The sequence below is a fragment of the Lonchura striata genome, chromosome 20 (assembly GCF_046129695.1).
Source record: "Lonchura striata isolate bLonStr1 chromosome 20, bLonStr1.mat, whole genome shotgun sequence".
NCBI lineage: Eukaryota > Metazoa > Chordata > Aves > Passeriformes > Estrildidae > Lonchura > Lonchura striata.
Genome location: NC_134622.1, coordinates 11435899 through 11578161, shown reverse-complemented (window position 1 = coordinate 11578161; position 142263 = coordinate 11435899). Strand labels below are relative to the sequence as shown.

Genomic DNA, 142263 nt, shown 5'->3' with positions numbered 1-142263 from the left:
CGGTGGATTTTTAAAGTTCAGTGGTGACTCCTGGGTTACAGTCCTGCATGCACTGGGGGACAGTGAAAAGTGTGTGTGAAAAGTGAACAGTGTGTGTGAGAAAAGTGTGTGTAAAAAGTGAAAAGTGTGTGTGGGAAAAGTGTGTGTGAAAAGTGAACAGTGTGTGTGAGAAAAGTGTGTGTGAAAAGTGAACAGTGTGTGTGAGAAAAGTGTGTGTGCCACCCAGCAGGAGGGCTTGGACGGGGTGCCTGGGGAGCTGGCTGCTCCCACGGGGAGGAGGCTGTTTTTCCACAGCCAGAGTTCCAAGCAGGGTTTGAGGCTCCAAAGGGCTGACAAAAGTTGCCTTTCACTGGTGTAGTATTATTTCTGGAATTTTTATCTCTCGCCCCTCTCTCCTGACAGGAGCAGCATCATTGTTTGGTATTGAGAACAGTAACTCCATTATCTTGGGAGCTGAACAATGTGATATAATTAATAGAAATAATCACAATTCATTCACTGAATACCAATTAGTGTTCAGCTTTCTAAGGGAATGGCAATTGGGAATGGAAAACAGGTTGGATGACACCAGATAAAGAAATAATTTCTTTGATGTAAAGGACATTAGGAAGGTGTTTCATCCATGACAGGATGAAAAATGAAGCAAGCTTTGTGGCAACTGGGAATATTTCATCTGTCAGTGTTCATGCTTTAATGGAGACACGAGCGTAGTCCCACACAAGCACCTCAACGCCCATAGCTTCCCTCATGGTGGGCTCTGCTCTGGGGCTGCCATCACTGGGACTGGATTTCTTTTGTTGGAGCTGCACTGGCTGAGAATTCTCAACACAGCTATTGGTTACTTAATCTGTTGTGTATTTTTTTTATGGTGTGCTGAAATACCAGGGTGGAATCTGGAATGCCTCATTCATTAGCTCAGTATTAGGAAGAATAAGTATGCAATTGGGTTTTGAAGAAATTGGGTTAAATACCTATTTCCTAATACAGAGAGATTAGGGCTCCTCCTGTTTCATATTAGGAGGGCAGGCTGGACAGCAACCCTGTAATTGGTGCAAATGGCACAGGACATGCTTGGAAGCACCTCAAGAATCCAGCTTCAGCTCATCTGACTCCTGGAGAGCTGCAGTTCATATCCTCATGCTTGCACTATATTCTGGATTGCTTTTGTCCTCTCTTCTCCTGTTTGGCTAAGTGTTATTTGCAAGTCAGGTCTCTCCAGCTTCTTGACAAAAGGATTCTTGACAAATCTTGACTGCTGCCTGTCCTGCTCCTCTGGTTCTTCTCCATCTCTTTTCCCAGTCTCTCACTTATCCCTCAGAACTGTTCCTGTTTGTTCTCTGATGCTCTGGCACATGAAATGAGCCCAGTCCTGCTGTGAGAGGTGGCATGCTGCCCCCCTGCAGAACCTTGAAATGGCTTCCAGGAGTCAGCAGCCACCAGTTTGCAACAAAACCCCATCCTCTGTGAATATCCATCGTATTTCCTCTGAAATACTGATGAGTTGGCACAGTGTTCTTGCACTGATGAAGTTTTACAGTTATATGATCCCCAGATAATTTGACTTCACAGTAAGACAAAGACTTTGTTCCAGATAGCACTTTTAGAAAATATTTTTTCTTGAAATTACAATTATAAAAATATCCCTACTTTTGACTGTGTCCCCTGGCAAATGGAGCATGATGTTTAAACACTCTTTGAAAAACATTCCTGAGATAAAATCATTAGTATATGAAAATGCTTTCTTAACAGAGGGAGCTTTTGTTGAAAAGCCTTCACTGGTGGTGAATTGGGAATAATTAAGTGAAATGTAATGATTCAAAATAACAAACAAGTCCTGCACAGCTATTTATGAACACCCAGTTCTCCTGGGGAAACCTAATCTGACGGGAGCAGAGTGTGAGGTGTGCTCGTGGTCAGGCAGGCAGGAGGGACATTTCTGAGCTGCAGCTCTGTCGGTGGCTGCAGAACCAGTTCTGTTCCCCACAGCCAGCCCAGGCCAGGCTGGCAGCCCCTGCAGGGACTCTGTGGGTTCACTGGTCCCACGTGTTCAGTTTGATCCCAGCTGCATGATTCCCCTTTGTCTCTCCTGTCAGTGGCTCCTGGGGACAGGGACCTTCACACAGCTCTGGTTTTGCATGTGGCTGTGAATCTTAGCTGCTAATCTGAGCTCCTGTTGCCACTAACACTCCTATCTGCCCATATCTATCTATCTGTCTATCTATCTATATCTATACCTATTCTACCTATGTCTATCTCCTCTCTGTGTACCTTCCAGGCCATTACGTTCTGCCAAATGCAAGTGGTGGAGGTTCTGCACTGAAGTGGAAAAAATCAAATGGAAATGAGAAATAGTCTTTCCAGTGATTTATACTCAAAGTGAGTCTCCAGTGTGTGTGTTTGCCTCACCCGGTGCAGTGGTGTCCCAGGGACAGGCAGTCGTGTTGTGATTTTTAAAAACTCTTAGAAGCACACAAAGATCAGAAGTTAATTTTCATGTCTCTTCTATGGTTGCTTTATAATTAATTTCTCTGAACTAGTTTGTTTTTCCGCTGCCAAACACTTCAACACTTATATGTAAATTATCAACATCTGAAGCCCTCTTTCCTTAGAAAGAATACAAGGCAATCATCAGATAAAAGTCATTACACATTCACAGCTATTCTGCTCCACTGATAATAAAGTATTCTTAGGCAAAGGTGACCTTTTTACAGTAGACTTATTAATGTCAGGACTTCAGAATTGTCTTTTCTCATTACAAGTCTTGCCAAAAACATTAAAAAGAGTGAAGTTTATGGTCTTAAAGATCTGTCAAAACACAGCCATTAAGGACATTTTCACAGCAAGTTATTTATATAACCAATTTTTTGTATTTTATGTGGAAAATATTGAGATAATACAGACATTTATGACAGAACTCTGTATTCATGACTTCTTTTGACTTCTGATCATATTCTAGAGAATCCAGATATGATTCCTAGCCCTCAAGTTTATGGCCTTGGAAATCTCCCTGGATCCAAGAAAAAGTTACTCCCATACGCATGAGAACATCAGCTCCTTTGAATGCAGAAACATTTTTATGTTGTCCTGAGTTTTTGCCTCCAGCGGAGGGCAGATCCCTTAAAATTCAAATTATCCCAGAACTTCCATCTGCTTTTCCCGGTCTCCATCCCACCCAGCAGAGTTGGTGATGCTCGTCCTCAATCTGCTGTGCCAGGATTCAGTCCCATGTGCCTCCACTTTGATATCTCTCCAAAATCAATATTTTAAAGAAACTTAAATTATTCCTCCTACAGGAGTCATGATTCATGCAATGATAGCATCAATATTAATACAATAATCGAACTTTAAAGTCGGCTGCTAAGCAACCTGTCATGCCCATGGAGCAAACAGGACTCAGACCAGAACAACTGGAACTGGAGAAAATTTAATGTGAAAAAGAAAATACTAAAGGAGGGAAAATGTTAGTCAAGTTCCAGATTTTGCAGAGCCACCTCTGGGCTCAGCTGGAGACTGAGAGCTGCCTTTTTGGGATGTTCCCATCCTGTCTGGGGTCCAGGCTGCAGCTCAGCCCCAGCACTGCAGGCTCTGAGCTGACCCCGCTCCCCAGGCTCTGCCTTGCGGCGCTCCAAGTGCATCCATTCTGCTCACCTTCTGTGGAAAGAAAGAATCGAGAGGAAATAGTTACAGGGGAAAATCCTATTCTCTTGCTTTTTTTCTTCCTGCACACTTCTGAAGGCCCATTCAGTGTTTTCCTTCTGGCAAACTATTTAGTCAGAGCAATTGCAGAGAGCTCTGTTTCTGCCCTCTGAAGGTTATCTAATGCCTTTCAGTATGGCCAGTTTAGGATGTCTCTTGATGTGCAGGGAGCTGGGATTAACAGAACAGAGGGAAATTACTTATTCCAGTAGCTTTTAAAATAAAAAAGCAAGTTGGTTTAAAAGAGGAAAGGCCATGCCAAGTATTTCTATTATACTGTTTTTTTTTTTCATTATTTTGAGGAGCCTGAAGAAGTCTCTGGGAAATGAGATTCTGTTTGGTAGAAGATGCAAGTGCAGGTTGGGAAAGGGTATCGGAGCCAGCTGGTACAGAAGGAAAAGAGAAAAGAGGTCATTCATTATGATTTTTTCCCCCATAGTTGCCAGCAAAACAGAGGAAGAAATATGTCCTCCGGGATATCCCAGCTGGCAAGAACATCCTTAAAAGCTGAATTCCAACCACACCAGTAACAGAAAAAAATAGTTTAACAAACCCTGGAGACCTACATTTTTGTGGATTCACCAGAGTATTGTCAAGCACCCTGGTTGTTTTAATCTCTAGAGTTGTATGGTGATGTAGAAGAAACATAGGATCTCAACTCTAGGAACAGACCCAAATTGCTGTTGCTTTTGTGTTTCAAGGCTCAGCAGTGTTTATTTGCCTTTTCTCTCTCCTTTGCTGTGCTTTTATCCTCCTAGAAAACACTTCTGCCTGCTGGCCCTACATGGTCCCTGCACTGAGCACCACCTGGGCATGGAGGGACACCTGGAAGGTCTGGCATGGGCAGCAGGATGTTTTTTTCCTTTCTCAAACATCAGCTACCTCACTTTCCACTGGCTGTACCTTCCTTCTTGTCTTTTTAGTTAGCCCACCTAAGACATTGGCTGCAAACAGCAACCCATGTTGCTCTTCTTTCTTTTTACATATCGGTACATCATCTGCTGTGACTGGTAATTTATGCAGCCTCAGCTGTCCCCCTCCCTTGCCTTTCCACTCACCCCCAGAGGTTTGGAGCTGCTGGATGGAAGCTGCCAGGCAGCAGGGCTTTCAGCTTGTGCGCAGCACCAAACACTCGCTGAGATGGACCCCAATGTGTACAAGTCCATTTCTGGGTCAATAGTTGTAAGAATTCTCTCTGGCACCTGTTTGTACAAAAGGCATTCAGGCAAGTCTTTGTCCCTCTTGTGAGTCTACTGGTGCTGCTCCTGCTCCAAAAAATAAAGGATTTTGATTAAAGCAAACACAACAGGAGTAAGCCGGGGATTTTTAATTGTAGGAAGTCTTGACATAGTCTTTTGAATATTGAGGGCAAATTATCCATGGGAAATAACTCTGATTGTTGCTCCATTATTTGTCCTTAAACCTAACTTGGTACCTTCAGACAGGTATAAATTCTCCCTTTGCAAACAAGTGATACTTGTTTTCTTCTTTTATTTCTCAGCCCTCCCTACTGAGGGTTTGGGTTATTCTTGCCAACATGATTTTTGGAAGTGGTCTTCTGTGCCTTTTCTGTCAAACAGTACATTTTCCATGGCTTCAGTTTTTCTGCAGCTATTTAGTTTTTGTTTGATGGAAGTAGAAATAATACCTAAATAATCACTTTGATTTTTATTTGAGGCAGCTCTGTTGGGACAGAACCTATTGTTCAGATCTGTTACCTTTTACACAATAGAGATAAATTAATTACAGGGCTTTCCCCTGACATCCAGGCTCTTGCCTGCAAATGTTCACATAAAAGATGAATGACAAAGAGTTTCTCATTACAGCTTGATGAATTAGCCTTTTCACTTCAGTTCCAGGAAAGTCTACTTCATGGTCAACACTCTTGTTTAGGCCCTGCTGTGTTTTTTCTCTCATTGAATTCAAATTGTGCAGCTGCTGTCAAACCACCTTTGTTGGAGCAATCCATTATTTTGCACTGCCCTTTAGAATTCTTCACTTTTCCAGGTTATTTGCCACAGTGGTTTGCCAGTTAGTCAGCAACAGCATCTTCCTAATTTTCCTCTGTCCACATCACACACCTGGGGCTGCAGGAAGAAGTGGCAGCTTTGTGTACAACACAAAAGGACCAGGAGAGCATCCCCTTCTCAGTTCAGGGCACGATCCTTGTGTTCAGGGTAAGCTAAGCTGCACAGTCTGATGTTCTCAGCCTACTGCCACTTTTTTTTTGTGTGTGTGTCCACACAGTGATCTTGTTGGCCTGTAATACACAGTTTAGTTAAAACTGGAATATATATGGGGCAGGAGGGAAATGTGCAGGGGTGTTTGCTAGGAGTTGCACACATGTGGATTAATTTCCAGTTTGTGAGAGGCTGGCGCAAATGATGATGAACCTCCCTTGTGTCCCCCACATCTTGCGATGCCCAGAGCAGGGACACCCTGTGTCCAAGGGCATGAGGGCCATTTTGCCTACCCATTCTGCTCTGAGAGGCCAAATGGTTTACCTGGGTAATTTGAAAGCTGTTGTCTACACAAAACAAAGTCAAAAGACTCGCCCCTGTCAGGTGCTATTTCACAAAGAAAGAACATTTTGTTTCTTGTTCACAGTTCTTGGCAGTTTCTCATGTTCCTTTACTTGTATCTTTAAGTGTCAACACCTTGATCAATTTTATTACACCTGCCTGTGGTCAGAATATTACTAATGGTGGCTCTGGTTGGTGTCTGGGGACAGGAATAAGTCATTTGTAATGACTGTAAGTGAAAACATCAAAATATTGGTAGAAGAGTAATTGCAATAGTGTGAAGCTATCATTATTGAGGTGGCAATATTTACCTTTATATCTTTTCATAAAGCTTCCCAGACCACACTGACTTTTCTGACTTCTTCCAGGTTTAAGAGGTTTGGGTGCTTTTGGAAGTGCTATCCCAACGGGATGCCAAGGCAGAGGGATGGGTGGGCATGGTCACCCAGTGACCTTCCACTGGGTGGCAGTGCCTGTTCCCACTGTGTGGGAGGTGAGTGCAGGAGGGAAGGTGAGTGTCAGCCAGCACTTCTTTGAGGAATTGTCCTCAGCTCCTGCACAATTCTGTGTCCTAGCATGCCACTGCTGCTCCAGAGCCCTCTCATCCATGAGAGCCCAGCAGGGACTCTTCTCCTTGCAGTTTGCTGCTAGAAAAGCAAAATACCTTGGGAATTTTCTCTGCTCTGCCTGCCAGCTCTTCAAGGAAAACTCTGATCTCTCCAACCATGAAATAAATATCACTGAGCCATATGGACACCAAGCAGCATAACGCCCCTGTGGAAAGTCCTCCCTGCTGTCTCTGGTGCTGATTATCAACTCAGCTTAGAGCAAAGCTGCGATTTTTAATGCCCCAAGCGTGATGCACTCCCCTGACCTTGAGAATTATTTTTACTGCTATTTTGGCTCGATTTGTCCTTGGCAGGTTGCTGGACTATAATCAGATGCAACAGAAATGGTGGAGACAGCTAATTTCAAAGGTACACAGAGTCCTTCCACAGCACACGGGAAACATGTTTAATGTTTGGAAATCTTCTTGTGGCATGGGTTAAATTTGGAACTGCAAATGGAACAGTAGAAATTCCTTCAGTCATCTGTTCTGACAGAAATTATACTAATGTCTGTATTTACATTGTTCTGTGGTATCTGTGCTCCTGCTGCCTAGACTTCTCCGTGGGGTTTTTCCCCAGCAGCAGTGGTGGACAGACTGTTTTGGCCAGGGGAGCACGCAGCTCAGCTGGGGCTGCTCGCCTTGGAACTCTTGCTCCCTGGGCTGCAGAAGCAAGCCGTGCACTTTATTGAAGGCTGCTTTGCCTCCAGGCCCTTATGTTTCTTTATTTCCCCTTAAATGGATGTTTTCCCCAAAGACAATCTTTTTAAAGCAGTTCAAACAGGTTTCCAATTACTTTTCATCACATTAGTCTTCTGTTCTAAAAATCTCAATCTCAACATCAAGTTCATTTCAAGAACTTGGGAAAGACTTTTTTCCTACCTGTTCTATTTTTGTAAGATGAGCATTTTAACAAAGAGCTTTCCTCTCTCCACTTAGAAAACCTCAGTAAATTGGTTGAAAGGAGGACCAGTCTTTCTGCTCTAATAACAAGATGTGCTTACCTCCCCCAGTTCATGCTCTGGATACTTGCTGACAAATGACCTAATGTGAGAGAAGACTCAAATATTTTGGGTGTGGAAGACACCCAAATACAGGAACTTCAGAGAAGTGTCTCACATGGGGCAGGTCCTTAACCTGTGCTTATGCTAAGTTGTATCCCAGACAACATTTGAGCAGGTTTTCTGAAATCAAGGCTCACAGAGCAGGTATGGCCCAGACCTGTGTTAACACTTGTCTATCAGCCAGGCTGTGAGGTGGGATAATAACATATCTTATAACATTGTTTTAAATCATGAAACAAACTAAGACTAAAACAGATTCCTGAATAGTTGTTACATCTGTGACTCTAGTGTGGTTCTTTATTTGCAGGTCCTACAGAATTGAGGTTCAGTGGTACCAGTGTTAATTAGAGGCCAGTTTTGGCAATTGCTACAGAAGTGTTTCTCTTCCCATCTGGACATGGAATGAAATCAGCTCCATGTCACTCCAACAGCCCATCTTGACAAAGTAGTCACCATTCTCATGCAGAATATTCAAATAATTCCCTGAAGTGCAATGTAAGGAAAAAGGAAACAAAAGATAATTATAATTTGCTGTTGGACTTCTCAGAAATTGGAAGTTGAGCTACTCTTCAAAGCCCTGTTTTGATGTGCAAGCCTTGCCCTCATGAGGGTGCAGGCACTGGCACAGTGCAGCTGTAAGACAGAGGCCCTTGTTCAGGTGCATGCCAGAGGCCACAAGCCGCTGGGCCAGGAGCTCATTGGGGGTTGCTGGCTGAAAGACAGAACCCCTCTAGGTCCTCGCCCTGTTTTCTGGAACTTGTCACATGGTTCATATTTGCAAAGCTTCTGATTTCATTGTTTAATGTAATTTTATTCAGTAAAGCTTCCTCATTGCATAAAGGTCTTGGTATTTAATATTTAATAGCATAAATGCCACATGAGTCTCAGGGAGAGGATAAAATTACATTTTAATTTAATGTGCAGTCAATGCCTGCTGCTCTTTCTGCATTTAAAGGCTAATGGCTATTTCAAGCCCAGCACCATCTTGCAGGGGCAATGCCTGTGTTCTCTGCCAAAATGGCCAGTCACCATCGCAGGATGTGTAGCCTTCCCCTCTACAGGTGTTGTCACTTGCCTCCAGCTGGGAGTCCTGTGCCCCATGGCCGTTTCAGGATGGACACCTGGGGTTCATCCACACAATCTTGTCACTCCCTCAGTCTGGCAGCTCGTGACAAAGGACAGTGGAGCAGTGCCCACAGCAGAGACCTCCTGCGTGGCCTCAGGTGTCTGCGGGACTGAGCTCACTGCCACCAGCACAGGACAACCTGGGACATGCAGCCCTGCAGTGCAAACAACATCTATCCCACATCTGTGGTAGTAATCAACAGGTCCTGTGCTCTGCAGGAAAGGGTTTGGGCCAGATTTTGCAAGGATTCAGCATGTACCACATACCTGGAATTCCACGTTAGTTTACATGTTTGCTTATTTATGCTGCTGCTTTCACAGTGATAATTTCTTATTTTTTCTTTGATGACTTTTAGCATTTCCTTTTTCCTTCTGCTGGGAGACGGTTTGAGATGGAAATCTGCACCTAAATTTTTTGTTCTTGAGACATAGCAGCCAAAAACATGTTCAACTTGTCAGGTAGTTTATAGACCCACCCCACAACCAGCCATACACATTGTCCCTGCAATGTAATGTCCTACTGCCTCAGTGAAATTTGTATGTATATGTATATATATATATATATATATATATATATATACATATATATACCATTTCCGATTATGTAATGTCACCATCTGCTGCTTTACATAAACAGTGTTCAGCTTCCACCTCTGCTGCTTTATGCAATTGTGTCCCCAGCCAAGCCACTGGGTAGGGGATGGAGTAGGGACTGTTCTGTTTGTTCTCCTCTGACTAAATACCTCTCCCCTCACTAGGGCAGAGGTAGGGAGCTTACAGCCAGAAACATATTGCAGCAATACCCATTTGTTTTCCACTTACTGTCCTCATTCTTCCATATGCAAACCAGCTGATGTTTACTTTGATGGGCAAAGTTGCTGCAGGGTCAAGTGGAAATAAGAGATTGGCAGGAAAAGAGAAAATCCACCTTAAACAAAGTGTCTGCAATAATTAGCAAATGTTGCAAAAAATGAGCTGATAAACAAGCAAAAGGTAAGAAGGGAAAGGTTATCTTCAGAGCAATTAATTAAGATAGTAAATGAAAAAAGACCAAATTTTTTTGCAAGAATTTAACAGATGGGAGGGTATACTGGGAGCATGGTATTTGTTCAAGCAGTGAGAAAAACCTGGAAATACAGGGATTCAGGACCATTTTCAAAAGGAACTGGTTTGTTTTCCAGGAATAAGCCTCAAGGAAAGCAAGACACCATTTAATTTCTTTGCCCGCATTTGTATGTTTGCTGTTCGTGAAGTCCAAAGGAATGGAAATTCCCTTTGCAAAACTGGAGAACCCACACCCAGCTCTGCTCTTCAAGTGCAAGCACCAAAAGAATGCTTTAATTAACCTGCAGTGCAGCACACCTGAACAGATGGATGTGGGATGTACCCTGTATTCTGCTGTGAGCTGAGCCTTATTGCCTGTCCACCCTGCGGGGGTCCCTTCCTACTCCCCTTCAGCCCCAGAAGGATCCAACTGCTCGTGCTGGTGCCTGAATTCCCTCTGTACCACAAAAACGTGAGAAGCCCCTCGGGGCCAAGCCCCAAGCCCTCAAATGGGCTCACTCCTCCTGCACAGCTGGCCCAGGGCAGCCACTCCTGGAGGGGAGGGATTAGTGGGTGCTTAAATGCGGGGAGGTGACTCCTCCTCTTTGTCCCTGAAGTTCTGTAGCAGGTTGAGACTTCACAAGAGATTTGGGTAACTGGAATCTACTGGGGGCCATCATCATCCTAAAGTTCTTCTGAGGACTCCTAAAAGACTCAGCTCTAAATTCCAGAGCTTTCTTGCTCCTAACCCTGCAAGAAGTCATACTTTAATGAGTATGTCATCACTCCGGTTTGTTTTTTTCATGACTAAAGCATGCTTGACTGTTTGGGGTGGGCAGCTTTGTAAGAGTTAGCACTAAGGGATTTGGGGCAAAGGGGTTGGAATTACTCCATAGAGGCAGGGCTGCATTCTGTCTTTCAATTTTTGGTGGGTTTATTTCTGATGAAGAGCAAGGGAGTGATGTATGTTATGAGGAAGTGATCAATTACCTGGCATGTCTGGAGCACTGAGGATTTTATCACATCAGGATGATGGTGATTGATTTTTTTTTCTTCAGGTCTGCAGCAGAGCAGCAATCTCTGGATGCCTGATTGCAGCTGACAGGTAAGTTGTGGAGCCAGCTCACTAGTGACTGTGACAGGCCTCCCTATCTCGTATCCTCACTTCTTTTCAGAATGTAATGGCTTGATGAAGATATGTTGTCAGGATGATAGAGATACAGAGATTATTAAATGAGGACAGTTTCGACTTGCTAAATTACTTTAATTTTGCAGGAGGCTCTATTAGCTCCTCTTGCCCCCTCCCCCCCTTTGTAGGGGTTAGAAAAAAAGAAAAGGGGGTGGGCTGCAAAACTGCAGGAGTGTTTATTCTCCCAAAAAGCAGAGCCCAGGAAGAAAAGTGGGAATTTCACCTGGCTTTGCCTGCCTTGCTGGCACCATGCTGTGCAGAGGATTAATTTAATTTATCCCAGCAGGTGTTGGGTGCAGAGGGCTGTTATTGACTTCGCGGGGGTTGTGAAGCACAGCACATTTGGTGTCTTGTCCTTTGCTGGTCCTGGAAACGATGGAGAAATTACTCTGTGTCAGGCTGCTCTTGCCTGTACCTGGTTGTGTGGGCTCCATCCCACTCCAAGGGAGGGTTGTGGCATGGGGGCTGGAGTTTGTATGCAAACCTTGAGAATAAGATCTTTGTAAAGAAATTAGCTGATTACCAGTAGGAAGGAACTTCATTTATTATCTGATTTTTAAAAGCTTGAATAATTTTTAGCCATTGGCTTTATCATCAGACAAAATAATTATTTCAATTATTATCTTTAATAACTTTGTAGGAAATCTTCTAAATTCTTTTCCATGAATCCTACTTCAAATGCACCTGCAGAGATAAAAGCAGCAAACTTAACCCAATGAATAACTGACAAACCTGAAATACCAGTGCCTTGCCTCGGAACATCACAGCTCTGAGTTCATCCCATGCATGTAATCAGTATCTGTGCTCTCCCTGGCCTCTATTGGTGGTGAAGCTCTTTTATGATATTCTGTCATTTATGACAGCTCCTCCAGAGAGTTCATTAGGGTGAACATTAATGTGGCTGAATCCAGGAAACTGCTTTTCCTGACATAATGCCAACATCTATTACAATGCTGTGCAGTGCAGGGGGGAGCTTTATGGTTGTTTAATGCATGTGTGTGTGTTGCAAATGGCATCACTTTTTAACTCTCTCTGTAAAGCAGTGTCTGTTTTCTGGATTGCCACCACTATAAATACATGTAATGGGGAGCCTGAGCAGCTGTTGTGTTCAGTGGTTGTCTACGATGATTATGAATTCATGGTTGTGGTTCCCAGTACTAGAGAGCCACAATTAATCTATGCTATGCTTCAGACCATCAACGCGAGTGCTGGTGTTTCCCCTGCTCATTGGTATTTCTTAGAGTTCCTCATACATAAAATCTGTATTAGGAACTGAGGCAAAGACAAGCAGCAATGGCAAAGAAATAGCCAGTGGTTTTCCCTTCTTCCATCTATATTTGCGCAGCTGTGTAGTGCTGGAGCAGCTGCTCAGAGTCTGCAGTTGGGTCACTTGTTTCAAGCTTAGCTATGGTGCTGTGTGGAGGGCAGGTAGGATGGATGTTGTGGACTCACTGCTCCTGTGCAGTGCAGACCATGTGTGTGCTTGGTTTTAAAAGAAAAACAAAAGAAAGCAAAACTAAAGCCCCCAAATCCACAGAAGAAAATGGTGTTTATGACAACAGGAGAAACATGAGGCTGAGAGTAATCTTTCCTTGCACACTTGGCTCAGATAGAGAACACTGTAGCTGTAAACTACTTCATGCTTTTTCCCACAGCCTTATTCTAATCTCCTTTCTGGGTCAATTCCCAGGTAAGAGAGTTGTGCCATTCCATTTTTAGTTGTTTTCAGCTCAGTCTTCTGATTGCCAGTGTGGGGCTGGCAGGGCTGCCAGGACATGCTGTAATGTGTCCTGTACAAGCATCTTATCTGGTCAGAGCTGTGTGGGTCCCGTGCTGCGGAGGCTGCATGGACACGGACATTCATCTCAGTCAGCCGGAATGAGCCACGGCTGCCAGGGGGAGAGGACAGCTGCAGCAGATCCAAACTGCTCCATCTGCCTGCCCCGTGGTCTGGGGTGGAGAGGTCCGAGTGGAAGACTTGGCTGGAAAGCAGGAGAATGACTTTGGGGAAGGAATTCAGGGCTGGTGAATTGCTGCACTCAGCATGAGATGAGCTTGAGAGTCCCAGTAGTCTTGTGGGAGGCAGGAAACCCCAGGAATGTCCATTTGAGGTTAATTAAGTTCAGATCAAAGAAGCAGCACATCAGGAACTGCTGAAGGCTGCTAAGGAGCTGGGATCCTGATACTTGTGTGGGAGTAGGAGACTCAGCACACCAAGTCCTGTAGGATTCTTGAGAGACAAAACCTGTGACTTCTGCTGCAAGATATGAACCCAGAGCAGGATTATTCCTGGCCAGTCCCAAGGAGCACACAGCTTGTATGGACAACCCCTGCTTTGAAGAGGCTGTGGCTTCAAGGGAGGCAGAGCAGCTGGAAAGTGGGAATGGTAATTGATGGGAAGTGAAATCTCAAGGGAGCATGAGAAAGTCCTGTGCCTGTTCTTGCCCCATGCCAGTGCCCAGTACCAAGCTGGCAGGAGCCACTGTGGCCAGTGCTGCCAAGAACTGGGCTGAGGGCACAGCCAGATGTGGCCCTGTGCTGGACTGGAAAGGAAAACCAAGCTGGGTTTTCCAACTGCCCTGTGCAACACTTCCAATTTTATCAAATGGATTTTATTTCCTCTTTCAAGTCTAATTACGCCAGGAAGAGGCAGCCAGGTTATAGCTTTATTTTTAATAATTAGGAAGATTGGTGCAGGACTGTGGAGAGGTTTCCCATATCTAGTTATTTCTTTAAACGGTCTGGATTAGTATCACATATAGCTGATGAATATACTGGAGTGACTGGATTGATTGATAGTAATTTCAGGATGTGACTGGAAATTCAATTATCTCTTAAAAATGATGAAACAAACAACCTGAGTTGGTTTTGTGGGGCTTCAGCAGCCTTGACATTTTGCTCCATCCTGGAACAAAACAACAAAAACCCTGATTTACTGGGCTATTAATATTTTTTAATTATTTTGCTTTGCTGCAGAAAAATAATTTCTGTTCAGCTAAATCAATGCTTCTGTTATTTGTATTTTACATGAAGATTGATATCTACCCAGCACAGGGGTCTCGCTTGTACCATCTTGTGTTCTCTGGTGGTTTGAGTGCTAGCTAATAGCACAGTTGCCTTCAAAATAAGAAATGCTTCAAAGCCAAACCCCTCCAAATCTCCCCTCCAATACAACTCTAACAGAACAATTTGACGGGTTCCAGGTACTGTATTTTGAGGGTTCTTTCTGGACAGGTGTGTCTTAGTTAGCTCTAGCAGGAGCAGTGCAGGGTGGCTTGTGGCAGCGGAGGCTCTGGGGGTGCTCACACCCAGCTGAGAGGGATTCACACACTGCCAGAGCCGGCTGCCAGCCCGGGGAGGGCGGGCACAGCCCTGCAGGAACGAGTCTGGAGAGAGGCAGAGAGGAAAAATACCACAATAAAAAATCCTGATCAGTTAGCTGGTGAAATCCTCTTTCTCTGGTTGACTGTATTCATTCTGACAGGAGCCTCTCCTCCTTCCTTGGAGTGCTCTGGCAAGTGAGATTCTTGCAAATAAAGCAAAGGATCTACTGAATGCACAGCCATGCATAATTTAGGAGTGCTGGAGACTTCTGCGCATCTCATCACAAAATGGCATTCAGTAAGTGCTAACACAGCTCCTTTGTGGATAGACATTTCTGTGAATTTCTTGTTTTTCAGTAAGATTTGGACATCAGACCCCTGCCAGGCATTAAAAATTGACCATCAGGAAGTACCCTAACACTTAACTGACACATTTGTTCATGTGTGCCCACAGTCAAAACAAAGAAGTGATTGTGGGTTGGCTTTGAATGATAGTATGAATAAATGATGGAAGACTACATTTTCCTTGAATTCACACTTTTCACCCATAAGTCATAAAAACAAATTTGTTGCTAGAGAAAATAGCTGGAAGGGGAGACAAGGACATCTCTTTCATTCTAAGGGTGTGGAAAGAAAATAGTTTATGTCTCTGGACCAGGTGTGTGAGAGGAAAGAGCTATAACTCTTTAACTTATGTGTATCTGTTCCCACCAGGTAGATGTTTCATGCAGGGAGAAGGACCAAAGAAATAATTAAGACGAGTGTTGATATCTCCTTGGACTAATAGAAGGTTGTGCAACATCACCTGAATGAAAATCAAATTTGTGGTTAGTAGGTGGTTCATCCTGTTCTAACAGTGCAGAATGATTAATTCTTCTTTTTCATGCCACAAATAGTAATTAAAGAGAAATATTACATAGCTGTACCTGTTTTTCATTATGCAGTTGCAACAGTGTGTAAACCAAATCTTTTATTGATGAGAACAGCCGTAAGTTTGAAAACTGAGTGAAGAGCATGAAAACCCCTCTGAGGCTCCCTAGAGACATGTGGGAAATCTGAAATTATTAAAACATATGGTGGCACATACTGATTACTGACAGCTCCTGCTGTGGCTGTGAACCCTCATTCCTCTTTGACTTCCAGCTTTTCTAAGGATTCTCAGCTTGCTTGATTCTGCTCCTTCCCTTGGTAAGCCTGCTGGGATAGGGAAGCCCTGCCGCGTGCCCTGTAGAGGGTGACCCAGCTGATGGACTGTCTTACTGCAGGGACAGTTTGCTGGTCTCTGTTCAGCAGCATCCCCTAAGCCCCATCCCTGCTGGGTGATAGGAGTCTAAAATTCCACTTATATGCACAACCCCTGAATCACAAGGCTTTATTCTACTGCAGTTTTTAAAAACCCTCATTGTGTATCTGATATTAAAGCTGGGTGTTTACCCCTGGTATTTGAGCCCCAGAGAGGGAGGGAGTATATGTGTATATCTGGTTGATATATTTATGCTGTTTGCCAAGTCCCTGTGGGCAAGGATGTTCACCACCACTCAGTGGCCATCATCTACTGTCGTTCTCTCTTTATGTGTGCATATGTATTTACTGATCTTGATTAATATTTATTTCTCATAAATAATGCATCATTGTGATTTTGTGTGTGCCATTGCAAACTGCAGGAAAGGGTAATGAATGTGGTAGTAAAGCAGTTTCATCCCTGCAGAGGTGTCCCAGGGCCTGGAGGCTGGCTCCTGCCCTCACATCAGCATCCCTTCCCACCGAGTTCTGGGCTCCACACTGCCAAGCAGACCCTGCTGGTGTCTGTGCCCTGCTGCTGCTACCTGCTTTAGGAGGAAAAACTCTTTCCTCTGCCCCAGCTAGAGCCAGACAGGAGGGAATATGGCAGCAGCTCCCTGCATCAGCTGCAGGTGCTCTGTGCCAGGCTACAGGGGCAGCAGGGATGGAGTTCTGTCATGCACAGGCACGAGCTGGCTGCTGCCCTCCTGGTGTCTCGCTAGTGCCATGCCTGCTGACACGTCAGGACAGCGAGCCAGGCCTGGAAGCACAGTGCTGACAACTATTGCTTCTCTGAGGAACTTCATGTCAGTACCTTTTCACCCAGAAAAATGGGCAGATTCTCCCCAGATCTCACAGCCCCATTGTGCCAACCGCAGCATGAGTAAACAAGATAAAAGCCAAGCCCCTGGGCCCAGGTTCAGTCAGCTCTGACTGGAGGGAAGGAGGGAAACGATGTTGAGAGGAGAGCAAATCAGCAGCTCCTCTGACAGGAAAAGTAGGTTATTCTGAAGCAACAAATGGGAGAAACATAAGCCAAATAAACAAAAGAAAGTGAAAAAGAGATGGGATTTGGACAGAGACTGGTTTATCAAATTGGACAGCAATACCAATTCTGGGAGCACTCTGCAGTGACTTTGGCACTGTCCCCCAGTGCTGGGATAGGGGCCAACCCACTCTCCCCAGTGAGTAGCTATTTGTGCCCAGCTAGGAAATACTGGAGAAAACTGGTTGTTCCCAATAGGCTTTCAGGGAGCCCATGTCCTTGTGCTCACAGAATCTTGGGCATCCCTGGGAGTCCTTATCTGAGTGAATATTTGCCAGCAAACCCCAGTCAGTCAAGTGCAGCCCAGTCCTCTACCATGGAGGTTGCTATTGCTGTACAAACTTTGGTATTTGTTGGAAAAGGCTAATACCAGAATGGTTTGCTTTAGGAAAAAAAATCCCTGATAAATGGGACTGTTCTGCTTTGAGTAACATGGTAGTGCTGGGGTCACAGCTGGAGCCTCTCATCATAGCAGGGGGAAGGCTGACCTTACTGTAGCACGGCAGCCTTGTTGGCAGTTTCTTTTTTTCCTCCCATTTCCTTTGGTGAGGATGCAAAAGGATGGAGTGTTCTGTGCCAAAGCCAGGATGCTGAGCCCTGGGGAGTTCTGGTTTGGCCCGTGCCCTAATCCTACTGATCTGTTCTTAAGCATGTGCTTTGATGATCAAAAGGCAGTTCAAATACCAAACAGCACTTTGCTACCCCAGTGGTGCTTTTTAAAATGCTTTTTACGAGGACAGGAACATGTGTGATGCTTGCAGCATGGGTTCAGGGAGCTGGTTGGTGTGGGAAGTCACTATGCACACCTGAGGCAGGATGGGCTCTGAGGGTGTCTGTGCTGCAAATGCATGAGAATGCCTTCTGCATAGCCAGGAATGGGTTTTACAACACAGAGTGGTTCTTCCAGGCACAGCCTGGGTGTTGTTAGTATGTAATTATATGCAGAGGACCATATGTCCCTGCCTTTGGAAACCTGTGTAGTCCCTGTTCCTGGTAGCACCTATAGTCAGTATGTTATTGACAGTCATTACCTGGTTTGTCACATGGAGTTATCTGCCACCCCAATAGGGCAGGGAGTTGCTTTTGCAATGATTTTTGGTTCTCCAAAGTTCATAGCTCTGAATCAGTTTGTATCAGCTGAGATCATATTTTACAAATGATTTTCAGCAGTGACTGTTTTCTGCAAAACAATTATTTCAATAAAATCCATCAGTTCTACCCTCCTGGTACTGCTTTGGTCAGCCCCAGAGCTGACGGTGGCCAGGTAATGCCTCTGTTCCTGGCATGTCTGTGAGAATGCCACTGCCAGCACAGCTCAGGGTGGCCTCAGACAAGCATCTTGGTGGGGCAGGGAGAAGCTCAGCAAGCCTGGGTTGCCTGCGGGCATATGGGATCCCAGCTCTGCTGTCCCTTTTTGGGACAGAGTACTTACCCCTCCCACCCCACCCAAGCTTTCTCTTGGTCATGGAATTATGGACCCTGGATTTCTACTTAATTTAGTGCCCACTAGTTTTCTGGATTTGTCCTTGTACATTTGTCTTATTTTTACACTTGTCCTTAGTAACCTGACCCAGTTTCCGCTCTCGTGTGTTTACTCCCTATGGCAAACCCCAGAGTCCACGAGACATCAAAGATGATACATATCCTCTTCCAAATTTGTTGTGAAATGATTACCTGAAGGCAAGTGATAATTTTCTAGGGCTGCAAAAAATTGAAAAAAACCCTGCTTCAGATGGCAGCAGCCTCAGCTCTGCAGTAATTGGTGTCTTTGGCCACTCTGCATAAGCTCCCAATGGTTTCTGCTCCCCTTGTTTTTCTGAGCCACTGGCTAATAGTCACAGCTTTGGCAGCTACGTGATGCTCCAGCTTTGTGCTTGCACCATGGCCATGGAGAGCTGTTCTAGGAAAGGTGACACGGAGCCCTCAGTGCCTTGCCCAGTGTGAGGAGCATTTTAAGGGCTGGGCCCAGGGGGCAATGTTTAGAGTCAAATGACTAAGAGGAAATTTTACACCAGTGGGAGTCTCTTACGTATCTGATGTTATATAAGAAAATATGCAGAGAGAGATTCTCTATCTTTAGAGTTGCGTATTTTATCTATCAAGAGAGAAAGTCTGGTGTGTCAGAATATGTAAATATGTTGAGTAGCTCTGAGGCTGGCAAAAGAGCCAATATTAAAAAAAAAAAACAACAGATTTGAATCTCTGGCTGTCTCATATCGTCTGCTGAAGATGCCTACCTCCTTAGGAAATAAAAGATAGTTTAACACACTGAGCTGTCACAGTTAAGTTTAATACCTCCAGTGTCTAGTGCTCCTGAATGTAATTGGGATGCTGTACATTTTCCTAGTCATTACTGGGGAATGATGCTCTACAAAGTCAAGCTGAAAATCAATTGGAAAGCTGACTTCTTGCAACTTCCACGGCTTCTTTTCTTTTCTTGAAAGTTGAAATATTTTCCTGCAAGAAAATTGCATTGACTGAATCCCTGTGCTTCCCTGTTATGTCTTACTTTCTGGGTTTGTAGCTGCTCTATCTTACCAGCATGGAGATTTCATCAGGGAACTTTTGAGAGTTTTTCTTGTAATTAAAGGAGGTATCATACTTCCTTGGTCAGACTACAGCTGCTAATTCCCAGCTGTCATTGTGGCATTTGTTTAATTAGGAGCAAAATTATCTGCATGATTGGGGAACTTCTTGCTTGGCTCTGAGCTGATGGTTAGGCATTGCCACCAATGCAGACACAGATACTTTCCCACAGACCTCCTGTCCAAGATGTGCACTTCATCTTGCTCCCATCCTTCAAGACAAAATTTTTGAAGGAAGGAATCCCTACAAAAACCCAAACAAACCCCCAGAGGTGGATGGGTGGGTGCTGCAGGGCTGCCAGGGGATGGCCCAGGTGTCCCCTGCCTCTGGCAGCTCCTGATGTTCACAGGATTCATTTGTGCACAGGCAGGACTGGCAGGCTGAGCTGGATGAATTGTGATACCAGGAGAGTCTGAGATGTTCATCACAGCTGTGCTAAATGGAAAATTCCCAAGTGACCTGAGTGATGATTTCTCATAACCTTTGGGTTTTTTTTTTTCTCTTTACTGGATGGACAAAATGGAAAATTGATGAGTGCAAGCCACACTTTTTATCCTGCTTCTGAGCAGACTGTTGAATCCACTTGATCGTAGAGTTGATGTATTGAGTTTGTCCAGACCTTCATTCTCTGCTGTCAGTGTGTCTGGTCTGACTTGAAACCATCTCAAATAAATTCAAGGCTGTAAAATTGTAGTAGGACTCAACAGCAACCTCCACTTCCTTGCACTAAAACATGTTTTCAGAGATTTTGGGAAGGTATTGATCTTTAGTGTGCTTAATGATCATTATTAACCTCAGAATTATGTATGGTACAATGAGAACCAGAAGGAAGGAGGGAGAGACAGAACGTTTGCACTGCTGAAGAAGAAGACTGACTGTTCTGGGCAGAGGCTCCTGGCACCTGCTGTCCCACCATGCTGGTATGGGGCCAGAGAGTGCAGGGACAGTGACAGCCATGAGGCTTCTGCTGTGAGAGTCTATGGGCAATCACATCCCATGGAGGGGCACAGGACTTTAGGCATAATTCTGCTTCGTGAGAGCCAGTAGGGTGAAAACAGCACAGCAGCAAGAGTTAGGGTGCTTGTGGGGCTGTCTCCTCCTCCCTTGAGGAATTTTTGAAGCCTGGAAAGGTGTCAGCCCATTAAAAATCTCATAACAAAAGGTGAAAAATTCAGAGAAATTTTGACCTATTAATAAAGGATTTAGCTAAACATTTTTGGAAATATTTATACTGCACTATACCATTAGCTTTTCCAGTTAATCTGCTTTCTGTGCTAGGCTCTGAGTAAAATATGTTCCCAGAGTAGTTTACAAAAGAAAATAGTGCTGTATCTGGCCTATTATTCTCCTTCTATAAAATATTTAAAACGATAGATGCAAAAGTCCATTTCTGAGGGGCCACTGATCATTTTTCTCTCTTATAGAAAATAAAACCACTAAAAGGCAGCAGAAGGGACTAGTTTCTGGCGAGTCTGCTTGGTTTGCTTGTCATCTTGCAAGGCAACTTCTATTTGCAAATGGAAAATTCTTAAGAATTTAAAATGTCTCTTAGAGCATCTGCAATTGCCCTGTAGAAGAGTTTGTTCACCTGTCAGCCTTTATAAGCATATGAACATGAATTTCTTTTACTCCTGGGAAATCTTGTCCAATTTTAACACTTTTCAGTGTGGTTGATGAGAGGGTAGCCTGAAGTTAAACACAGGAATATATTATTGCATTTGACAATTTTCACAAATGTTGTACTTAGTGTATTCTGAATATTGAATGTGGAGGATGGGCCTTGCAGCCCATGGATAAACCTGGTTCATGCCAGGAGTCCAGTTAGTACCAGCAGAGCAGCTGCTGGGGATGAAGCTGCTGAGGACCAGCTCTGGGCTTCTGCCCCAGAATAATGAGATGCTGCTTCACTGGCATAAGAAGGGTTGAGCACTGGCCCTTTTGCTTCTGTCTTGCTTTGTGCCCAGCTTGTAACACTGGTGTTCTGGGGCTGGGGCACAGCAGCACTGGAGATTGGAATACCAGAGCCCATGTAAAATTCTCTTTTCCAGATTCTCCTCAGTCACTCATAACTGCGGGTTGAACAGGACTACATGTTTTTTAAAATGCTGAGACATACAAAAAGCCTGGGTCACAAAAGCACCCAGAGATCACTGGGAAACTTTCTTGTGGCCACAGAAGCTTGGGAAGTGAGTGCAGCCAAGGTGGCTGGAGTAGTAGAGCACATCCACGTAAGACAGAGCACCGAGTGACCCCAAAACTAGGCATGAAGACATTTCCCCCTCCCTTGTGAGCTGGAGGGTACAAACACCAGAGCACTGTACAGACCTCCTTGAAAGCAAAAGGTCTTGCTCAGTCTGCCTAGAGCTAGAGTGTCTGGGGAGGGGGACAAGCAGGGAAGGATAGAGACAAGGAATTTGTGGCCCCTCAAGTTTGAAATGCTCAATTTTGAAATATCAAAATATTGTCAGAACTGATGCCTTGGCTGCATCCTCAGCCCTTTGGTATGGCAGGCTCCCTTGGCATCACGTTGCTGCAGTCGAGCCCAGATTCTGCCCCCACCAAAGACAGAAAGTGTCTTTTAATTTCCTCTGTCCATACTTCAGAGGTTCAGCTGCAGATCAGACAGCAAGAACACGTACTAAAAACAAATTCTCAGCTTGAATCCTCACGGAGAGCAAACACTGGAGCTGCATCTGCCAAAGGACTGCTACATTTGGCGCTGGAGGGATCTGTGTGGGGCTGGATAAACATGTAACTTAGCAACAAAGAGCAGATTGTGCGGGTTTGCAAGGAAATGTCAGAGGCAGGCTCCACATCAGCTCGTGCCGGGGTGAGGAGAGCCCTTGCTCTGCCCTGGCCAGGGCTCCAGCTTAGCTGCCTGCTGCTTTCCTGGGCTCGTTCAGCCACTTCCATTTTTCCACGGGTCCCATAAATAGTCGTTATGTCCGTCTCCTGTCAAAGGGACCTGTCATGAGCAAAACCCTCCATGTCGTTTTCCACCTTTTTCTCAAAGTAATGAACAGTCTGTTGAGCCAACAGTGTTGCACCATGTATCTGCAGGAATTCTCGTAACAGATGTGCTGAGACTTGGAAAAACTTATTTTAGATAAGCCAAATAATCTTTTCAATTATCTTTTGATGAAAATATTGTATTTTTGTAGGTATTCAAGAGTGTTACGGCATAAAATACCAGCCTAATTATCATTAACTTCTCTATTATGTTTGCTGAAATATTTTTTTTTAGTTGTCAAATATGCAGCTATTTTGTTATTTGGGAGGGAGGCTTTAGCAGCTGGATAGTTCATTTCTTGATTGTACAATTTGATCCACATAGGTTATTTCCAGAAGATGTTATCTAAAAGGATAGCAGCAGCAGCTCATATTTATTTATTAGGATTATTCCGTCTTGGTGGGAACAGCTTCCTCAGATGGGTCCTGCAGTTCCCAGGGCTGGCACAGCAGGTGCTGAGGGGCCGGGGCAGTGTCACCCCTTCCTGGCAGCCTGATGGCCCCCCTGGCTGGGCGATGCCACAGGCAGTGTCTGAATGGAGCTGGGCTCTGCAGCCAAGCCTGGAATGAGGGAGCAAGGCTGTGTCCTTGCTTCGCAGCGCCTCTGCACATCTCAGACTCCCTCAGCTCCTTCCCAGCACCCAGAGCGCCAAGCTCCTTGTGCTGAAAAACTGGTTTTTCCCACAAATTTGGTCACGGTGTACAAGGCTGATGGAAAATCCCTCCAGCTGCTGTTGCAAAACACCATTCCCCTGAAAGGAAGGGAAGTTTTATTGCACCACAGAGCCAGCAGAGGGGATGCATATACAATTAATTCTGGTTCATCCAGGAAATTCTATTTGGCTCTGACATGTCTGGGCTGTGACTGCTCTGGGGCTACTGAGACCTGTGAGAGATCTCAGACCCCACTGCATATGTGGGCTCAGTCGAGATGGGGGGTGAAGCATTGTGCTTCAAGCATGCTGTAGCCATTTACTTAAATTATCACTAAACCTAATGTCACCCCATCTCCTCCACTGCCTGTTATTGAGTGCTCCAGCTGGGTAATCTCATTAGAATTTGTCTTGTTCTCACCTCTGGCAGCAGCCAGGTACACAGCCTCACAAAACGTTATTCACACAATATTGTATGACCTTGATGAAAGGCTAATTTGATAAGAATTCAATTTAAAATTCCATTTGTACTGACAAACCAGGATTTTATTGATGTCACATTTTCAGCAGTAGAAGTGACGTTAGGAGCGAGGTTTCCTTGTTTGCAGGCCTGGAGGTGGACAAGGCAGAGGATTTATATCAGAGTCAACATACCTTGCAGCAGTTCAGTTTAAACGCTTCAGTAAACTGTTTGTAAGTTTTCTTTCCTTTACCATGCTATTTTTCTTTACTGTTTACTTAAAGGGATCTTCGCAGTGGCAGTGATGAAGTAGTGGTGGCTGATAAGGAAGGCTGTTTCCCTGTGCATTTCAAAGCTCATTTCCTACTTGCCCTTTCATCCTTGGGTCTCCACCAGGTTAAGCCAACAGACAGAATAAACAACCAGTCTGATCTGCTCTCTGAATGGGGTGTTCGTGCTGCGAGTACAGGTGGTCCCTGCCCCTGGCAGGAGCTGGGAGCTGGCACGGTGGGCTGGGCTGGGCGTGGAGGTCCCTGTGAGCGGGACACCGGTGGCCGACACATCCTGCAAGCAGTGGGCAGTCCAGCCAGGGATGCAGGCCATCAGCTGCTGCTGTCCACCAGCTTGGTTTGGTGCTCAGAACCATGTTTAACGCTTCCTGTGTGTGATCAGGAGCTGCTGGTGCTGCCATCCCTCCCGTGCCCGTCACACCGCCTGCATCCCTCGTTAACCTTTCTTGGCAGCCCGTGTGAAGTGTGCCAGAGTGAAGGTGGTGCTGGGCTGGCCCACCCGAGGGCAAAGGGAGGGTAAGGAGAGGCACAGAGAGAAGAAGAGCAGGTTGCCAGGGGCTGTGGGAGTCCACATGTGCAGAAGAAAAGGGCGCCTGAAGTCGCAGCAGCCCGTGACTGTGCTCCAGAGCCAGCAGGGCTCAGCAGTGTGGCAATGTGTTGTTTGTATGAAACGTGTCAGGGTAGAAGAGCCTGGAAAAGGCAGCTGAAAGTAACAGTGCTCCAGCGTGGAGGCACGTGGAGAGGAGGATGCTGGCACCTGGCAAGTGCTCCCCACATGTGCACAGGCTGCTTGTCACAGCCTGGCTGGTCTGTCCTGGGACAGGACACCACCTCAGCAGCCAGCCCGTGTCCCTGCTGCCCGCCTGAAGCTGTGCCAAGTTTTGTGCTGCCATTCCAGGTGGCAGGAGGTGGCACAGAGCAGGACACAGGATGGGACTCCCACCCAGGAATGGCAAGTTCCTGTGCCCTGCTGCCATAAGCTGTGCATCAGTATGTGCTGCAGTTACAGCATCTGGAGAGTCACAGCCCTAGAGCAGATCTAGTATTATAATTACTCTGAGTTAGTACCTTGGAAAAATCAAATGTGCTCTGAAAGGAATGATATCCTCAGAAAAAAACCCATGCAAAGTATAAAACCAGCCTTATCTGACTTAATTTCCTTTTACTTTGATAGATTTTGCAATAAATTACTTATTTAATGGATAGCATGAAACATCACACAGTGATATTTCAAACATTCAAATGCCTTGATCATTTAATACTATTTTCCCTTCTTTATTATGCCATAGGCAGAATTTTAATTATAATATTTATGCAAATTATGTTTGTATAATCGTATTTGAAAGACTGTGTGGATCAAATTTTCCAGCCAATTTATCTAAATACAAGCCTTAAAGTTTCCCTTTATCACTGTCACAAACACTCTTCCTCATAATTTGTCATTTTAGGCACTTCCTATTACACTACCACAGAAGGCTCAGTGTCATTTGTGGCCTCCAACAAAAAAAACCCCAAAACCTCAGGAATCATAGTCAGAAAACCCAAGCCCATGTTTGTGTACATGGGGGATAGAAAATCTTACTTTGTACGCAAAATTACTTATTTTTTAACTGCTTGGTTTTTCCTTTCCCTGCTGTCTATCTGAAGTCTTGTCCCAAAAGCTCACTGCCCATAACAATTATGTCCTTCCCCTTCTAAATCTGCTCAAAGTAAATCCTTCTGTTGGTGTTAGTGGGTGACAGTGTTTGTTAGCAAATGACTGTCTAAATGAGAAAAGCAATTAGGCAGATTTGTGGAGGACAAAACTTGTATTGATTAATGTAATGATGACACATGCAGAATAATTTTGGACTCAAACATAAAGATCAAAAGGATGGGAAAAAACAGGTGTCTTCCAATTAGGGCATAAATCAACAATTAGGAGCTTTCTCTGACTGCCTTTTGTAACTCCTGGCATTAATCACTGCTGCTCTATGCATAACGCTCCAAAGAAAGGAAGCAACCAATATTTTCATGTAATTAAAGGAAATTATATATCCAATACTTTTTAATGTGATTAACAACGATAGGATGAAACTGTTTAAGAGCAGCAGTTAAGAGGAATATTAGCTGCCATTATGGCTGAGCTAAATATTCAAGATTATAACTACCCAGCTGTGAATTTGGAAGGTTTGCCTGGTAGATAAAACTGTTCGCTCAGATAATGAAGCAAGTAGTACCTGAGAAAGATCATAATTGGTGCTGTGAAACAGGGCCACAGTGTTCTTTGGTTACTAGCAGTACCTGAGGTGGGCAGTGAATGTGCACAAAATGTCAGTACATGACAAAGATGCCAATATATTAACCAGACACATTCTTCCGCAATAAAAAAATAGATCCACTTCTGAATCCATTATGCAAAAGAGACACATGAATGTCACAGCCCAGTGCCCTGCCCTGGATTCTGAATGCACAGAGAAAGCAGCCCAGCAAGGGTTTGTCCCAGGGCTGTTTTGGGGCTGGGCTGCTGCCCTGGGGAGGCACAGCAGGGTGCAGGGGTCAGGCACAGAGGCTGTGGACAGACAGACAGACTGCCTGGACTTGCTGTTCGTGGGTGCCTGGGCTCCTCTCTCGTGACCTGTGCTCTGGGCAAGGAGGGGCCGTGCCCTGGCACCTCTGGGCTCTGCAGGCAGCTGCCCTGGGAGGGAGAGAGGCTCAGCTGTGCCCAGTGGAGCCCAGAGTCTGCAGGGACCCTGATGGGGGAAGCTGGGCCAGAAGAACAGGGTGCTGTGAGTCCTTGCTCCAGTGGTTCCAGCAGCTCTCCTCCCTGCGGGGAGCCAGGGCATTGCCTTCTGCTCCGTGCATCTGGCCCTGTGCTAAATCCCATCACCCCTGCTATTCTTAGCAGGCAGGAGACAAATCGTGCCACCAGGTGAAAGTGGACTTCTGGACAAAATATTTGTATTTTCTTCTTAACAGTCTGCATGAAAAGACACATCACAGAGAGGGACAAAGCACTGATGTGCATGAGAATTCCTTTTAATGTGGAGTGCTTGACAGCACACACATAGGTGGGTTTTCATGGTGTTGGTGGGTGTATTAAAGGAAACAGTTATATCCCGGCACCAGCTCTGTTTTCTGGAGGGATAATTTGTTGTATGAATGTAAGGACCTATTAAATTAACCAAGATCCAATAGATGAAGTATAAATTAAGCACTCTTGTGTGCCCTCCTGTTCTCTGTCTCTGTGAAGGCACCAGCGATCTCACACGGCAGAGTGCTCCATTAGAGCTTGTGCTTCAGTGAGGCAAGAGGACAAGAGCACTGGTAAATCCGGGTTGGAAGATAATTATGTTCCTGTCTCCAACACTCAGCAGTGTTATCAAAATCCTGGGTAATGAGCTGTTCCCCAAGTGACCAGTGTGTTAGAGCTCAGTCTTTGGTGCCCTGAAGGGCTCAGCAAGGTGGATGCTGTCAGCTTGCAGCAGCACTGGGTAAAGCCATTAAGCCCAGCCCTGGCTGGTGGGCGAGCACCTTGGCTGTGAGTTAGGAACACAAGCATGGGGCTGGGAAGGAGAGAGCAGTGGAGACCTGCTTGTGCAGGAATGCTTGCTCATCCTGAATCCTAATGACAGCAGCCTAAATACCAGTGTCTTTAGTTATTTCCTGGTATAATTAAGCAGAACCAGGCAGCTGATGATTTTTATTTTAATTCAAGCAGAAAGCATTTCCTTGCCTGAATTAATGCCAGCCCAGCGGCTGGCGGCGCAGATGCCAGGGTGCTGGTTTGTTTCTCTGGACACAAAGCCTCCATAGACTGGGTGTGGATGATTAGTGACTGCAAGTCTTCATTTTGAAAAATCTGCTGTGGAGTTTCCTCTTGTCCCCAGAAGTCTCTGAGTCGAGGACCAGAGTAGATAGCACTCCCTGCCCTCTGGCAGGATGGGCGCTGAGCTGAGCAGTGCCCCAGCGGTGTGAGCAGGGATGTACAAACCTTCTCCCTCCTGCTGATGGCAGGCAGTAAGGGAGGCAGGTGCTGATGCTGCTGGGAAAGCCCGATGTTCTGACTGCTCTTCAGGGCTGCAGCAGGTGCAGGTTGCATCGTGCAGCACCTGGGAACAGCCCTGCAGGGACCTGCTCTGCCTGGGGACAGCCCTGCACCAGGCTGCTACAGTTTGGAGTTCCCAGAGGTCTCCAGGTCATTGGAAGCCCCTTTCCACCTCTCAGTCTAAAATACCCTGAGTGTGGGTCCTTCCAGGAATCACAAAAAATGGCAGGTGGGGAGGAGCAGGGCTGCCTTAAACCTGGAGGCCTCAAGCACCCCGAGTTTTTCTATTATATTTTAAACTACTCTTTCATCTTAAAGATGTTTTGATATGTCCCACTAAATTACCTTTGCAAACCCTCCACTAAAATTTGGCCTAAAAAGATGGAAATCAATTCCTGGATAGTGAAATTTGCCCGGTCCTCTTCTTTTAAGCAGTTAAATGACTGAGTAATAGATTCATAAATGAACATCTTATTAGCCTAATCCTGAATGGAAGAATACACAAATCAGCCATTTGCTCAGTGGATATCACTTAAGCTTGCCATCCATCTTAGTCAAAGGAGGTGCTAAGTTTAATTTATTAGTGGCTGGCCAAGAACTCCCAGAGAGGGAAGGGGGGAACGGCAGTCTCAAACTGGTGCTCTCCTGCTATGGATTAGCATGCCTGTTGTTGAATTGCAACACTCTGAAATGCAGAACTTCCTTCAGCTGTGAAGCTGCTTCCATGGGAGGAGCAGTGGGGTAAGCAGGAACATCCAGTTGTCAGAGCATAGGGCTTGTGCTGTGAGGGCAGCCAGGAAAGAGGAGCAAGCCCTGTTTGAGACGGGTGAGCACAATGGTGAGTTGTTCAGGTGGCAGAGGAGTGACACAGGAGCTGCCACAGGTGCTGAGACCCAGCGCTCCTTCACCACCTCCTAAGGAGCAGCTCACCTGGACTCTGTGGTGTCCTTGCCAAAGCCTGAAGCTGAACAAGAGACTTGTGCTCTCTTTAAAACTGACTGATTGAGATATCATTTGGATGCGAAATTTGTCATAAGTATTCATATCCTCAGTCTCAGCTTTTATTGAGCCAAATTTGAAATGATCGGAAATCAGAAAGTGGCAGGTTTTGAGCCAAGACTTAGGAGGTCAGGCTGGACTTTGCAGAGGTCTCTGCCTGAGAGGGCTGGAGCCTGGTCATGCAGAGGATTTGTGGGTTTGTATTAAGCTGTGTGCTTAATAAAAGAAGTAGTTTCACAGAAGGGATGGGACAACCACCTTTGGTTAGCGTTGGTAACACTGAGTAAATCAATGTGCAGCTCTTCTCCAGAATCAGTATTTCATATCTGTGGTTGCAGTAAGCCCAGAACTGTGGCATTAAGCACCTCATTGCCCTGTGACTGCAAAGCCAGTCTGCAGCCTCCCTGCACCCTCCAGACTCACACATTCCTCGGCACAAACACACTGTAAGAGTTGGCAAGGATGTGCCCATCCCTCAGACTCACAGCATTCCACAGGGACTCTAAGGAAAACAGAGCTCTGATGTGATTTTAAAAATACCTCTGAAACTGGGCAGTGCTGGTTGGGTTTGTTGCCCAGTTAAAACCTGAGAGGAACCTGACAGCTGTGGTTTGAGGAATAAAGCACCTACTCGCGTGCAGTCTGCTGCTCCCAAACAGCCAGAGTGGTTTTCAGCTGTTGAAAATGGGATGAAATCCTGCCTTGGGCTGATGTGCTGGGATCAGAGCTGCAGCCACAGTGTGACTGCCGGGCTCCCAGCGCCGCTGGGCTTCCCTCGGTCCTCGAGTGAGTTTATCCAGATATAACTCAAATCATAATACAGCTCCTTAATGTTGCTAACTGTATGATTTAGGCTTTTGATCAGCAGAATAGAGTGATCCCGAACACTTTTAATGAACTATATATTTATCTGGGGAGTCGTACCACTTTCATCCTCCACACAGCTAATAACCATAGCTCAAAAGAGCCCGCTGGCTCTGCATCTCATTTTCAATTTGTGCCTTTTTAAAGAAGATAATCATGGGAAGAAAAATGCAGGAGTTCGGGGAAATGGCTGTACTGTGTCCATTAGTGGGAGAGGTGGACAGGAGGTGGTGAGAGCTGGCTGGATCCTCTGCAAACCCCACGTGGGTCTCTGCAGCCTCAGAACGGGAAGGGAAAGTGGAGGCAGAGTGTGGGGGCTGCAGGTGATTGTGTGTGGCATTCCAGTTGTTCCTGGTCTGTGGGAGCTGTGGAGGCCATCAGCAGGAAAAGGAACCCAGAACCAGGGGCAGTTCGTTTCCAGGTCCAAATGCTGCACAAGAGCCACCCAAGCTCCATCGTCCCCCTGCTTTCAATACCAGTTTTCTTTTGACTTTTCCTTTATCTCTGAAAGATTTTTTTGGTGCAACTTAGAAGCTGTTCAAGCCAGGCCAAGAGTTTAAAACCATAATATCAGAACCACAAAGTCATGGAATTACTCTCATCATTTTTTTTCATTCTGATACATTGTTGAGCCTAAACCATCTATAAAGTCAGGGTAGTTCTTGGCCTGCATTTGTAATAGAGACATGACTTCCTGGCATTGCCACAGGCAGAGTGGGCTGAAATTCCTCCCTGTCCTGAGTAGCCCAGTGATGGGGACACAGATGGCTGCTGCCTGCAGCCCCTCTAGTCTTTCAGAATGGAGCAGGAGGTCCAAAGGTAGAGGAGGCAATTGCTGCCTCAAGACCATGTCACAGAATGCTTCAGTGCTTTATGCATTAAGCTTATTTGGACAATGTGTTTTGTTCATAAATCACTGGTGACAGAAAATGTACAGCCATGTATATCACATGCTACAGAGGCTGGTAAACAGGAGGTCTTAAGTATCTGGAGAAATGTCATTCCTCTGGCTGGTCTGGTATTTAGGACCATTTTAAAAATTGTTCTTTGCCAGTAAGAGCTGCAGAGAAATTACCATCAATCTAAAGCATCTGGGGCCTGAGCTCAGGCTGGTGTTAGTGGCTATTTTGCATTATATTGACCTGGTGAAATGCCAGTTGGTTTTTCTGAAATAAAAACAGCAATAGCCAATAATTAATGTTCCCATAGTTAATTAAATTGGTCCAGCTGGTAAAGTGAAGCCATACACTCTGGCCTCAGAGATTTGCTGCTGTGGGTCATGTTCACATACATGCCTCTAAGGGCTGTGTGAGTGCACAGGTCGTGTCAACCCTTCCCACAGCAGCTCCAGTAAGACCAGTGACATCCCCAAAACCACCCTGGGAACTTGCTGCTTTCCCTTTCTGGAGCAAACTGGAGCAGCTGAGCATCACTGACCTCTCTCCTCCTGCGCCAAGTCATCACTCATCTGTGGGTTTATTAGCTGTTTATGAACATGCTCTAATGTTTTAGGGAACAAAGCTGACCTTGGCTATGTGCAATTACCCCAGCTCAGTGCTGTGTGACAGTGCAGAGAGATGTGTGCACCTCAGGGACATGTCCCCTCCCTTTGGGGGCAGGAGGTCTTGACCAAAAGACATGGATGAAATAATGACAGTAAGTTTAATGGGATATTGCCAATAGTACAGAAGCATCTCAGCAGTTCCCTTAAAGCCCCTGTTTAAGCACAGTGGGACAATTTCTGTTCTGGCAATGGTCTGGTGCCACTGGATTACAGTTTGGCCCATTTCTGTTCAGGTTTTTGCTTTAAATCTGTTTTGTTTATTTTCTTCTTGTTGCTTATCAGGGCCATGTTCTTGTACTGTAAGAATGGGACTTCACAGAGCCACTACAAGGCTTTTGGTTTATCAGTTTTTAATTACATTTGAATTGAAGATTCTTTTTCCTCTAAGCTAATTTTCAAGTGACAAACAAAATCCCCTTAAGTGCCTTTTCTTTTCTGCCATAAACTAGTAAAGATGCTGTCATATTCCCTCAGAAACCCAGCTTCTCCAGCCCCAGAAGAGTGCAGATTATTATTCTATTAGAAACAGAACAGAGCAGTTCTTAGGCAAACAGGTGAAATAAAACCAGTGCAAGACCCCTCAATGCTTGTGCCAGGTGACATCACTGGACCCCTCAGATTGGCACCACTCAGAAGACCATCCTCTCTAACCTGTTTCCTGTGATTAACTTCAATTAGAGAGAACAGGCTTGATTAGACTGCAAGACTAACTTCTCAGAAAGCCACTCACTGTTCTTTCTGGGGCAAGGGAAAAGTGCAGGGCTTAGTGAAGGAATAACCTCTGCAGAATTAATTTACTGCTCTTCTCAAATGAATTTTCAGGGCTCTGAGCACTGCTGTGTGAATTTTGTAAGAGATAAAAAGGTTGATTTGGACAAAAAATCATGTGTGGTACCTCCTGTACCTCCTACCCACTGATGCTCAATGTTAGAGCCTTGATGCATCTGGTACAGTTGTGTTCAAACTGCTGATAATTACCTCCATCTCGCTGCATTTCAGTTCTCGATAACAATGTGCAACAGCTCCGTGTCATTTCCTTTCTTCCCTGTACACACCAATCTGCTGGATTCATCTTTCCAGAAATACAAGCTGAGGATGATAAGGATAATTGATTATTCCCTTCTGGAGCGGGTCATTATTAATGGCTGTGCTCACTTAGGCTGGCACTAATCTTGCTGCAGAGGGCTTATCTCCGTGCCCTGTGCCGCTCACGGTGCCCTGCACCGCGCTGAGTGCTGACGGGAACGTGCTCTGCAAAAATGACATTCATTCTTACGCTCCCATTTTGGTATTCAAATTTGAAATGTTTGCTTCAGCCGGACAAACCCAAACTCTCAAACTCGCCCCACCAGCATGGATGGAACTACTGGCAGTTTCCATGTTAGCTTCTAAGGCTTGAATAGCCTAGGTTCCCACGTTCCCACCAAGTACCTCCTAGTCCTTGGTCTGACATCCTTCCCGCAGTGTTGGGAGGCAGGACAGTGCACCTGCACTGCTGCCAGTGGCACATGCCCTCCCTGGGCAGAGCTGCAGCTCAAAGCTGCAACGCTCAGCTCAGCAGTGCTGTGCAGGAGCTGCTTTGGGCCAGGGCTCTGGGCACAGCCCAGGCTGGGCCATGGGACAGGACCAGCACCCCTGGGAGGAGAATGCTTATAGGGGAGGCAGGACCTCACAGTGGGAAATCAGGAAATTTTTTCACTCAGGAGAGTGAAACAAGCAGTTGCCCTTGAAATATCAGTGGGTCAATACTGTTCCCCAGTGACATCTATTCTTTGGCTTCTGCTAAAATGAAACTGGATGAGATTTTCCTTTCTTTTAATCTGAACTGTAAAAAGAAAAATCTCTTTGTAGGGATTGTTTTGTCAAATTGAAGCAAGTGGCATTTTTGCATGCTGAAAGTTGATATTTTGTCATAGGTCTATTATCCATTAAAAACAGTTCCCAAACCCTCCTCTAGGGCCAGCTTTGTCCCAAGTGATGCTTTGGTCCTTGAACCAATTGTAGCAACTGGAGCAGAATCAGGGTCCATGGGGTGGGCTGCACCCGCAGAGGGACCTTCAGTTGTGTTTGTAGCTGAGGGGCAGCAGTTCCTGATTTTTCACCACCTACCATGATAAATCTCCTCCCCTCCCTCCCCCTGTACCTTCAAGATGTTGTTCCTTATATTTGCAAAGTAGAAAAGTGATTTTTAAAAGGTGAAAGAGTATTTCTGACTTTGATAGCACGATTAGCTGGGCTCAGAATATTGTTATGGCTTATCTCGCTCTTCTGTGATAACTCAGAAAAACAATAAATGTCTTCTTACAGCAGACTGACATTCAGTATTGAAATTGGTCTCCTAATCTTTATGTGATTGCTTTCTCTGTGATAGAAATATTGCCTCTTGTAGGGTATTTATTGTCTAGTTCTTTCCAAAGTATTGACTTTATGTAACCGTTTGATATACATCAAATCCCTTAGAGATTTAATAAACTCTTCTGGTCAGTCTTCTGTTGTAAACACATTGAGATTTATGGTCATCTTAGCGGAAAGCCCTTTTTCGCTGAAATTCTCTGCTTCCAGATATCAAAAGATACGAATGGGAGCATAGATCACTGTGGGAATCTGAGCTCCCAGCTGTTGCATGCTGCTCAGGAGCTGCTGATGGTCGAAATGAAGTGTGTGTGTCAGGTGATGGTGCAGCTGCCAGGGCTGGGCTAAGGGCACCAGGACCCTCCTTTGCTCCTGTGGCTGCAGGGCCTGGGCAGCCCGCTGGGCTCATCTGTCCCTGACACAGCTTGGCTCCAGGAGCATTCCCATGGAGGAGCAATGGGAAAGGAAATATTTACTGTTATTCAGTTACACAGAAAGTTAATGTATTGGTGCTGTGCTGCAGCACCTGGAATTGAGAAAAATGGAAAACTGGGAAAAGAAACATATAAATCTCACAAGCAGCCACATGTATGTCATCTCCCTGCCAGGTTCCTTGTGCTTTCCCACCCTCTGATTCTCTGGAGCTATTATTTCTTATTCTGAAACCATAGGTATTTCAGTATGGTACTTTAAAAGTGTCCTTTGCTTTAGGATTGGAGAGGGGAGGAACACGCTTTTAAGAAGAAACTTTTCTCCATACGGGAATCGGCTTTCCAGGGACAGCCTGCAAGAAATCCAGCCAAGCTCTTCAAATTCACTCATTAAATGCAAATATTCTCTTTTTCATCTTACATTAACCTCCCTTTAATGGTGTGAAAATGTCTTTTCATTTCACAGCTCAGCATTAAAAGACTATATAGTGAGAGGTTTCTGAAGTGTTATAAATCAATAGCAGCTAGAGAACAGAGCAGGTTCCTGCTTTACTTGCACTGGGGGGGAGCTGCCATTCCTATAATGTCCAAATCAATCCCCTTAGGCTGGCAGTGCATCCAAACCCTGCCCCTACCAGCTGCTGGAGACTGGGGTCTGGGGTCTGGCTCTAGAAAGTAAATTCTGGATTGAGGCCTTCCTCTTCTTTTGGTGAGATGAATTTCAGTTTTCCTTCTGATGGTGCAATTTAATGGGTAAATGCAGTTTGCAGATGCCTCTCCACAGACTTTGCATTTCCTGTTGTTGCTGGTGGTGGTGGTGTTCCTGCCCTTCAGCTTCTCTGCTGGGTAAGAATGAGAGGCAGCAGTGAAGATAAAATTATTTTCCTCACCTGCCTGTCACAGAAGGTGCCTGTATTGCTTCTCTGGCTGCTTCATGGCTTGGGGACAGGTAATTAGTTGGGGCGGTGATGAAACCTCAGATAAATGGTGTGATTCCATGGTTTCTCTGCTGATGGGAACACTTAATGGGAAACTTACTGGGAATGATAAAGTGATGTATTTAAACAAGCTAGAAGGGGAATTTGGGTGATGTTTTGAGGCAGCATGACAACCACAGCTCTCGGGCAGCTCGCTATTTTCCGCTCTGCAAACCCAAACCTAGAACTGAAGGCTGGTGTGTGCATCACTGTGCCCGGGCTAGACCTTGGCAACAGCGTGGAGGGGGCTGTCCTTGTCCCTCATTTGCACCAGGCTGGAATCTCCCTCAGAGCAAATATTGGGAACAGCTCCCAGGGTGCTGCCAGCCACCCGGTTTGCTCCTTTGCACATCAGGTTGTTGCCACTGGAGCAGCAAGCAGAGCATTCATGTGGAGCTGAAACCTTGCAGTGTTATTTCATCTCCATTAGTTTTCCCTCCTGATCTATTGAGATATAACCACTTTCAAAGACAGGGACAGATTATGGCCGTGGAGATGGCTTAGCTGGGACACAGCTAGTCATTTTTCCTTGCTGATATTTTATTAATATACGTTATTAACCTTGATTCTCCTTCCCCACGGTGCTTTATCATCTGAACTAATTAATTATTCTTTCAAGATGTACAGGGAAGGGATGGGCATGTAAACGAGATGTGTCTCCATGTGGCCATAATGGTACCTGCAGTGAGGGTGATCCCAGGTGATGAGGAGACCTGGCACACAGCAAACAGATCTGGATACATGTACTTGTAGATTGGTTGAATTCATCCTGTCCCCTTTAACTGGCACAAACACTGAGGGAGATGACACCCTAAGGAATAACAAAGCTGGTTTTCTGCTTTTTAAATGAACATGAGATAGCCAGGAGGAATAAGCAGTTTATTTGGTTGGTGGCTCCCACCAGCCCCGTCTCAGGATGTGCAGCACTGAGTGGCCCCAGGTCCCACTGCCCTCCCTGCCCTCCCCAGGCCGCTGCGGGTGATGCTCAGCCCCAGCAGGGTGAGAACGGGGCTGTGCAGAGGCTCCCCTCTCCCTGCCCCTCACAGCACGGTGCTGCAGGTGACTCCAGCCCCAGCAGCTCACCAGCGACTCTGTGCTCCCAACAGCTGCTGTTAACACTCTTCTTCCTTTTCTTTCATTTCCCCCTCCTCTTTCTTGTTTTACTCTTTCTTTCTCTCACACCTCCCTGCTCCAGGGCTGACATTTGCTAATAGCAGCACATTGGTAGAGAAGCAGTGGAATTCTGAACAAAACTGGGTGCCTGTTATAGCCTGGCAGGGTAAATGTAATCCTGTTAGCAAGATGAAAATACCATATGCCAGGCAGAGATGGAAGATCAGAAAGGATGACTGTTCCTGCAGAGGGCAAAAGAAAATACATACACAAATTCATTCAAAACTAAATAAAAAATGTCTGGATTTGTAAACAATCTTAATGTCCTGAAAATGGCTCATCTGATTCATCTTACCCAGAGATCTCATTGCACTGAGTGACCTCTGTGTTCACAGCCTGGGTTTACTGCTCTTTATCTGCAGGGTCCCTGGTGCTGGTGAGAAATGGCACTTCCAAAACGATGCATTTGCTCCTGAGCCACTGCAGGGCTGTGGAACGAGGGAGAGTCCTGTGTCCCATGGTCTGAGGGGCTGTTTGTCCATTCTCGCTGGGAAATTCAGAACTGCAAATGCTGAAGGGGTGGGAAGGTTCCTTCCTGCAGCTTTTGGTGCTACTTTATATTCAGCAAGAAAGTCTTCACTGGGATAAGCCAGTGCTATCAGTTCTGCCCATGGCTGGCCGAGCATCCAGGTCAGTGAGGGTTGAAGAGGCAGGCACTGCCTGGGCTGGGGACAGTGTCCCTGGGCTGGGGACAGTGGCCAGCCCCCTCAGGGCCTGTGGGCACCCACATGCTGTCACAAACCAATGTGGCTGGGAAGGGGGAGCAGGAGCATATTGTCCTTGATGCCAGGAGAGATCTGAAATCCAAATGTTGTTTCAGGGAGAGCATCTCTGAGAGCAGCCTACAGCGTTTTACAGGCATTTGAGTGTTCTTCCCTTTGAACTAAGCTGCAATTTGTCTTTGTAGATGTCTCTAATACATTAATACAAATGGTGTAGTAGTGGAAATGCATTATAATACTGCACAGTGTTGCTCTTAGTAATTCTCCTCCTTCAGCAAGTGAACACTTCCTCGCTCATTTGTATTCATTGTTTTGATGCTTAACTTGAAAAATGTATATTATACAACAGGCTGAAACCCATGACGAATAAAAGGAAAGAACCCAAGGGGATAATAAGCATCTCAGCACTGCTGTGATGTCTCCTGCTGCTAACATCAAAGCAACCAAAGGCATCACTGCTGTGTGCAGAGGACAGGGAGTTCCGTGGAGTTCCATCTCACCATAGGGATGAGGACCCCGAGACTGGGGACACCAAGGGGCAGCACTAGGGCCAGCACTCGCAGGGGCTGGTCCTTCCTGTCCCGGTGTCACTGCAGCTGGGTCACTGCAGCCCCTGTGCTGCAGCCGAGACTGCTGCAAACTCTCCTGGCTTGTCCCTGTCCAGCAGGATGTGGCTCTGTCCCACCCCGTGCTGACCCTGTGTCCCTGTGCCCTGCGTCCCTGTGCCCCTGCCCCTCAGCCTGGCTGTCTGCTCTGAGTGATCTGGGCTGTGGTGCTCTCGAGGAGCAGCTCTCCATGAAGACTCTGATGTGTCAGGGAAGGCTTGGGTTATTCCATATATTCCATATATTGGAATTATAAGGGAATTTGGGTTAATAAGGGAATTCCATCTATTCCATATATTGGAATTGCAAGGGAATTTGGGTTATTCCATATATTGTTGTCTCCAGTAATCTCATGCACATCCTGCCTTGTAATTCAGACCATAGAATCCTGGATTTAGTTTTGGGGTATTACTGTCATGGATTTTTACCCTGTAAGTGTACCTGTAAAGCCGTTAATATTCAAATAACTTCACTAAATAAGCAACTATGCCAGAGTAGTTATTTATTACTATTTATGATGAGACTTATCTAACTGATTTCTCCAGAGGAAATTAGATACATTGCTTAGTTAAAGCTGTGCCAGGGAGGAAATGTTTCTATAAATACTTACCAACTCATCTGGAGAGATGATAAGTGCTGGTGTGTCCTTCACAATGTCATGTTAGTTGCTGAGTCTGGTTTAAAATTCAGTTGTTTTTGTTCTCTGGGAGAAAGAAAACCTGATGGTTCTAAAGTGAGGAATAAAGTATGTGCACAAAAATCAGTCCTGAGCTTTGAAACCTTGACTCTAAGGACTTTTTTTTTTTTTTTTTTTTTTTTTTTTTTTTTTTTTTTTTTTTTGTTAGATTCAGTGGGGAATAAATTGCCAGACAGGCTAACACGTTCTTCTTGCTTACCTGGCACTGGAGGACAAAGTGACACATGGTGCCAGGCAGGGTGTGTGTGCCACCAGTGCAGTGGTGGGAGCAGTGTCTGTGCCCAGAAATGGCATGCCCTCAGCAGGGGGAGGCACCATCCTGCCCATGGGACTGCAGCACCCTGAACACAGGTGGGTACCAAATTCTGCTTCAATTACACTGAAAATTGTCTTACAAAAAAGGAAGTTTAGTTGTGAATCAGGCTGAGACACTGTATGAAATTCATTCAGATAAGCAAATGACTTAGCTAAATCTCAGATTTTGCCTGTTATGAAATCTCCTGTGGTTTCCAGCAGGCCTGGGAAATGGAAACAGCTGGCAAATAATGGAAAACATTCCTATAGGCTTCCACCTATGGATTGCAGGAGGGATGCAGGGAAATTGCATCCTGGTTTACATGAAATAATACACAAAGAGCTGAAATGGATGAGTGAGACTGGGGTCCACCCTCAGCATTCCTCCATAAGCATACATTCCTCTCATTTCCAGTGCCAGCCTTCAAGGTGACTCTTCAGTTCTTTTGCTGTTTTGGATACAGAAGTGACCCAGGGGCACCCAGTGATTTATTTGTAATAACTGACCATTCAGAAATAGCTGAATATAGTGGGTGCCAGTAGCTCCCCAGTGCCCGGGGGGGTTGTTGGTGCCCCTGCAGGTCCCCTTGTTCCTCTTGGACCTGTGGCTTTCATTTACTTATTTGAGTATCTTTCCTCCTGTTTTTTAAAAGTTCAAATATGGACACTGTTTTGCTGCTGGCTCTGAGGTAATGGGGGTTTTCTGGCAGTTACCTTGTTATACAATCTCAAATGTCAAGAAATCCACCTACCAGCCTGTCTCTGCCTTAACAGCTCTATTACCAGCTCTAGCTAGTTTCAGAATAAACTCTAAAACTATGGCTAAACACATAGATTGCATCTAGCTGCAGCTGTTAAACAAGCTAATTCCCTCTCTTGCCTGGAAAATTGTTCACTTGACAGCTCTTTGGACTTGTCAGGTTATTTTTAACCACAATTAACACACCAACATACAATGTCATAGCACCTAGCACCCTTTCTGTTAACTAATGTGCCAGCACTTTTTTATTCAGTAAACTATAAAAAGTTTTAAATTTTTAGTATTTAAAGCCTTGAAGGAGAAAGTCCCCTCTAGTATTGATGCCTGATGACTTTTAGTCAATGAATTAAGAAAAAAAGAATGGTGATGGTTCTGACTGTCTCCTAGCTCTTGCTAGTACTAAATTACAGAATTAATAGGCTTTTAGAAGAGAGTGACACACAGTTACTGTGGTAAAGACAATTAAAAGTGGAAAGCCACTTTTCTTACCACATTTAATTTTAACTGGAGGCTTTGAGACTCAATAAATCTTTTACTTATTTCATTCTGACAGTTTCCACAGGTATTAAAGTCTTTAAGAAAAGCTCCTGCTATAAACAACTTAATTTTTTCTTTCTCTGAGTCTTTTGCTGTTCTCTTTTTTCCCTTTCTCAATAAGAAGTTGAGGCGCTTTCCCATCACCAGCACTTTACATTCTTTAGAATTGCTGTTACTAAGATGTGGCTCAGGTTTTTTGAAATACAGTGGGGCAGGAGTCTCAGTCCTGTCTGGGATTTTTATGGCAAATCCAGCTGGGGGAAAAATAAAAGCAGAAAAAGCCACTTGTCTGCAGGAATATCTCAGGACAGTGGGGCTGGGATGTAGAAGAGGGTTTTTTTTAAGAAAAACCACAGCGTCATGAAAATGCAAATTTTTATGACAGTTTTGGAAACACACTCAGAAAATCTTTCTATTCCAAGAGCTTGGGCTTAATTAGCCTTTCCTTAAGCTAATGGTATAAAATAGAAATTTTGATTTTGTTTAAAAACACTTTCCTAAGAAACACTTGTTACAGGAGTTGCTGAGAATGGATTTATCCAGCCTCGGTGGCTGTTCAGAGGAAGCTGCAATGGCTCAGCATTTCCCCACGCAATGGCTCTCCGCAGGGTTTATCAGCACAGCCTGCTCCAAAGCCTCTTGGAAAGCTGTTGGCACAGCATACTATAAATCCCTTCACTTGCCAAAAATTGTTTTAGGCTGTTGTTCAACATCAAGTTCATATTGTGACCTTGGGTGGAAGCACCCAGGGAGTGTTGCTGCTTCTACCAGTCAGTACGCTCAGGGCAATTTCTCTGGGGGAGATGAGCCATGAGCCAGCCACATCTCCTGGTCGGGGGCATCGTGGTCCTCCTTGGTCAGATACAGTGATTCACTCTCTGTGACCAGTCTGAGGGGTGCAGAGCTCAGCACAGGGAGCTTAATGGAGATACCCCCACATTTAGCAGTTTGAACAGAAGTTCGTTCTGATGGAAGCTTTGGTAGAGGAAGCAGGACTCTGGAAGACAGAAGAGTTTGAAGTCCTTCCCTGCCCTGGTCCTTCTGACAGGCCTCTCTTGGCAGGACCGTCATGACTTGTGGATTTCTTCCACCTTCCCCAGCTCACTGCCACTGCAGATATGCCCTGAGCTGATGCAGAGCAGCTTCCCTTGCCATGCAGAGGCAGCAGCATTAATGTCAAGTGACATTTATACCTCCCTCCCCACTGACTTAACATCGTGTGAGTGGCTCAACGTCTCCACAGAGATTGATGGAGCAAATTACCCTTCCAAAGGACCTGTGTCTCTCTGACTGTAGGGATCAGGGTGACTAATTTCAGCCTGACACTTCCCTTCCCAAGGCAGCAGCACTGAGATGTGTCCTGGCCATGCCCCCACTGCTGCTCCCCAGTTGACTGGTTGATGAATGGCCTGGCCTTGGCACTGGCAGCAGTGGTGATGGATGCACTGCCCGGTTCTGCGGCTGTGCCTGGCCAGCATCTGGCACAGCGTGCTCTGCCTGCTGCTGCCACCCGCTCCCAGCCACCTCAGCACCCTCAGAGCAGCCCCACATCCCTTAGGGACCTGGTCAGGAAGCACAAGGGGTTAAAGGAGCTCCGCAGCCAGGGCCCTGCAGCTGTGTGGCTCACGTTCTCCACTGGGCTATAGTCAATCCCCGTATGAGACTGTCATTGAGGGTGAAATGAACTTGAAGTAGCTGAAAGCAAGATAGGTTCATTAAAAACCTTGATCAAAGCATCATAAACCACATAAAAGATTCCATCTTTTAATTATTTTGAAATGGTCTCTCAGGCAGGATGGCCAGCAAGAAGTCCCTGTTTCCAGGGCCTATGAGCTATGAAATTATGTCATCATGTCAGATTCAGTTATCACTTGCTGTCCAAATGAGAGAAAGGCACAGCCCGGGATCGTCCCCCTGTCCAGGATGAAAATGAGGAATTGATGACTTGCTACACTGGTGTGAGGTCAGGCTGGGAACTGCACAGACCCTCCCAGCCTGGGGCAGAGCCTGGCCAAGCCAGCCTTGCATCCTGTCAGTGACAGCTCTGAATCCCACACTTTGGGAATGAGGTTTCAGCACCTGCTGGATGTTTTTGTTCTCACCAGCACTTTCTGCTGTAAAGTGAAATCAAAGCAGCCAGCCCAGCAGCATCTGAGCTCTGTGTTTGACTCCGAGCAGCTCACTGTGCTTCCCAGCATGCTCACCTCTGCTGACACCTCTGACTTGGGCGAGGGCAGAGGGGAAGAGGGCACAGAAATGATTACCCAAGGAAGATTTCAGTGGGAATTTTAGGTTACAAATGATAATTCTGCACTCTGTGTAGGATAGCTGCAAGATGCAAATTCAAGTCCAACCCACCACAGCGCAGGCACAGGTACCATGGGTGTCAGTGCAGTGATGTGCTGTAGTGAGAACAGCAAAGGTTCTTCCAAATCCCTCTTCCTGGCATGGGAAATGGGACCAGAGTAGCATGTACTTCCTCCTACCCTTTGGCTTTTGTATCTTTCTGTGCTGTCAGAGGCCTGTATTTACCATACATTATACACTTAGAAAATGACAGGGCTGTAATGCTGACTGAAGGCAGTGATATGGTGGTGGAAATAAATAGCATTTCCAGTGCAATACTGGGATAGTCTGGGCTGTCTTGGGTGGGGTACTGTAATTGCAAAGTCTTCCTTTCTTGTGTTGATTTTGGATTTCATGCAAACGTTGTTTCTATCCTATTATTTAGCCCCTGGGATAAGATTTTTGGAATACAAGGATTTCTTGTTTAAAGGCCCAGGTTAGAATCTAGCAGCGTTCCTTTCCTGTCCTATGGTTTTGCTGTGAGAGGGGAAAGAAGTGCTGGAGAAAAGAGCAACACGCACACACAGCTAATGAGAGCAGGGTGTGAAAGCATCCTGTCTTTCCTTCCCACCAGCAGTGATGGACTCCACAGCAAACTGCAGCGCTGTGAAACGTGGGAGGTGTCGCACAGGGTTTGTTCATCACCCCATTTACTGCAGAAGCAGCCCATCATCTCTCCCTGGAACAAAAGAGAAGGACAAAGGGACTTTGGGTAGAGGATTTGTGTGGCCTCGGTGACTCTGGGCTGGAGCAGTGGCCACTGTGCCTCTGGGGCCAGCCAGCAGGGGTGGGGAGCCAGAGCATCTCAGCCCCCTCGGCGGCCCAGGACCTTCAGAGCTCCTCGAGGGGCCGAGGGGTCGTTCCTGGCACAGCTCCAAGCACACCCACCCCACCCCTTACAGCTGAACTGCGCTTGGAGAGCCCAGTCTGTGTTCTGCAGCGAGCAGGGGGCTGTTCACAGCATCCTGCCATGAACCGGCTTCAAGTGGCCCCTTGAGCTCTCTCAATTAATTAGTTTGATGAGGAGCTGGGTTACTTACCAAGTACATGTGCCTCAGAAGCCAAGTTACAGAGCAGCTGTGAACTGGTTTGTGCTCCTAGGCCAGCACAACCAGGGCTGCTCTGCATCTCCCACATGTTTCAACACAGTCTCATGCCCTTTTCCCTTTCTTTCCTATTAAATCCCATTCCCTGGGCTGCTCTCCCTCCTCCTCCAGTGCTGCAGAGGACAGCTTTTTGCACTTCCACAGTGGTTCTGCACAGCCCACTCACCTCTCAGTGTCAGTGTGATCTGTGTTACAGAGACATCAAAGCACAGCATCCTCTGGGAGAAGGAGAGGTAAAGGGAGAAGAAAATGTTCCAGAAGCACCAACAAGCAGGAGTTGTGTTTAGCCCCTTTTGGAACAATAATCTCCCCGAAGGTGTGCTGAACACTCTAGCAAGGCGCGGCCGGAGCAGCCAGGGCTCTGTGCGCAGCGTAATCTGATCATGCTCTGTTTGGATAAGAAACAGCTTCATGCTTCTCACCTTCTAGGAAAGAGATTTATTATGAAAATCAGGTCCCTGCCTCAGAGCACATAAAAAACAGTTGGCTTCATAACCTTGGGAAAAAAAGATAAATAAAGAAATCCCGTGAGACACATGTGAGAACTGAGTAAGTATTAAAACATATGTTGGAACATATTGATCCCTGAAAGCCTCCTGCAGCAGACATGAATCTTTTTAATTTCCAGCCCCACTGATAGTTTAATGAGGATGGTGTGTGCCACTCACCTGGATCAATCATTTATGCAAATTCCTGCCAAGCCCCCACCACAGGCCCTGTCTCAACCCAGCAAAGAAGACCATGCTGTGTTTCAGCTGAGTGATAGCCAACCTCTGCAGGGAGCACAGCACAGCCCTGGCCAGGCATCCTGTCTCAGGCTGCAAGGGCTGCCACCTTCGTCAGGTCAGAGGGATGTCCAAGGACCTACGACCTGTCCTGGGATCAGCACTCCTCCTGCTAGTTCTTGTCCATGGTAGTGTCCCAGAGACTACTACTCTGGCTCGGGTGAGCAGAGTGCCTGAAATGGACCCTTTCATTCCTATTTCAGGTACACCAGATTCTTCCTTTTTCTCTTCTCAAAGTGTAATAAATATATCACAGGCCTAGGAGAATGAAAAGATGAATCACAGCTATGAAAATATTTGACTGTATTTTAAGCAGGACTCCCAACAGGTACAAGCATAACCATCTATTGCTGACATGCTTCAGAGGCCTCAAAAGACCACTGAGTTACTGTTAATTATTCTTAAAATAAAGTGCTACCATGCAGCATTAATTCAGAAGAAACTGTAAGTTCCATGCTATTTTCTACAGCTTGTTTTCACAGTGAATTAATGGGAGTTAATTTAGCAGTTCACAACAAACAGGACCACTGCAAGAATACAAACTAGGTGTTGCTTCCTGAATTCTTCTCTTGTTAGTGCTCCTCTTTGACTTTACTAGATGTAGTACAAAAGGTCTTAGTCTGGCAGAGAGTAAATTTGCTGGAAAGGCTGAAATTGGGAAAAAATACTGCATGATTTTCTCCTCGAGTGGATATTAACAGTTTGGCACAGATACATTGCTCTCACAGTGGAAAGGAATGGTAAAAAATGGGCTCTAATTCTTTGCAGTATGTTAATATTAGTATCTGTGAACAGTGTTGGTGTTGTCATGTCTGTGTAGCATGTCCTTTGTCCAAGACCGATCCCAGTTTTCTGGATCAAGAACCATTTCAGCCCACAGGTGGCACTTTGACTGTCAATCACTTTCTCTAAAAATACAAGAGATTTTAGTCCTCACTGAGATGGAAAACTAAAATAAGCAATTTGGAAAGCATTCTGCATTTTGGAGAGGCTTTCTGTAATTTATTCAAACTCAGCTTGAAACAGAGAAATGGTTTTACCCCCAGAAACATCCAAAAATACATTGTGTCAGCAAGTACATTGTGTAGGAAAACCACCAAATCTTCAAAAGCTGCAGGTCGAGGTCGCCTGTGCTAACAAAGTGCTCATTTACAGCTGCAGCTCCTGTGGATGCCTGTGCAAGCCAAGATGCTCAGCAAGTGTTGGGGTCCAGCTGGTGTGAGGCCAAGAGGCTCTTCAACAGTAATGTCCACACAGCCCGATATGAATTTTGGGACCCCCCCTTAGCCAATCCAGAAGCTGTAGGGATGCACAGAGGTTCCTTGGCCATTCCAGGAGAGTAGGATGCTCCTGCCTCCTGGCTCAGGCTTCTTTCTCTGTGGTGCCAGAGATGGGAGCTAATTTTTACTGCAGTGGGCATCTGCTCTAGAAGGTCACAGGGGACAGGAGGAAATAGTCCCAAGTGGTGTCAGGGGAGGTTTAGATTGGATACTGGAGAAAAATTCTCCATGGAAAGAGTGTCCAGCCCTGAACAGGTTGCCCAGGGCAGTGGTGGAGTCCTCATTCCTGAATAGATTTGAAAGGCATGCAGGTGTGATACTTAGGGACAGGGTTCCCTGGTGGCCTTGGCAGTGCTGGGAGAACAGTTAGACTTGGGGGTCTTAATTGTCTTTCCAACCTCATTACCTCTGTGATTCCATAAAGCTGTTGCTTGCTTTTTTTCTTTGAAGGTGCTTCTATCCTTCTGGGAGATCATGAGTAGAGCGAGTTTGGGGTTTCATTTCCATCAGGAATAAAGCAAATCAGTCCTGGAAATGCTGCCTGTGTGGTTTTAAAGATCTGTAGCAGCAGTTGTAGAGACTGGGGGTGGGGAGAATGGCACACAGAGAAAATTTCATTCAAGCAATTAAGGAATCACCACACTTTTATGATTAACTTCTTGTTCCCAGGTTGAATGCAGAAGCTGTTAGTGGGGGCATTGCTATTCCATACCTGACACGAACAATGGGAATATTTGTTCTGCCCGGGAGGATTACACCTTCCATTAATCTAAGTTTTATTGAAAGTTTAAATAACAGACAGACAAAATTTGATCAATTAGCAGCGTAATTCCAAGGAGATGTCACAGTGAAATTAAATCTCAAGCTTTTTTAATGCAAAGAAATCTAGGAGCTCCCTCCAGTTTTCTTTCTCAGTACAGTGTTTAGATTTTAATTGAAAGTTTATTCTGCTTTGTGCATCTTTAGTAAATTTTAATTTCAGACTGTAATGAGAACAGTTTTCTGTTATAGTGTTTGTAGCATTTCACAGATAGATCAAAGATGCCTCATAAATGAAGAAAGCAAACAGGTTTGTGTAGGATCCACTAGCCAGGGAAATCTCCAGGAGAAAAGAGATTGATGTGGAAATGGAGAGGGAATTGGTGCTGTGATGAGGAAGGATGCCTGGGGGGATGCAGGTGGCTGTGGTTATTGTACCCATGTGCTCAGAGCCAAGGGGCTCACTCGGGGCTCCTTCAGGTCCCCACTAGTGCCAGACCACCGGGGCTGTTCTCTTGCTCATCCCACCCCAGACAAAAGCTGCTCCCTGAGCCCACCTCGGCCCTGCTGCTCCTCTGCTTCCCAACTGCTGTGGTCCCCTTCCTGCCACCTCACAATTCCAGCTTTCATTTCCTTATATCTGTGTCCACAATGAAGTGTTATTGCCATCATTACTGCTCCCCACGTCTTCCATTTTTCTTATCATAAATGTCATTCTCATACTGCAAATCCTGAAGTGCCACAATCTTCCTGTGAATCTATCTCAGTGTTATCTTTGGAGACATACCTCGTCTGAAAATAAGTAATACTGAAAATAGCTGTATATTTTTGGATGTATATTTTTGTCTGGAAGGATGTTAGGGATCAGCTTATCGGGCAGCTGAAGCAATGCAAATCCTCCATCTGCACAGGTCTAGTTTTGTTTATACACTAAGAGTTTCTGGTGAAACCTGGGCCTTGATACCCTTACAAAAAGCTTCCCAAAAGTGACAAAGACTAAAGATTTAACAGAAGATACTGGTGAGGAAGGGTTTCTCAGCAATAGTGGAGGTACAGAACACAGCAGCAGCAGCTGAGCTGCTGGTTGTGCAGCACATGGGCTGTGATGGCAAATCACTCTGGGCTGTTCCCCTGTCAGTCACCATCAGATGAGCAAATACCAGGAGGAACTGGAGCTTGTGAAAATTAATAGATGTGACTGCACATACCCAGCATCTGATGATCTGTAACGGTACCTACCAAGTCAATCTGTTTGCAAATCCTGAGGCACCAGGCAGCTGGAGCCCTGGCTGGGGCACACCAGCTCTCTGTGGTATAATCATGCCTGGGAGGTGAGGATTTGGGGTTTCTCAAGAAGTAATCTTTCTTAGTAAAAGCAGTGATTAACCTTGCTTCAGTCACGAGCAGCAGTATTTAAAACAACAACAACAAAAAAAAAAGGCAGCTGAGAGCTGCCTGCAGCTTGGCTCGGGCAGCCGCTCCTCCATATGGCGTGTGAAATGCCAGTCCATGAAATTAGCTCTCATAAATAAGTAATAAGGGCTGATTTGTCCAGATCTGGATGGGCTGACTTCCTGTGGAGCACAGCCCCTAACCGTGGCATCATTGTAACTGCAGGTGTTCGAGGCCACAGAGTTCCAACAAAACGTGAATTCTAGGGAGAGCTTGGAAGGAAAACAACACTTCGGGAAGGGGCCAGCATTCCAGCCTCATTCCAGGATGCTCAAGGAGGAGTGCCTGTTTGTGTTTTCAGAATTTCAGCTTTCTGACACTTTCCACAAGTTAGGCTCAAGTGAAATTATATTTTGTTCAAACCGATCCTTTGAAGTAACCAAGATTTTCCCTGATCCAGAGGACTCCTTGTATGGGAACTATTTTTCTTCTCCCAAATGTGAGAAAATTGAAATAATGAAATTTCCTCTGAAAAATCAGAAATATTAGTCCCACATCACAAATCTCATGTAATCTTTCACTGACAGGACGGCAGGGGTTCAGACTGAAAGCCCTATTCCTGCTGGAACAGAAATTCATCACGCAAGAAGGTGGCAAGATTTTAAGTAAAACTCTAGGACTTAGAGTTGCCCATCTCTGACAAAAAAAAATCAAACACAAATAGTCAAATACTCACAGACCCTGGTGACTTGAGACATCAGTTTTTCAGCTCATCTGCAAGAGGCCTTTCAAGCCTGGTGTCCACTCGCAGGAGGCATTGGTTCAGTTGACCCAGCTGAAGTGGCCAAGCACCAGCATCTGAATCCCCCTTTCCAGCAGCACCGTGAGTTCCTGGAGGCCTGATCTTGCAGAAACAATGGAATTTTTCTTCGGTCACCATCAGTGAAATGGAAGCATTGTCACTGGGAGCTGGGGATTGATGAATGGTCCCTGAATTGCAGCAGCACAATCTGTCAGAGCTGAGGTTAATGGGGGGAATGGAAATAGCCTGAGCCTGCACAGCTGACATCATCTGCTAAATTAGCTGAAGACCTACTCACCGTGTATTCCTGCTCCTCAGTTCACTGCCATTGACCCCAGTATCAGCTGCAGCACGGCACTGCCTGGATCCACAGGGAGCCTTGGGCAGCTCTCGGGGGCTGATGTGTTGGGCTGGCATTGCCCAGCTCTGCTGTGGCTTGGGCATCACCCTGGAACACTGCCATGGCACAGGTGAAGGGTGACCCTGCCCTCATTTCAGTGGGACACCAGGCTTGGCTTCAGTTTGTCCTCAGCCACTCTTAGGGCACAGAGGGACGCACATAAAAGGGGAAAATTCTACTCAGAATTCATTCCCATGTGTTGCACAGAGTATCTCACAGATAAGACTGTGTCACTGTCACCTCTCCAGGATCTGGTTCCTTGTCAGAGCTGGTACCACTGGCTCACTCTCCTGCCAACTGGGAGTGCTTGAGAAACATTCCGAATTTGTTTGGTACTCCACTGCAAAGTGCCACCTGTGCTGGAGACCAAATTAACCCACAGCTGAGAAAATGGAAAACCAGGAATTTAATTGTTTAATGGCTTCAAATCCTTTACTACTTAACTCCCATTTATAGCATAAATACTGAAGAAAATCAAGATATTTAAGAGCAAAAACAGATCCTAATTTCTGTTGATGTCTTGTTCTCACCTTACAGAAAGAAAGGTACATTCAGAGGCTGAGTTTGGCTCGGTAGGCACCACTCTGCTATGAGAGGCTCCAGCTCTTCCCACGGGCCTGATACTTCACAGTTTTAATAAGTTTTTCCTGTCCTGAAGGTAAAATACAATACTGAAACTTCCAGGAGCAGTTTTCTTGGTTTGTGGTTGCAGCATGGCCTTTTCTGACCTTTGGACATATGCCATGAATGCTTTAATCCCAGCAAAGGTTTTATCTTAAACAGATACAATGAAGGATCTGAGAAGTAGGTCAGGGGACATTAGAGGCTGTTTGATTCATTGTGAATTGTGTGCACAGCACGGCTTTCAACCCTGGAATGTCATTACTTGGATGCAATGAAGCTGCTGTTTTGTTTTAGAAAATAGTCTAATGGATGATTAGTAGGAGAAAGGAGAGAGGAAGGTCTCTAGGGACCACCAAACACCATTTCAAGCAGGAAACCACCACCACAAGCAGGGACAACAACCCCCACCTGTGCCAGCAGCAGGGACCAGCAGCACCCCAAAGATGCAGGGTGAGTGATGGGATTACAGACATGGGAGCAGGAGAGCTGCAGCTGTCTCCTCTGCTAGCAAAACAGTGCTTGTGGGACACTCCTTAGATCATTTCCAAAGTATTGACGATATTTTTTTCCCCTCACAGTGCTTTTGTACCCTGTGTCTGTCCAGGGTACAGAGTTTTCATTTCTTTTAATGGTTCTCAAGAAATTATTGAGAAATAAAAATGCATTTCTAAGTTATCTTCAAGGCTTACTGTGGTTCAGATGGTTTCTTTAAATCCACAGTGCATATGCTATTTTTCAAAGCTTTACTGGTCCCCAAATGATTGCAATGGCGTATTGACTGGCTTTACTGGGGCCTTGGGAGTTTAGAAAGGAAAAAAGTAACTTAGCAAGGGAAAACCCTTTAAATATAAATACACAAAAGTTTTTAAAGTTCATCTAATCTGTCTCTAGTTTTGGAATTTATAAACCAGACACCGTCATCCAGGTTAACAGCACTTTCCTGTTCTGAGAACATTGCAGCAGCCAGTTGACTGGAGCTCCTTCATGCCTTCAGAAAAAGAAACCCACCATCTCACAGGGCTGATGCACCCCTCACGCTTCTGGAATCGCCTCCAGGAGCGAGAACTTGGCCTCACAGCACTTTCCTGCAATTGCTGGAGAGCCTAGGACCCTGAAATGTCTGTGTAACAGCATTAATACAAGATGGATATAGCTCCATACCCTGGATCTGCTTAACCTGATAAATAGTTTCAGTTAATGGACAGCAAAAGGAATGATGCTTGGTAAATTTGATTTTATGAGCCTTTCACTTATTTGCTGTGCCCATTAGGTCGGAAGTTAGGTAATGGTGAGTGTCCATTAGTGCATTAGCTCAGCGATGATGGAGCTGAGTTGAAAAAAAACTAAAATGGTGGCAAACCCCCTGAAGCCAGCTGCATTTATAAATCTTTGTTTGTTAGTGGTGGCTATAATGGACACTGAGCTGGAGAGGCATCGGAGTTTGGTTCAGGTGGGAAGTACAGCAAGCCCTGAATCCCCTTCCTCCTCCCACAGCATTTGGTCCATGTTTCTCCTTCTGTGGGGAGTTTGAGACAGCCACAGGGGCTGTGGGGCATGGATGAGACTGCTCGTGTGCTCCTGTCCCAGGAAAGTCTCTGGGCAGTGCTGGTGTGATGGGAGGCCTGGGGCTGCTCCTCCAATCATGAATACATGATCCAGCTTGTAACAACCACTGACAACCCATTCTTTTACTCACTTCCTTTGAATTTTTTTTCTCTGCCCAAACAAATTAGTTTTTAAAATCTCTTTTCCCAATTTCTTCGTTACCCTGGTATTATTTACACAGCCCACAAAAAGCTGTTTACTCTTGTGGGTAATTCAATGAACATTCACTTGCTTTGAATTAATATGCAGCATTGTTCCAAGTGCTGGCAATTTAGTCGTAATTGGAACATCTCCTTACCCTGGAAAAAAAATCCAGCCTCCCAAGTTAGTTTTCACAAGTGGCATTAATGCAGCAAGAGAGCCAAATTCCCTTGTTTATGTGCTAGCAAGGAAATATGGGGCTCGTTAGCAATTACAAGGTAAGTTTTCTTCCCCTCACTTCCTGCTGGTGCTTCCTCTGTAGCTGTGAGGGCTGTTCAGGGTGACTGGAGTCTCTGTCCCAGCACTGCCAGGGCTGGGTGAGTCCCTGCTGTGATGTTTAAGCAGTTTGCCCATGATGTGTTACAGATGCTGGAAAAGAGTTTGCTGGGTGAAGGAGGTTTGCAGCAGTGTGTGGAGGAGCAGGCACAAAGAACCTTTTCAGCAGCAGTTTGATCTCTCCTGGATGCACATCAGAGGTACGTGCTTTAAGCCATTTGTAAACCAGGTGAGCCCTGCAGAGAGCTTTGCCTACAGGAGCTTTCCCTGCACATCCCCTTGCCTGCTTGTTGCTGGAGCTTGTCACAAGCAGGGGGAGGTCTCTGTTGGTCACTTGGCCCCTGTCTCCTCCCAGAGCAGGTCCAGGCTGTGGGGCCATCATTGGTGGCAGGGCTGGGACCACCTCACACACATTCCTTGCAGGTCTTATGTCCCTTGGCAGGGCTCTGCAAGCAGCTGCTTCCCTCTCTCTCTGCATTAAGATTAATGTTTGAACAGCAGTTGTCCCATCCATCTCTCTGGGAGGCTTCCTCCAAACAAATAGCAGGAGGATGTGGCATCTATTTGGGAATGACAAGGCTTCAATCTATTTATTCCACAGGTAACCACTCTCTCCTGAAATGTCAGACTGACTCTTCATCTTCCACAGGCTGGGTGCAAGCACATCATGGTGGGTACGGGCCCGCCTCCCTTCATTTGCAAGGAAAAAGAGTCACTGAGATTGATTGCACAATTGAATATGCAGCATGGTAAACAGTTATTTGGAAATTATTGTTTGTGTTTAATTATGACATACAGAAGTTTAACAGTCATAAATTTTTCATTGGAATTGGAATGCAAATGTAAGCTTTAACATGCATCAATGAAAGACACAAATCAGCATTTCCCACAGCTCATTACAGCTCTGGGGCTGGCAGCCCCACACTGTTCATGGGCATCCCCCTCCTCAGCTCATGGGCCAGAGCTGTCAGTGAGCTGAGAGTGACTTAGAAACCAGAAATTTCTGTTTCTGCTTGGTTTGGTCTCTGCATAAAGTCCTTAAGGCAGAGCAGTGGCTGTAACAGGCAGTCAGGGCTTCACTCCCCCTTACACTTTTGGGGTGCAGCCAGGGTGGGGAAGGGCCTTTTTCCATCCTGGCAAAATAGGAAAACTGTCTGGTTTTGTGAAAGTGCCTTATCAGCACTTTTGCTGCTGGCAAGAATTCTTTCCAACAATTACCAGATTAATTTTCCCCATCTTTTCTCTCTTTTTATTCATTTCTTATCTCTTGTTTCTCCTTCCCCCAGCACATGCACACAGACACATGCTGTAGATCTTGGCAATTGAAGTAAATGAAAAATAGATATGTAGAGGGAAAAAAGTTTAACAGCAAGAAAAGATGTGCTAGAAAAGAGGGTGGTAATAAAGGAATCTAATTAAAATGGAAAATTTCTGTGGGAAATGGAAGCAATGTTGGGGGAGGCAGAGGTAGAACATTGTTTCTATCCAGCCTGCTCATTTGGGGGAAGATGCAGCATTTCCCAGCTGATTAAAAGCTGGTATGATAATGACAGTTGAGTATTTTTCTGTCTTTGTATTTCTGAAGCAAATCTCTTGTGGGACAAAACATATCACTCAGTGAGTTGCATAACATTTAGTTCTCTATTAGGCAAAGAACAAACTGTGTCTGTGTTGTACAGTTCACATGTGAACAGAAAGGTGAGCACACAGTTTCTAAGCACCCACTTGTGCCACCAGAGCCAACAGTTTTGGGGAGGATTTTGGGGAGAGACAGGAGTCCAGAGGGTCTTGTGGCTGTTTCAGGGGTTAGTAAATGGGGTATGGAGATCTCAAAATAGATGTGCAGAAAGGGCTGACCTGTAGCTGAAGGATGTGTTTGAGCAGTGCTGATCTCAAAGCTTGAGATGAAATATCTCCCCAGACGAGTTCTGTTTATGATGTTCTCAAGCTATTTTAACAAGGATATTGTAGCCAGTGGAGCTGGCTCTGCACAATGGCAGAGGTGTCCTTGGTGCCCCTGCGGAGTGGCCACCCTCAGCAGGGGCAGAGCAAGGGGTCACAGCACTGGGGACATGTCCTGCAGCCAGTTTATGGCTGCCTTGATGCTGATGCTGAGCTGTGGGCAGTAAGGGAATCACTTCTCCTTCAACACAGAGTGGCCCAGACACGTCACACTGGGGCAGGGGGGTGCTGAGAAGGTGGACAAATGGCACTGGGCTGTTTGTATTTCTGCATGTTGTGACTCTGTGTAACTGTCAAGTGACCCATGGCTAATCTCACTGATTTAGGTATTTCTTTGCTCCTTGACTGATAAGGGTAACAGGGGAATCTGTGACCACTGGGACACATTAATCAGTTCTGAGAAAACAAATTATCCAAAGAGGAAACTAACTGTGGGAAACAGCAATGTGGAATGTGGGGTGGGAGTGCTAAACCAGAGATGTGGCAGTGGGAATGGCTTTCCTGGGCTTTGCCTTAAGATTATTCCTTGCTGTCTGTCACTTCTTAGTTCTCTTCCCATGTTCTGGTTTGAAGGACACCTTTGAAATGAGGGATGAGCCATAATGAGAAAATAAATGCAAATTAATCAAAGATGACACTAGAAATTATGTGAAACATAATTTCTTTGGCATAGTGTTCCAGCGTGGGGGGGTCTGTGTGTGTGTACACACGTACATGAGCCGTCACCGTTCATTGTTAAGTGCTCACAAGAGACTTTACAAAAATGAGCACGAGTAGGTCCCACACAGAGGTGTGGGTGACCTTCACCTGGGTGAAGGAGCTGCACTCAGAAGCCATTGGTTTGCTTGCTGTCTGGGTTCCTGTAAAATCTTTCACTAGCATTATGCTGGCTGTGGAAGTGAGCACCAGAGACCTTCTGCCCACGACTTTGCAGAATTTAATCAGCTTGTGAGTGAGTAGTGATGCATGAATAACCAAGAGAGAATGTGCATCCTTTCATGAGTGTTTGTGTTACATCTGTGTCCTGAGAGGAAAACGTTTGGGTCATGGGGCAGAGCAGCGGGAACCTTAAATCCCACAGGAAATAAAAATGAAACAAGCAGTGGTATTGAGAACTTCCCCAGTCAGAGATGGTTATCACAGTTGTTCTCTAAGTACTACCTTGAGCTCTTGCAGGTCCAGTAAAGAGAAAAGCAAAATCAAAACATTGTAGTGGGTTAGAAAATGCTGAATGAGACAGTTCCATTTAGCATGTGTCTGTGACATGTCAGAACTGGCAAAATGTTTCACTGTGCAAGTTATTAAAAATGAAGAAATTCTGTACAGTGTGAGGTATGAAGGTGATTGATTGTGTGCTCAGAGCTCTGTCAGGTCAGCCTGGCATTAACCACGTGGTGACACGGCAGGAGTCGCAGCGATCGCTACCACGCTCAAAACTGTTTTCACTACTCTGCTAAAATAAATACCTCAGTTCTGCCAAAACATATTAAAGGTAAATGAGTCACCACTAAAGCAAACGGAAAGAAAATTCCCTTGAAGGAAGTGAGCACAAACATCACTAAAAGCAGTAGATTAAAGATTGAAATATAAGCTGCAGATGACAGACAAACTTTTTCTTAGTGATTTTCCAGAGGAAAAGCATTTATCATGTGTTTTTCACTGTGCACTCTGCCTTCCCCTTGCAGCACATCACACTGCCCTCGCAGCCTGAACCCTGAGAGCTCTGAGCCTTTATTTGCCAAAAGTCCATCCCCATGTCCTGCTGGGTGTGATGATACCCGTATAAAGTGTGTGTATGTTTCTAGAACAGTTATACGCTTTTTTTTTTTTTTTGGCTACGTATATACAGATTGCATAGTGGGCACTTAATGGATGCCTCTTTGCAGCCAGAGAGGTGCAGGGTGTGCACACATGGACCCTCTGCTCCCGGTGGCACTGTCACCAAATCCCACATCCCAGCTCCAGCTCTGTGCCATCCTCCCAGAGGAGCTCTGGGTGCCGAGTCACTTCTTTCTGGATAAATATCAGGGTAAAAAGACATGACATTTTCTGGCCCGTTCTTCTGTATTAATAAGATTCCAACTACAGGGTGACCTTTTCACAAAGGATTTGTAAATGCCAAAAGCTGCATAAAAATCTCTCTTTCTCAGGAAAACAGAGGCATCATAACTTTGCATTTATTTCTTAAATGGTGTTTTCCTGTCTTTCCCCCTTTGATCATCTTTTTCCCCTGAATGGATGTAGTGACAGCTGTACCTCCAATAACAGCTATGAAAGGGAATGAGAGAAAATTAGTGATTGAATCATTGCCTGTTCAGGGGATTACTCTGCTCAAGGGGCTGGATGAATAAAAACAAACAGGACAGGGATGATGCCCCAGCAGGGAGGGATCAGCGTCTGCAGGAGAGGGACCACAGAGCCTGGGTTTGGGCATGGGGGAGCTGCGTGCCACTCCCAGTTTGTGTAAGGAGGGGTTGCACTGTTTCTTACCACTGAACCCCATTCACACACAGAGAACAGGAAAATCAGCACCAACGAACTACCCAAGGCTTTTATGTTACCTTGCATTTAGGGTATTTGATTTATCAAATAAATGCTGCCTTTGCAGCAGGATTTACACCCTTTTTGGTTATGTTTCCAACCATAGGAAAATAATAACAGCCAAAAATAAAATCCCAACAGAACCAAAGGCTTATAACTTTACCAATGGAAAGCTGAGGCTTCTCATCCAAGAGCAGGGCACTGGTATAAACCACCACCACCACCACCCTGCATTGCATCAAAGGCCCCCAGGGCATGGACCATGCCTGACCTCTTTGGTCAGGCTTTGAGTGAGCTTAGAGTCACCCTAAAAATCACTACAATGCCTTAATTAATACATTGTGTAAGGAAACTCTTGAACCTTTTTGTTTCACCTCCATGGTTACCTTTTTACTTTGTCCTCTTTCTGCATTTCTCATGTCTTTTCATCACCACCTAACATAATTTAATTCCTTCTTCCTTTTGCAAGAGTCCAGAGCCTGCACTTGTCACTGGCAAGTGTTCAGCTTTTCCTGAACTGCAGCTTAAAAAGATAAAATTGAGGCTGGATCCGAGTCAAATGCAAGTTTCATACTTTAATGTTTTATCACCTCAAAATATCATCTTGCTTTTAATTTCCTGAGTGATTCTTGTGCCCAGCTCAGCAAATGCTAATACACTCCCCCTGATTCCCACTCCAGTTCCTCCCAGGTGTTCTCCTTTTCCCTCCCATTTCCTTGAGAAGTGTATGATCAAAAGGAGGAACAGACTGTAGGTGGGTTCCTAAGGTGTCACCTCAAATATTGAGGGTTGATATGAGAGTAGGAAATATGTCCACCATTGATAGGAATATATGCCAGGTAGACATGGAAAGAGCAAAACCTTATCCCTAATGTGCTGGTGGATTGCCTGGAAGTCTGCATCTCGGTTGCCTGAACTCTAGACCAGGTTCTTCAGTCAAGCCAGGACAAACCTTCCCCTGATGCCTCCTTCTTTGGTGCTACCCTTAGAACTTTTGCATCACAATCCAGGTTTCCCTTCAGCACCACACAGCATTACTTCTTGTTCTGCTGCACTGACTAATGAGAGTAATTGGTCTCTGTCCTCTTCATAATGTCCCTCTAAGTATTTGTAAAGAGTTATCATGGCTCCCTCCAGTCCTCTTTTCTCTTCACATAAAGAATCTCAATTCATTTTAATTCGTCCTCCCTGACCCTCCCTCCCACTCCCACTTTATATATCAAATAATGGAACCCAATTACCTTGCAGACATAGCACATTTGGAGGAGAGAATGAAGGAGGGGACAGGGGACAGCAGAGTGCCCTGGAAAGACAGTTGAGAGTTCTGCAGTGACCAGCAGCTCCCCTGAGTGTGAGCCGCTGCTCGGGCAGCAGCTCTGTCTGGGTGGAGGAGCTCTGCAGCAGCTCCTGTCTCTCTCAGGTCCCACCTCAGCAGCAGCTGAAGCCTCACCGGCCTCACTGGGCACTGCTGGGCACTGCTGGGCACTGCTGTGCCACGCCAGGACATGCAGCACTAGGGGATGGAGAAACGTAAGCCAAGGCCCAGAATCCCCTCCCGCACTCTGTAACATTAAGACGAGGGTTAATTTGGATTAGCAAAATGGAAATGTCAAGCTTCATTTATATTCTGGCACCCAGTGTTAATTACCTTTCTCTTTTTTTTAGTAACCATTCTTGTGTTCTGTTTCCTCACTTAAAACTGATAATAAGCTGTCCATCTATGTAACCACTTTGCTGACACATATCATGATGGATATGGAAAGAAATAAAATGAAAATCTAATGAGACTGCTCAGAATGAGACAAAAAAATTGAACCACATTCTTTAATCATCAATGTGCAAAGCCAACCAGAATGAATTTGTTTCAAGGAGGCCTCATTTCTATTTAGATGTAAAATACACTGAAATGTTTTAAGAACCACAGAAAATTATGGATTTCAGATGAAAGGCTAAGTATTAGCTTTGTAATCCCAGCCAAAAAAAGCCCCATACCAACCAACAAACAAATTCAATGCTCTGGTGCTGCAAAGAGGCCAATAGCTTCTCCTGCTTAGACTTTGCAGAGGGTAAAGCAGAACTCCTTAGACATAAGGTCACTGAAAATTTTAAACACTCATTTGCTCTGCAGGACAAAGACTCATCGAATTGCCAGCATCATCATAATTACTGGTAGAAAAAGCCCAGTTCTGACCTGATACTGTTATAAATAAGAATATCATTGCATAAAGTCAGTAAGAGGTCATGAGCATTTTGAAAGGTTCAGTTCTCTAACCTTCTTCCTCATTCCTTCCCCCTCCCTAACGTATTTTATGTCATAGTTTTCTGCATTTGTGTTTGAAGCTGCATTTCTAACCACATCCAGTGCAGAGTAAGACACGTGGCCTGGCTATAGCACCCACTTCACTGCCGTGGTCCAAGTGTTTCAGAGAATATTCCAAATGCTGTGATCCTGAAGGAAGCCTGTGTCAAGAAGAGTTAGCAAATTTAGAGTAATAAAGCCAGTCTTTGAGAACAAAGAGGGTCTTTGTTTACCTTCTAAAGAGAGATTTCAGAACATACTCAGACTTTATCACTCTTCTTGGGGCATATAAAAGAAGAAAATATTAAAAACTCATTAAGAAAAGGGAACCAGACTCCCAGTCCTGTGTGCTTAGAAAACAAGGCTTTAATAAGCATGAGATGTTGTGGAAACCCACAGTGAGATTTGTCTAAGTGGTGTGAAGAGGGTGAGACTTGATGTCTGTTCCTTATGCTTGGTGCAATGGGAAGGGGTGCCCCTGAAGTCCATTTAATTACACAGGGAATGTGTAATTAAATGGTGAGATGTGTGATGGCCAGAAGCATGAATGGGTTCAAAAAGAGATTCAGTTAATTCAGAGGAGAAACCTTCCTGTGGCTATTAAGCCCCTTGTACCCAATATCCAACAAAACTTGTGGCTCAGGAAGTCTGTAATCTGCTAATTACTAGAAACTGAGAGCCTGATTTGTAGGCACAGATCTGTCCAGTTTCTGCTGGAGACAGGGTTCTGGCTGGGTGATTTTGGATGCTCCAATGTAATGGGTCTTTTGTTTGGGTCAGAGCTCCGTGGTGCCCTCCTTGTCCCTGCTCCCCTGGCTCCAAGCCTTGTCCCTGTGCCACCTCAGCCCTGTCCCTGCAGGATCCTGTCACACACCCAGTGCAGCTCCAGAAGATCCCAGCATTATTTTGTGTTTCCATTTCATGTTCATCTGCCCTTTAGGTTTTTGAGGGGTATTTTCCTCTTTGTGTTTCTTCAATTATTTGGATGATATTTTATCACTGCATTAAAGCAATTGCACTGGCACAATATGAACATTTACATTTGCAGTGTGAGTTGAGAAAAAAACACCATCTTTAAGCCTCCACAGTAAAAATGCTCCTCAGCAACAAATGAAGATGCCACTGTCCAAGCTTCCCTGCAGCAAAAATACCTGCTTCTCCTCCAGGACTTTGAATTTGAACACCTCCACTACCAATACCATTAACAAACAGCAAAGTCAAACACTTTTTTCTCAAACAGACACCCAGTCCTTGTGATTTCAGATGTGATTTTGTTTCCTGATTCTACCTGCATGAGCAGTTTGAATGGTTTTATAATTTGCCTCTGCTTCCATTTTACCACATCTACTTCCCATCTGTTATTTTTATGGTTTGTATTCTCATTCTCCTCTCCTAATACCTGCAACTTGACTGTAAAGTTGATGGCACATCCTAGAAACTTATCACCTCTCTCAAAAAAACATGTCTTGTGCAGGATGGCATAAGAACCATCTGGAGAAGAATAGGTAGATCTGTTATTAATGATTTTCTTTAGCAAGAGCCCACACAACCACTGTACTTGGTGTAGGTGCATGTTCTCTTCTCACTGCACCTTGCAAAAATCCCACTGAATGAACAGAACTCTAATGTCAACAAAAACTTAGTGATTCAGGGGTGTTTATCTGTTATATCCCACAGCACTGGGAACAAAACAGGAACAGAGTGAATACTCCAGGGCTCCAAGCTCTTCCCCAAGGTTTATCCCAAAAGATAAAAAAACCAGAGCACTGGTCCCCAGGGATGTTCTGTGAGCTGTTCAGGGCTGTAGAAGGAAGGGGGAAATGAAAAAGCAGGCTCTGGACTCCCAGGCTGAGCAGTTCCCTGTCACACTCAAAAGATAAATAAGTTATTTTGTCACTGTATCATGACAGCCATCCTCATCCTGAGCATTGCAGGGCATCACCGGGCAGGGATCCTTCCACAAAACATCTTTGAATCAATGTCAGTTCACTGCAGCTCTCACAACAGGACCCTGGGTTGTGCTGGGCAGTGGCTCTGGTCCGCAGAGCCCACAGAAGAAATGTGAAAGGGGCTGCAGGACTTGTGCACTGATGCCAGCTTGGCATCAGGTGGAAGAATCCATAACATGCAAAATAAATACAGAATTTCCCCAATGATCAACCTCTGATAAATAACAGATGAGTCTCGCATGTGTCGCAGGTTTGGGCCAGTTAAAATTTTCACTTATGTGCAGCAACACAGACTTTTTCTCCTTCTTTTATAATTTTGCAAGCACGTGTATAATTGGCTCTGGCCTGCTACCAAGAGGTTTATTAGAGTGGCAAGAGATGAAACTAATGATTGTTAAAAAGATCTAATTCCAAGGATACTGAGTTGTTGATTACACATTTATGGCTGCTAACCAGCAGCTCTTGAATAAGGGCCTGTGGATTTGTTTACCTTGCCAAGGCACTAAGATGTAGCCAGTCACTAAAATTCAGAGGTTGAAGCAGAAATCAATACAGAGCTGCTGAACACCCTCCTGTGCAGCTGGAAGAGACTAATTGCTGATGAACCTATGAGTCCAATAAAAATGTGCATAATTTAAATTGTATTAAAACCATAAGCTGCTAAAACATCAATATTTAAACACCATCCCACCATCCCCTGCAGTGTCACCAGGGATCTTTCAGGAAGAACAGATATTGCTGAGCATTAAAGCAACAAAGGCAAAAGAATTGCCTGAAATATTTCTTTCACCAAATTTGTGACATGGATTTGAATAAATGTGTCTCATGAAAAGACACTTCCTCTTGGTGCTAAAAACAGCTGCCAATGGGTCCCCGAGCAGGTAAAGTGGATGCCAGAGGAATGCCTGGAGTTGATTCTAAGTGGGAGCAGCTCCACAAGGAGTGTGTCCCATGGACACGTTTGGTCACCAGGCGTTCTCTGGGTCCCTCTGTGCAGCCCTGGGTGACATTAGATGGGGCTGTCCCAAGGCGAGTCTCCAGTCACCCAGCCATGAGCCTGGGCAGAGCTTTCTGCTCTTGATATGGCCAGGGGAGCCAGGCTAAACTGCTTGCTGGGATGTACCTTTTCCATGGGCTTTTTACTGCTTCACCTGCTTCAAGCAACCAAATAAACAAGAGTACAGCTGGGACTGAGTCACGAGTGACTCAGAAGCTCCCAGGCCCTGACTGCTCAGCGTGTGCATCCAGCTCCAACACTCATTGAGAGAATTGAGGGTGGCTTCAGCTAATGAATTTTCAATTGCCAATCCTAAATCATTTATTATATGCTGCCAAGCATTGCCTCACACCAAGTGCTTCCAACACCGAGATGCCTGGATGATGCAGCAGGAGCTAGGTGTTGCTGCTGAGAAGTGCTGGGGGATAGCATGGGCAGCACTCCCATACATGATTTTGGGTGAGGGAGACATGCTTGCTTCTGAGGGGGTTTGTTTGCAAAGACAGGGGTCCGTGGGTGACTGAAATACCCTGCTTAAAACTGCCAGCTCCAAAAAGCCTTGGACATCACCCACTCAACAGCTTCCACAATACCGTGCCAGAGAGTTCTTCCCTGCCCTCCTCTGAGAGCCTCCACACCAAGGAAGAGCTGCTGGAGCTGTGGCTGCAGGAGGTTCACTGAGGGCTGACCCTTCGACAGCAAGGTCCATTCCCCAGTCTGTTGACCATCCTGGCCACAGCACCCACACACAAAAATCTGCACTGTGCTGGCTAATTTGCACATTAACTAGCTGACTTTTAAGACCCTTGCACTACTCAATCCAGAGCTCACCTGCTGAGAATAACGCATTTATCACCAAGATTCTACCTGTCTGTGCTCTACAGGGTGTGCACGTGGCAAACCTCCATCATTTTCTCAGACACTCTGGGATACATACCATGAAATTTAACAAGGTGTGTCCTATACAGGGCTGTAACATTGCAGCTGTGTGCACTAATTAGATAACACTCATTACTGTTCGTTCAATTTGCATTTGCAGAGGTGGTGCCAGCTCTGGCTGCCGGCCCTGATTGATTGCTCCCACTTTGCATTCATCAGGAAGGTGGCCACAGCACAGTGGTTTTACAGCGTGTTTGCTACCACTTAACTGGACGTGCCACTCAAATGCCTTGAACTGTGTCTCTTGATTAACAATATTTTGCAAATGCAGTGCAGGCTGTCTGAGCAACCTGACAGGCAGTGGGGGCTGGGCAAGCACTGCTCCCACGCCCTGCAGAGCCCTCACCTGCCTGCAGGCCAGGTGCAGAAACACCACTGTGACACAAGGGCTGGTGACAGCTCACCAGTACATAGGGGTCATCAGTGACCATGTCCACTGCTCATCTCCTGCACTCAGACGTGACTGACAGAAATAAATGGGCCTGACAGAGGCTTTGACTTTGTCAGGCCCATGAAACTGGGGCATATACGGGTCTCAGTGACCTCTGAGATTTTTCCTTCATGTCCCCTCACAGTTGCAGAGCAGGGTTTTCTCTGGTCCATCTCATTTCCCCTCCACTCCAGGCATCACCTCAGGGGATCAGTGCAGCCAGGGACTCATCTCTAGCCTGGGCTGCTGTAGCAGCAAACCACAGCCTGGAAGTGCCCATTGCCCCAGCCCAGGGACCTCAAGACCCTCTGATCCCAGGGCCCCCCACCCTCCCGTCCTCCCCAGCTCAGCCCTTTGCCCCCAGTCATTCACACTGCCAAAAGGAGGATGCTAGGCTTGCAGGGAACCTTCTCTCAGCACATCCCATGGCATGGATAGCTGCTTCCCTGCCGGAGCAAGGGCACTACATGGCAAGGCGATGGCATCCAGTGCCGGACGGATTTTGGGGGATTTTTTCCTCAGTTCAGTGTTGCTAGGCTGTGACACACGGCAGCTCCAGAGCCAGCACGTTCTGCAGGTGAATGTCGCTCCAGCTCCTTCCAGGGTGAAACACTGTCACTTTTCCCTTTTGCATATGCAGCATGCACTGGGGAGTTCAGGTCTGTGCACAGCAGATTTATTCATCAGTAATCGCTTCATTTCTGCAAAGGAAATATGTTCCACTGCTCCTGCAGCTGACAAGCTCTGGCATCAGTTGGAGGCTGATGCTCCAAAAGCAGGCAGAATATGTTTATGGGATGAACCACAGCTGTTTGCAGCATTCCCCTGCCCTAGCAATTATTTTAATAGAAAGAATTCCTGGAGGGTTATTTGGCTTCACACGGTGCACGTCGTGTTCACAGTCACTAGTTCAGGTATCAGGCAAGAGAACCTCTGAAGACAGTTCTGCTCCTGTAAAGCATTTTTTTAAAGAAGGCAGCAGGTTGAATGCTGCAGCCTGCTCACACACCAGAAAATACTTGCTCCTATGGGTAGCACAAGAAATGATAGGAAAACTGGTACATTTACATAATCTGCATTATCATAAAGTTGTTTATCAGCATCACTGAGCTGCCCAGCACTCCCAGGGTGTGAGAAGAGATGCTGCCCAATGCAGCCAGTGCTGTCTGACTTAGAGACACAGAAAAGGGGAGCAAGACACATTCCTGCAGAAAATGTGAATCACCTGGCTCCAAACATTTTTCCCTGGGGATGAAGAGGATCTCTCCAGCTTGTTCATGGTGCAGTGGTTTCCATGGGTGCCTTTTCTGCCACTGTGGAGCAGTTCCTGGAGGAAGAGCCTCTGGCCAGGCTGGCTGCAGGAGTGCAAAAGGGAGTACTTGCTCCAGAGCTGTATTTCCACAATAAACTGGAGATCATTTAAAATTCAGCAGCATCGTGTGAACGTGTTGCTGCTTTGCCTCAGAAATAATCAGTCAAGACAGTCCTCAGACACTGCTGCTCATTAAATAAAACACCCAGAGTCCTCCCTGAAGGGGAAGGTTCCTCAGGGACTGGCAATATTTTAGCCTGCTTGCCATCTGAGGGCTTTAAAATACTTGAGAAGCATTAATTAAGTCTCAGGACATGCCTGTAAGGTGGAAGATTAGCATTTTCTCAGCAGCGAGCAGCACTGGGGCTGCAGGCTGGGGATGCTCCCGGACTGGGGAATTTGGATCTGGTGTTGTGAATCCCAGAGCGTTGCTGGTGCCAGCACAAGGGGAGGAGAGGAGATTTCCCAGGCTGCAGCTCCTGCCCTGACCCGCCTGTGGGGCCAGGCTGGTGGCCTTGCAGAGGCAGGTGAGTTCCCAGGTGGGGAGGCTCTGCTCTCACAGTGCCAGTGCTGGTCCAGACCTGTGCCAGCCCAGGGCAGCTGCCCTGCTGCTCAGCCTGGCATTCCCAAGCCTGCACTGTTTGATTAGCACTGGCAAACATCTGTGTCCTTCGCTGAGAGCATCTCACAGAGATATTGGGATTTGGTTCAGGTGGCTTAATGAGAAAATTAGTAAATCCCTTCCTGGGTTTTTATGTTCGAACCAGCTGTCCAAAACATGAGATATCTGAATTCCTTATAGCTTTAGGATGTTAGACTCTGTTTTCTCTCTGAAAATGCCCATTTTTCAGTGTACAGGAGAGCTCTAGCTGTTCATCCCACCAATAGGACTTTAGTCACACACTTATGAATGTATAAATGGAAATGAAATGCTTTAATACTTCTGTGGAAATAGATATAAGAGAGGAAAGCACGAGCAAATAAAATCTGCTAAGTGATGCTTCAGAAAGTTGTCCAGGAAAAAAAAAAATTAAAAAATAAAAACTGAACAAATATCCTGTAACTCAAAGGGCAAACAGGTAAGGGTTTGTGTCACTGAACAGTGCTGTTCACATATAGAAATGCCATTTCTTACCTGGAGATTTAGATGAGAAGAGAAGCTCAGTGATTTTTATCAGTGCCTTTAGTTTCTCTGCAGAGAATTTGAACACACTTCTACTGACAGAACATCAATAATGGGGGAGGTAAACACTCCCAAAGCATTAATTCTCTCAGCACTGTGAGATCCAGCATATGCATCATCACTGTACGTCAGTGAGGGATAATGTGAGCAGGCACCACAGTCTAAAATACAACAGTGCAATCTGCTTCTGAAAGAGATTTCCATGTGGGAACAGACAATGTTTCAGCAGTTTCCCAAACAACATCATGGCCCAGCACAGCTCCTGGCTGCTGGAATCTGCCTCTGTCACAAACGGCTTTGCAATGAATGCTCGTGGTGTGGATGAGCACAGCCCTATGGGCGAGCACTCAGTAGCCACGGGAAGGGAAAAGGCAAGGGAAAATGGGAAAATCAATGTCATTGAACTTTCACAAACCATGCAAACTCACCCTGAGCAGCACTGGAGGCAGCTTTCCCTGACTTCTGACTTCCCAGGGCAGGCTTGGTTTTGACCTGCACTCTGGATGCCCCAGTCATTTAGGCTTTAAGAATACTTAATTCCCCACTTAATTGCTTCAGTGCCAAATATCTTTCCCTTATTGCACTTCCTTCACCCTAGAAGGATGTTAAAGAAGGCAAAATTATCTCCTGGACCATCTGCTGGACACAGAACATAGGCTTCTGTTTGGGATCATACTGTGATTTCTGACTCTAACAAGAGCTGGGGAAGAGATTGAGCAATCTTTGTCTCTATCTGCCTTCCACATGTTTATCCAGGCACTACTAGATCTGAGAAAATGGTTATGCACAAATATTTCTTAGATTTTTGTTTTAGTCTTGACCATTTTCTCACTCCTTTTACATGGGGTTTTCACTTCTGTGACTTTATTCTACCAGCTCTGTTTAGTATCAAAGTATTTACTGAAGCAGCAAATTAGACATGATTATTGGAGATTACTCACTGAGAGTGAAGTGATAAATGAATAATTAATTCTCATTATTAGCACTGTTGCCCTGTTGCCTGAGGCCGCTGTGAAGCCATTGTTTAGGTACTGTACTAGCAAATAGGGACAGGCAGTCCTTGCTCCCAAAGAGCTCAGCCTGGAGAGGTGACCCAGCTCAGGGGAAAGGGTAAAGAGAGCTGGGCTGGGGCAGAATTCCAAAGCCCGGTGGGTTCTGCACTGAAGAAATGCCCAGAGGTTCCCTCATTTCTTTGTGTGTTGGGCTGGAAGGATGCTGAGCTCCTCTGCTGAGCTCATCCCTGTCACCCTGATTCTTAAGATTTTCTAAAGCTTTCTGAGTTTACATTCTGTTAGAAAACTTTCCCACACATTTTCTATAAACAACATATTGTTTTGCATTCCTTCGTGGGGGTAGAGGAAGTTGATGTACTGGTGGTTTGTCCAATGTCTTTGGAGAGGTGGCCCATTCACTCTCCAATCCACTGTCACCTTTGGAAAAGTATAAAAGCTGGAGTCAGAAAATAAACCTTCTTCTTTTTTACCTTGCCATTGCAGTGGCTCGTGTTGTGTTTTTCGTGTCCTACAGCGACACATCCCCTCACTCACAAACTCCAAGGACAGCTCTTAACCTCCTCTCACTAACCAACACCACTGATTTTTCTATGGTCATGTTATTTCCTTGGACTGTTTTGCTCTTTGGCTTAGAGGGTTTTTGAGCCCCCGCTCTACCTTCTAAATCAGGAAGGTGAAACACAGGTGCTGAAGCTGCTCGGGAGAAGGCAGGAGGGAGCAAAAACCCCACAGGGGGAGAGTTTCCTTCCTTCTGCCAGGGCTGCCGTTTGCAGAAGGTGATCAGTATGATGTATAACTGTGGAAATCCCCCAAAGCACACACAAGTAAAACAGGGAACAGGCTGTAAAATATATTAGAGCTGGAAAATGAATGATCTCTGTCAACTATTTAAAAGCAATCCAGTAATGTGAACAATCAGAAGTGAAGAAAAATCAATACACTTTTCATGGCACTGAAATGGAAAATAAGTGGGATTTTACTCTGGTAAAATCCATGCAAACAAAACCCAACAAATTAATTCTGCTTGTCAATGAATATGGTCATATCTTCAGCAGCAGCACCACCTCCCAGAGTGCTCTCTTCAGCCCCAGCACTGTGCTGGTGATGTAAGAGAAATCCCCACTGGAGTCAGTGGTACATGACAGAGAATTATGAACCATTGTGTGTTATTCCCAACACATTCAATTTGTTTAACAAACAATTCCTCTAGGAAGGCTTCAAGGAAAGCAAACAGACAACAGAGCACAGCAGATACAGCCCAGTCCCTACTTCTGCAGGCAAAATTCAGATAAAACACCAGAGTAAAGCAAAGCACCACAGTCCCTGTCAGACAATTGGAGGCATGATTAGAGTGTCCCAAAGTGGCCATTTCTACACTCCAAATTGCAGCTAGCTTCTGACTGCAGGTAACAGAGGGGAGGTGGCTTTGCTGGTACAGGAAGAAGCTGCTGTAGCAGCTCAGGAGGTGTGGGGGCTCTTCCCAGAAAGAGCTTGGTGGAAATTGGAAGGGGAAAGGTGTACTGTGGGGAGGGATCCAAGGGAGAAGGATCAGTGGTGGAGTGCAGTCCTGCAGAGCTTCACAAAGCCACACAATTTCTCTTGCAGGTCTCAGTGCCAGGCATGCACAGAGACAGATCTATTTGTTTTCCTTTCCAAACTTTCCTCTCCTACTGGACACAAAAAATAGAGCCAGAAACAGCATGGAAATTAAAGACCATGGCACTGGCTGTAAGAGAACTGCCAGATGTGCAGCTGGCTTCTGAGCCTTGGCCAGACCAGTGTTTGGCACTACTGAAGTTCACAGCTATTCAGCGACCTTCCCTCTGCATCCCCGCAGCGAAGGCCGTGGCTGACTCCACCTAAGATGGGACTTGAGGTAACACAGAAGAACTTCTAGCGAGCCTAACTCATTTCTTCTCATTGGGACAAAAATTCTTTAAACTTGTTGCATTTGGCAAAGTTGTAAAGGAAACATAAGTAGCACTATACACACAAACATGCCTTTTGCAGCTGAGTTTCTCCCAACAGCAGCTGCTCCGTCCCTGAGCAGAAGCTAGCTACTGTGAGACAAGAATTTGAGGTCTCCTGCAGCGCCTCCAACATTGCAGAGAAAGAAAGGCTTTTCCCATGTAGTCAAGCGTGTCAGCTCTAAGCTCCTACCAGCACAGTTATTTATTTTCAGGTTACCTGCAGAGCCGCTGTTCCCAGGCTCGGCTTTGAGCGCTGCCGCCGCTCGGCGGCCCCGGGCGGAGCTGGAGCGCCCCGAGGCTCCGGGGCTGCGGCCGCTTCAGCCCCTCCGCATGGCTCCCGCTGCCCCCCGAGCTCGGATCAGCCGGAGAGCCCTTCACCCTGCTCCGAGCTCTGCTTCCCCGGAGGGGCTGCGCGGAGAGGAGCCGGCTCCCGGGCTGGCCGGCACCGAGGGCGCCGGCTCAGCCGGCCCCGCTCGGAAAGGAGACGGCGCTGGGCGGCTCCCCGTGCCGAGGACTGCCTCTGTCCTGAGCGGCTGGGCTCTGACAATTGCCTCAGACGCCAGCATCTGTGGGGCTCAGACATTTAAAATGTGTTCTCTGCTAGTCACCTGGTAAATTAACCCTCAGCAGAACGGGCCTCGCTGGGAGAGAGCGCTTCTGCTCCCAGGTGTTCTGGCAGGTGCTACCGGACACCAGCCTGTCTATAAAGGCAAGCAGATGATGACACTTCATTCCTGTATTTCCAGTGCCACCTTCTGTACAGAAGGGGAAACCTCTGGGCTCAGCAGCTCCGAGGAATGAAACTGGAAAATGCTTCCCCCACCCACGTGGAAAAATTCAGTCACTATTGAAATTAAACACTGAAGGATTTACATTTTCAGTAGCTTAACAGCACACCGAGTTGTGTGCTAGAGACACCCACAGGTGCCAAAACCTTCTAATTTTGCAAAGAAAGTACATCAGCCTCACTTCGTCATAAATTTGTGCTGTTTCTGGGATGGGATGTAATGGGTGAGAGAAATAAACATCCACTATTATAAAAAAAAGTAAAGCGTAAGTCTGGCTATAAATATCAAAACCTCATGTCACATAAATTCATGAGGCCACGATTAAAGTATATGATCTGCAGTAGTTGTTTTTCTTTTCTTTGTCATCCTGAGCCTTTCACAGAGGCTTTCAGCCTGAGACTGCTGTGGGGCTGCAGTGTCCTGGCTGTGCCATGGAATACACACCTCATCCTTGGAGACTACACTGCATCCAACCACACAGACAGAGGACTGTGGGAACCTCCAGCTTTTTTATATTGTATCAAGAGTTTGCAGGCATTTAAAAAAAACCCAAAACGAAACTAAGTTGGATTTTCTTGTCCTTAATTTCAAATACTAAGAACAAACCTGATTTTTATCAGTTGGTGCCTTGCTTGGCTGAGCTGCACAGAGCCATTGTCAAAGCTGGATCCAGAGCATCAGCTTTGCAGAGCCAAATCCCTGGAAGTGTTCAAGGCCAGACTGGATAAGGCTTTGAGCACCTGGGCCTAGTAGATCTCCCTGCCCTTATCAGGGGCTGATTAGGTGATCTTTAAACCCCTCACCTAACCCAAAACATTCTGTGATTTCATTCGTCCTTCTGATTTCCTACAGTACCTAGAAAATTACTTGATTACTTGATTAATTACATTCAGGAGGTTTTCCATTAAGCCCTATTCAGCATGATTATCTGGTACTTCCAGACTTTCATTAAAGAGACAGACAAGGTCTTATCTTTTTTCCTAATAGCTGCCCCATGCTGCCCTGCCAGATCTGATAAGCTCTCAAGATGATTTGGAACAGCCTTAGAACATCCAACCACTTTTAACTGGGGTCAGTGTCTTCTCATCTGCGGATGCTCCTGTCACTGAAGGATCAAATCACTCTCCTCTGCAATCAGGACGAGCAGTCTGTGGCACAGTGAGAGTCCCTACAAGAGACACAGAAGGTGCTCAGGCAGTGAAGTTGTCCTCCTGTGATTCTGGACCTCTGGCAGGGCCACATTGGGCAGCACCACGGTGCCCCCAGCTCTGGCTCTGGTCACATCTGCAATTGGCTGCCAGAACCAGCCAGGGACGCTGCTCTGAAGGCTGCGGGAAGCTAGAACTGGGTGAATGAAAGACTCTGCAAACTCCTCTGAAACCTCGATTTAGGTACTTGTTTCCACAACACTCACAGTTTGTTTAAACTATAAAAGTGAGTGAAGCAATTCCGGCTGAGCAGCCTGTTTCGAGTTTGTTTTCCAGTTGTCTGCAGTATTTGAGTCTCCCTCCCACCAAACGTAAGAGTTTCTGTGGGAAACTTTCCAAATTCTGGCTGGAATACTCAGCCATTAATTCCCAACTTGCCCATCTGCCATGTCTAGAAAACATTTCTTTAAATCTTTTAAAACATAAGTCTAAACTGCTTATTTATCTGTCAACATTGTCTCACACTATTTAATTTTAAAGGTTAACTTTTTAAGCCTCTCAAAGGTTGACCCTGCTCTGAACTTGAGGAGCTGTCAGTAAGTTTGTGCCATGTAACAACTGCCTGTGGTACCAGCCAGGCTGCATGCCCCCTGACCACACACCAAGCTGCTCAGATATCCCACAGCACCCTTTTCCCCAACCCCCGTTAAAATATTAAAAAAAAAATTAAAATGGATTTGGAAGGAGGCTGAGGATCTGGAGAGAGAAAACGCAAATTCCTTGTTAGCTTACCCAGACTGCCCAGAGGCAACACTGGAGCCTGATGCCCTGAGGGGAGCTGGGCAGGCACAGAATTGCTGCCACATGGGCTGGCTGCTGACAGGAGCCGGTTTGTATGGAGCTTTATGGGACACCAATTTCAGTTCAGACAGAACAGTTCTCCTGGTTAAATGGCTGTTTGCCAAGAGTCGCTGGCTCCTCCTCCAGTGCTCCAGTCCCAGAGCTGGGAGCACCAGCAGAGATTCCCCATTTACACGTCCCTGTGCTTCAGTATTCCTCTGCTTCCAGTGCTGGAGTGTTTGACTTCACCGGAGCTCCCCCAGGCTCCCACTGCCACGGCTCAGCCCAGTTCCATGCCCTCATCTGCTTTTCAAAGAAAAGTTCCCAAAAAGCTCCTGTAAAGCTGTCACTACGTGACCACACACACAGAGCACGTATATGGACACAAAATATGTTATTTATTGTGAATTTTGCAAAGACACATTTAAGCAACAAAATATACATTTGTGAACCTTTAGTTTTATACATAACAATCTGCTACCATAGCAATAAATTAAATATACATTATTTACAACAGACGTAGGTTACTAGAAACTACAAAGCACTGCCTCTACATCAAAAATAAACTTTGCCAGATACACTTCTTCAAGCTTTATTTTGACTCTATAAACTCTCCTCACATTCTCTGCTATAAATCCAGCATTTCCCTTTGCAGGCCCTACGCAGTGCTACATTCACGGAAGGTGATGGAAGCATGCTGGGGCTGGGGCATGGAGCAGCAGCGGAGCAGCGAGAGCGCAGGTGGGACTGCAGAGGTGCCGGGCTCTGCACCGAGCACCACACAAGGTCCCAGCCCCCGGCACAGCCCCTTGGTGGCACGAACATCTCCAGGCCCCTCACCTGCTCTTCTTGAAGACCCTCAAAACTCCGGAAGGGAACCGAGTTTGTGCTTAGGACCCCTGCTTCCCTCGGAAAAAAGCATTTCCGTGTTGTGCTTTGGCTCTGGGGGGTTTCAAGAAGATGCAAGTGCATGCCAAGTGCTTTCCTGAAGGGAAGCCGAGCCAGAGCAGCCGCTCTGCCAGCCTGGGGCAGCTGCACAGCAGCCCCCGATGGAGGGGAAAGGGTCCCGGCCCTCTCCCGGAGCCAGCAGCACCAGATGTGCGTTGGCACCAGATGTGCGCTGGCACCAGATGTGCTCTGGCACCAGATGTGCACTGGCACCAGATGTGCAGCAGCACCTGAGCTGAGCCGAGGGGCTGCACAGGAGCAGCCAGGGACCCAAAGCCCAGCAGAGGGGAGCACCCCCAGCAACAGAGACCCCTCCACACAGCGGGGGCATCACCCCCTAAGGCGTTTCTGAGCCCACTCTGCTCCCTCTGCAATGGCACTTCTGAGGAGGGCAGAAGTTGTGTGCATGGAAACAGTGGAATCAGAAAGGAAAATGCACTGCCCAGTAATTCTAGTGTCAGTTAAGGATCCTTTCCTCTCTCTCTATATATATATTTTTATACATATATATATATCCCTTTTATATATGTATAGATGTGTAAGTGTCACTTATAAGCACAAAACATTTTGCAAAATATATACAGGAACACCTCCACGCACTGCTGGAAGTGCAGGAGTCCCCGGGGCGTGCCACAAGCACGGCTCAGCCCCAGAAGCGCCCCGGGACAACCCGGGACGCCCCGGGGTGGAGGCGGGGGCCGGCACGGGCACTGCTGGGGCCGGAGAGCCGAAGCCCAGCTGCTGCTCCAGATGTACAGCGGGTTTCGGCTTTCGGCTTTTGGGAGGAGTGCTGCTGGAAATGTCCCGCCCGAGCCGCCGGCAGACCCGGCCCCACCGCTGCTCCAGGGCTGGCAGGAGAGACAAGTCCAGGGCACTGCAACTCTCCCTGAGGCTTCACACTGTTCCGTTAGTCCCATTTGAATAATTCCCAAATCAATCTAGGTCACAAAGGAAAGACACGGTTTCAAGAGAAAATAAAGGCAACAAAACAACCAAAAATGGCAAACCAGCTGACAGTAGCCACTGCATCATCTGCTGAAAGATCTCACGGAGATCAACACCCACAGGAATGACGACAGCTACAGAACCGAGTGACTTCTCAGAGGAAAAAGCAAACCCAGAGCAGACCCTGGGAAAAAGTCATTGCACCAGTCAGTGTTTCATGGTGCAGCCTCAGGAAATCAGACCAAAGCTTCTAAGAGGAGAATTGGGGGTGGGTTTAAAAGTGCTACTGAAGCATCATCAGACGTGCTGAACAGCAAAGTGTGTGATCCTGAGACACCTAGAGCTACAGACTGGGCTGAGCATACTGCATGCTCCTCTTCCAAAAGAAACTCAAGGCTTAAACTCTATTGAAATGCAACTGGCTGGGAGCAGAAGGAGCATCCCCATGGGAGTTATTGATATTTACTAGTCCTACACAGCACTTAGGGCTGGTGAAACTGTTCCCTGCCTTTTCACAACTGTTCTCCTTCTTTAACCTGGCTCCCCTTCCATCATAGCTACAGCCTTCCCACATGGATTAATTCCAGCACCTACGTGAACCGGATCGTAAGGAGAGCACCTCCCTGCAGGACTAGGGCGAGCAGAGCGCGTTCTGCCTGCCTTGCCTCCTCTCTGGCCCGGGGAGATGACAGGGAGGAGGGCAGGTGTGGTTGGATCCTATAAGCTCTTGGCCCAGAGAGAGGGGAGCAGGAGCAGCCCCAGCCACGGTGGCTGCCCAGGGCTGCTCCAGGAGCACAATTCTGCCCCCACTCCTGAAACAGCTGTCAGGTACCTTGAGCCTCTTGGAGCACTCACTGGGGGAAGGAGACTTTGGCACTCAAAGTCCTCTTTTCAGTAGGAATCACATATTTGAAGAACTGTGTTCACTTGAGACTGAGAACCTGATTCCATGAGGGTGTCCAAAGGTCACAGGCTGGGGGGACAGGGGGGAATATCTCTGCAGCATCACAGCCTGTCTTCCACAAAATGGGTAAGGGAAATCTATGAGCAATGTGAAATTTTACAGACCGGCTTTGGGAAACTTCACATGAAAGAGCAAAATGATTTCTTGGCATGTTGAGAGAGGTATTTTCTGGGAAAGGGCTTTATGGGAGAGTTACCTTGCAGAATCTATAATCCTCTCAGAATAACAAGAGCTTGCTCAAAAGCAGCAGAACAAACTCTGTAAGGGTTGGAGCAGCCTAATGCCTCACAGATCACCAGAGTTTTATGCATTTGCTTGCCTGGCGATCCAAGCCATAGGGCAAAGCAGAGCCCACCAGGTAAATCCCCTCTGGTTCCTGTTCTAGTACTTAGGAAATGTAATACAGCACAGCTTTAGCTTTGGGTCACCTTTCCCAGGCCTGTGCTCAGGCAGGGACAAAGCAGGGAGAATGAACCTGCCAAGGAGGATGAGCTGCTGCCTCCAGCTCCACTCCCTGGGCCAAGTCACTTACCTACCTCTTGTGCAAGAAACTGAGCAAGTTTGGAGCGAGGGCTGCCTCTGCCCCAAGAGTTTTGGGGTGTAAGTAGGAGCTGGGGGACGGCTGGAGAGACACTGCAGATCCCACTCCAGGGAGAGCTGCCCAAGACCCCCCCAGGGAGGTTTTGCCCCATTGTCCCCAGAGAAGAGCAACAGCAAACGATGGTGGAGGGTGAACTGCCCCAGAGCCACTAACACCTAACTTTGGCCTGACCCCCAGCCTTCAAAAAGCAAATATAAATCCCTGTTTCTCCACTGATAACTGCAAATAAAGCATGGAGGGACCTAAACTACATGGAGGTCTCTCCCTGCTGGCCCTCTGGCCAAAAGGAGCTGCCAGGCAGCCCACGGACGGGGGGAATGGATGGTGCCCAGCAGCTGCAGCACACGTGGGCAACCCCAGGGTGACCCAGCTGTGAACGAGCAGATCCTGACACCAGCAGAGCACCAGGAGGGGACCTGGCCCTGGCCACCAGTGTGCAGCATAGACAGGGACACGGCCCCTCCTGCTCGCAGAGCGGGGGCGCAGGGCGGTGCTGGACAGGGGGACACGGTGAGAAGGTGGCTGGTCCCTGTCAGGACAGAACTGCAGCAAGGTGAGAGCTCTTTTCTGGTGTAGCGGGTGAGGGCACCTCGCTGCCCATGGCCAGGGCGTGCGTGGTCCCATGGGGTGTTGAAGATTTTTCCCTTTGTTGAAACATCCTGTGCAAAGAAGAAAAAGATAAAAGTCAGGAGTGTGGAAGGAGAATAGTCCCACCCCTGAGGTGCTGGCTGCGAAGCACCTGTCCCAGGGAGAGAGCTGAAGCCACGGCAGCGCCCTTTCCCAAAACGCCAGACCACCATCATTCCTAGGTTGTGGGAGAAGGAAACCCAATGACTGGGTGAAAATCCAAGCTTTTTGAGACCCATGCTTTCAGAAATGTAACTTCCTTTCATTTCAAGTTCTATGGGCTCTTTTGCTCAGTTTGGATCTTCCTAATGACACCCTTGATTTTGTGGAACAGAAGGACCCCGGGTAAAATCCCACTGAGCTCCCTTTACCTCTGCCCATGAAATCCATCTCGAGTATCTTTGGTTTCCCCTTGGATTTTTGGAATGGGTACGGACCTGCACTGCCTTTCCACCCCAGTGCCCAGAGCACAGCACAACAAACCTGGAGATGGGCACCAGTGTTTGACAAAGGTTAACTGGGAAAAATGCAACCTGCTGGGCTGGGGCACCTGACCCTGGGAGCAGGTGCAGGAGCATGGTGCTCCAGAAGGGAACAGCAGCACTGCTGGGTGCAGATCTGTCACAAAGCCCTGCGCTTTCCCTCACTCAGCTACAGCAGCATTTGAGGTGTTCTAAGGTACAGTGTGGATTCCATAAGCAATACCAAGCAGAGCGAGCAGCCCCAAACAGCCTTTTTGCACTAAACAAAACATACCAACACTCACCTGTGACAAGGTCATGACTTCCTCCTGCTAGTGGCTCTATGTGAAAGAACAGAACATGGGGTGGGTTGCAAACAAAGGGGCAAGAAGTCACAAAATCACTTCCCTTTTCTCCTCATGGGCCCCAGAGCAGCCCCCAGAGCCATCCCATGCCAGGCAGGGAGGACACGGCTGCACAGCATCCCACCAGTGAGAGCCCTGGCACTTACCATGCTGGAGCTGCCATGGCTGAGCTTGTCAAAGCGAAACTTCAGGTTGGACCTCGGAGAATTTCTGTTCTTTAGATCTGCTGGAGGGAGAGGACAAACAAAGAACAAAAATAATAAACTGTGAACAAAAATATTTGCTGTAGTACTGGCTGCACTCGCCCAGCTAGGCACTTTAATAGGCTGTCAGGAGTGCTACCAATATTTAGTCTGCCTTGGTTGAATGTTTGGCAAAAGCTGTATATTAAGTGTTTGCGATGGAACAAATTGAGGCTTAATTACATTTCACAGTCTTTCTCCTGAAAATGCCACTGAAAAGGCTACAAGGAATGACTGATCCATATAATGTATGGGTGGATTTTCATGTTCTTGGCAGGAAAAATACAAAATAAACACTTCAAGCATTAAAAGGGGCTGGTTTAAGGGTTCTGAAAATCACTAATGAAGTAAGGAGGAGGACCTGTGGGGTGCCGAGGCATAAAAAGTCTGCTTGCACTCCATGGTCCCCTCTTGCCTGCAACACTCCCAGTTACAGAGTTGTTTGGGTCTACTTGTGCTTCCCAGCTGTTTCAAAAGCAGCTCCTCAGCTGGCTGTGTGTCTCCACGTGGATGCTGGTGCCTGTGGCAGGCTCCCTGAGGCACAAGGACCCAGAGCCATGGGGATTTGTGGGCGAGGGGTGACTGTGGCCGTCCCCTGTCTCACTGCACCGTCTGCACAGGATGGCCAGAGCTCCTCCTGCCCCTGGCCCTCTTGAGCTGCACCTCATTGTGCAAATCCTCCCACTGAAAGGGATGGAGGTGGTGAGCGGCTGGCAGGAGAGGAATGGAACCAGGACCATGGGAAGATGATTGTTGATGAAGTAACTGTGAGTCATGGCTCAGCCTCTGGAGACAGAGTTTCCACGACTACTGCACATGCCTGTCAGGGGAGACAGAGGGAACAAAGCCACAGCGAGAGCCACCTCTGCATTCTAATTGAGAAAGGAAACAAATTCCCCATGCAAGTACAGAACTACAGCACATGGGGCCACCTCTCCACAACAACTCTGTTAGGATAGGGCTGCCCCACACCCTGTGGGTGCCCCGACAAGGCTGGGACGGGGCTCCTCCATCCCAGAGCCACCGACCCCATTCCAACCCACCACCACAGGAACCCAGGGGCTTTGGCTGTGGGGAGCTCCAGAGGTGAAAGGCAGAGCTGGTGCCTCCTGCCAGTCTGCCTGTCACCCACCTGTGGGGCTCCTGCTCATGATGACAGGGGTGGCCATGGCCCCCACGCCGGGGCTCTCACTGCCGGGCGAAGCGCTGTAGACAAACACGTCCTGCTTGAAGGGTGACGCCGTGGAGGGCTGGCTTCCCTGCTCACAGAGACAGGACATGGCTTTTCCTGCACTCAGCTCTTCCCCCACACCCTGCCAATGCCCCACTGCACCCGTGCCCACTGCAGCTGCTGGCCTGGGCAGAGCGAGCAGTGCTCAGGACATTCCAAGGCTCACTGGGTTGCCACAGAATCACTGAATGGTTTGGGTTCTTGGTTTGGAAGGGACCTGAAAGACCATCTAACCAGACCCTCCCTGCCATGGGCAGCAACACCTTCCACTGGACCAGGTTGCTCCCGGCCTTAGACACCTCTGGGGATGGGGCAGCCACAACAGCCCAGTGTCCCACCAGGCACACCAACCCTCCTCCTCCCCACCCAGAGATGGGTTAAGCCTCTCCACATCAGCAGTGAGAAGGCACCTGGGGCTGGCAGGCACTTCTCCCTGTCAGACCCCAGAGTCTGGAGGCAGCAGGGAAGGGGAGAGGGGAATGTGAGCGGGGTTTTGTACCTACCACGCTGTCATAGTCCTCCAGGGTCTCGCTCTCCCCCGCCGTGCTGCTGAAGCTGCTGGTGCTGGAGGAGGAACGGGAGATGTTCGACCGCCCGTTCTCTTTCAGCTTGATAAAAGGCCTAGAGAGGCGGAACGGAAGGAAGGGCGCGTGGCTGTCACAGGGAAGCGTGTCCCTTGGACTGTGACGGGGGACAGGCCCTCCTGCACACCCCCGGAGCAAAGTGCTGCCGTAGGAATGAACCTCTTGGGGTGCTTCAGCACATAACCACTTCCAGAGGCGGGGGAGCGGGCACTGGGTGGGTGCCCAGCAGGAAACCCTAGGTCGAGCTGACTTCGCCTTGGCAGGGAGGAACAGGCACAGCAGCCTTCTACGTCCTGGGGATTCGGGAACCTCGGTCAAACGCTGCGCTTTGCTCTTCTTTGTAAAGACCAAAAAGGAGCTGTGCTCAAGAATCACCAGAATCTTTTCTCCCTTAATATCAAACTTATTTACAGTAAAATTTAGATATTGTTTTGTTTGACAAATTCCTTGATGTCTGCTGAGCTGTGGTGGAAGGAGGATAGGCTCATCCTGGCTCACCTGTCTTTGTTGGGGCATATTTCAGGGGAGCTGGGGTTGGATGAGGTTTCAGATTTCATCTCCTGGGAAGAATGTCCCAGATCTGGTGTCTTCTGGGTTCCAGAAACACTGTCACTGAGGACACAAAGAGACAGGTTGCACAAATTATACAAGAGACTTAAAAAGGGTGGTCAAATTGTCCTACCTAACACCAACAATAAACTGTGAGAGTGGCCGGTGCTCTATCGGTACCACCCAAACTTACCACCTCGTCCTGCTCTCTGCCTGGCTCTCCGATGTCGTGTGCAGGCGAGGGAACAGCCCTGACCGGCGCTTGATGGGGCTCCTGGACTGGTTCTTGGCAGCAACAGCTGGGACAGGGGGCTGAAAGCAGCAAACAATCTGAGTTAGAGCAGAGCTCTCTCCTAGGGCTTCAGACACTAAACAACCTGCGAGGAACTGCGCTGCCTGCACATCTGAAAAAACATAATGCTAGAACTTCTTTTCTATCTCCTTTTACTTTGGGGCCAAAACCCCAGGAAGCTTATCTTTGGTTCTTCCACAAAATGAGCCCAACTTGAACAAGGCATCCAAATTCACAGCCTGCTCAAGTCTCTCCCTCACCCTGACCCTCACTGCCCATGCAGGGGACTGCCAAGCTGCATCAGTGGAATGCAGTGACCTGTCGGGCTGTAGAGGGGTGGGAAGAGGAAGGACGGAGGGATGGAGGGATGGAGGGACAGAGAGACATGTGGACATGCTCACCGAGAAGGTGGTCTTTGTCACCTCACCGCTGTTGTGTGCAATGCCCCCACTGAGGCTGCCTGGGATGCCACTGCCATGGTGCTTCTTCTGGCTGCCCACCATCGTCTCCATGGAGTGGCTGCGCACCCGGATGGCTCTCTGTGGCAGGGGGGAGAGGGACAGCAGGTCATCGCCACCCACAGGGGTGCTGTCCCCAGAACTCCTCCCCAGCCTTGGGTTTACCCCAGGCACGAGGGAGAGTTCATGCCTCTCTGAGAGCAAGCACACCCCAACAGCAGCACGAGGGGTGACAGCAGCCCTGGCAAGTGCAGCTGAGCATGGGCTGCCCTTGGGGAGCCCCACAGCCACCACAGGATCAGATTCTGCCCCCACTGCTCTGTGAAATCAAAGACTCCATCTCTGGGACCAGGAGATGCAGACACAAGCCCCAAGCCCTGCCTCCTGCCTGGCCAACCTCCCAGAGTCCTCGGCAGGAATGGGAACCACAGCCAAGCCATAAGCTGTGTTTGTGTGCAGTCTCCACAATTCTGCCTAGACTCAGAGGACAGATCTCCTGCCTTTCTTGCACCTCTCCTGCACCTCTCCAGCCTCTCCCAAAACATCCCCTGTGCTGGAGGCTTCATAGCCACATAAAAGTGCTTCTGTTCTTCAGCAATCTACTGCTTGAGAATACATTTAGCCTGAACTACTGCTGAGGCTTCTGGTTTGGTCTATCCACCTCTGGAAGGGACTGAAGGTGAGCTGTGCAGCACTGACCCATGGCAGCCACAGGCTCTCCCTGATCCCGCTGATCTTCATTTCTCCATGGCAAGCAGCCCCCTTCTCTCACTCTTCACATCAGCAACCTTCTCCATTCTCATCTCAGTTATTCCCTCAGCCACGGCTCCTCCAGCCCCTGAATGCCAGCCCAGGCTAAAGAGTAAATGAGCCATGGCAGGCCAAACTCCTGAGGGTGCATGCAGGCTGTTTGCTGCTGGCTCCGGGGTCATGGAACCACAGGTGGACCTGTACCAGGGTAAGAGGAAGCTGCAGTCCTGAGCTCTCACTGAGCCTGCAGTGCTGAAGACCACAGCCCCAACAGCCCCTGCCCATCCAATAATGAACATCAAGCAAGAGTCCATCAGACTGAATTTATTTGGGTCAGCAGCATTCATATACAATTTGATGTTGTTGTTAGGTGAAAGTGATCATTTGCTTTGCTGCAAAGCAGCAGCCACAGGCACTCACACTCTGCAGGCTCCTGTCCAGGGATGTGGAGCTCTGTGGGGTTCCCCAACACCCCAGCCCTGAGGAGTGGCTCCTTTCCCCACAGAAAAGGCAGAGGCACCTCTCACTCAGAGCAGAACTGGGTTCTGCTCACCTCTGAGAACTGATCCCCCATGGCCTGGCCAAGGGGATGGGTGTGTAGGCTGCATTGTAGGCGCAAGGCAGACGGCGAAAAGACACGATGGGGACCAGGTCCGAGCCCCTGCGGCCCTCCTTTACCGTGTGTCCTCCCCCGTCACTCCGAGAGTGCGTGGCGCAGCACGTAAGCCAGCAGGCAGCCCAGCAGCACGGGCCCGAGGTGCCCAGCACGGACCACGGGGCTCACCTCCCACCCCAGCACTCCCTGCAATGCCAAGAGAGCATGAGCTGTGTCCCCACTCACACAAATGCCAGAACATATCTGCTTCACCTCAGCGTGGAGGCCTGGAGGTGAGTGCTGCAACGCACGACTGGCTGCACAGCAGTGCCATCCTACACTCCCACACTGGAGCAGGACACACCTGAGCCTCTGCAGCGGGGTCTGGGGGAGCTGGCCGCCCCTCCTCCCCAGCCCCATCCTCCAGCTACAGGATGAGGTGGCTCATTCACCAGTCTCATTCTCTGTGCTATAGAAATATCCATGCCTGAGGTAACGGCAGGAGCTGTCCCAGCCAGGTTAGCCCCTGACCAGACCACCGGTGTCACCCAGTGCCAGCCCCCTCCGTGCTACAGGACAGCTGCAGCACACACACCTGGCAATGGCTCCTACCCTCAGGCTCAGGTGCTGCTCCTCCATCTCAAGGGGTGTCCCTGCTGCCCAGCCAGTCACTGTCCCTGCTGCCAGTGGCTCCTCAGCTTCCTCCACAGCACTTTACCCATTCCTTTTCCTCCAGGCAACATTACCTGCTTTCCCTCCTACTCACCTGGTCTCCCTGGCACACTCAGCACCACTTCCCCACTCCACACCCAGCACCATTCTGTCTTTGTTTTAAGCACAACGACCACTAACCACCCCCACCCGCTTGCTGTGGCAGCTGCCCCAGGCGCCCCTCCTGATCCCTGTCCCACAGCAGAGGCAGCCAGCAGCCAGAACATGAGCAGGACATGTCCTGCCACAGCAGAGCCCAGCTGCAGGCACACTCTGTGGCAGGGCACTGGGCCTGAACTGAGACCCCTCTGGGGACAAAAAATGCTGCAGCACACTGGTAGAGGTGCTCAGGAGCTTTGGAGAAGTCACTCCAGTGGGGACACTCACCAGCAATGCAACCATGCCAGCTTTTGCTTGCTTCCACTGGGACCAGCTCAGGCATTTGGCAGGCTGAGCAGGCAGTGGTGGCAGCAGCCCCCACCTCCTCTTGCCACCCTACGCTTGGGGGACATCTCTTGTCCCCTGACGTGCACTCTGCCAAGCCCAGGTGCTCTGGGGTTTAGCTCTGCTGTTGGCAAGGGCAGGGCTTTACCTTGAAAGACTCCAGAAAGCCTCCATGGCCCCCATTCTCCAGCTTGTCCTCCTCAGGCCCCAGCCCCAGCATGGTCTGCGTGTGCCCGTGCAGCTCGTCGTGCAGGTTGTCCAGCAAGGCGGCCCGAGTCCGATCCTGCAGCAGAGACGGAGGCTCGGCCACGGCTCCAGGGAAGAGCAGCGGCGCCGACCCACGGCACCGACCCACAGCACCGACCCACAGCACCGACCCACGGCACCGACCCACGGCAGTGACCCATGGCAGTGACCCACAGCACCGACCCACGGCACCGACCCACGGCAGTGACCCATGGCAGTGACCCACAGCACCGACCCACGGCAGTGACCCACGGCACCGACCCACGGCACCGACCCACGGCACCGACCCACGGCAGTGACCCATGGCACCGACCCACAGCACCGACCCACGGCACCGACCCACGGCACTGACCCACGGCAGTGACCCATGGCACCGACCCACGGCAGTGACCCATGGCACTGACCCACAGCGCCGACCCACGGCACCAACCCACAGCACCGACCCACAGCACCGACCCACGGCACCGACCCATGGCAGTGACCCACGGCAGTGACCCATGGCACTGACCCACAGCACCGACCCACGGCACCGACCCACGGCACCGACCCACGGCACCGACCCATGGCAGTGACCCACGGCAGTGACCCACGGCAGTGACCCATGGCAGTGACCCACAGCACTGACCCACGGCACCGACCCACGGCAGTGACCCATGGCACTGACCCACAGCACCGACCCACAGCACCGACCCACGGCACCGACCCACGGCACCGACCCATGGCAGTGACCCACGGCAGTGACCCATGGCAGTGACCCACGGCAGTGACCCATGGCAGTGACCCACGGCACCGACCCACGGCACCAACCCACGTCAGTGACCCACGGCACCGACCCACGGCACCAACCCACGGCAGTGACCCATGGCAGCAGCTGTGCTCCCTGCGCAGCGCCCGCCCCTCCGTCACCACGCTGTCGTCCTGCGAGCGCTGACCCAGCTCAGCAGGGATGGGCAGCTGTGAGGAGGGGTGGCACAGCTCCCCAGGGCCGGCTCAGGCAGGGACACCTGGGCAGAATTACCTCCAGCTTCGCAAACTTGTCAGACTTGCAGCAGGCGTTCTCAGCGTTGATGAGCTTGGTCAGCAGGAATTCCCGGAACTCGGGGCTCTGCAGGGAGACAACCAAGGTAGAAAACACCCACCATTTTAGGATTCTGTATCTCTGGTACTCCAGCTGTACAACCCAAAACCCAAGCTCACAGCACCTGGCAGTCCCTCCAGATGTGGAAGCATTGGTGGAAAACCCCAGACGGGTTTGAGGTGCTCACTGCACCAACACAGTACCTCAGAGCTGCTGCTGCCACCTTGCTCAAGTAATGCCATGCAGTGGTGCATGGCCACTCACCCTCATGGCCACTCATAAACACTAGGGGCCTCAATGGAAACCAAAATTAATGCAGTTCTGTTTTCCCCCAGCCAGTGTGCTTGGAAACATCTTGGACATGCACATCTACTTTTTTTACAGCCTGGAATATGCTTTCCTCTCAGCGCCTACCTTCTGGAACACCGGAGGGCTCGGCAGGGGTGGGCCAAAGGAGGGAACATCTTCCCGGGCTGTCACTGACACCTGAGGAGTCAAGAGACATGTTATTCCCATGGGTTTATGCCACCTACACCCAGGTGATATGTCAGACTGTTCCAAGGCACATTCAAATGCTGAGGATCATCAAAACTCTTTAACAAATGAGCTGTTTTACAAACATGTATTTTATGAACTGATGTCTGTGTACACACACATTATGTAACAGTGCATACATAACACACCTGTGTGCACACACATATGTGTGCTCAGCAAGTCCCCACCAGGCCTTACACTGACTGCATCACTGAGCACAGGGTAAGTGCCCCGGGCAACCTGTGCCAGGGCCTCACCACCCTCACAGGGAAGAATTTCCTCCTCATCTCTAATCTAACCCTGCCTTTGCAAGTGGGAAGCCACTTCCCCTCGTCCTGTCACTCCGTGCCCTTGTCAAAAGATGCTGAAGCGAACCTGGGTAGGGGCACACCGGGACTGCCCTCACCTTGTAGGCCGTGTTTTCCGCCTCGGGGCTCTCCACCTGCACCACAATGTAGGCGTGCAGGAAGTTGGAGGCAATCATGTCTGGGACGAATGGCGTGTTCTCCTCTTGGAAGATAATTGCCACAATGTCATTGCCAATGTGCCTCTTCCTCTGGAGCTAAACCGAAAGGGAGAACACTGGGTCAGTAAAACCCGGCAGCTCTGCTCCTGCAGGAGCAAGTGCCAGCTCCACTCTGGGGAGCCCAGCAGCCGCTTCCCACGGTGCCAGGGCCTGGCAGTGCCCACAGCATTGGGCAGTGTCAGCGCATCCCCACTCTGACCCTTCTGTGCAAACAAACACATCTCTCTTACTTGTTGTGTGTCTCCTTCGGTAAAAGGCAGCTTTGTAGAGACATGAAACATTATCTCCCTGTCCCTGAACACCGTGTACACAGACTCCACTCCCGTCTGCCCATGGCTGACATCCAGGCCTCCTCGAAAACTGGAGATCAAGGGAAAGGCAGAGAGAAACGAAGAGATGTTAATTGAGAGCTTCACAGAGAGCACCAGCGGCTGTCAGGGGACAGGCTGATGGAACAGCCCAGCTCATTTATCTTTATCTAGCAGGGAGCAAGTGGGAAAGAACAAACCATGCGTCATGTGTTGTAACCAGCCATCACTGTCACCAGCCTGAAATACAGGGTGCACATAAAGCAGGGCTGGTCAGGCAGGGCTGACCACAGCCATGGGCACGAGCTGCAGCCTCACCATCCCTCACCAGCAGTGGGGTCTCTGCCCGCACTGTGGTCGCTGCAGGGACGGCCCCGGAGGCACCCGTGGCTGAGCCACGACACCAGGCACAGCACATTTCCACAGACTGCCTTCCCTCCATGACTGAATATAGCCACATTTTATCACAACCTCAAAGCTGCAGGAAAAGAAATTTTTCTCTCTTGGCAGCTCCCATTTTTTTTTAACTCCCCCAGCTTTGAAAAACAAGCCAAAACTATATTTGCTTCTGCTCCGCACATCCCGCTCATGAGCGAGATGACTTCTGTTCTCACACGTAGATATTTTTACATATGACATGGTCTCTTGTTAATGTATTTGTAAAATCATCCTTTTTATTTAACTTACCCTTTGAAATCCTGAAGAGTTATGGTGTCTCCCAGAAAACTTAAGAAGTTCTTGAAGGCAGTGCTCTCTTCATTATTGCCAAACAGCTCCTCCTCTTGGGTCTACAAAACACAGGGTGCATCTGTTGACAGCTCAAATATCCCTGCCTGCCCAATCCCCTGCCACATCCAGCTCCATCCACGGGGTGCCTGGGGTCTGACCAGCACCCTGTTCCACGGTGTCCTGCACAGCCACAGGCTGCTCCCCGCTGCTCCCCAGCTGCCACATTCACCACCAGCACCATCCATGGGCTGCCACAGGACAGCCTAGGACAAAGCTGCTGAGAGCCTCTTCTGAGCCCCAGCAACGACTTGAGGATAATACCCAGGAAATACCAAACCAGAAGCGAATCCTCTATTGAAAAATCCCTAATCATCTCCTGCTTGCTGTATTTCAAAACAATGAGACCCTAATTACGGCCTTGCATGAGTCACTCCATCCAACCCAAAATGCAATATGTAAAGTGTCTGTCAGAGTAATTCTCAGTGAGTTCTGACTCCTCATCCAGAGTCCCCCTGCTAATGACAGCATTTTCAGCAAGCGCCTCTCTTCAGAGCCCGCAGTCCCCCCAGACAAACTGTCTAAACATATATCTGATTAAAATACCACGCCTGCTAAAATCCGTTTTCACATCCGCTTTTCTCTACAGCAGCTTGTGGGCTGATTTCCATACTGAGACTTTTCAGTCATATAATTTTTAATGAGTGGGGAAAACATCCAAGCAACAAGAAACACAGTCAGTGAGGACATCCAGTGACATGAGGTGCTGCAGATGGCAGAATTAAGGTCAGAGTTGAGCCTGTACTCTTGAAACGTGGATCTCTGGTGCACAGGGACATGCTCCATGAAAGTGGCATGGGGACAACTCACCTGCCTGAACTTCTGGTAAATCACACCAAACTTGAATGTGTTGTTGACCTCATGCTCATCATAAGACACTATCATCTGGGATGCCTGCAGGAAAGCAAAATGCCAGTTGTTTCATCTGATGGTTCAAAATGTGATGGCCAAAAGATCCATGGTGAGGGATGAGGAGATCCCACCAGAGCTGCAGCAGGGTACCACACTGGCTGGGCAGCATCAGGGGAGTGGAAGGGGCAAAGAAGCCAAATTTCCACATAATTAGGCTAAAAGTTTTCAACAGTGGTCCTGGATGTGGTTCTCAGTGTCCTTGCAGAATACATTACCAACCTGGGCAAGTTACCTCACCTTAGGGTAGAGAACCGGGTTAAACTTCAGCCCAGAGGCGTCATCACAGAAGGCCTGTGGGCAAGGGGAAAGAGCAGTCAGTGCCAGGTCCTTGGCCACAACTTCAGCCATGAATGTCTTATAAAGAAGCCAAATACAGCCTCCAATAGCAGGAGCTCCCTCCTTCACACCCTCTCACTGGGATGCCCCATGGCCTGGCTGGCCCCAACCGAGGATGCAGCGAGCCCAGTCCCAGGTCCCATGCCCCAAATGAGGGCCATTTTCTCTCCTAGCCTGGGATCAGCAGGAAAACAACAGCAGGGCCAGCACCACCTGAGTGCCCCTTGACCTGAGAGCACAGGCAGTGCTGCCCAACACTGTCCAGTGCTGCCCAACACGTCCCAGCTCAGCCTGATGTGCACTGGCACAGCCAAGCCAGGCAATTCACCTTTGCAATCTGGGGGATACTCGGGAGTTTGCTGAATCCTGCCAATGGAATCCTCTCATGCAATGTCTTGACTTTGGACCTAGCAAAGAAACAACAAGCAGACAGATGTCAGAGAGTGTCTACAGCAAAGCAACACCCAACTGTTGGGAAACACAGTTGTGCTGCATTTGTTGGGCCTGGTTAGTGAGCAAAGGCTCAGTTTGTCTTCTCATCTCTTAAAATATTCATAGTTCGAGGGAAATGACACAATGGCTCAGACATGCTGGGTCCTGTCAGCTTATGGAGGGATGGTGAGAGAAGTGACTGGTGTTATCCCAGGGAGGATTAATCCCACAGAGGTTTACATTCAGTTCCAGAGGGTTTAGCAACAGATCAAAGTCTCATGTTCATTATCAGATTTAGTCAGTCCCAGCACAGAAACACAGGGATGCTGCCACTGCCTCCCATCCCACCCAGACCCCCACCACATGCTGCCAGTCCAGCTCAAGCACTTGCTGCAGGAACAGAACCAGGGACTCCCAAAGAGAGAATATTTTGTTAAACAAAGCTTTTTTTTTTCCATACCTGAGTATAACCCTTAAATACTCTGTGCCATCTGTCTCCTCGCATTTAACAGAAAGGATCAGATTTCCAAGGCTGCTGGCTGTACAGTAGAAATTTAAATGATCCTAAAAATAGAAATCAGCACATTAGCAGCCGGGAAGCAACTCAGCGATGGCAAGGACACTGCCTGGACGCTCACCTGCTGCCCCAACACCCTCCCATCACTCAGACACTTGCACCCCCTTGCCAGGACCAGGGCTGTGAGCAAGAGGGCAGGGGCTGCCACACAGGCCCCCCTGTCTGGCTGAGGTCCCCAGGGTCAGGAGGCTCAGAGCCAACATCCCCACTGGTGTCACAGGAGACCTGTGGCTGTGGGGCCAGGGGCAAAGGACACGTGTGTGGCCGTCACCGCCGTGCTGGGAACCCACCATTCCCTGCAAAGAGGGAAATTGTAACACTTGCCCATTTTGCTCTCAGCTGGAGAGTTTTCTTAGTCAAAGGTGTGCAACCTTGAGCCCCGTGGGGTGGAGGAACCCACCTTCCCCAGGAAATGCTTGCGGTAGGCTCTGGCCTCTCCCTTGCACTCCAGCTTGTAGCCATAGGTGCTGGGGCTGAGGTTTTCCTCCTCCTCCTCGCAGATGCTGCTGTCAGATGAGGTGGGCGTGCCAAGGTTTTCTGGGTCTTCTATCCAGTATCCCCCAAACTGGGGCAGGATGATCAGTGGGTATGGGCTACCCTTCTCCAGGATCTGCAGAGACATGTGTCACGAGGGGTCAGGCAGGACAGGGGTGTGGATGTGGGGTGCAGAGCTCATTGCTCCAAGTTTTGCCCCCTACTGCAGCAGACCCCAGCCCTGGCACCAGAAGGGACAAGTCCACCCCTCTCTGAAACCTCTTCTGTCACAGAAGAGGGCACATGCTACTGAGGAAAAGCCAAAAACCACAGAGATAGGGAGGGGGGAACATGCTTTATGTAGATCCTCTCAGAAACAGAATCTCCACCAATTTCTCTGCCATCAGCAATTTTGGAAAGGTATTCACCAGAAGGTGTTCAGGACACCCACCTCATCGATGCTGGGGTATGGGATGTAGTCTTCCTGGAAAAAGGAACCAAAACATCATCTATGACCATCTGCTCCCCACCAGCTGTCCCTTAAAACCCCAGCCCTGCCACCCAACCTAGGGAGTGCCTCCAGCACCTGCTGATCCCTCGCAGGAAGGCATCAATGAAGGCTAAGTCCTGCCTAAAGGAAGTTCCTCTACGGGAGCAACTTCCCAGTGCAGTGTTCCCTGCAAACCCCAACCCTTTTGCACAGCTGGAAGATGAAATGCAGTGGTCTGGACATAAAGCTGGATTAGGGATTTACAGGCACCATGCTCCCTTCTCTGCAATTCAATCAGTGCCTTGTTTTCAGATAACATCTAAATCCTTCCCAGCCCTTTGAGTGACTTTGATGATCACATTAAACCTCTGAGATGGGGGGGGTGGGGGGCACTTGAAGAGATCCCCTCAAGAAACAAAAATCAACCAACCTTGTGTTTTTGGCTTCCAGACTTCTGCTCTTCCAGTTTTGGTGCCTGTTTGGAAGAAAATGAATGCAACAAACAATTTAGATGCTTTTACCAACACAGGGAGGTTGGTGCACCAACATGAGGGTATTTTGCTACATGGAGATCACTCCAAGCCAAGTGGCTGGAAGGTGAGGTCTGCTCCTGGGACAGGCCCTCTGCCCTCAGGGGCTCTGCTGGGGCAAACATCCCAAGTTACTGGCATGCACAGTGCTGCTCACCTGCATTTTTTCCAGCATTTCGAAGAATTCTGCTGACTGAAAAGAAAAGAAGGAAAAAACAGAGGAGGGAATGAAGAAATGAAAATCAAAAGAAAATGAAAGTCTGAGAGAAATTTCTTCCTTTAATATTTGTGGTGATCAAAGGTCGGATTTACAGCACGAGCAGCCTGTGGCTGCCAGCACAGGTGGGGCAGGTGTGACTCCAACACAACCCTGGCTAAAGCTGTTTGCAACTTTAGACCATGCCCCTCCTTACCTAACACACCTGCGGGAGTCAAAAAGAAAAACCCCAGGCTCAGACAGCTCTGTGCCCACAGCTGAATACTCTTTAAAAAGTCTTCCTTAGCTGAGCTTGGTTTGGATTCTGTCTATCTCCAGGTACAAATGTTCTTGGGTAATTTCAGGTCCTGCTCTACCAGTAGCCAGAGCCAAGACTTGACCCCATGGTGGCACCAGACCCAGGTGCTACAGTGAGTCTGACAGAAAATGGCACACATACTGAGCAAAGCACGCAGCCCTTCAGAGAGCTGTGCCCACTTAGAGCCACAAAGGAAAGGACAGAAAGAAAACCCTGCACCAGGCGGGAGCTGCCACGAATAGAGAGCAACAAGCAGAGCTGTGCACCCCTCCCCAGCACTCTCCCCAACATGTCTCAGCCCTGGAAGAAAGCTATTATCTTCCTGGCATCACTCCCACCTCCACCAGCCACACAGCCAGACCTCCTCATGGGCAAGAGCACCAGCCCAGCCACCCTGTCCAGCCCCACCTCCCTTTGGTAAGGACAGCTGCCTTGTTACTTCAAAGGGCAGCTCCCTGGGCGGCAGAGTGCCCAGAACAGGTTGGGCAGGAAGCAGAGGGGTTTGCAGGGGACAGGCAGGTGCCTGCTGGGGCACACACCTCAAGTTGCCCGGCCCCATGGCGGGCACGCTGCGCCTGCCTCGTGCTGGCACCGAGCCACCCATGGCTGCGCTGGGAGGGTCACACTGGGAGGGTCACACTGGGAGGGTCACTGGCAGGGTCGCTGGCAGGGTCACTGGGAGGGTCACTGGGAGGGTCACTGGCAGGGTCACTGGCAGGGTCACTGGGAGGGTCAGTGGCAGGCTCACTGGCAGGGTCACTGGCAGGGTCGCTGGGAGGGTCACTGGCAGGCTCACTGGCAGGGTCATTGGGAGGGTCACTGGCAGGGTCGCTGGCAGGCTCACTGGCAGAGAAGCAGCACCAGGACCCAGCGCCCCGCTCGGCACCGCCGCTCGCCGTTGCGTAACGGGAGTGTCGGCACGCACGGCCCGCCACCACGGATGGAGAGAGGGATGGCGTCGGAACAGGCTGAATTCCAGAAACCACCTACTGCTGCTCCTGTGGGAACAGCCCTAGCCCGTGCAGCCGCTGCGTTGGAAGTGCTGCTCCCCACCAGGCTGGCTCTCCAAGCCCTGGCCCAGCGCTCTCACCTTCATGGTCGGTGGGGCTGTCAGAGGCGGTGACAGGGGCCGCTCCGGGACGGTCACATCCGTGCTGTTCAGCAGCTCCTGCTTCCTGGAAAACCAAACACAGGCACGTCAGCTCCCCCCTGCCCGAGCCAGCGCACCAGGCAGGAGATAAGGGTTATCTCCCTCGGCAAAGCTGTGGTGTGCAGCTGCCCGTACAGTAATATCTGGAATCTGAGAAAAAGCCCAGCAGTGTGAGAAGTTGATAAAAGTCATCAGAAGAGCCTATGCCCAGGGTGGGCTGCAAGTCCCCATGTGTGGTGCTGGTGGTGCAGGGACAGTGGGGCTGGGTTCCTGTGAAAGGAACCAGCCATCCCTCCCTCTGGCACCCTCCCCACCTGGGCAGGACCTGCAGTTCAGCTGCCTTCTGGTGGAAAAGAGGCTCAGTGACACCCAGGGACACCCCAGCACAGCTTTGGAGGGACCCAGCTGAGGGCCCCGTTGCCAGCACAGCACCTGGCACCAGATTTGGAAGTACCAAGAGCATCATGAAGATGCAAGACCCCAGGAAAGCGGAAAGCAGCCCCTGTGCCACAAAGCTGTCAAAGACAGTTCCCCCAAAAGTCCCCTAAGCTTTGGAAAAGCACGGCCTCAGCCCTCCCCTGAACAAAACTCCCATCCCTGTCGCCCGGCGGTTCCCGGGCAGGCAGCCATGCCATCACGTAGCGGCACTGCCAGATGCTCCTCCGGGAGTCAGAAAATCTGAGATTTAATTTAGTTTCCTCTTGTCCCTGCCAGGTTAGTCCTGCAGAAACCGGGCCAAAATGTCCAACTGTTTATCTCGCTGTAAGGAGGTTTGGTTCCCATGGCAGCGCGCCCCGGGATGGCTCCGCGCCGCAGCGGGCACCGGAGCCCGCCGGGCCTCTCCAGCACAGCCCCTGCCAGGCTGCACCCGGCCTCTGCCAACGCTGCCCTCCCCAGCAGCCCCACAACCCGGCCCTGCCTCCCACACACGACCCCCTCCTCCCAAGCCCCGTGTTTGTGACAGCAGGGGACAACAGCCTGCTGGTCGTGGGGAAGCGCCGTCCCGCAGCCCCTCTCAGCAGGGAGTGCTGAGGCGATGAGGTGGGGAGCAGCAGGGATGCTGGGGAGGCAAAGTGGGACCAGCAGCATCGTCCTCCTCACTACCAGAGCAGTCATGGCACCACCTGGGCTGTGCCAGCAGCATGGCCTTAGCCAGAGGCACTGCGGGAAATACCCATTGCATTGTTCCAAACGTGAATCCAAACCAAGGACTGATGTTTCACATTATATTAAATCAAAATAAAGCTTCTTTTTCATATCAGAGCAAGTTAAATTTACATTGTAACCCCTCATTTGAGCTCCTGGCATCTTCCGATTTTTCAATGCAAGAAATTAATTGGAGCAACGTGGGACAATAGTGGAATTCCTGACCTGCCCACACATACTGTTTATCAAGCTCCTTCCCTCTCTGCTCTCCACAACCTCACCATGTCTCTACTGCTGAAAAATGCCAATGATGACAGATTTTCCTTGTTTGCTCTTTGACTTTCTAGGACACTAAAGCACAGCCTGATCTGGAGCAAACCACTCATCCTCTGCTCTCCTTGCTTTGAACCCTGAGCTCTGCCTGATTGCACTCAGCTGCACAGTGGCCTCAAAGGCATAAAGCAGATACGACTTTGAAAAGATTAAAGTTACAGGGATGCGCACAAATAATTTGATTTGATCTGGGATTTATAGTGGGTTGCCATAGCATCATATTCTAAGTATTATAAAATCACCCAACTTAACAACATGTTCCTCTGTCACATGCTGGCTGCTTCTTTGGGGCCAAACTGCTGGAACTGCTCCTGCAGTTCCGGGAGAGCAAAACAAGCCCATCCCCAAGGACTGCGTGGAAGAGCCTCTGCGCTGAGGATCTGCTATGTTAAAGCCCAAGCACAGACGCCGATGATTCAGCCCACCAGCAGCGCTGGGGTCAAGGCCCGGCCCATTTCCCAAACGGATTGCCCTTGGGATGATAAATGAATCATGGGGAAGACCAGCACATCTTTGTCTGTGCACAGGGTGCAGCCCTCGGGGATCCCCCTGAAGCGACCCGAGCCAGCGGGGACTCTCAGCAGCCTGCTCAGTGACCCGGTCCCCAGCTGACACCGGGGGTCTCTGCAAAGCCCGAAGCACAGCAGAGCCGGAGGTGCCCACGCCGGCGAGGATGGGCGCTGGGCACGCCGGGCAGCTCCGCATGCACTCGCCTCTCCTGGCACCACGGGAGCCGCGCGGCTCCAGCACTGACAGCCGCAGGTCACAGCGCTGTGCCCGCTCCCAAGGGGCACCTGGCAGCACCAGGGGGCCCTGCCCGCCCCCACTGCCCACCCTGGCCACGGCCACAGCCGGGCCCCAGCGCAGGGATGGGCCTGAGCATCCTCCGGAACTGCGCAGCCAGACACCAGCCTCTCCAGAAGGAAACGTGCGCATGGCTTTTGTAATTTTATTTCTTTGTTTTTCTCATTAGGCAAATTAAGAGAGAAGGAAAAGAGAGAATTAGAATCCTGCATACTTAGTAAATCTAATTAAGGAAATACCTTAATGCGGTTATGGCAGGGCCGACTGCAGGGTTTCCAAATGGAGACTGAGATCACCCCAGCCATCCCAGCACCCCCAGGACTGTGCTGGCCAGGCCCTGTTGCCAGCTCTTAGGGAGGCAAAGCCCACCTGCCAAGGGCTGCTCTTCTGGCTCTTTCCAAAGAGGGAGAAAATGGGGATTTTCCCCCCCAAATTGGGGAAAAACCATGGACACCCATGAGCTCCCAACACAGCAAGGTTGTGAGGTGAGCTCCCAATGCAGCAAGGGCAGATGAGGTCTTTCTCTTTAAAGCATCCCTGATCACAGTCCTAAAGCACCTTTAAATTAATACCCTGTATTTGGTAAAGCCCATGGACATACTGAAATTCTGATTAAAAAGTCCTGTTCAGCACGAGCCCAGGCTGCCTGGAGCATTCCCATCCAGACCCTGACTCCGAGTGCACACTTCTCTCATGCTCTCTCAAGCCAAAGCCTAACGAAAAACCCCTAATGCATCCCACCTCATTTTGTCCATTTGATCTCGTTCCCAGACAGGCTCTAAATCAACACAGTACATTTAGATAAATCACAGGTAGGGAGGGGAGATGCCAACATATTACCTGACATGGTAAAATGCTCCACATGTGCTGGCTCTACCTCTGTCAAGATGTGCAAATGAGATGAGAGCACCCCAAGTTACCTGTATGCCTGTGCTTAATTCCACAGACCAAACTTGGCCTCAGGAGGCACAAAACTCCTGCAGCAACAAGTTCTGCCTGTCAGATGCCTCATCCTTGAGAAGGTCAGCAATGACTCTCCTGTAAATTAACAGCCTCTGTTTTTGGACTCATCATTTTTTATCCTTGATGGGCATCACCTTGCCAGCTGCTTCCATTTTGTTTGTTTAATATTCCATGCTCAGTCTCCTAAGTTTTCAGAGGGGACTGTGCTTCTGTATCACTTTCCATCCTCTCCCTACCCAGGCTCAGCCCTGTCCACAGCAGGCAGTGGGGCACAGACTGCTTTTCCTCCCTCTCCATCCCCCACACAACTGGGACTGACCCCTGGCTCCCAGGACACAAGCACCATGCAGAGCAGCATGGCCAGGGACTCTTGCCAGCTGCTCACAAAAAAAACAAAACAAAACAAAACAAAACAAAAAAAACTCAACTAAAACTGTGGGTTTTTTGCAACACAGACAAGGGCACCTTGCTGTGAGTTTACACCTGGAAATCTGCAGTGAGTGCCTGAATGAAAAACCTTGCCCTGACTTTGAGCAGCTCTCCACCCAATCCCAGGATGCCAGGCAGGCAAGATCTCGCTGCATCATCACTCATCCCACGGAGGGCATCAGCAGAGGACATGCACTGCTGCAGGCTCCCACTGATGTCAGACAGTTGTGGGGCTCCAGAATCCCCCCCAGACCCGGGGTGCAGCCCAAGCACTCAGTCCTGCAGAGCTGCCAGACCCTTGGGCAGAGCCCCTGCCATGGAACATCCTCCATAGGAACTGATTTACCTTGTTATGTCCCAGCTCAGCTTAGCCCTGTTCAGCACTATTGCCTCCTCACATCGAAGCCTGAGAGTCAGCAAAAAAAAAAGTGCAGCATTTTCTCATCTACATTTCTTGCAATAAATTATGTATTTGCAAACTGCCAGCCTGCACCTGCACACACGCAGTGTCCTCGGAGCGGGACCGCAGCCCTGCCCAGAGAAAGGTGACATTTAACTGCCACTGGGGCTGGCTTTAATTGCCCTCCAAACAGCAAATAAACATTGTTGAACAGTTCAGAGCGTCCTGCACTTGGGCAGGCAGGATCCCAGCTGCCTGTGCTGGCCACGGGGGTCACCCTGCTGCCTGTGCTGCCCATGAAGCTTCATCCCATGAAGCTGACTCCTGCTTTGCCTGCACCTCTACAGACACTGGAATCTTTCCAACTGGCCAAGGGTTTCCCACTGGGCCAGGCCAGGACAGCGAGGCTAGATATGCAAGCAATGGTAAAAAGAAGTTTTTATCTTTTACAAAATGTGCTGCCTACTCTTCCTTGCAGGAACAGAGAACGTGGCAATTTCCTGAAGATCTGGGTAAATCAGCCAAGGCACTTGCAGACATTTTCAGACCAGAAGGCTCGTCTGATCCTATTCCTGCCAAACCCGAGCCAGGAGCCTCGGGCAGCCGTTTCTGAGCTGATTCAATAATTTGCAAATTGCAGAGAACAGCTCCCAGAAACCTGCGCCTCCAAACACCACGGCACTGATGCCAAAGGGCAAGGGGAGGCTGTGAGAGGAGAAGCAGCCCACACCAGGGCACCCACCCACCAGCTCTCCCCTGCGAGAGGACAGCCACCAGAGCATCACCTCACTTGCATGTGGGACAGGTGGGAAAATTCATTTAGATATAAATACAGTTCCAAATCCCAGGCTTTCAGAGCAAAACAGGAGCAAGGAAAAGCAGCAGCCACCCCCCCCCCAGACCTCCCCACTCCCCTCCAGCTCAGGTGTGCAGGGGGAGGCACAGGTGAGAATACTGCAGGTGAAGGGGCAGGTAAGAATCACCCAGCTCTGCCAGGGGAGCCTGGTGTGCTGCGCTGCACTTTGCTGGGTTGCTAACAAGGAAGGGACATGGGCCACCACAGACTCTGCAGCTGCCACTGATCCTGCCAGGCTTGCATATGGCTCATGGAAAGCAAAATTCACTTGCAAATGCAGAACAAAGACTGAATGTAGGAGGAAAAAAAGCAAATAGGAGCAGGTGGAGTAACAGAGTCCCTTTTAACGATGCCGCTAGCAGTCCTTTCCTTTTCCTGCAGATTATGTCACTTTGATGGCCCTGGCAGCTTGCATAAGATGGAACAACCACCGTAAAGCATTTCTTGAATTCCTGCAATCACTCCCATGGAGGCTCCGGCAGACAGGAAAAAACCTCCTCAGGGTCTTGTTCTCCCCTTGAGAAATCTGTGTGACTCTTGCTGTACTCAGTAAACCCTGCAGCAAGAGGCGCACTGAGACGTTTTGTGCACAACATGATGCTGTGGAAAAAATTAAAAAGGAAAAGCAGGCTCAGACATCACGGGGCAGATCCCGGTGCAAGTTCAGAGCCAGGTTTTTTCTAAGCACCCCAGTGTCATGTTGAGCTCATTCACAAAGACTTGGTACCTGAGGGAAAGGCAACTCTTCGGCAAAGTCTTCTGTGGTGTGACTAGTAAAGCACTCCCTGCCCTTGAGGCAAATGCAGGGTTGGCCAATGAGTTTCAATGTGTACAACATCCCGAGGATCATTTGGGTCCCCAAGTGTCACTCTGCACTTGGACAGCCCCCACACACGTGAAAGCAGGAGGAGAGAGACTTCAGGTCACCCCCAGCCAGATAGTCCCTCCAACACTTGCTGGCTGATACCCGGAGCCTATGGCCCAAGGGCAAAGCCATGGCTAGAACGGGCCTGGGCTAAACAGGACAAAACCCAAGGAGCAACAGCAGGGGCAGGACAGTGAAGCCCAGCAGGGAGCCCCAGCGCAGTCTCCACATCCTTCATTCCAGCCGGGAGTGTGGTTCAGGGGGCCCAGCCAAGGCTCAGCTCAGGTGAGCAGCCATTACTGCGGCTCATTCAGGACCTGCAGGTTGTTTTTTTCACAACTGCTCTGCTTTGATGATCTACCTAATACCCCAGCAAGGGAGACAAAATATCTCAAACCAGCAAGTGACACAGGAGCTCCCCAGGAATGCCAATGTTCAGTCTTTAGTGCATCACTGACATCCTGCTCTCCATGGCACCAGCTGTCCAAGGCAAAGTCCTGATGCCAGCAGCACTGAAAAATGGGGTATGAGCCCTGCAATCCACAACTGATGGCAGACAAAAACCTTCATCCTCAGTTACCTCACTCTGCTTTTTCATGCTTATAGATTAGGGAGTGGTAGAATATTTTAAGGTAACTATTCCAAATAATCGTTTCTTCATTCATTTTAGATTGGTGCAAAATCATAAATTGAACCAAGAAAAAGCAAGAAACAAAAAACCCTCAGCCTGTAGCATGCTGCTTCCCCCCTCAAACAGAGGTACACACACTATGAGGTTCGGGTGCATATTTCTGACTATTTTTAACACCGAAGTTGCCGGAGCAGCAGAGTCCCGGAGGAGAAAACTCCCAGGCCGGGGCAGCCCGCACAGATCAGCGCGGGGTCAGGCTCCGAGGCCAACAGCAACTCCCGTGCGGAGCGGGGGGAGCGGCGCCCGCGGAGCAGATGCCAGCTCGCAGAGCACTGCAAACAGGCCACTTCCTACGGCGCAAAGTTGAACGCGAAGTACAGCCCATGGCTTCGGCAATGAAAGATGAAACCGTTTGTCAGCTGCTCCCGCCGCAGACGGAGCTGCGGAGCCGAGTTACGGCAGATCTGCACGGGCGCGCGGGGGGCCCCGGGGACCGCGCTGCTCCTCCCGGGCGCGCAGCAGCAGCGGGTGCCGGGGCTCTCCCGGCCCGGCCGTGCGGCCCCTGCACGCACTCGCACCGACACGGCGCTCACGGCTATTGCGGTGCCCGGCTCCCGGCACCGCTGCCCGCGCACACCGCGAGCGGGTCAGGCTTACCGGTGCCGGCTGTCCGATCCTCGGCAGCGCTCCGGCGCACGGCGCACGCCGCGAGCGGGTCACCGTTATCCCGGGGCTGTTTTCCAGCTCCCGGTACCGCCGCCGGCACCCCCCGCCAGCAATTCCGTCCGCCGCTCCCCCCGCGTCCCCCCGGCTCTGCCCGGCCGACGGTACCGAGCGCTCCCCGGCTCCCCGCGGCGTCACCTTCTCTCGCTGCTCTGCCGGGAGCGGTGCAGGAGCCCGATCAGCACCACGGCCGCCCGCACCCCCGCGCGCCGGGACCGCGTCCTGCCGCCCGCCCGGGACATCGCCGCTGCCGCCGCCGACCGAGCGCCGGCACCGGCGGGGGCGGCGGCGCGTCCACGGCCGCGACCGCCCCCGCCCCGCGCCGCCCCGCGCGCGCCCCGCGCCGCCGGTAACGAGCGCGGGGCCGGTAACGGAGCCCCGCGGAGCGGCTGCGGACGGCGGCAGCTCTGCCCCGGGCCCTGGCCGGGGACCCTGGGCGTGTCCGCAGACCCCCGCACACCCTCGGGCCGGCTCTGCGGGCGGGGCTCTGAGCCCCGTCACGGGCCGGGGACCGGACTGTCCGCGGCACAGCCCCCGGGGCACCCCGGTACGGAGGCTTTCCCGGCAGCCGCAGTCCGGGCTCCTTGGGGGGCGAAGTGCCAGCACAACCCCTTCAACCCCACAGCGGGAGGACTCGCTCCCGCCCCACAGACGGGCTCCTCACCGCAGCGAACCCCGCAGGACCTCCCGGCGGGTCCCAGCCTGGCCCTGCCATCCCTCCGCCAGGGCCGAGCATCCCTCCCCCTGAGCCCGGCTGCAGCAGCGGGACAGCGCGGGGCCTCGAGCCGGTCCCTCACAGCAGGAGCTGACACACAGCTCCCTCCAGAAATGAATTCCTTTTTTTATTAAGTAAACTGTAAATTATCTACTTCTCACTTCAGCACCTTTCCCTGGAAGTCCTTGTTGCCATGGTGATAAAACACCCAGGTCCCTCTGCCCCCCTTATCTCACCTCTCTCCTCTGCCAGTTCAATTTTCACAGGAATTAGACACAGGACAAGCTACAGCACTTTGAGATACTTCCTAGTCTAAGGGATGAAAGCACCATCCTTGCTGCCAGCAGGTGTGGGATCATTCATGAGAACATCCACCCAGCACAGACAGGACACGGGCACCTGCCCAAAGCCTGCTGGTTCTCTGTATCCCTGCAGCCATTGGGAACAGTCAAAACAATCCTCCTGCATCTGGAGGATTAAACCCACTGCCCTGGGTGGGTTTAACCATTCTGGCCTTAGAGCAGTGAGGGCAGAACCTCTCTGGCAGTGGCACGCAGGTGCAGGGTCCCTGGGGCAGCTGTTCCAAGTGTCACAGCCAGGTCAGGGTTTTTTGGGGATCCTGCCACAAACAGGAATCTGTTGGGGGTACACACAGGCTGCAGGCAAGCAAATCCACCACCCATTCAAGAAGGACCTGAGCAACTCCCGGGGAAAGACGGCAAGAAAGGCCCCCTGCTCCCCACCCACAGAGCAAGAGCCCAGCAGAGAACAGGAGCTGCCTGGAAACCCCCAGCTGGGGCAGTCAATCATTAACAATGCATGGGGCTCCCCTGGCAAAGCCTGTAATAAATGTGTTTGCTCAGGAGAAACAGCTTGCAGAGGCCACAGACCACATCTGGCAGGGAACAGCCGCTCCTGCTGCCTCATCCTGCCTGTCATGCACCTGCTTCACCCACCTCCCCTGCCTGTCACCCTCTTGTCTACCACCCTTAAGGAGATCAACATAACCTCAGTTCCGACCTTCTCTATCTAAATGTTTCAGCAGAATCTCTAATCAGAATGATTCTTTAAATGCAACAACAAAACCCCTATCATTGCCATAATCTCTCTGTATTGTACTGTAAGTCAGGTAAGTCAGCCGTGATGTTATTTTTGTCAACACACCACATTAATTCACCTCAGGTGAACCAGACAGCATTTCAGTGTCACCACAGCACCCATCCCGACCGACACCATGCACATGGAGCACTCCAGAGAGCCAAGACTCAAACTGAAACCCAAGATCAGTATTCTTGTGTTTCACCAGATCTTGAGGTCCCTGGGGAGACTGCGGTAGGCAGCAGCAATTCCAGCAGACAACTGTTAAGGTACCCACTTCCCCACAGGAAAAAGTCCAGCTCATTCTCCAGAAATTCCAAAATTCATTTCTGTCTCCTCAGAACAACATCAGATGATGCCAAACTCTGAGTGATGGTGACAGAACATAAGTGGGTACAAGGAATGAATTTTGCTAAACCTGGGTGCTACCTGCACTGCCAAGCCTTTCAATAAAGTTTTTGATGGATCAACAGATCTCTTGCTGCAGAAAATACCTGTCTGCTTTCCTTCAAGCTGAAGCTATCAGCCTGACAAATTTCTCAGGCACAGAAAAAAAAATTAGATCCTATTTCTGTGCCAAATTACACCAATTATTGAACTCATTTTCAATTAGTGGAGGGGGAGGGGGATAATTTTAAATCTTTTAGCTCTCACATTAAACAGGTAGATTCGAATTTCATTGAGTCTCCCTCTCTGGAGACATTTTCCACATCTCCCCTCCCCTTTTCCAGACAAGGTAAGTATTAATCTCCTCTTGGTTTATGCTGGAGTGGCTTTGTATTGATTTTTAAAGATGTTCAATTCACTCCTATTTGGAAATAGACAAATACTTTGAGCAGAAACTCAGGTTCCCTCTCCACCCAAACATGGCCCAGCCCACAATGGAAGCAATTGCATCTGGACTCACTGCAGCTGATTTGTAATTTATGGGCTGAGGGCACGACAATAGATGGCGAGGGGCTGGGGGCTGGATGCTCACACAGGCAAAAGGAACCAGGACCTCCTGCCCCACACCATGTCACCTCTGGCTGTGCCAGGCCCTGCAGAACCTGCCCTGTATTTCTTGGGTTCTGCCATCCAGAAGCTGCCCCAGGACGGACCGGGGCAGGATGACAGGGGTACCAGGCAAGGCACACAGGGTGGCACGGCTGCTGCATCTGAAAGCTCCCGCCCTGCCTGTCTTCCTCATGCCTCACCCCCTCCAGCTCCACCCAGCTCCTGTTCCCACAGCGATGCCATCAAAGCATCCACCACCTTCCTGAATGGTTGCAATAGAACCAGCACCAGCACCAGGGCCAGCACCTCCAGAAGCTCTCCAGATGTCCCAAAAGACATCTCCAAAGACAGAATGCTGCAGCTCAAGACATTCCAAGTCTCCATCATTCCTTTAAAACATCAGTATCACCCTGTCAGTGACTAAATCACCTCCAGGGTAGCAGTTGCCCTTGTTTATGAAGAAATAGATATCCCTTGAAAAATGGCCTGACGTGTTTGCTCCAGACAAAGCAGTTTGGCAATGAGCTAGGAAGCCTGAGGGTCTGGAGGAAGCACACAACAGGTCAGGACAATTACACACCGTGATTAACACATCACCTGACAGCCGTCTGGACACTCTACTGACAAAGAAGGGTCTGAAAACACCAGACTAGGACAAGATTGAGCCTTTATCCCTTAGGAGTATGGAATCTACCATGAATAAATGACACTATTAATATTAATGTAATAACTTTGGCTTTTGTATAGATGCTACTGTGAGATGAAACCCCCTAGAGGTGGGCAGCCCATCAATCTGCCTCAGCCACCTGCAGGGGCCTTTCCACCTGCAGAGGACCCAGCCCCATGCTCACACCTGAGCTGCAGCCACAGCTGAGCCCTGGTGACTCAGGGCTTCTCTGGCCAGAGCCTCATCAGGCAGTGCAGGATATGTCCCTGTCACCCTCTGTGCCTCCCTGGGCAGGAGATATTTCTGGTTCCCTCGCTCATGAGGGACAGTGCCAGAAATACCCGAGCTATGCCAGGCATTTGCCACAGCCGGGCTGGAGGCACCGTGCCTGAGCTGCCGGGGAGCCCAGAGATCTGCCCAGGGCCCTCCCCCACCACCTTGGGACCCCTCACCTCTGCCCCAGGCACTGGCCCCAAGCCCCTCTGGGCACTGCCTCCCACCAGAGCACCGGCACCTGCCCTGCCCAGGTGGGAGAGCTGGGATGGGGCTGCTGCGCCTGCACCAAGGACTGGGAGCCAGAGAGGAACAAAAGGAGACAATGCAGCACGGCCCAAAACCCAAAAATAGTAACTGTTTCCCTGCAAAGGAGCAGTCACATCCCGATTTCCCTGGCACGGCAGAAACGGATTTGGGAGCTTGCGAACGAGGGAGAAAGCGATTATGGTGTTTCAATCGGTGCTGCAGGAGGAGGATAAGAGGGCATCCACTTTTACAGAAGTATCACAAGAAATAGAGCTTTAGATTACATTACATCCAGCCCCAAGTAATCTGATTAGAAATTTATTTTATAGCTTCAGTTAGAAAGACATGAAGGAAATCCCAGGAAAGCACGGAGCCAGCTCTTCCATGCAGGCAATGAGAGACAGAGCACAGTGAGCTTATCTCCCCAGAAATGGTGTGAGACGGGTGTGACACGCCACCAGCCACCCTGACACCACGTCACTCCTGAGAGATCGGATCGGCGTGTGCCGAGGGAGGGGCGGCCCCAGCTCCCCCCCAGACGTTGGCAAACCCCCTGGCACAGCAGTGCCCCAGCCCTGGCAGCGCCCTGCGCCCGGCTCTGCGGCTCCTGGACACAGGAGCAGAGCCAGAGTGCCAGAAAGGAGAATTTACCTGCTCAAGGAGAAGCACCCAGGGATGGGCTGGCCCTGTCCAGAGCCCTTCCCTGGGAGGAGTGCAGCCCAGCATTGACCTTCTGCCTGGCCTCAGGCCAAGAGGGCCCAGGAGTGTCCATCTCCCCAGCTTAATTCCCAGCCCTCCCAAGCAACAGGCAGAAATAGTGGTCAAAGCCACAACGAAAGAACAAAAATAAAAGAACTCTCACTGCAGAAAGCAGCTGAGGTCAAGTGGGTCTTGTCACTGTCCCCTGGGCAGAGGGGATGCTGAGGAGCACAGCTAAGGAAGGTGCTGGGAGCAACCCCTCCCTGTGCACCCCAGGCTGCCCCTGCTCGAGGGCACACAGTCTCCAGAGCATCCCAGTGAAAGGGCTCCTGGCTGCAGCGTGGGCAGGTGACACCAAGCACCATGTGTGACAACCAGACCAGCTCCAGAGGGGGCAAAACCTGAGCCATAGCCAGGCCAAGAACCTTAAGAAAGCCACCGAAGAGCAGTGACCCAAGAGCATCAGTGACAGAAGCCTGGAACACTGACCATGCCATCAACACATGAATGCATGAGTGGTTTTCCAAGACTCATTTATCAAGGAACAAAGCAAGCTATGGGTACAAGGAGTCTCTTGTACACCTCTCCCATCCATTGTGTGCCATTGGCTATGAGCCAAACACTATTCTGCAGTTGAGAGAGCCTAAGTGAGTCACCCTTGGGCTCTTCCTGCACTGCAGTCTGGCTGTGTGGCAGCAACTGAGGGCAGCATCAGCCACAGCACAGCTGACACAGAATGAGGTAGTCATGGCCATGACAGCAGCACAATTACATGGAAATTGTATTCCTGATAATTTGGGGTATTTCTCCCTGTGAGCACAGGCCTCCTGAAGAGACGAGCTCCAAGATTTCAGCATCCAATTAAATTAGATCAAATCAGCAGAGGAAATTAGTCTTTACAGCAAGAGCAGATCCTCTGAATTTTACTAGCAAATCAGTGAGCTAAATGTCACCATTCATCATCAACATCACTAATAAAGCCAGATTTGGGAGGCACGGCCACAAACATGTGCCACTCACCCAAAGCTTCCAGCAGCACCAGCACCCTGCTCAGCCCCCGGTCTTCCCTCTGCTCCACGTACAGAGCAAAGAGCGTCTCTGAAGCCATCATGCCAATCAATCTCCACTGGAATCCTGCCAGGAAGCTCAGATCAGACCCAAATTTAACCCTCAATGGAGTAATGCCCCTCCGAGGGTGCTGCAAGGGATGTGGGAGGAGGTGGTGGGCAGCGAGGCGGTCACGGGACAGGTCCCAGGGCCACAGGGGGTGGCAGCAGGAGCAGCAGCAGCTGGGCTCCAGCGACTCTTTGGAGATGACACCATCTCAATTACCCGCCTCCCTCACACACCTTGTTTGATGTGAAAGCATTAAAAGACATATAATTTGCGGAGCTAAAACACAGGTATTATTTCTGACACATCCATACTACAGGGAACATTCTGAAGTCAATCACATCCAGGGGTTTCTGCTGCTCTACAGATTCTTCCTTGCCTCTTGCTCCAAATAAGAAAAGATGGAGAATGAAGCAGTTTTTAGCTGCAGACTCACCACCTTCCTCTTCAAATCACCTCACACTGTGCAACCTCATCAATGATCCAGAACAAGGATCCAGATCAGCTTGTCAGGGCTTTAGAAAGTGTACTCTGCATTCCAGACCGGAAATGATTAACACTACATTGCTGTAGGAGAAAGGAGCTGTCACAGTCCCTGGTGTGACACCAGTAGCATTTAAGAGGAACGAGACAGGACAGTGCCTGGAAGGACTGACCTTTGAGACTTCACAGAGACTCAGAATATAGCTCTGACCTATTCAAGTACCTGCCAAGCCTCTACTACACGTCTCTTCTGGGTGGGAGCCCGAGCTGAGCCATGTTATCACAACAGGCTTTGGAAGATGCGAGTTCCTTGGATATGGTATGGGTCACTGAGAGCATCACAAGCCCCACTGGAAATAAAAGCAGAGATGGAAAGGGCCATTTCCAGTGCAGGAGCCTGGCATGGGAATGCCCTGGGGGCCAGCGGCCGCCCATCCCTGCCGGACGCGGGGCTCGGCGGCAGGAGGCCGGGCCCTGCCAACTGGCAGCAAGAGCGACAGCCGGCGGGAGCGGTACAGTAATTAACAAAATTATCATCAGGAACAAACCACAGGCTTTGGCAGAACACCTGCACTGCCACGCCGGCACTGCCTACCCTGCTCTGGGCTCCTTGACCTGGCAGACGTGGGGCTGCTCACGGTCACCAAATCACACCTGCCCTGGCAATGAGTGGGCACATGGCCAGGGCCAAGGGGAGGCCAGTGGGCACATGGCCAGGGCCAAGGGGAGGCAGCAGCCACCCCGAGTGAGGAAGAGCCCCTGCAAAGCCTGCCTGGGTGACCTCTGCGACTCCTGCAGCCAGGCAGTGAACCCACAGGCAGATGGTGCCTCAATCACCGCAGCCATCACGGCTCCCTCCACCCATCACGACAATATTTGCTCTCAGAAGGTGGCTGCTCCCCAAGCAACCACCCTCCGGCTGCAAACAGCTCCCAGCCTGACAGGCTATAAATATGGCAGGAGGAAAAACCAGCACAGTTTATTAGTTCTGAGACAGAGCTAAAAATAGACCCATGTGGGGCTGCTCAGTCCTCTGGGCAGATGTAATTGTGGATAATCTAGCTTTAAATACGGGAAGGCTGTCTGACAGCAACAACAACATTTTAGCATATGGACGGGGCGGCAGTGCCGCGCACGCCACTGCGCCGCCTCCAACGTCACCGGGAGCGGCGCTTGCACCGCCACATCCCAGCCCACCTCTTCTGCTCCGTGGCTGGGCTTTCTGCAGGAACAAACCCTCTCATAAACCCAAATATCTGCAGCAGCGCACTAAGAGGAAAACAGAGTCAAATACCAAGGGGGAGCATTGATGGAGCTCTGCCAGTATCCATTCCCCCGGCCTGAAATTTTATATAGGTAAGGCTTACCAGATTAAATGGCTGAAACACTCCAAGTCCTCAGAGCTGACAGTGCCTTCCTCCTCCTGTGAAAGCTTCCTCTGTCCCAGGCAGGCTGTGAGATGTGCTGGGAGGATGCTATGTGGGTGCAGCGTTGGGTGTGGGCAGGCAGCCAGGCCGATAACTGCCCTTCCACGAAGAGGGAAGCGCTCCTGCCTGCCTGCCAGAGATAGCAGGGAGACGTTGGGACTGGATGGATTTTGTAAATCTCCCACCAGACCTTGGGCTGACGAGGAAGGACAGACTGCGGCCCTGCCACCATCCTGGCAGGCAACTCAAGCAGGGCTGGTGGCAGCCACCGTCTGCGGCAGCAGCAGAGACCCTGTCACCAACCCTGGGCACACACCCGCAGTTCCCTGGCACTGCAAGGGGCTTCATCCCAGCAGGAACCCAGCAAAAGACCTGCCAACACACAGCCTCATTTTGCCTGGCGCACCATGCCCAGCCACAGCTCTCGGAGCTGCCACAGCCCTGCACCCCTCCAGCTCAGCACTGGTTTTAACTGAGTTTAAAGTTTTCTGCAGGTCCAGAGCACTCCTTGCACCCTGGCCCTGCAGGCTCAGTCCTTCACCAGGCACACTGGCAGGAGGGGGTCACTGCCAGGCTCCAGAACTGGGAGAGACATCCAGGGCACGTTCCTGGTGGGGGTCATTGTTGGGGTTTACACTAGGCTGGCTCCAAGCCCGTCAGCAATGGAGAGGAGCAGTTCCAAAGACAAGGAGATAGGAAGCCCCCTGTGTGCTGCAGCTGGCTGCAGTCGTTTTGACAGCATTCCCTTTGCATGTGCTTCTCCGGCTAAATATAATTGCAAAACATACATTTACATGCAATTATCCATTTATGAAGTGCTAATAAGTCAAAGGAATTTACTTAGATGCAATCTGCCTGGCAGACCTTGTCCTCACAGGACCCAAGCACAAACATCCAAGATCAGTGCAATAGTCAGTGCAGCCAACTCTAAGATACTAAATCATTCCCACATCTTCCCATTAACTCAGCTCCAGCCCATCAAATATTAAAGAGCCTCAAGCCTGGACACAGCTCTTTTCACAAAGATCGAGTAAGTCTTTCATCTCTTCCCACCTTCATCCTCCTGCTCCCATCAGCAGAGGAGCATCACATGCTCTTTCATGTGAGTTCTGACTGCACACACACTGAGTCCCAGTAATTGCTGTACATGGCTCCTCCATTCCACAGAGACATGATTCTTTTGGTGCTATTTTTGCTTTATAAAGCAAGAAGAAGAGCTGACTCTGCCTGAAGGGGGGGCTTTTACTGAATTTTTTGTTTAACACTCTGTGGTTTCTCAGTGTACCCCATCAATACCAATGAGCAAATAACCAGAACACAAAGGCTGAGGAGCTGTCAGCAGGTAAAGGGCTGGTGAACGCCCATGGGACATCACCCTACCAGTTTGTTCCACAGAGGAGGACAAAGGGCCCCACAAGTCCCCATCCCACTTTTCCGCCTCCAGCATCCCCAGTACAAGGACTTTACAAGGCCAAGGGGGCTCGAGGGTCTCTGCCTGCTTTCTTGGGGACTCCTGCGCTTGCTGGGCTGCTATGAGAGGCAAGCAAACTCACCTGGCTGGCTCACCTGGCCAGAACTGCTGTTTGACATGCAAAGATCCTGTGCAGGCTGACGTTTTCTCTGGGGTGACCTTCCCACCAGGGAAGCAGCTTAGTTGCCATCTGGCTCAGGTCTTCCCTTCCCGGCAGCACAACCTGACCTCAAGCACCCCGTGTTTGACTCGGACTGCATGGAGCTGTGCCCCCAGGAGAACCAAGGGGACCCCGGGAACCTGGAGACACTTCCAGCTCCCTACAGAGACTTCATGTGACACAAGAAAACACCAACACCAAGCCAAGGCTGGGGAGCTGCTTCTGGACACGATTCCCCTTTTGCCAGCTGAGGGGATTCAGCAGCTACAAGTGCTTTCCTCTGAAGTGGGTAAGGAATCAAAAAATGTAACAGAAAAGTAGGGATCACAATAGAATTGGCCCAAACCAAACCCAGGGTCTGCAAATGCCAAATCCCATTTGCTGCCCAAGTGTCTCAGTCTCCATCCCACAGCTCCCTGGGGCCAGCTCCAGTCCCAGGAGCTCTCAACAGCCCCAGCACCCAAGCACAGCAGCACCAGTGCCTGCTTCCACCCTTGGGGACGTGCATCCCTAAAAACAGTCAGCAGAGTATCCCCAGGTCCTCTCCCAGGCTCTTCATTCCCCAGAGACTGCCTTTGGGCAGGAGCATACCTCAGCTCCCAGAGCAGCCCCTGGCTCCCCATAGCAGCCAGAGGCTCAGCTTGCTTCCTCCTGCCACAGGACAGTGCTCCAGAGCCAGGGCTAGCCCATGGCCAGGACACAAACCCGAATGGTGGCACAGGGCACAGCAGCTCTGGCTGGGCACCGATGCCCTCAGGTTCCTCTGCACGACACAGCTCCCTGGGGCAGAGCTAGACCCAAACTCCAGAGCTCCCGGGTGCTCCAGAGGCTGCCGGGAGTGCTCGAGCCCTGTACAACACCTTCCTTGCCCACCTGCAGCCCTGGCACCTCTGCCTGTCACCAGCGGGGTCAGCTGAGCCCTGCCCTGCTCCAGGGCTCTCCAGCATCACCTCTCCTGTGCTCCAGGAATCTCCAGCATCACCTGTCCCGTGCTCCAGGACTCTCCAGCATCACCTCTCCCGTGCTCCAGGGCCCTCCAGCATCACCTGTCCCGTGCTCCAGGGCCCTCCAGCATCACCTCTCCCGTGCTCCAGGACTCTCCAGCATCACCTGTCCCGTGCTCCAGGGCTCTCCAGCATCACCTCTCCCGTGCTCCAGGGCTCCCCAGCATCACCCCTTCCATGATCCAGAGCCCTCCAGCATCACCTGTCCCGTGCTCCAGGGCTCTCCAGCATCACTTCTCCCGTGCTCCAGGGCTCTCCAGCATCACCTCTCCCGTGCTCCAGGGCCCTCCAGCATCACCTCTCCCGTGCTCCAGGACTCTCCAGCATCACCTCTCCCGTGCTCCAGGACTCTCCAGCATCACCTCTCCCGTGCTCCAGGGCCCTCCAGCATCACCTGTCCCGTGCTCCAGGGCCCTCCAGCATCACCTCTCCTGTGCTCCAGGGCTCCCCAGCATCACCCCTTCCGTGCTCCAGGGCCCTCCAGCATCACCTCTCCCGTGCTCCAGGACTCTCCAGCATCACCTCTCCCGTGCTCCAGGGCTCCCCAGCATCACCTCTCCTGTGCTCCAGGGCCCTCCAGCATCACCTCTCCTGTGCTCCAGGGCTCTCCAGCATCACCTCTCCTGTGCTCCAGGACTCTCCAGCATCACCTCTCCCGACACTCCCACTCCCACTCCACAGTGCCTGCTCGTGCTCTCCAGTCCCTCAGACACATTCACGGTTACCATAGGAACTAATGAAACCCGGACTGAAGAAAAGGGAGAGCCAGGCCGAGGGAAATCCGCTGTGATGGCCCCGTGCCCCCCGCGTGGGTGAGTTTATGCTGACTGCGGGCCATGGAGCCTGGCAGGGCTTGCCCCGCAGCTCTCAGCCGGCTCTGGGGCACGCCAGGACCGAGCGCTGGGGCCGCCCGCCCCGCTCTCCGCAGGTCGGTGCCGATGTCTGCAGCAGCACGAGGCTCCCTGAGGTGCTCCAGGCCCTGCAGAAAGCTCAGATTTTCGGAAATAACTTATACAGGGAAAGAAAACTCCCGATGCCTTGTGCATCTGTGCCACGGGTTAAACCAGGACACTCAGAGGCTGCAGCAACTACAAGAGAGCGCTAAAAACCCGAAAGTTTGGGTTTATAATGCTTTTATAATTTTAAAAGCTTTTACAAATACAAAACGTGGCTCTGACTGAGGCACAATTACAGAACCACTTAATGCAGCAGCCTACTCGCAGACCAGAAGCACCACGGGGTTGTGGGAAGCATTAGCTGCAAACAGCAGTGATGTTCATCAAAAGCTCCAAGGAAACTCCCTCCTCTGGCCAGGGCAGGAAAGGTAGAGATAGAGAAACGAGGCCCCAGAGCCTCAGCCTGCCCAGGCAGGAGCACGGCAGCGTGCCCACAGTGCTGGCACAGCACTCCAAGCACGGCATTAGCTGCCTGGCACGGTGGAGGCAGGAGGGGACAGGGGGTTTCTGCTGCAGAACTGCTGCAACAGCCTTTGGAAAAGATCAGGGCACAGTGTACAGCAGAGTGCAAAAAGCAGCTCAGTCTTTCTCAGCTTCATGGAAAAAGGAAAGTCTGCAGAGAATTCCCTCCACTCCCCAAAGTGGTAAGCATTGATTTAAACTTCTCATTAGTTCAGCACAACCTGAGCAATGAGCTGGTGCTGCTGTACCATTTACAACGGGCATTTGCCGGCTCGGCTCGTTCAGGCAGCAGCTCCCCCAGGCTTTCCGGATACTTTTCCATTAATGAATAATTTGCACAAAAGATTATAGAGGGAAACCACATGAGCCATCACCCTATGCATTGCCTGGAGCCCAGGGGAGGCTTGCTCAGAGCATTTCTGTATCAGCACAAGGGTGTAGCTGATAGCGCTGGAGCTGCATGTGTGTCAAAACAGGGAACCTGACCTGGGGCTGCAGGAATCCAGGACCCAGAATCCAGCAGAGGGGAGGACAAAGCTGGTGGGAACAGGAGGCAGGTCCCAGACAGCCACGAGTGCTGGGGGAGCTGAGAGCACTGGTGCCACTCCCAGACCTTCACCACCTTCTCTTCCCCATCAGCTGAGGACATACCCCAGCAGGGATGGTGACCTCACACAACTCACCCCAACACAGCACAGGACCTGGCCCAGCAACTGCCTTGCCAGAGCTGCACAGCCCACACCACCCAGCAGTGTCAGGCAGTGTCCAGAAAGTGGCAAATCCAAGATGGACCCACCAAGAACACTGCCAGTCCACAGACCCTCCTGGACAGCAGCAGCATCCCCACCCCCTTCAGAGCAGTGCCCAGAGCCTCTCAGCTGGGTCACAGGCACTCACTGTTCCACTGACACTCACCACTTCTCCAGATTGAAAAACAAAATACAAAACCTCCAGACTTCACTGGATTTACACCCAGAAGCTCAGTGCCGGCCTGACCCACTGATTCCCACCCCCGTTACCCCCGAGGCAGAGCTGGTGCCCTGTGGGTTGCCCCATGCACACCTCAGCCCACTGATCTCACAGTGATCATGTCACCGTGTTTGCTGGCATCTCCCAGCGCCTGATTCACTTCAGGCTTCCAGGAGAACAGACTGTGGGACACGCACGAACACGTGTCCTGGAGTGGGCGGGCATGGCTGGACTCCACTGCACCAGCTGGAGCCCAGCTCCCAGGAAAGCGTCCTCCACACACCGAGCCAGCTCCCAGCACCACGCACCCCATGGAAATCACATGAGAGAAGAGCCAGGTACTCACTTGATCTTCAGGCTGGCCAGCATTTTCTTGTCGATCCTGAGGAGAGAGCAGAGGAGGGCGTTACTGCAGGCACAGGGGCTCCAGATGTAGCTGGGAGGGGGCTGGGTACTGGGGGCTGCTGCCAAACACAACCTGAGCACATCCATTGGGGGTTCCAGTGCTGTGGCTGACACGATGATCGCCACAGAAAGATCAACAAAATCAACCAAGATTTAACCCAAAATGAAGTCTGGCAGCAAGCAAGAAAAGATCTCCCTAGGTCTTTCCTGGTGCAGAATTGCTGCCTCCCAATCTGGAATGCCAGAGGTGTGCTGGGAAGCAGAAGAGGGCATCACCTGTGTCCCAACTCTCTCCAAAGCACAGCTATCACAAACCAAGTATTTACAGATAATGGGCCTGTGCTGGGAAGATCCCCCCAAACCCCACATATTGCAACCCAGAGCCAGGCAGACAAAACACAGAGCAGCCCCTTTGCTCCCAGCCCTGGCTGGCTCATGTGGGACCAGCAGCCCCAGTTGTTTCACTCATTCTGGCACTGGTAATGAGTGCTCATCTCCTCACAATCATTGTGGTTACAGTCATATTAATATTAATTAATGCAAATCATAGTAATGTCTCAAAATGCAAAATAATGTCTTTTGGCAGTCACTGAAAATGCTCTGTTATCTGCCACATGGAATCAATTCTACATCTCAAAAAAAGACCAAACAGCAAAATAACACCCCCTTGTTTTGCACCGTGATCACAGAGAACACAGCATGGCCACAGAAATACAGCTCCCCCCATTCGCAGCTTTACCTTCTCCACCCCCAGGCTGGGTTTCACCGTCAGGAGGGGCTGCACCCGCGGGTGGCACAGGGGGCCGGCTCCCCGGCACTCTGTGCCACAGGTTGGGCCTGGCAGGCACGTGGGCACAGGTACCCTTACCTTCCCCAGGGTGCCTCACTTGCAGCAAGCTCACCCTCACAAAACCCCATGGCCACGGGAGCTCTGTTCCAGGCATTTCCCCAAGCATCAGCTTCCATCCTCTGCTCTGGAGAGCCAGCATGCTGCTGCTCCTAAAAATAGATCTAGGTACCTGCTATTGTGACTTAATACCTTACAAGCCTGCCCAGACCTTGTTGATCATTAAATCACATTGAACATCAGAGCATGCTGGGGAGCAGAGCTGTTTCCAAACTCAGTGGCAAAATAGCTCAGGGACAGTGGGTGGCTGGGGCAGCTTCCATGGGACCTGTCCCTGAGTGAGAGCTGCACGACTGGCTCCATCCGGAGCCACAGGAATTAAAACCAGTTGTTGTTATTTGGCCTCTTAGAGTGAGAAGGGGGGGCAAAAAGAAACAACAAAAATACCGAAAACAAAAACAAACAAACAAACAAAACACCAAGAAAACCCACACAGGAAATAAACGCCCATGTTTGGGAAACCGCAGCTGCAGTAGGACTGAGCCGTTTGTGCGCCCTGCCCTGCCCTGCTCGAAACGCGGCAAAATGAAAGTGCCCGCACCCCCGGGGCTCCCGGCCCGGGCAGCTCCGGCTGCGGGGCAGCACCGCTCACGCACACCAGCTTGGCACACCCCGTGCGTCCCTACAGCCACGCTGGGCCCACCACATCTGCCCCCGAAAATCGGCACACCGCTCCGGGACCTCGCTGGCAGCAGATGCAGCTGGTGGAGAGTTTAAAAAATAGCAATTTGCCGTCCAGCAGAGGCTGGAAATGGCGAGTGCAGCCGCAGCAGGAGGCGGCTGGGTGTGCCCAGGCACCTCACACGCAGCCCCACAGGAAGGGTGGGTCGGCCGGGACCGTGAGAAGATGCAGGTGCAGGAACGGGGCTGTGGCAGGTCCCTTCTTTGCCAGTGCACGCTCAGGGAAGGCTCAGCCGGCAGTGCACGGCGATTTCCAGGCGGCGCCTTCCGCAGGGACCCGGGGAGAAGCGCACCGACCCCCTTGGGGCTCCCCGGCCGCTCTCACCGTGGTGTCTGAAGGAAAGCCCACGTCCTGCTCCCCCAGCCCCAGCTGCAACGGCGGCACAGCCCCCCAGGAGCCGCCTCAGCCCCCCAGGAGCCGCCTCAGCCCCCCACCAGTTGGCAGAGCCCCTTTTCCCCAGTGACTCTCCAGCTCGTGATTTTCTTTCCCCCACAACTGCCAAAGCACAAGCAGAAAAAAGACAGAGCAAAGCCCAGCTGGCCCTGAATGCCCTGCCAAGGAGGGTCAGAAGCTCCTGAGATGCCCCCGGGCAGTCCGGGCCCCAGACCCACTGCTCTCAACAGCGACCGCGGGGCAGAGCTGCCCAAGAGATGCGATTTGGCCACTATGAGCCCACATATCACAAAACTTATTTGCACAGAAGTCTATTCAAGTGCTTCCTTCGCCTTTGTAAGTAAAGAAAACCCAATCCGGCCGAGGCAGCTCTCTTGGCTTCAGCAAAGTGTGCGCTCCATCCCAGGGGACCCTGCCAAAAGCTTGGTGCTCCAGCTGCCCTCCCACTGCCCCCGCAGTTACTCAGCATTTCCCCCAGCCGGTCTCGGGCAGCTCCAAGCCCACGGTACCACGTTCCCCTCAAAGCCCGGGGCTGCCACTGTCCAGTCCCAGCCGCTGCAGCCGCTGCGGGACGGGGAGGGTGCACAGCGGCCTTTTGCCCCAAACACCAAACACCATCACACCGTAACAGACTTGGAACAGGCACAAAACACCTCGGAGAGGAGACCTGAAGAGAGGGCAGAGGGAGAACCAGGCCGTTTTCTTCAGCTGTTTCTCTACAGATGAGCACCTCTCAGAGGGAAGAGACAGCAGCTGGACTCGGGGCGCAGGCAGCAGCCGTGCCGCTCTGCTGAGGACAGACAAGGAAGGGATGGCTCCTGGGGTGCCAGTGGTGCTGGGAAGCTGCCCTGGACCAGGAGGGAGCTTGCTGCACGCCCCAAGGTGGCTGTCAGCATCGCTGTCTGGGTGCAGGAGCAGGCAGCAGGGAAAGTAGCGAGGGAAAGTGCAGGGCCGACACTCTTGCAGGTAACCAGGAGCCCCCCAGGAGCCCTCAGGGGGTCCCCTCGCTGCCCATGGCCCGCAGAGCTCACGAGGCTCTGCCGGAGGGCTGAAGCTGTGCCAGGCTTCCCGCGGGCACGGCGGCAGCAGGATCCTTGCCGGCGCTGGCCCGGGTCGGAGGGAAGGGCTGTGCCGGCGAGTCCTGCTCCCGGAGCGGGGCAGGAGAGCTGCTCACACGGCTCCCGGCACGGGGAGGGAGGGAGGGGAAGGCACCCACCAGCCGTAGCCGCCGAAGGAGACGCTGCGCTTCCTCTGGAACATGCCGGTGGCTCGGTGCCGCTGCGGGCGCGGGGCAGCGGCGGTGGGACGCGGCGATCCGGCCCGAGCGCGATCCCTGCGGCGCCGTGCGGGGCGGGGGACCCCGGCACGGCCCCACCGCCGCCCGGCGCTGCAGCGCATGCACACACCAACCCCACAAAAAAAGTCATTTCCTTTTCTTTTCGTGGCCACAGGCTTTTCGCAACCTCACGCTGCAAATATCGTTTTTCTCCTAATGGCAGGACCACCAGCAGTGCCGCATGAGCAGCGGGGCTGAGCCACGGACACCGTGTCACCCACAAACATCGTGTCCTGCGGCTGCCCAGCCACTGAGGCCCGATCCAGAGGGTCACTGGTGGCAGCGTGGTGGTCTGCCTTTTCCTCCCTGGCAGTCACAGCACCAGGCTGGCTCCCTGGTAGGGGAGCCTCCAGTGCCCCTCAGGGACATCCCACTAAAGGCATCAAACCTCGGTAAGCAAAACCCCATCACTTATCTCTCATGGCAAACAGATCCCACCATCCCAGAGCCCAGCAAGGCATCTCCCGCTAGCTCCCATGCAGCTGCCTGTGGCACACAGGTTTCCATCCTCTGGTTCCCTGGCAGCTCTGTAAGGCTGAAGTGGCATTTGCAGCCTGACTACCACTCAAACACCCTTGTCCTTTAGCAGTCAGGCTTCAGAAATCCCACGGAAATGGAAATGCTGACATCTAGCTGGGTATGAGCTCCCATCCATCACAAATCCCCAGAAAACAGATGCTGTTCCCTGCACCCCGCTTCGGGCATTGTAGGGCACAGCAGAGATGTGGGGAGCTGAGCCCGGTTGCAGGGGTGGGCATGGTGCCCAGAGGCTGAGTGTGGTGCCCAGGTGTCCTCACACCTTCCAGCTCCCCAGACCAACCACCAGCACCCACCTGCACCACTCAGAGCTGGGCTGCACCAGGGGATCACCCTCTGCCAGTCCATCTGAGGAGGAGGGCTGGGAATGCCGACCCCCCTTGGCAGGAGGGAGGCAGGGGCAGCTGGGCTGTGCTGGGGCCACAGCACAACACCACAGCCAGGACACAATGAGCTGCTCAACCACGCATGCTCTGCCATGCCCATGGGATCCAGGAGCCCGTGTCCCAGAGCCACTCAGCTCAGAGGCCAGAAAGAGCCTCTGACTGCCAGATCACTCACCTCCTGCCCCAGTGATCCAAGGCAATGCCTGGGGTGGACTCACAGCATCGCCTTGCCCTGGCAGTCCGTGCAGTGCTGCCTCCTGGGTCACAGGCAGTTCTAGCCCAGCGTTCTCTACAAGCACCCAAAAGCTTTAAATTGAGAGGCACTTGAATTCTGTCTGATGTGTGAAAAAAAGGGATGGGGGAGAGAGCGTATAAGGAGCTGGAGAGATAAATCACTCAACTCCAGAGAAAAAACTTGGACTGAAATCCAGCTATTTCAACTCCTACTTTTCTGCCCACAGCCTTAAAGGGATGAAACTATGGAAATTCTTTTAAATTTAGAGCTCTTAAGGACATTATTAAAAAAAAAAAAAAAAAAAAAAAGAAAAGCTGCAGGCTTTGAAGCCATAATTCAGGTGTTACAAAATATCTGGAGCAGTCATTTGCTTGGAACACATTTGTTCCTGGCCTGCATGATCTGTGTCAAAGCTCTGCACCAACAGCAGTGTGATGTTATCCTCTCACTTCATCTTCCCCCAGGTCATGTCTTCCTTACACTCCTCCCAGTTGGTTTCTGCCCAGCTCTACCGAGCTGCTCACAATTAAAATGTCTGAAAACAAAAGCTCTGGGTACAGCCAGGCTCTGCCGTGGATTGGAATGAGACGCGGTGCAGCTGCTCCAGCACGGCCCTGCGTGCAGAGCTGTGGGACACGGAGTGACAGTGGCTGTGGGAAGCACCGACCTCAGCTGCTGCCACACCAGGAACAACTTGGAGAGTCCCAGAGACATGGCCAGCTTTAGACCTTTCCCCCTGTAGCACCATCTACTGCATCTTGCTCTGCTGCTTTGGCCCTGCGGGAACTGCAGCTGCCGGAGCTGACACGGAAGCAGGAAGGGAACAGGGACACAGCAAGGCAGGACCTGACTCCCCTGCGCCAGGACCTCAGTCAGCAGGTCACAATCACTCCTGCAGCTCTTCCTCACATCCACTAAGGCACGGGGTAACCCCCATGCCTGCCCCAGGATTTCAGAGCACAAGAGGGCAGGACCCTGGGATGGCCATAGGGAAGCATCTCCATTTCCTGCTTCCAGGAGGGTGTGGGGCTGCCCCTGCACAAGCCCACCTCACCCCACTCCAGCACCTGGGGATACCTGTGGCTGGCAGTGGTGGAAGTGGAGCTCTTCCTGCTCCCCATCCCCACACAGCTGGCAGCCCCTCAGGGCCACATCAGCTACCACAGCTCCAGGCAAAGGTTAAAAATACACCAGGGACCCAGCCCCAGCTCCCCTGAGGCCATCAGCCTCCCTTGGTCCCGGGTACCACACCACAGCCTGCCCAGCACCATCTCACCCGCAGGGGCGTGCCTCCAGAAATAGTCTCTGCAATGACATTTTCTCACTTCCCCTCTTCCCCCCGAGGTATTTCACACAGGCTCAAAAACAACAAGGCAAAAAACCTTCCTACTTTCAGAGCAGGCACAGGCAAATCATAACCGAGCAGCCAAAATTAGGGAACAAAACCCTGGGGGAGGACGACTCCTCAGCACCATCTGCACCAGTCTAAATTAACATCTCCCAGGGGCCTCTGCCAGAGCCAGGATCCCATTGCTCCAACCCAACCTGGTGAGCAGCTCCTGCCTACTGGGAACAGTGCCACACTGCTGGTAACACAAAGCAGGACTGCGCACAACAAGGGCAGCATAATTCTTCCCTTTCTTACTGGGGTAAGTGACTGATTGCATCATTAGTGCTTTAATATTGCCTGCGGCACTCTGAGGGCATTCAGCTTCCTATTATGATTTTAAAGAAGGTTGTGGGCACGCAGAAATATTAGTTTTTGTCCTGACAGGAAGAACATGCCATGTGCATCATCAGCTTGACCTACAGAGCAAAGGAAAACTGTCCAAATTACCTCTCAGTTCATAGAATATTTTAAACACTATTTTCTCCCCTTTATGGAACTGCTGAAGTGAAAAGATAAATTCAGTGCCTCAAATGCAGCTTCCCACAAACCTCAGGTAGCTCTCAGGAGTTGCTCTTCACTGTTCATCTCAGACCAGAAGGACTGAGAGGGCTCCTTCAGCTGCCACGCTGGGGAGGGGAGCTGTGTGTCACCCAAGAGGACAGCTTCAGACAAAGACAGGAGAACCAGAGCCCTTCCTGAGCCCAAGGCCATGCACAGCTCAAGCTGCAAACCATACTCCAGCGCCTCTTCCACACTCTTGAGAAAACATTGATGGCTCATGGACTCATCCCTATGTCCGAAGTGATCTGACCACTCCTGCTCATTTCTGCGGAAATGGCTGAAAACAAGATCTGGAGGAAGCCATCGTGCGACCTGCAAGCATCACTTCTCAGGCAGCTAGCACAGAGGGATGCTTACACCCAGGAATGGCAGCACCAGCTTTCCCAGCAGCCCAGGAAGTGCCCAGCACAGAGGAGAAAACCAGGAAAGCAACAGGTGCTGGCTGACAGCCTGGCCCCCGTGCTGGCCAGGAGCCTGTGACCCACAAAGCCCCACTGGTCTCTCCCACCATCACATGAAGCAGTTCTTTGCTGCAGTGGGACACAGATCATGTCTCATCACAGCCTTGTATGCAGAACTCATCACATGGGCTCCCAGGCTCATCGAATTCTTCTCAGCCCACTGAATTTAATGTACAGCGTTGTTTGTTTTCTCAAGGCCACCCATTTTAGAGTCCTGCCTTGCTAGCAAGGGCATGAAATTCCTCTCTCATGAAAAGGCATGAAAAGGCTCTCTCTAGGAAAAGCCTGTTCAAGCACAGATTTTCTGTGCCTGTTTTCTCCACCTCTTCCAACCTCCCCTTTCCCATGCCAGTGGAGCCTGAGGGAGGATGCTTCAGGGAAGCAGCAGAGGCTCTCATCCTCATGCAGTCTGCCTCCCCAGGATCCAGCAGGAAGGTTGCTCTGTGCAGCCACACAATGCCCACATGGGCGCCCTGCACAGGGTGCTCCAGAGACAGGGCAGGCACCACTGCTCCCCTGAGTGCCTGGTGGCATCCCTGCTGCAGCCAGACAAGCAGCTGCCATGCCAGTTCCATTCCCTGGGCGCTGTCACCATGGCTACCTGCACATCCACTGCACATCCCACCCCGTGCTGCCAGTCCCCGCTGCCTGCAGGAGCAGCAGCTCAGCACTCGTTTGCCCAGTGCAGGGGCTGCTGGAGGGAGGATGCACTGGGGCAAACCTCCCTCAAAAACCTGTTCCCAGTGGCAGGCTGGCACTGGCAGCTGCACTAGGAACTGGAGAGCGTTTGGCCCAATTCACACAACAAACATGGAGCAGGGGGGTGGCTGCAGCCAGTGAAGAAATCGTGGAGAGACAGAAAAAGAACAGCTTAAACTGAAAACCAGGGCTGGGAAAATGTGGGGGCGGGAGGAAAGCATGGGAATGAGAGAGACCTGAACATGCTTTGGCTGGAAATTAGGAGGTTTCTAATTTTCAATACAATCAATCTCTGGAACAGTTTCCTAATGATGGAAATAAAGGAATCAAGAATACCCCAACCCCCTCACCGAGACTCAACATTTAAGATGTTACACAAGATGGTAAAGTCTGGCGGAAGGTGTCCCTGCCCATAGGAGGGGGTTTGGAACTGAGTGACCTTTACAGTCCCTTCAACCCAGACCATTCTGTGATTCTGTGGTGCCCACAGCAGCAGGGCGCTGGGCTGCTGAGCCAGCACGTGTCCTGGCACCTTCCCCTGACAAGGGCTGCTCCTCTCAGCCGCCCCTGCCCTGCAGCCCAGCCTCGGCAGCAGACGGGGAATCAGGGGCTGCCTGAGGCTGAGCTGCGCTGGCACAAGTCAGTCCTCAGCAGCCAGGGCTCAGGTTTGAGGCCAAACCTGTGTGTGGACACTCTGAATGTTGCAAACAAGCTTCATGGGGCTTGGACTTGAGCTTTTCCAAGTCCTGCTACCTCTTGCCAACATCACCTGCATTTTTCAACCATTTTGGGTGGGCTTTTCAAGAGCCGAGCTGAAACCAAATCACAGTCAAGGAACAGTCCTTCTGGCATCCAGCTTGGAGGCAGATGTTAACTCCAAGCAAGGATTCATCTACCCCCACAAAAAATGCAAAACTGTCTGTGGAGAATGAGCTGTTTTTAGCTCCTGGAAAAAACGTCTCTCCTCCTGTTGCTGCTGAAGTCCTGTTCCTGTTACCACAGCAGCAGCAACCACCAACCACCAGAGATCTGACCAGGTACACAGCAGGCAGCAGCAGCAGAGGGCCTCTTTGAGCAGCCCTCAGAACCCCGCTACCACACAGATATGCTGAGGGATGAAGGGAAGGAAGGATGAGAAAACAAACAAGCAAAGAAAAAGGCATTTTTGCTGCTATGGTTTTCATCTCCAGTGGGAGGAACAGGCAGCAGAGGGAGAATGCAGTACCTGTGAAATGTGGTGTGTGCAAGTGTGAGCCGGCTGAGAACACCTGCAATCACACCGTGTTTTGGATCTGAATTTAAACCCTTTGGCATGATTCCAACATTCAATAAATCATGCCTTGTGGAAAGATATTATGTCCCTTCTGCTACTAAAACAACAAGCAGTCTTAAACAAAACAGCAGAGCCTAGAGCGTGCAGAAGACATCACAGCCTGGCAGGATCCATCTCACAGCCTGCATTCGCCAGGGATGCAAGCAGCATCTCACAGCCCTGAAGGCTCTGCGCAGCCCCACGCCAGGCACACCGGTGCTCTGCCTGTGGGAACGAGCAGGACGAAGGGAAACGCTCAGCCTGGTGAGCAGACATTGCACCGCTTTCCCGTCAGGGATGAGCTGCAGGCTCGCACAGGGACAGCGGTGTGGAGGATCGCCCCAGCAGAGCGGCGTGGGGCATGCAGGGAGGCTCAGGCGTCCCTTTCTGTGCAAACACCTGGGGCTCCCCAGCTAAGGAGGTGCCCGGGGGAGGCAGGGCAAAGCTCCCCGCATGCCAGCGGACACCACCACCCCGACCCCCGGGGACAGCAGGCAGAGCCCCGCACGGACCGCTGCAAATCGCCTCCTCGAATGGTCAATATTTCAAGAGCGGTGCTGGCAGCCGCTTCACCGTCCCCCCACACATGGGTCGCGGTCCACCGTGCCCAGCCCTGAGCCTCCGTACAGCCCCGGTTCCCGGCCCCGGTTCCCGGCGCCAAGCCCCTGCCCTGGCACCGCGGCTCCGAACGCGGACGGAGGAGCCGAGAGCCGCGGAGGAGCGCGCCAGGAGCGCGTACGTACCGCGAGGATGGAGCCCGCGCCCGCGCCCTGCCCGCCGCTCGCCGCCTGCGGATCCCGCCGCGCTGGCGGAGCCGGCCCCGCGCGGGGCGGGGCGGGGAGGTGCGGGGCGGTGGGAGGCGGTGAGAGGCAGGGCGGGGCAGGGAGGTGAGAGGCGGTGAGAGGCGATGAGAGGCAGGGCGGGGCAGGGCAGGGCAGGGAGGTGCGGGGCGGTGCGGGACGGGACAGGGCCGTGCGGCACAGGGCGGTGAGGGGCAGGGAGGTGCGGGGCGGTGCGGGACGGGGCAGGGCCGTGCGGGACGGGGCAGGGCAGTGCGGGACGGGGCAGGGCCGTGCGGCACAGGGCGGTGAGGGGCAGGGAGGTGCGGGGCGGTGCGGGACGGGGCAGGGCCGTGCGGAGCGGTGCGCGCTCCCCGCCCGCCGCCGCGGCCCTGATCCCGCAGGCTGCCGCCCAGTCCTGCCCAAAGCGGCCTGAAGGCAGTAACACGGCCTCGCCGTGGCTGTCTCCTCGTTCCCTTCCCACCGAGCAGGAGCTGGAACCGCCGGCCCGGCCCGGCCCGCAGCATCCCTGTGCCCCCGCAGCTCCGCTCCCCGGCCGCAGCAGCGCCCGCGGCTGCTCTTGCCCAGTCGGGCTTTACACTTGGGCTGCCTTGGAGACAAACATTTTACTCCAGTGAGACAGATACAGACACCACTCATAAATGGTCGCTGATGTCCTACAGACTCTCCAGACAGCTCCAGGTAACTTCCCGGGGGAAACTTCTAGGTACCTTTTCCTCTGGGTAATCAAATGAATCCAGGGAAATTAACCCCCTCGGGAAATCAAATTAATCTAGTGAAATTAACCCCAACAGCACTTAACATTAATTATAAATGATGTTGCACATATATCAGTTCCACATGCCAAGTGAAACATGCGCATCAGGCGTGAGGCTAACACAGCCTCTGAAACCAATTTGCAAAAATTAGTTAAAATCAATAAATAGCACAGTCATTCCAGTTTCTGGAAAGCCCCTCCAGCGGCAGGCAGAGGAATTCCCATCCTGGGAAGCAGATGGCAACAGTAAGCATGTATGCCATGGCTCCTGCCGAGAACAGCTGGCACCTCCCTCATGCCCCAAGAAGTCTCTTCCAGGTGTGAACGTCACCTCCTTCCACCCCCACCCTGCTTGCCCTGCATGAAGAGTACCCACAGCCCTTCCTGTCCTGGGAAATCCAAGTCTTTTGGGCACCTCCTTCCTCTGCAGTCACCCTCCCACTCTCATTCTCATCCATGCAATTCCAGGCATATAAATACTTCAGGGCTTTAAGGGCTCTTGGAACAAAACTGCTGCTGAAATAGAGAGGGAAGAGCTTTTAGTGCCACAGCCACTCAGGGACTCAGCTTGTTCCAGAGCTCTTTGCAGGCCAGAGAGCAGATGCTGCTCTGCGTGTGTCTGGAGGCCCATGAGGCTTTTATATTAATGGTGTTTTATCATCAAACATGGCATGGGGACTGACAGCAATGCATATGCATCAGCAAGGAGAGCCACAGCACATGCCTGGGATGTGGCTCTCAAGGGGAGAGTTTAAGCATTGACCAAAATCAGGGGATCAGAACAGATATTTTTCAATGATCACTGATGGCTGGGGGAAACACAGCCCCTGGCTACCACCTGTTTTTAAGTGGACCTCAAGTGCTGCACACATAAAGCAGATCCTCAACCAAAACCATGGGGGCAATTACAAGGAAAGTTTGGGCGGGCAGGTGATAATTTTCCTTTCCACTGCTTTAAATTAAACAGTGCTTATGTGGTGTTTGCAGCTCCTGGTGCAGCCGCTGTGCCCGGGAATTTATTTTAAAGCAAAGCCCAAGATGTTCAGGTATCACAGGGTCCCCAGACAGGCTTGGGGCTCACAAGGCCCATGTCAAAACCACAAGGGCTTGTGAAAGAGCAAGCAGCAGGGTATGTGCCAGAGCTCCCCACATTCCCCAGCCCTGCGCCCAGCAGCCCCCTTACCTGCTGGGGGAGCCCAGGTCTGCCCGGCTGACGATGCGGTGCTGGTGGGGCGAGTAGAGCCACTGGAAAGCCGTCAGCGTCCTCTCCTCAATGCGAAAGCGGCCCTCTCGCACATACCTAAAAATAACACGAGAGAGACTGAAATATTCATCAGCGCTGGATTGCGGGGAGGGAGCGGCAGGATGCAGGAGTGGCTGCCTCGGCACCACTGCGCTCCTCAGTGGGAGCAGAAAATCACTTTACAGCCCGTCTGCCTGCGTCCCGTGCCGCCCCCATCCCTCACTGCCCACCAGCCCGTGCACCTACAGCCACATCTGGGACAGGGCACCCCCTGAGACTGACCCCCAGGGAGGGGTCCCTGCACCCTCCATGGGTATCTGTGGGGCTGCTGCCAGCTGCAGCCCCTGTGCAGCCCCCAGCCCACTCAGGACCCTCAGACCAGACCCACTGGCCCCGTAACCCCATGTGCAGGAAAGCAAAGAACAAACATTTCCCAAGCAGCACAGGCCATTCCCCTGTGAAGGCCCAGGGGACAGAGGTACAGCACCCCCTGCTCAGCACCTTTGTCTTGGGGTACAGCCTGTGCCCAGCACACACCCACCCCCAGACCAGCCCCCTCCCCAGGCTGTTGCTGGCTCCAAGGCCGAGCTAAGGCCTTTCTAGCATCACTTCAAATGCCAGGCCAGATGTTGAGGCTTATCAAGTAATAGTCGAGTGAATTGATGGTTATGAATTTGATTAGAAGAGTATGGGTTTGCTGTAAAGTGAGCAAAATTCTGATAACCACAGTTGTTTCCATATTTTGGGACAAAATCCTGCTGCCTGCTTCCATCCCAGCAGCCAGCTGCACTTCATACACACTCCTCTGAACATGAAATGTCATCAGCAAGTAATTAATAAGTTAAAGCCCCTGTAGTACTGATTGGAGGCACATGCACACACAGCTGCAGCATCCATGAAACTCAGCCAGAGCTGGAGACAGCTCCTGTCCATTCCTCTGCATATGGATGCTCCAGGAGGTTCATTCCCAACACTAATGGCAGGGATGTGCCCACACTGTCTGGATGGGGCCAGGGGGATGTTCCATGTGCCATGAGCTTCCCACGTGCTGCTGCTGGGTTCTGTGACCTGCCTGAGCCCACTGAGCCCAGCCCAGCCCTGCAGGGTCCTGCGGCGCTGGGGGCAGTGACAGTGCAGGAACTGCAACTTCGCACTGCAGTGAAAGGAAACCCAAAAGGCCCCGTGAGCATCCCCAGCACAGTAACTGCCAATTTTCTAGTTAAAAGCAACCAAGCACGGTGCAATGCCAGTGCTCCCTGCAGCTCTGGTACACGATAACCGTGCACAGAGCAGAGGCAGGGAAGCCAGAGTGTCCCTTGGGAAGTGGGGGTGAGGCAGTGGGGATGCAGAACAGCCAGGCCATGCAGCTGCTGTAACAGTTTGTTCAAGTGTGTGAGGGAAAAAAAGTGTCCTTGGCTGCAGGGACGGAGGGGGGTCGGGGGGGGGAAGGGAAGTTGAGAGGAAAAGAAAAAGCTTCAGTGATTCCCACTCTTGCCGGAGTTTGAGGGGCTCCCACCGACAGCTGGGGCGCTGGCACCCAGCGCCGGCCTGGCTCGGGCTCTGCTCCCGCCCAGGGACGAGCCCGGGCCCCGTCCCGGTGCTTCCATCAGCATCCCCAAGGAGCCACCCAGCCACAGCTTGGCATCGCTGCAGCGCCCTGCTCAAAAGTCACAAGCTTCGGACGTCACAAACTGCACAATTCAACATAAAAGAACACAGACAAAGCTTGTTCTCAATGTCAGCCCGTCCCGGCTGCTCCGGGCACATACAGTGCCCTGTTCCAAGCCCCGTCCCCGCACGCCAGAGATCAGAAGAGCCTCAGCACGCCACACGAGTCCCGGGGACTCCCCGGAATGAGGAGACCTCGGCATCCCGGCACGCTGCCGCTCCCGTGCTTCCTCCTGAGCCGACAGGACCCTTTCCCAAGTGGAAAAAGTCTTCGGGTTCTGACTCTCCTACCTCTGCCAGAGATTCCCCTCCCAGCATGGACCCGCCCCTCCCTGCACCCCCGGGACCCCCGCTCCGGCCGGGACCACGCGGTGCCCCTCGGAGCGCCCCGCAGCATCCCAGACCCAGGGCGAGGTCCCGTGTCCCCTCAACCCTACCCTTACCCAGCCCGGGTTCTCGCCCTGTCCCGGGCTGGGAGCATCCCCACGCCAAAGCCCAGAGCCCCTCGCAAGCTGAGCCCCTGCCGGTCTCCAGCTCGGGTGCCCCTGGCCGCGACCCCCGGCTCCGCCGCACTCACCAGCGCACCAGCTCCCACCGCCGCTCCCCCGCCGCCTTGCCCGAGGCCATCCCGGGGTCCCGCCGGGCGGGGGGAGCCCGCAGACCCCGCTCGGAGCCGGCGGCCGCTCCTCCGCACCGGGCCCGGCCCCGGGCGGCTGCGCCGGTCCCGGCGCTCCCGCCCCTCCGGCGCCGGGCCCGGGGGGGCCTGGCCCGGGCAGGTGCGGGGGGGCCGCTCCGCTCGGCCCGGTTATGTAAAGCGTTATGCAACGCCCCCGGCGGGGCAGCCCCGAGGGGCACACACCGCCCCGGCACTGCTCTGCGCCGGGCGGCTGGATCCCATCCGGGGCTCCGGGAAAACCTTCGTTTCCCAGCCTTTTAAACACTTAGAGCAAGTCCGCGCTGAGCATCCCAAAGTGCCTCGGGAGCAGCCACCGGGGGAAAGAAACCCCAAGACGGGACCCTGACATCCTGGTCCCCCCCAAACCCCCACTCACCCAACCCCTCCCAGGCGCGCAGGGCGAGCGGAGGCCACACCTGCAGTCTGGGGACCCCGCCCCTGGCTCTGCCGCGGTCCTTGCTCGCTCTAAAGCACCCACCCAATCCCCCTGGCAGAACGGCAGGGCTCTTCTTCCATACGTTCCAAGTAAAACCTGCCCGAGACAGAGTTTCCCTCTTGGGTGCTGCAGGGGGCTCAGGAAGTAAACCACACGTGCAGTCAGGTGTTACCTCAAGGAACTTTAAACCTCACTGAAAGCTGTTTCCCAAAAGTGGTTATCTGGCCCTAAATACTCACTTTTCTGATCTTTGAGAACTTAATTTCACAGTTCAGCAAACCCAGGTGCTGCATCCACAAGCCAACAGCTTCATTAAAAGTAGTGTTAATTACTCAAGTAAATTCCTGTATTGGTAATTCTGAAGTCCTGCTGTTGTTGGGTGCAAACACGTCTGAAGAGCATTAGTGCTTCCTCACGGCTGGGGAGCAGAGGTTGCTTAGCCAGGCTAGCTGGAGAGGCTGTGCCTTGCCTGGGCCACAGAAAGGTAACTCAGATCCTCCCAAATCTGGGCAATGACCTGCCCTCCGCAGGGGCTGTCATCTCCTACAGGTTATGGGCTGAAGATGAGAGGGGCCAAAATTCATCCTCCCACCCCTGGAGCCCCGGAGCTGACCCACCCCTGCTTCAGCATAACAATTTTTACAGACCTGTGAGATTTAAAAATAAAAGCAACTTTCATTGAAAAAAAGTTTTTAAACCATGAGAAAAATTTAAAATTGGACTGTTCACATATCACATATGCATTAACACAGAGGAACAAATTGCATTGCTTAGCTCAAGCAAATAGCCTTACAAACAGATATTTTCTAATCCCTGTGGAAATGTTAAGCTAATGTTAAATTTATTAAAATCTGCCATCCTCCAGCTTTTAGCCTTTAGACTTCAAGGAGCTTCTTATTAGGTTCTTCAAAGCAATTAAAAGGCACACACACACTACATTTCAATTAGGTTGAAAAATAATATCTGAGGCAAAGTTAAACTCATTTATAAATTAAATTTTAAAATCCCCCTAATAATTAACTTGGGGGTGGTGGGGGAAAGCTCTGGTCTCAAAGCACTCCCGTAGCCACCCTGGCAGGGCACAGGATTCAGGTGCACATTGGATGCAGCTCCTATTTGGAATCAGCTGTTTGTCCCAGGAATCAGTCGCTACTGAGGGGACCTGGGCTTACCCAGCACATGCCCGTGGCCACAACCAGACCTGCAGGCAGAGGCTCCATCCCTCAGCTCATTTGGCAGCCTCAGGAAGGAGAGATGGCGGCAGAAGCAGCACACAGTCATACACACCCCCACAGGCACACACACACAACCACAGACACCCATGCAGACACATGCATGCACATGCCACTGCTCCATAGACACACACACGAGCACCCACGGCCGCACGGCTGCTGCCTGTAGCGCTGCTGGCGCTGGTACCGCTTATCCTTACCGCAGCCGGTACCGCTGTCCGCCGGTGCGGGGCCGGTGCGGGGCCGGTGCGGGGCCGGGGCCGGTGCGGGGCCGGGGCCGGTGCAGGGCCGGGGCCGGTGCGGGGCCGGTGCGGGGCCGGTACGGGGCCGGGGCCGGTGCGGGGCCGGTGCGGGGCCGGTGCGGGGCCGGGGCCGGTGCGGGGTCGGGGCCGGTGCGGGGCCGGTGCGGGGCCGGGGCCGGTGCGGGGCCGGTGCGGGGCCGGGGCCGGGGCCGGGGCCGGGGCCGGTGCGGGGCCGGGGCCAGTGCGGGGCCGGGGCCGGTGCGGGGCCAGTGCGGGGCCGGTGCGGGGCCGGGGCCGGGGCCAGTGCGGGGCCGGGGCCGGTGCGGGGCCAGTGCGGGGCCGGTGCGGGGCCGGGGCCGGGGCCGGTGCGGGGCCGGGGCCGGGGCCGGTGCGGGGCCGGGGCCGGTGCGGGGCCGGTGCGGGGCCGGGGCCGGTGCGGGGCCGGTGCGGGGCCGGTGCGGGGCCGGTGCGGGGCCGGTGCGGGGCCGGGGCCGGGGCCGCTAGAGGTCAGTGCCGGCTCGGAGCAGCGGCAGCGGCGGCGCCGGAGCCCAGCCCCGCTCGGAAGAGCTGCCGCCCCATGCGCAGTGCCCGCATCCCGCGTCTCTCATCCCACGTCTCCGCATCCCGCAGACTTCATCCCTACATCCTCACATTCCCCATCCTGCATCCCCACAATCTCCACCAGCCTCGAGCCAGGGGAAAAGCCCCGTTGCTGCAGCAGAACCCGGAGCTGAGTCTCTTGGTGGGTGTCCCCGTGTCCCGTGGGTCACCGTGAGCAGGGGCTGCCAGCGCTCTCCCTGAGGCACATGGCAGTGAGATGTCTCCAAGCTGGGCTGTAACAGGCAAGGAGCTGACTGCCTCTGCCCAACAGGCTCTGGAGCTCAGTCACACGTCTGAGGTGGCAGCAGGGAGCCCCCAGTTCCCCCTGAATTGGTATGCCTGCCATTTTTGACTCACTATATTGTAACCTCAGACTTATTTGAGAAGTATCTCTGTCTCTTGGAACAAGCAGGGAGTGGGGAAGAGATGCAGCATAACTGCAGTGCAGGACATCACCGTGGCTGGAAGCATCAGCGAAGGGACTGCTGTGTCATGTCCTGCTCGAGAAAGCTGTGCCAGTGAAACCAGGTAATTTTGGAACTGGTGATGGGAAACATGAGTAGCCTGTGTGCACCAGAGTGACCCCAAGTTGCCGGGTGACCGCTGAGGAGGCACGGACATTTCCTGCGCCATGCTGGGTGCAGAGGATGCGCTGCGCTCTGCTGCTGTCCCGCCTGCCCGGCAGGCTGCATCCCGGAGCGATGACCTCATTTACAGAGCAGCTCTGTCCCTCAGCGCCTGACCTTGACTGTTTGCAGGCTTGTCGTTTATCCAGTGGAAAATCGATGAAAATTGTACAAACCTTGTGAAACATGATGCACTCAGACATTTCCCCGCTCTCGTCCCCCCACCTCCCATCCGTAGCTCACTGCTGCTCAAGTTAGCACACAAGTTAGGGGAAGACACAAGGAAACATTAAAGACTCCCACACACCTCAAACATGGCACACTGCCCTGAGAAGGACAAGTGACACCTTGGCAAGCATTGACCTGAGGGTCACAAATGCGTGAGAGGGACTCCATATGAGCTCCACAGTGCTGCTCTGGACAAGAAAGGCTTCATTCTCCCCCTTCACCCAGGCATCTATGACCCCTTAACCACTTTTTGTTTCAAGAAGAACTCACTTTTCAGAGAACACAAGTTGAAAGGAGGCCCACATAGGAGTTGGCATGACTGGGTGAGCATTGGGAGGCCCTGAAGCTCTCCATTGTGCTGTCTGGGGCTGCAAGCAGATCTGTCTGAAAAACTTTTTGCAAATGAGCTTGTGTGTGCATGTACAGACCTTCAGACCACGCGGCTCATCTTTTCTCCCGATTCCATTATTTCTTTCTTTGTGTGAACTAAACTTAGTCTCCACAGATAAGGCCTAACACCAAGCCCAGCCTTTCTCAACTACCAGAAACAACAAGCCAGGCTGGACCCCACCACTGTGCATCAGGTGAGGGCCCAGTCTTTGACTGTTACTGTGCAGAGATGTCACAAACCTTCGGTATCACACCTGGAGCATGTGCTTTGCTGCAGGCACAGGGCAGCGTATTGGCCACAGCACGCTGTCGCTGGATCTGCGGAGCACCAACACTCACTCAGAGCCTGGAAGCATTCAAGGGGAGGGAAGGATGTGGGATGGCAGAATGATACCACAGACCACACTCTGTGAGCTTCCTTACAACTCCCCGTGTGCTGGTTGCACACAGGGATAAGCAGGATTGCAGCAGTTTTAACAGGGAGACGGCAGCACGATTCAGCATCAGAGCAGGAGCACGGCACTCTCGAGGCACATTTGGGTTTAAGGAACGGGAATCAGCAGACTGTCAGCTGACGGGGAGGACGCTACCATTCTCCTGTGCCGTCACCGCCGTGCAGCATGGAACAGGCCACCGCATCCCGGCCTCCTCCGGAGCAGAGGCGCAAAGGATTGAGTCATCCTTGAATGTGAAGCCCCAGCTGGTCTGGGCACCGCAAACAAAAGGCATGAAAAATCAGTAACCACTTGAGTAAACAAGTTTTTCTCACCATCTCTCTGATCACAGCTCCGCTGGTTTGGCCGGCCGGTTTCCCGGCTGCAGCCGGTACCGGCCCCGTTTGACTCGCATCCCCCCGAGTGGCGGTGACACTGCAGGGGCACACCGCCGCTGCCCTCCCCAGACACAGAGCCCCCCGGCCTGACCCGCCGGGGCTGCTCGGGGGGCCCCGCGCCCGGGGCCGAGCGGGCGGCGCCCGCGGGACCCTCGGGGCAGCTGCGGCCTCGGGTTCAGCACCGCGGACAGCGGCGGGGAGGGAGCCGCGCCCCGCGCCCCGCGCCCCGCGCCCCGCGCCCCGCGCCCCGGGGAGCGGCACCCGGCCGCAGGAGGCTCGGGGAAGCGGGAGGGGGCCCCGAGGGTCCCGGGGAGCTGAGCCCCGCTGCACCGGGGATCCCGGGGAGCTGAGCCCCGCTGCACCGGGGATCCCGGGGAGCGGCGCCCCAGCCGCGCTGCGGCTCCCCCGGCGGCGGCCCCGGGCCGGGTGTGTGCCCGCGGCCGCCGCCGCCCGCCCCGGCGGAGCTCCCCAGTTCCGGTCACGTTGCCGCCTGTTTACGGGCGGCGGGGCCGGGCCGGGCGAGGCGGGGCCGCCGCAGGCAGCGCGGGCAGCGCGGGAGCCGGCGCGGCCCCGGCGCGGCCCCGGCCCGGCCCGGCCCGGCCCCGCCGCCCCATGACGCCCAGCGGGCGCCCCTTGGGGCCCCGCCGCTCCCCCCAGGTAAGGCACCGGCCGCGGGGCCGCGGGGCCGCGGGGCGGGCGGGGTCCCCGGGCCGGGGCGGCCCCGCAGAAGTTGCCCGCAGCCCCGCCGGGTCCGTTCGAGAAGTTGCTTCCCCCGGTACGTGGCCCCGCCGGCGGTCTGTCCCCGCGGCCCCCCGAGCCCTGCCGGGCTCTGCCGGGACCCCCGAGCCCTGCCGGGCTCTGCCGGACCCCCCCAGCCCTGCCGGGCTCTGCCGGGCTCTGCCGGGGCTCCCGAGCCCTGCCCGGCTCTGCCGGGCTCTGCCGGGCCCCCCCAGCCCTGCCGGGCTCTGCCGGGCCCCCCCAGCCCTGCCGGGCTCTGCCGGGCTCTGCCGGGCCCCCCGAGCCCTGCCGGGCTCTGCCGGGCCCCCCGAGCCCTGCCCGGCTCTGCCCGGCTCTGCCCGGCTCTGCCGCCCGCTGCAGGGCACGGTGCCGGCACCGGGCAGTGTCGCTGCCCAGCCCCAGGGTGCGGGCGGCACCACGGGCTCCCCCGGCGGGAGGAGGATTGGCCCGGAGCGGCGGCGATGGTTCCGCTCCCGGAGCAGAGCTGGATCCATAGCGAATTCCCTTGGAGCCGGGAGGAGAAAGCACGAACTTGCCTTCATCCTCCGCAGCCTCTTGACAAGCGTCACTGGGGCTTTTCTTCAGGCGGTTGTGCTCAGAGAATTGCAAGAAACAATAATTTATAATCATCATCTGTATTGATTTTATCTGTAAATAGATACTGGCAGATAATGAATAGCAAACAGCACTCCAAGTGTAATTCTGCCTCTGCTGAGATCAGGGAAGGTTTCCCACTGACTTTTCCAAGGCCAGGATTTCACCTCTGGTTTCTATTCCTGGCATCGCCACTGCCTCTGTGACCTTCTGCAAGTTTCTGAGCTTCCTGCTTGCCTGATTTCCCTACATTTAAAGACATACTAGCTTAGTGGCACTGCTGCAGTTCATATTCTTTGAGCTGTAAATACCAAGCACTATGGATTTCTAGTGTCTATCAGTGTTTATTCCTGCGTATGTTTTAATGTGATGGAGAAGGGGTTGCTGGCAGCCACAGCAGGACAAATTATCGACCTGTTCCTGCAAACCTCATGCCCTCTGACTCTCAGCTAATTTGCCATTTATGGCAAATAATAATCACAGACAAGGGCCAGACCGTGGTGTGAGGGTGTGTGTTCAGAGGTATGTGGATATGCAATACTGCATCCCCCTTTCAGATGCATCATTGGGATGGAGGGTTTTTCTTGGGTCAAAGTTTTGGGATTATGGTTTACATTGAACAGCAGACTTAAGCAGAGTTTTGCCCTGGAAGCAAACTCTCAATCAACCTGTCTGTGCAAAGGAAATCAGCTCATGGTAGACTTGCAACTACATTGGTCATTGTAGCTGCTCCAAGAGGTTGCTTCAGTCATTTTTGTTTGTGAAATCAGAATTTGATAAATTGGGATGAAATTGTAAATCTCACTGGGGTTTTCCACCAGCACTTTGTAAGAAGATCAGGACTCCCAATATGCTTGTGCCAAAGGTCATGGTTGCACAGTGAAAGCACAAGAAGTGCAGAAAAAAGTGTGGCTTAGAGGCAGGTGCACAGGAAGGCTCAGCAGTCGAGACCATGCACACGGTCACTCCACGTGGGGAATTGGAGAGGGCTGAGCCCAGTGCTGCCTCATCAATTCTGTGCTCAAAATCTTGGGGGATCAGCAAGAGAACCTCATTCCAGCAAAGCTCTCGGTGGTGGAGTAAAGCCCTATGGATGTCCAGTCCCCAAAATTGGAGAGAACCGTTTAACCAGAGCTCTGCACGGAGCAGGGGCCAGCTGAGGCTGTAGGTGTCACCTTTGAATAGGGGCAAACCACACTGCTCTCCTGACTGCTGCCTCCTTTGCTGCTGTGTATGCACACGTACAACTCTCAGAAGCACAAGGGCACAGAGCATCCATCAAGCTAAAGAGGACTACTATCACTTACTCTTGGCTTTTGTTATGAATGACATTGTTTTCTAGATTTGTAACCTCATACGTAACTCGTCAAAATCACAGAGTGCACGGTCACTGTGAGAGCTTCCACCACCAGTTGCCTTGGCATCTTAGAGCTGGTCTGGAAAGGAGAAGTCACAGCTACAGCAGCGAGGGAGGGATGAGAGTGGGGGCACCCAACCGTGTCCCTGTTCAGTGCAGTACAACCATCCTTTTGGGAGCACACTCACCCAGGAGCTGCCACCTCCTGGGGCAGGAGCTGGTGGGAAGAACAGCCCCACTCATCATGCTTTGGCTCCCGTGTCTGTGGCACAGGGTGCAAGTTCCTGCCATGGTTCACTGCACAGGCTTTTGGTCATCACCACTGTGGGTGTTCTGAAGCCCTCGGCACAGGGAGTTTTGGTGTTGCCAGCTGGGAGCTGCAGTGACCCTGGAAGTGTTAAATCAGCCAGCAGCAGCGGCTAATCCTTATTAACTCCCAACACCGCCCAGGCTCGAACTGTGTGAATGACAGAAGGCACACTTCAAACTAAAGGCTCAGGATGCTCCTGCAATCCCACTTGCCTTCAGAAGCATTGGAGGGAGGATGCCAGCTGTTGAGAGTTTGGTTCTGAACTCCCTTGGGGTAAAAGGTGGACACTGCCTTGGTGATGCAAATGCTCATCTACTGCCCTCTGGTAAAATTAGGGACACTCCAACACTGATGTTACTGAAGCCTCAGGATGAGATTGCATCTTCCTTAACAGCTGTGGCTGTTGCATCATCACCTGTGAGGCAGAGCTGTGTGACCTGCAGAGGGGACAACATGGCCCTCCCACGGGGCTGCAAATGGTGAACAGAAGCAGCCTCAGGTCCCTGGAATCCCTGGAGAGCTCTTCCCCTCACTGCTCTTAGCAGCAGCACGACTGTTTCCAGCATTGTCCTCATTTCCAATGAAGGCAGCTCCTGCCCTGCTTGCCTCTGTGTCCCACCCCTGCCTTGCTCCATGCCCTTAGTACTGGTGGGAGGTTCATGGCTAAACAAAACAAGGTGCTTGCTCCGCCCTGTGGGGCTGCAGATGTTCCTGCCACAAGCTGAGAGCTGCTCCTCAAGAGAAAACATTAAAGTCATGTTGGACAGGCAAAGCTGATTCAAACCCACTAAGGACTTCCCATTGCAATTCTGGAGACAAACATCTCTTCCCACATGCACAGGTAAATTATGAAGGCTCTTAGCTTCCAAATTAGAGACAGATCTCAATTTCAGATTTTTTTTTTCTTTGACTTTTTTTGCTGCTTGAAATCTACCAACTATTTTCAAAGGAAAATATTTTCATTGCTTAAAAAAAAAGAAAACAATATCCTACTTAAGGGGAGAAGGGAAAGTTCAATGGAAAAATTGCAGCCATTTCTACTAAAGACATTTCTACTAGACAGAACAAAGTGCTTGAAAATAGCAGTATGTGTCCCCTGGGCTTTGACCAACCTACTTTCTGATGTTTCCTGAGATGAGGAACACAACTCCCATCAAGAAGCTCAGCCCACCCTGGCCAGGGCTGGCAGGAGGATGTACCCATGGTGTAGTTTGCATTCCTGGTCTCTGGCAGATGCCAAATAACTCCCATAACTCTTGCACTGGCTTCAGGACATATGGTCCTCCAAGGAGGATTGCCCAGCCAGCCCCAGCCCCTGGCACAGCTGGGTTTGACACTTTCCATAAGGACAACTACAGGACAATGCACTTTGGATCATTTCTTTGCCAGCAGGGTGGGTGCTCAGCTGTCCCCAACCAGCCTGCACCCCCACCTCATCAAATACAGGAACATGGAGACCTGATTGTAGAATTGTCACAAATCTACACAGCCTTTGGCTGGAACAAAGCTTTGACCTTGGAGCACTGCCAAGACCACTTACTGAGGGATTGACCTTAAATGCATTCTGGCTGCAGGAATTGCAAAATGCCCTATGTGACCATGCCAGGGGTGCTGGAACAGTGAGCCACAGTGGTTCTGCAGTTTCTGTAGAGGGAAAACTAGAGTCAGATGTGGGAAGCAGGTGCCCAGGGACAGAATGATGCACTCCATCCCTCAGGCTTGTGGTACAGCATCTCCCCATACAATCATTTAGTTTGGAAAAACCTCTCAGGTCATTGAGTCCAGCCACTCTGCCAGGTTACCTTGATTTGCTGCCGCTTCCCTCCTTCTGGGCTGTGTGTAGGGAGCAAGGACAGATTCCACACACCACAAAATGGTATTTGCTGGCATAAAGGGTTCTTTCAGGGGCTATTTTTACCTCTCTGTGCAGAAGAACAGGTGGACAGCTTTTGCAGCTGCTTTGCTACGGCCATCGATGGTGTGGGGACAGACCCCCAGCCCAGCTCAGCACCCTGGCACAGCCTGACAGCAGCTCTCGTCTGCCAGGCAAATTACCAGGGAAGATGTTCCTTCTTCTGGAAGGCAACATGACTCTCCCCGCCATGCAGTGCTGATCGGGTTAGACAGAGCATATTGTATTTTTCATGTGCTGGATCGCTCGCTGCACTTGCTGCTGTGTAACGTGGGGCTTGTCAAGTGAGAGCCAAAATTGTCTCTTGTGCAACTCCCACCTGGGGACAACGAGGAGCAATCCTGTCCCAGATGCATCCTACTCAGTGATAAAGTATTTCCTAGGGCCAAATTCAGAACAGACAGGCGTGCTATGATGCCAGGGTTCATGCAGCAGGATTTTCTGCCTGTGCAGTCTGAGCAGGCAGGCCAGGAGCTGGCCCCAGAGGCACTGGAAGGTGAGAGGGCTGAGGCCATTCCCTGGGCATCAGCTGGGCAGGGCTGCTCTGCCCACACAGTCCCCGTGGAGAGGGTTGAGGAGGGGAGGCACCACCCTGCACCTCTGTGAGGAGCTCTGCCCCTCACAAGCCCAGCACACTGCTGTTTGATCACCAGCCACCTCCACTCCCTGCAGGCCTGGACTGGGAATTTGGTTGCGATGGAGACCGTGTCCCTGGAGCACCAGATCCAGAGTGTGCAGCGGCACATCGCTTTCCTGAAGAAGGAGCAGATGGAGCTGCTCCACGACCTGCACCTGGAGATCCTCCGCTTGCAGAAGCACTGCACAGGTGAGCGCTGGGGCGGCATGGGGAGTGGAGCTGGGTGCTCACAGAGCACCTTGGGCAGGAAGCTCCTGCTGGCACCTTGGGCACAAAGCTCCTGCTGGCACCTTGGGCAGGAAGCTCCTGCTGGCACCTTGGGCACAAAGCTCCTGCTGGCACCTTGGGCAGGAAGCTCCTGCTGGCACCTTGGGCACGAAGCTCCTGCTGGCACCTTGGGCACAAAGCTCCTGCTGGCACCTTGGGCACGAAGCTCCTGCTGGCACCTTGGGCAGGAAGCTCCTGCTGGCAGCCCGGGGTGCTCACTCGGGCGCTCGGCAGGACAGAGAGGCTGCAGTGCAGGCTGGAGCCCTGCCCAGCTGTGCTGCGGGTGCACAGCTGTCCCCACAGCCCTGCTGCAGCAGTGTCACACTCCCCTCAGCCACCCCTGCAGGAGTGACGGCTGCCCAGCCTTCTGCCACCACTGGAACTCATTCTAGCTTGTGCTGCTGCTCTCATCAATAATTCAGCCATAGCTAATTACTCCTTGTCTTCCAGCCTCCCAGTCTCCCAGGTTCCTGGGAAACAAAGAAATGTCTGCACTGATAAAATTGGCTATTTTTCTCCATCCTTTCTGAGCTTTTGCTGTTCTGTTTCATTGTTTTAATGTTTTCATCTATGGCCTCTTTAGGCAGGTGAGACAGTGGGGTTCTCCTGCCGAAATCAAACCTGAGAGACCTGTCCCCATGGCCTGAAATGAGCCCACTGCATGGGTGATCTCCACTTCCCAGTGTGACCCAAGGACAGTCATATCTGACCAGAGGGGTCCAGTCCTCCTGGGTGAGGTGTGTGGTTCTGCCAGGACTGCCAGGCAGCCTCTGGGCAGTTTTAAGGAGACTTCCCTGACATTTGAGTGTCATTATCTGGGGGGCTGTTTGCAGGAGGAGAGTAGTCTTTAAGTCAGTTTTTCCTCAATGTGGCCCTGTGGAGCCTTGCTTGCTGCCCTGGCACTGTTGTTTCTGGCTTTTTCACTATTCCCTTGGTCTCTCTGAGGTATCCCTGTGGGAAAGGCTCTCTCTCCCACAGAGGTGCTTCTCAGCTGCCCCTCAGGGGTCATGGGGATGGTACTGAAGCAGATCAGCACCAGCACCTTGGCTCCAGAACAGAAACTGGGACCCCAACCTGTGCATCATCCCTACACTTGCTCAGCAGGATGATTTCTTTGGAAATAGGCATCTGCTTTGGTTTGCATTTGAAATATATCTGAGACTCCAGATGTATTATTTTAGCTTCAGAAAAATAGCACAATGGCCATTGATTCCCACTGGGGCAGTCGAGAGTGCTGAATGCTTTCCAGAAACTGCATTATGGTCTCAGGTACTTCTGCCTTCTCACTACAGATTTGTTTTCCAAGACAGACAGGCAGAGCAGCCTGAGACAAGCTTGGGTTTCAGAAGGATGGCAGTGATGGGATTAGAGTCAACACAAAAGCAGATTAAAAGAAAAATGTAGGGCAAAGATTAACCATTTGAACTCATTTTCAGGAGCAAAAATAACCCCCAAACAGCTGTATGCTGCTGCTACTGCTCTTTTCCTCTGCTCAGGGCTGTTAGTGGTTGTGTGGGCTGTGATAATTAATTCAAAAGGGACTGTCTGCAAGAGTGCAGGGTAAAGTGAATTCCAGAAGGTCCCTGAGCTGCCCTTTGTGACCTGGTGCTGTAGCAGGGGGCTAGACAGCAAGCAGGCAAAGGGCAGCAGAGAGGAGGCAGCTTGCTGGGGCTGAGCAGGCAGGTAGGTACTGCAGCTCCTGAGATTTGGAAGGGATTTGGAAGTTCCACATTGCCCTGGAGCAGGGCAGCATCCTCCTGCACGCACATCGTGCTGGGAAGGGGCCGTCCCCGCTTGCGTCACCTGCAGAGGCAACGATCAGCCTGGAGCAGTAAATTTTGCAATGCTTTGGGTGGAAGCTTATGCTTTGGTCTATTTTCAATCCATTGCTCTGCTCTTTTCTTGGTTTACAGCACTGAAAATGGTTCAGCAATTCTTTTAGAAAAAGGAAAGGCATTGTCAGAGGAGCAGAGCATCCTGCAGACGATGTCTTGGCCATGAGGCTGCTTAATAACATATAAATTGCCAGAATTGCCTATTTTTGCTCAAGCTGTGGCTAGTGCTCCAAGATAGCCACACTCCCTTGAGGGCTGGGCAGAGAGCACTGCAGCCACAGTTGTGTCCAGTGCCCCAAAGGGAGTAGAGGAAGACTTGGGGAGCACAGAATGGGTGGGATGCTCCTCCTCAGTCCTGCTGGATTTCTCTTCCAGAGCTCACCCATGACCTGGAGATGAAAGAGCTGGAGGCCCGCCAACAAGGTAAGAGCACAGCTTTGGGCACAAGGTACGGGGGAGCAGGTGTGGGTGCAGAAGAGCCTGTGGCCAGAGGGGCCCATCAGGGCTGCAGGGAGGGACAGGGACCTGGCTGAGGGCAGGACTGGGCAGGCAGCGTGCACAGCTCCTGGCAGCAGTAACTCTGGTGATGCCCGGGAGCCCCGTGGCCGGCAGAGGCTGCTCTGTGAGCAGCCTGGCTCCTCTCCTTCCTCTGTCCCACAGATGGAACTGAAACTCCTCCCTGGCGCTGCCTGGGCACGGTCCCTGGCACCGAGCCCCAGCCTGTGCTCTGTCCTCGGTGCCAGGGCAGCCGGTCCCAGGGTGGGTGTGGGCTGCTCTCATGGGGCCAGCGGGGTCCCTGACGCAGTGCCATGGCTGGCTCAATGGGAATTCCCAACTCCCAGCCCCTTCCATGGAGCCAGGGGTCCCTTCTCTGTACCCGTGGGCATTTCTGGCTGAGGGCCTGGTGCCCAACCCACCAGGTGCCATCGGGGTGTCACCAGCCACAGCTCAGCATCACCCATCGTGCCTGCCCATCCTTCAGCCTTTTAGAGCTACACAATCACTTTGCCACATTTATGGGACAGCAGCTCATTTACAATGCCATCAAATGATTGCTCTCCTAATGCCATTCATGCAATAATTACTGCCTGCAACCGCCTCCCTAAACCTCATTATAAAGCTGCAGAAACACTGAGGAGCTGAGGCTGTAAGCAGCTGCCAATCACATCATAAAAAGCAGATTATTGCAGAGGATGGGAGCAGGCCTGGGCAGGCCAGGGAGTGCAGGCAGGTGCCAGCCTGCACCCTGCCAAGGGCTGGGTGCTGGAGCAGGCAGCCAGGGCTGGGGTCAGGACTCCTCAGCCCTCCTGCTGCCCACTGGGCTTGGTCCTTGAAGCCCAAGCTGCGAATTCCCCAAGCTGCCTGGCCATCCTGCCCCAGGACAGCATTCCCTAGAACTCGCTCCCTTGTCCCAGGATGGAGGCTCCTTCCCTGCTGAGCGCAGCCCAATTCCTCTGTAATCTTGGATCAGCATCTCCATCCTGGCTAACTAGGCTTTGGAGTCCCACGGCTTGAGGCCAAAAGTCCCTCCAAAGTTGGGCTGATGGTTTCCCTGCGCCAATTCCTTTTCTCTTCCAGCCTGTGTGCTCCCCCACACCCTCTGCACACATTCAAAGTCACTTTTAGGGTGAAAAACTACTTACCTAGGGAAATTTTAAAACTGCAGCAAGGTAGAGGCAGCAGGTTCCATGGCAACAACATCCTCCACTGACACTGCCTTTTGCTGCCACCCCGCATTTGGGTGTTAAACGTGGCACTGTGCCAGCGGCCAGTGCTGGGGTTCCTGTGCCTGCACTGGCAGTGAGCCCGTGCTCGGGCAGCTCACAGGGAGTTCTCTCACAGCTTCAAGCAGCACCCAAGCAGCCTCAATGGCACTGCTGGGACATGCTGGCACCATGGAGTGGGCAGCAGCCACGTCCATGCTGGGAGCGTGCGAGGACCTGCCAGGAGCAGCAAGGCTGAGCCCCGCTCCCCCTCCTGACCCCTCTGTGCCTTGACCTACAGACGTCCTGGACCGCGAGCTGGAGGAGAAGTGCCGGGCGATGGAGGCCCAGCTGCAGGAGAAGGAGAAGGACAACCTGGAGCTGCGCAAGGAGCTGCAGCACAAGGAGACGCTGGTGGCTGCGCTGCGGTCCAGCCTCCGCAGCAAGGAGCGCCGGTTCCTGGAGGAGCTGAAGCGCCGGAGCCACCGCGTCACCATCCTCGACACGGAGCTGCAGAAGCAGACGGAGGCGGCCGCCTACCTCTCCCTGCAGCTGCACGCCACGGCCCAGCGGCTGCCGGGCCCGCGGGCAGGCGGGCGGCCGCCCCCCGAGCAGCCCCCGGCCGAGGCGCGGCCCCGGCGCCGCGGCCACCGGGCTCGGCACCCGCCCGGGGACGGCGCCCGGCGCCGGGACCCCGCGCCGGAGGAGCACGATGCCATGCCCGACCCGGCGCTGTTCCTCTACACGCAGCGCCCGCCGCCGCAGCCCCCGGGCCAGCCCCGCGCCCCGGCCGCCGCCGCCGCCGCTCCCCGGGGCCAGCGGCACCCCCGGCAGCCCCCGCAGGAGCCGGCGGGCAGGGCCGGGCCGGCCAAGGGCGAGCCCAGCCGGCGGCAGGGGTCCGGTGCCCACGGAGCCCCCCGAGCCCAGGAGTAGGCGGCGAGGGGACGGCGCGGCCGGGAAGGGCTGAGCCCGGCGGCACCGGGGCGGGCCGGCCGCGGCTCCTTCCCCCATCCCCTCGGTGGAGCCGAGAGCGGAGCCCTGCACGCACCTCCCGCCCGCCGGCAGCCAGGGAGGGTCCCCTCTGCCCGAAAGGGCTCAGCCGGGGATGCTGCCGGCGATGCTGCGGGACAAGGGAACATCCAGCACCCGGGCTGTGAAGGGGACACGTCCGAGCGCCTGTCCGGAGCTTGAGAGGAAAAACAGAGAGAAAGAAAGAAAGAAAGAAGAGGAAGCATTTTTGAAAGGAGATTTTCCTGATGTTGCTGCTGCCTCCGAGTGGGCGCCGGGTTGCGTTCCCTGGCCCGGCTGCGGGGGGTGGGTGTGCAGCAGCAGTAGGCTGTACAGCACATGGCTCGGCACTGCGGGATGAGCCCAGCCCGGCTCCAGCCCTGGCCATCACCGGCACCGGGCACTGCAGAGGGCCCAGGACATCACCAGGAAGGTTCTCCAGAACGCAGACAGCTGAATGAGGTCGATCCGTGTGGGACAGAGGGATCCCCTTCCGCAAGGACAGTGCTGCTGTGCTGGCCAGGCCTGTCCCACGCTCCCCTGTGCAGCGGTTTGGCTGTCTCCAGCACAGATTTCCCCTTATCACATTCACACACAGGACTCGGACAAGGCAGCTGGAGAAGTGCCGAGACTGGCAGTCCTGCTGGACACTCAGTGGCTCCTCGGCCGCTGCAGCTGGGCTCCAAGTGCTGCTGGAGCAGGGCTGCACCCTGTGCCCCCTGCACAGGGCTCTCCTCAGCACCAGCATTTTGGATCGCAGTCACACCCACAGCCAGGTCTGGGCTTGCTGCTGAGGGCTGAGCAGTCCCCGGTCCTCCCCCATTGCCTCCCATCCTTCTCAGCACAGCGGCCCTACAGCTGCCTTTGCCCCGTTGGGGCAGCCTCACCCCATTTCCAGCCAAACTCAGTTTTACAATCACTCCCGGGGTATTGTGAAACAGCGCAGGGAGGAGAAGGCTCTGGCGGCCAGGCAGGGCAAAGGCCACTCTGCCCCGGTGCTGCCGGACCTGCTCAGGGCAGCTCAAGGAGCAGGTTTTGCCCTGGCATGGGGGCTGCCAGCCTGGCTGGCCCAGCCAGGACTCGGCCCCTGCCTGCAGCCCTGCCAGGCTGGTGGGCAGCAGCCTCCCGCAGGACCCTCACTGCCTCCGCGGCTGGTGTGGGCAGGAGGGAGCTGCAGGGTGACATCAGACACTGTTTCCTTCCAATTCAGTTTGACATCTCTTGAAAGACATCACCCTCATAGACTAGCGAGGTTTGGCCTGCCTGCTCTCACCCTCAGTGTGCCCGCGCAGTCAGAGCTGTCTATTTTTGTAGTTCAATATTTATATACTCTATTAAAATGCTTTATGAGATTGACAGCAGCAGTCGCCAACCAGCTCTTTGGTAAAAACAAACCCCAAAGCATATGAGCTGCACTAGCAGGACAGAAATTAGCAGCTTTTGTACTTTTTCTTTGGCTGTTATGTGACTAGTCAGGCTTTGGAGGGCAAGACCCCTCGTGATCTCCCAGGGCACCCCTGAGGCTAGGGACTCCCCAGCTGCTCCCACGGTCCCTAACACACCCCTGGGTTTGGGAAAGTGCCCAGCAAAGCCACGCTGGGCAGGGCCCCCCTCACAGCGCTCAGGCAGCAGCCTGGCCTGAAGCCAGCCAAGGTGTGCAGCTCCGGGCCATGAGAGCTCTAGTGGGAAATGTCTGCAGCCGCCGAGGCATCTGGAGCTGCTGCCTCGGCGGCGCAGAGCCCCTGAGCCCCCAGCCTGCCGCAGCCGGGGAGGCTGCAGGAGCTCCGGCAGGGCGCTCGGCCGTGGCTGCGGAGCTGCACATGCCCCGGTTGCCCGCACAGGTTGGGCATGTGCAGGGCAGCACAGGGGCTCTGGTAACGCCCGCTGGGCTCTGAGCGCCGGGAGCAAAGCCCCGAGCTCCCCAGCAAGGCTGCAGAATGCTCCCTGCCGGGTGGCCCTGCCGGCTCTGCCAGCCCCAGCTCCAGGCTGAGCTGGCTGTGCTGGGGCCCTGCTGTCCCCCACCCACAGGGCAGCGAGGGGAGGTTGGCGAGGGGAGCAGCCCCAGGGCTCCGGCGTCGGAGTGCTGCGCCCATGAGGCACTGTTGGCCTCTGGAAATTGCTGTTTCTCTCAGGTTCTGGGAGGTTCTACTGCGGATCTGTCTCTCCTGTCGCAGGGTGAAAAAGGCAATGCCTGTCCCTGTGTGCTTGGCTGTTGCTGCAGCTGTGATGTGCACAGCCGCTTCCCATCCTTCCTAGACAATCCTGATAGACACAGTATGTTGCATCTTTATTACAAACTTCTTCGTGAGATCATGGTGTTTATGACTGAGCATTGAAAAGTGGAGGGAGAAGTATGATCCTTCTCCTGTGTAAATACCTTCCTAGCAATCATCATCCGTAGTGCCTAGTATGTAAATGAAGCAACCCTGTCTGCGCTGCAGGGCCCTTTCCTCTCCACCAGTAATTAGCAGC

The 142263-nt window shown here is 51.2% G+C and overlaps 2 protein-coding genes across 10 annotated transcripts; one reads left to right on the top strand and one right to left on the bottom strand.

The window, feature by feature from the left end:
* Positions 1–71222: 71222 nt before the first annotated feature.
* On the bottom strand, positions 71223–126789 carry RAP1GAP2 (RAP1 GTPase activating protein 2). Of its 9 annotated transcripts, none has more exons than XM_021533078.3 (26): positions 126713–126789; positions 122441–122557; positions 110743–110778; positions 90445–90529; positions 88997–89032; positions 88740–88784; positions 88271–88303; positions 87746–87955; positions 87229–87332; positions 86665–86743; positions 86238–86291; positions 85899–85982; positions 84990–85090; positions 84225–84354; positions 83875–84030; positions 83349–83420; positions 82875–82961; positions 81759–81893; positions 79054–79191; positions 78554–78672; positions 78310–78423; positions 77731–77848; positions 77129–77255; positions 75901–75980; positions 75695–75730; positions 71223–74960 (listed from the first exon to the last, which is right to left on the bottom strand). In XM_021533078.3, the coding sequence occupies exons 3-25, from the start codon at positions 110763–110765 to the stop codon at positions 75722–75724; spliced, it is 2139 nt and encodes a 712-aa protein (XP_021388753.1). In that variant the 5' UTR covers positions 110766–110778; positions 122441–122557; positions 126713–126789; the 3' UTR covers positions 71223–74960; positions 75695–75721. The 9 variants fall into 9 exon arrangements, with proteins under 9 accessions (XP_021388753.1, XP_021388754.1, XP_021388750.1 ...); XM_021533079.3 differs by lacking the exon at positions 126713–126789 and adding an exon at positions 125221–125247; XM_021533075.3 differs by lacking the exon at positions 126713–126789 and adding an exon at positions 124746–124871.
* Positions 126790–127331: 542 nt separating this feature from the next.
* CCDC92B (coiled-coil domain containing 92B) lies at positions 127332–141152 on the top strand. The gene is given in 8 exon segments (XM_077787650.1): positions 127332–127496; positions 127626–127687; positions 129049–129301; positions 129820–129929; positions 129931–130087; positions 135014–135167; positions 137456–137503; positions 139085–141152. Coding segments are annotated over 8 exon segments (1581 nt in total). The 3' UTR covers positions 139717–141152.
* The last annotated feature ends 1111 nt before the right edge of the window (positions 141153–142263 follow it).

Coding starts and splice junctions, on each gene's coding strand:
- RAP1GAP2 (XM_021533072.3), bottom strand. CDS start 114,181: ATGCGCTGCAGCGCCGGGCGGCGGTGGGGCCGTGCCGGGGTCCCCCGC. Junction 86,744..87,228: donor TATTTAAGGGTTATACTCAG/GTATGGAAAAAA, acceptor TTTCTTTGCTAG/GTCCAAAGTCAAGACATTGC. Junction 84,355..84,989: donor ACTCTTCAGGATTTCAAAGG/GTAAGTTAAATA, acceptor CTTGATCTCCAG/TTTTCGAGGAGGCCTGGATG.